This window comes from Callithrix jacchus, chromosome 11 (assembly GCF_049354715.1).
Source record: "Callithrix jacchus isolate 240 chromosome 11, calJac240_pri, whole genome shotgun sequence".
Taxonomy (NCBI): Eukaryota; Metazoa; Chordata; class Mammalia; order Primates; family Cebidae; genus Callithrix; species Callithrix jacchus.
Window position 1 is genome coordinate 38029063 of NC_133512.1, and position 121896 is coordinate 38150958.

Sequence of the window (121896 nt, forward strand, 5' to 3'; positions counted from 1 at the left end):
ATAAGTCAACTGTCTCTACTTCAACCAGTAGTCAGAAGAATTGCTATATTTAATGTAAAAATAGAATTTATAAAAAGCAATGACTATAGCTTTGAAATAACTATTTGTTAAAAGGATGGATAAATGAATGAAGAGTAGTAAGGCAATATCTTCACCTTTAAATATTCCCCCAACCTGCTTCTGACTAGAATGAACATTGAGAATTGTCCAGCTGATATTCCATTGTGAACCTTGATATAGCCGCACAAACAATGAGCTGGTCCTCAGAAGTTCTAGCCTCTCTCAATTTCAATTTCTGGCTGTTGCGTATCTTGCTTCCTGCCTCTAAAATATTATTTGCCTCACTTTTCACTCACCTGGTTCCTATATCAGCTCAGATATTTGCTCACACATCACTTCATCAAGAAAGCCTTTTCTGACGGTTTAAAATTAGGATAGATATTAATTCGACATGCCTCCAAAATACTCTCTGCTTATATTTACCGTAGCCTTTAAGGTTCTATGAACTGCCTATCCTTTGTTTGATTCTCCTACTAAGATGAAAACACCTTTGGGCAATGATTTTATCTTGTTCATTCTGTTTTTTTAGACAGAGTTGCCCTCTTCTTGCCCAGGCTGAAGTGCAATGGAGAGATCTTGGCTCACTGCAACCATTGCTTATACCTCCTGGGTATAAGCAATTCTGCCTCAGCCTCCCAAGTAGCGGGGATTGCAGGCTCCTGCCACCACACCTGGCTAATTTTTTTTTTTTTTTTTTTTTTTGTATTTTTAGTACAGATGGGATTTCACCATGTTGGCCAGGCTGGTCTCAAACTCCTGGCCTCAGGTAATTCTCCTGCCTCGCCCTCCCAAAGTGCTGGGATTATAGGTGTGAGCCACCATGTCTGGCTTATCTTGTTCACTCTTGTATACCCAGTACTCAGCACTGTGCCCAGCATATGGAAACTGCTTAAAAAGTTTTGGTTGGTTGTCCAAATTGTCCATTATTTACATAGCTAATCTGTGGCAGATCTGGATTGAAATCCAGATCTCTCTGCATATGGGGCATTTATGCCTTGAGAAACAACCTCCTCCACACACACACTCACCTAAACACACAGTTATTAAAATCTACTCTTGAAAGTATTACATGCTTCAGGCTGACAATCTTTGTTACGGAAAGGCCCATAACTAATGTAAATGGTTCTCAATCCTTCCACTGAATTGTGACAGAAGTTGGCACTCCATTTGAAATTTCTGCTGCAGTGAACTTGGGCCAAGGAATGAGCCCTGGTGCACTTCTCATGTGATGGAACAATAATAATATCTACGGTCCAGCCACGTGAAATGGATGTATCATGGGTGAACTGCGCAAATATGTCCTCCTCCTATCTAGCAACATTATGCACAAATATGTCCTACTCCATAAAATATATCTAAAACACAGTGACCTGTTCAATTATGTCAGCAGGCACGAACCATTTTGTGCTTCTAATAATGAAAGGAATTACATTTTAAATCATTTCACTCAAGTATGTTTGAACTCAGTTTTCATTACGTGCTGTAGTTTGTAATGTATTTGTGCTACAGAACAACGGGTCTTTCATTCTCAGCTGCAATAATGAATTATGCAACAGTTTCTAAGTGCTTTTCTTTTCCTTAATCATTTAGTGTTCAACTTCAGATCGTGGTAGCGTTACAGACCACTGCATCTGAGAGGAGGAAAGAAGAGAATTTAACAATAGCTCCTACAGCTGGACAAAACACACTCTATACCCTCCTCAGTGAGAAAGTTTATTTGTAATTCAGATAGCACAGGCTGAACACATGATCCATTCATGATAATTGTTCACCTCTTTTAGTGGATTTGACGTCTGAAGACTTTAACTGACAAGTTTCTATTTAAATCAGAGGTTATCAATCACATGGTGTTTTAAAAGCAATTGAGTTACCATTTTAAAACTGTGATTTAGCCTTAAAATCCATATTGCTGTCTTCTCTTGAAAAATACATATATCTGAAAGCGGATGCTCATGCAGCATAAGATCCTAGAATGGGGTTGCTGCTGCCCGTTCCTTTCCCTTATAAGACTCACTAGTCGCCATACCCACAGGTTTCTACCTTTTATGTTACCTCTGTGGCCCTCTTGGCATTTAGTTCTTAACATCTGGATGAAATATTTCTGTTTATATAAATAATAATAACTTTGTCAATCAATTAAGTATGTCCAAACAAAATCTATTTGCAAGATCAATAGTTATTGAGTTCTTTCATCTTTAAGTGCTGGGAGATATTTTATAAAAATAGGATGATATTAAAACCACAACAAGTGAGCTTTTGGCCAATATTATTTTGTATATGACCCAGTTTAGTGCAGTAAGAGTTTATTGAACATCTGTGAAGCCCTGGAGATACAGCCATCTACTTTTGACAAACTTACACTTTTTCTGCCTATTATCAGTCAACTCTCTAAAAACCAATAACAGGACTATGGATTTGGGGTACGAAAAGCTACAATCTGTGAAATAAAACAGAACTGGAAAAACTGAATTTCTTTTTAGTCATCTATTTAGAATTGTGTTAGTTTATAAATAAGAATTATAGACTTTTAATCAAAATTAAAGGAAACATAAATCCTTAGTTATATTCTTTAATTTGGGGAAAATAAAAGGTGTTTTTTAAGTACTTTTCTTCTTAGGGAAAAAAATCTCTGAAAAGTAAAGTCCATTTGTTCTCTCATTGAACATAATCACAGAAAGTAGGTCATTGCTTTCCTCCCCAAATTAACTAAATATGTTAGCCCTTGAACTTGAAATAAAAGTCACATTTTAATGCTAGGATGCCATGGTGTTTTTCATCTATTCCCTAGCTGTTTACACTGCTCTTTGACCAGCTTTATTGCTTTCAGAATGCTTCACAATGTTTCATCTCTCCTACTTTCAAGACTGAAGAACACAGAAGCTTGCCAATTCCTGACACCAATTCCCCTGGCTACCGCCATCTGTACTTTTACTTTAGAAGTTTTCATTAGTTGGCCGGGCGCGGTGGCTCCAGCACTTTGGGAGGCCGAGGCAGGTGGATCACGAGGTCAAGAGATCGAGACCATCCTGGTCAACATGGTGAAACCCCGTCTCTACTAAAAATACAAAAAATTAGCTGGGCATGGTGGCATGTGCCTGTAATCCCAGCTACTCGGAGGCTGAGGCAGGAGAATTGTCTGAACCCAGGAGGTGGAGGTTGTGGTGAGCCGAGATCGTGCCGTTGCACTCCAGCCTGGGTAACAAGAACGAAACTCCGTCTCAAAATAATAATAATAATAATAATAATTCCCATAGTCCTTATAACCAGTAACTTCTCTTAATAAAATGGTACTAATCTCATAGGTTAGTGGAAATTTTATACTTAGTAGTGTCTCTTTGTAGCTATATTGTCTCTTTTTCAGCCTTGAACAAGCTGTAAACTAACTAAACAAATTAGTATTTTTGTTCCTGAGATTGCCTCCTGATAGATAACCTTCTCTCCATTCAGTATATTTCCAAATGTTTCTGCTTTCATCATTCCGACAATGGATCTGCTTTGGCTGAGGTGTCTAAGAAGCAGTTCATTGCTGAATTCAACAGATCCTCCAGTTTTACTTTCCTTGAGCTTTCCTCAGGGTTTCAACTCTCCTTGAAACCTGTTATCTGTGTGACACTATAATTCCTACTTCTCCTCCTTCCTATACTTCTTAGTTTCTTTCATAGACTTTTCTTCTTCTGCCATTCCCTCAACTATAATAAAGCACATTTTATTCTAGGGCTTTCACGTGCTCTTCCCTTCCTTGAGTGATCTACTACATACTTAAAGCTCAACATATATGACTATGTCACCAGCTTTCAAAGGTGTATCTTCTGTTTGGATCTTTTTTAGTCCCAAATTCTGATGCCTGACTCTTGAATATACATTTGCGTTTAGATGGACTTCAGGCACTTCAAATGCAACTCACAATTTGTACCCAGTCTTCCTCTTTTATTCTTTTCCATGGTGAAGAATACCTTAATATATGCAAAACAAGTTAAAACCTGGAACTAACCCTGATCTTCTTCTTCTTTTTGAATTCAATCATTTACTCCAGAAAGATGAGAAATAGTTTTAGAGACCACTAACTTTCTGTTCCCATGGCCAGTTTTCTATCCCACAGCTGCCATCGTTGCCCGCTAGATACTTCACCTGGGCAATCTAGTTCAACTTGAGCCCCTCCCACCTTTCTTAAAGATCAAAACAATAACTTCTTAAAATGTCAATCTGTTCTTACTATTCTCACTTAAAACCTTTCATAGGGTCAGTGCCTAAAACAGAAGTTTTAATTTTTTTTTATAATAAAGGAAACATTGAGTGGAAGCCTAAACTGATTAAAAACTAAGCAGTTTTTATTTCCCAGCAGGCCCTGACCTGCCTTTACTCTTTGTATTTTGAAAACTCTGGGCCTGCAATACAAAATCCAAATTCTTCCATGTGGCCAACAGGCCCTCATTGCCTTACGTGTCCCTGCCCTCACTTCCCTTTTATCCTGCTTTCCACCACAATGATCTCTCTGCCTTTCCCTGAACTACCAGTTTTGTTCTGGGCTGTGTTGCTGTACCACATCTCTCCTGGCTGCCTGAATGTTCTTCCTCACCTTGTTTGACCAATGACGTCTGGCTCATTTTTGAGAAGCAATGAAATTGTCCCCTCAGAGGTATATCTCAATGCTTCTCTTCTTCCCTACACCTTGTCCCTACAACAGAATTGATTGCTCCTGCTTCTGAGCTTTGTGGTATTTTTATATGCAGCTATATGTTTTGTGTACTTCTTTATTTTATATATTCATTTATTTTAGGTTGTTTATGGGTTAATCTCTTCCAATAGACTGCGTACTCCATGAAGTCTTGCTATATTCTGAAACCTTCATCTTTTACCTTTTAAAATGATTTTAGGGAATTTGCCCTTTTCTGAATATGTTACTTTTAACATTTACTCCTTTTCCTCAGATGCAAATACACTTATAGCCCCTTCTGTACAGTTCTGCAGTGCCTCTTATGGACACTTTATTTATAATATTAATAAATGGCAGCCAAGTGATTCATCTTCATAGATTAGTACTTAAAATCTTGGAATAATTTTAGGTATCCATTTCATTTATTAATTTATTCAGTGAGTATTCACTAACCTGAAAAGTAGAGGGAAGTGGGGATATCCCATTCTTTGTGTTAAGGCTTGCAGTCCATGGTGATAGCTTTCAACCTTAACAGCTTATGTATCCTTTGAAGAAAAACTAAATTTTACTTTTAATACACTAGTCCCTAGAATAGATGGTGAAGTTCAAAAAAGGATGATTAGGCTGGATGCGGCGGCTCACGCCTATAATCCCAGCACTTTGGGAAGCTGAGGCGGGTGGATCACCTGAAGTCAGGGGTTCAAAACCAGCCCAGCCAATATGGTGAAACCCCATCTCTACTAAAAATAAAAAAAAATTAGCTGGGCATGGTGGCAGATGCCTGTAATCCCAGCTACTGGTGAGGCTGAGGCAGGAAAATCACTCGAACCCAGGAGGTGGAGCTTGCAGTGAGCTGAGGTTGTGCCATCGCACTCCAGCCTGGGTGACAGAGTGAGACTCCATTTAAAAAAAAAGTGAAGAGGAAGAAGAAAGCCTTCACTATCCTGCTGTTATTTTTTAATGTGTTTATCATATTGAAGTTGGTGTCAGCCCAGAAGAGAAGCTCACAAGATACAAAATTATAACCAGAATTCATTTGCTGTCTCAAAATTCCATAACATCTTCCTTTTATTAAGGTAACTATGAGGAGATTTTGGATGTTAGCATTTCACATATATTTTTTATATATATGAACAAAATAATTTTTATCCATTTTTGTTGGGTAATTTATATGTCTGTCAGTTACTAGACTGGGAATGAGAAAGTAATTATTATTATTTCCATTTAAAAACCCTGAGTTGATGATTTCAAAACAAAACAAAACAAAAACAAAAAGCCCCTCTGACAAAGATTTTTCATGCCTGCCAAACCCAAACTCAGACATTCCCATGTTTATGCAGTAACCATGGAAAACACTTAGCTTTTCTCAGACTGCTTTGCATTTTTAGAAAAAGAGAAGGGGAAACTAATATTTACTGAATGTTAATTATGTACTGGTATGGTGCCAGATGCTATCCTTTAATCCACACAAGAAACCTTGAAGCAAGAAGCGTTACCTTCATTTTTGCCAGTGAGAAAAATGAACCTCAAGGTAATTTGTCCCAGATTTCTAACTAGAAATTGGCAGAGGCTGATTTGGAACTCAGGGCTCCACTGTCCATCCATAATCTTTCTGCTGTGCAATTACTGCCTCTGATGCAAGTGCCCAGGGTCAGTGGGAAATAATATTATCCAAGAAAATGGGCTAAAACATCCCATCTTATTGATGATACCACTTTAAGCCTAACCTTCTTATTATTTGTCCCAGTGGCACACTCTTATCTATTTACTACTATGATTCACTTTTCACTGTGTATAGCTTGCATCTAGTTCTCTCCTAAGATTGCAAAAGCTCTTATAGTTGAGCTTTATGATGTGATATACACAACGTATAGGTTTACTAACTGGAATCACAGTGCAAAAATTATTTTTTCCATCAGTAAAATGAATGTGGTTTTCCTATTGTATCAGAGAAAATATGGAGTGAGCAGTTCCTTTTTTATTTTGCATTATTTGACCCCAATGCAAAGTTATCCTTTAATTTTGTGTTCTTTTTATTTATTATATATTTTGTGGTTACTAAGACTTTTAGAAATCTCACATCCTTTTCTGCTGATGCAATATGCTACAGCCCAGTATTTGTGAATCATAGAAAGATTTGCCATCCAAATATGAGAATGCTGCAAGGAAGGTCAGTGCTATAGCAGAATAAAATCAGGCCAGGAACTAACATTCATTTTGGTACTTTTGATTTGAATCAGGAATTGTATATTATGATTTTATTTTAAAGCATTAAAATACATGGCAATAATTTAGCAGTGGAATCCTGTGTAGAAATTGGAAAAGATGTATATCTTACCTGATTTTTGTTATTTCTCTCCAGATCATATTAAATAATGTTGGGTTTCCAAATATTCAGGCAGTACCTAAATATATTTCACTAGCACTTAATCACAAACCGATAATGCCACAAACCTATCATGAGAGTAAGATGATTACAATATTTTCTTAGACAAGCAAAAAATATGAAAATTTCAGCTTGTACTTTTCATTTAGTTTTTGGGTGAAGGAAGATCGTTATTAGACCAAATTCACGTCTGAACTAATGGAGTAATGAACAGAAGAAGTCAGGTTTAGATTTGCATATGTTTAATTTTATGTTTCCCTAAGCTTTAATAAAAAGCCTGAATTCAAAACCCTTTAAATTATAAATTAATAACTGAAATTTTGAAATACTTGTACTATAAACAACTTTATTATGCACTACAGTTTCAATTAGATTCTGCTTTGAGTTCCTACCAGTTTTATTTTGTAGAACAGAGAATCATCAAAAGAGCAAACTCACTTTTTGTAGGTAGTAATAGAATAAGAAAACTGCCCTAGTGCTTATCCTGTCCCCTTCCCTGCTCAGTACCAATAACTTCTTGGATATAAAGATTTGTTGAAAAATACTGACCATCTCCCCCTGCTACTAATCTCCTTCCCATCCCCTCATTCCCCCATTCCCAAAACAAACAACCTGCATCCGATAATGGGCAGCAAGCAGGTATTATTTTTTAGTGAACTAAATCAAGACCAGCTGAGAATAGGCTTGCCTTATATTTGTATGTATAATAGGTAAATATAAATATGTATATATTTAAAGACATATGTATAAATATATTATTACATATAAATATGTACATAGATATAAACATGTAGATATTCATACATACATCACATGATATATCATCCATGTCACTTGATATATATTAAAGTCATACTCTCTTTGCCTAAACTTCATGTTTGGTGGCAGAACGAAGTCTAGAAGTCAGATTTCTAGGCCAAAATTTATATCACACTATACTGTTGCTTATACTGAATTCAGTTAGTAATTTTTCTAGTTTGCATTGTGCATATATATATATATATATATATACACATATATGGATAGATGGATGGATACATATATGTGTGTGTGTGTATGTATATATGTGTGTGTGTGTGTGTGTGTTGTGTATTTCCACAGGTTTTAAGGGAAATCCATTCATTCCACAAATATGTGTTAAGAAGTAACTATGGGCAGAAAACATCAAAGGGGAAGTGGACATATGTGAAAAGGCAAAACCTGAGTGGTGTTCTGGCTGTTTAACAATCAACTCACGCGGAAATACTCCTGCAAAAAAATAATCTGGTATTCAGAGACTGAGTCTCCCAACACCGGCGTGGTATTGTTTCTTGAGTCATTCACTTCCAAGGAACAACACCAAGCCCTTCATGAGGGACCCACTTCCATGATCCAAACACCCAGCTAGGCCCAACCTCCCAACACCACCACACTGGAATCAAATTTCAACATGAGTTTTGGTGGGAAGAAAATCAAACCATAGCAGATAAATATAAACAGAAAGTATGTTTTTAATTCATCTAGGCCTTAGACTTCATTCAGTATTTTTGCACTGATGCATGCACAGACACATCACAATGTCTTGGTAAGATTGTTATAATCGCTGTGTCAATCAATTGTAAAATGCTATTTTAAATAGATTTATCACTTTTCATTATGAGTGTTGTCATTTTCACTCTAATTTATTTCAATGACATTGTCATCTAACTTTTTTTTTTATTGTACTTTAGGTTCTGGGGTGCATGTGCAGATCATGCAGGATTGTTGCATAGGTACATACATGGCAATGTGGTTTGCTGCCTCCATCCCCCGTCACCTATATCTGGCATTTTGCTATATGTTATCCCTTCCCATCTCCCCACTCCCCACTGTCCCTCCCCTAGCCCCCATCAACAGACTCCAGTGTGTGATGCTCTGTTCCCTGTGTCCATGAGTTCTCATTGTTCAACACCTGCTTATGAGTAAGAACAAGTGGTGTTTGATTTTCAGTTCTTGTGGCAGTTTGCTGAGAATGATGGTTTCCAGATTCATCCATGTCCCTACAAAGGATGGGAACTCATCGTTTTTTTTATGGCTGCATAGTATTCCATGTTGTATATATGCTACATTTTCCTTTTCCAGTCTATCATGGATGGGCATTTGGGTTGGTTTCAGGTCTTTAGTACTGTAAACAGTCCTGCAATGAACATACATGTGCATGTGTCTTTATAATAGAATGATTTATAATCCTTCGGGTATATACCCAGGAATGGGTTTGCTGGGTCAAATGGAATTTCTATTTCTAGGTCCTTGAGGAATCACCACACCATCTTCCACAATGGTTGAACTAATTTACACTCCCACCAACAGTGTAAAAATGTTTCTATTTCTCCACATTGTCTCCAGCACCTGTTGTCTCCAGATTTTTTAATGATCGCCATTCTAACTGGTGTGAGATGGTATCTCAATGTGGGTTTGATTTGCATTTCTCTAATGACCAGTGGTGGCCTCATATATGACTTCTTTTGAAAAGTGTTTGTTCATTTTTTGCCCACTTTTGAATGGGTTTGTTTGTTTGTTCGTTTCTTGTAAATCTGTTTTAGTTCTTTGTAGATTCTGGATATTAGCCCTTTGTCAGATGGGTAGATTGAAAAATTTTTTTCCCATTCTTTTGGTTGCTGGTTCACTCTAATGATGGTTTCTTTTGCTGTACAAAAGCTCTGGAGTTTAATTAAATCCCATTTGTCTGTTTTGGCTTTTGTTGCCAATGCTTTCGGTGTTTTAGTAACGAAGTCCTTGCCTATGCCTATGTCCTGAATGGTTTTGCCTAGGTTTTCTTCTAAGGTTTTTATGGTATTAGGTCTTATGTTTAAGTCTTTTATCCATCTGGAATTAATTTTAGTGTAAGGTGTCAGGAAGGGGTTCAGTTTCTGCTTTCTGCACATGACTAGCCAGTTTTCTTGGCACCATTTATTAAACAGGGAATCCTTTCCCCATTGCTTGTTTTTGTCAAGTTTGTCAGAGATCAGATGGTTATAGATGTGTAACGATTCCTCTGAGGTCCCTGTTCTGTTCCATTGGCCTATATCTCTGTTTTGGTACAAGTACCATGCAGTTTTGATTCCTGTAGCCTTGTAGTATAGTTTAAAGTCAGGTAGCATGATGCCTCAAGCTTTGTTCTTTTGGCTTAGGATTGCCTTTTCTGTGAAGGCTCTTTTTTGGTTCCATATGAAGTTTAAGATGGTTTTGTTCTAGTTCTGTGAAGAGAGTCATTGGTAGCTTGATGGGGATAGCATGGAATCTATAAATTACTTTGGGCAGTGTGAACATTTTCACAATAATGATTCTTTCTAACCGTGAACATGGAATGTTATTCCATCTGTTTGTGTCCTCTCTTATTTCCTTGAGCAGTGGTTTGTAGTTCTCCTTGAAGAGATCCTTTACATTCTTTGTTAGTTGTATTCCTTGATATTTGATTCTCTTTGTAGCAATTGTGAATTGGCTCTCTGTTAGTCTGTTATTGGTGTATAGGAACGCTCGTGATTTCTGCACTGGTTTTGTATCCTGAGACTTTGCTGAAGTTGCTTATCAGTTTAACGAAATTTTGGGGTCTTGTAAATACACAATCATGTCGTCCACAAATAGAAACAATTTGACTTCGTCCTTTGCTAGTTGAATACCCTTTATTTCTTTTTCTTGCCTGATTGCTCTGGCTAGAACTTCTAATACTATATTGAATAGGAGTGGTGAGAGAGGGCACCTTTGTCCAGTGCCAGATTTCAAAGGGAATGCTTCCAGTTTTTGCCCATTCAGTATGATATTGACTGTGGGTTTGTTGTAAATAGCTTTTATTATTTGGAGATACATTCCATGGATACCTAGTATATTGAGAGTTTTTAGCATGAAGAGTTGTTGAGTTTTGTCGAAGGACTTCTCTGCATCTATTGAGATACTCATGTGGTTTTTGTCTTTGTTTCTGTTTATGCGGTGGATTACATTTACAGACTTGTGTATGTTGAACCAGCCTTGCATCCCCAGGATGAAGCTTACTTGATCATGTTGGATAAGGTTTTTAATGTACTGTTGCAATAGGTTTGCCAGTATTTTGTTGAAGATTTTTGCATCTATGTTATGGATATTGGCCTGAAGCTTTCTTTTTTTGTTGAGTCTCTGCCAGGTTTTGCTATCAGGATGATGTTGGTTTCATAAAATGATTTGGGAAGGATTCCCTCTTTTTGTACTGTTTGGAATAGTTTCAGAAAGAGCGGTACCAGCTCCTCTTTGTATGTCTGGTAGAATTCAGCTGTGAACCCATCTGGACCTGGGCTTTTTTGGTTGGTAGGCTATTAATTGCTGCCTCAGCTTCAGCTCTTGTTATTAGTCTATTCAGGGTTTTAACTTATTCCTGGTTTAGGCTTGGGAAGAGGCAAGTGTACAGGAATTTATCCATTTCCTTCAGGATTACTGGTTTATATGTATAGGGTTGTTGGTAGTAATCTCTGATGGTAGTTTTTATTTCTGTGGAATCTATGGTGATGTCCCCTTTATCATTTTTTATTGCATCTATTTTATTCTTCTCTGTTTTCTTTCTTTTAAATCTGGTTAGTGTTCTGTCTATTTTGTTGATCTTTTCAAAATGCTCAGCTGCTGGATTTATTGATTTTTTGAAGGGTTTTTTGTGTCTCTATCTCCTTCAATTCTGCTCTGATCTTAGTTATTTCTTGTCTTCTACTAGCTTTTGAGTTATTTTGATCTTGCTTCTCCTGCTTTTTCAATTTTGATGATAGGGTGTCGATTTTAGATCTTTCCTTGCTTCTCATGTGGGCATTTATTGCTATAAATTTTCCTCCAGACACTGCTTTAAATATGTCCCAGAGATTCTGGTACATTGTGTCTTCATTCTTATTGGTTTCCAAGAACATTTTTATTTCTGCCTTCATTTCATTGACTTTATCCAGTCAACATTCAGGAGCAGACTATTCAGTTTTATGTAGTTGTGTGGTTCTGAGTTAGTTTCTTAATTCTGAGTTCTAATTTGATTGCCCTGTGGTCTGAGAGACTATTGGTTATGATTTCCATTCTTCTGCATTTGCTGAGCAGTGATTTACTTTTAATTATGTGGTCAATTTTAGAGTAGCTGTGATGTGGTGCTGAGAAGAATGTATATTCTGTGGATATGAGGTGGAGAGTTCTGTAGATGTCTGTTAGGTCCACTTCAGATCTGGTCCCAGATCTGAGTTCAGGTCCTGGATATCCTTGTTAATTTTCTGTCTCGTTGATCTGTCTAATATTGACAGTGGAATGTTAAAGTCTCCCACTATTATTGTGTGCGGGTCTAAGTCTCTTTGTAAGTCATTAAGAACTTGCTTTATGTATCTGGGTGTTCCTGTATTGGGTGCATATATATTTAGGATCGTTAGCTCTTCTTGTTGTATTGATCCTTTTACCATTATGTAATGCCCTTTTTTGTCTCTTTTGATCTTTGTTGGTTTAAAGTCTATTTTATCATAGACTAGGATTGCAACTCCTGCTTTTTTTTCACTCTCCATTTGCTTGGTAAATCTTCCTCCATTCCTTTGTTTTTAGCCTATGTGTGTCCTTGCTCCTGAGATGGGTTTCCTGTGTACAGCACATGTATGGGTCTTGACTTTTTATCCAATTTGCATCTGTGTCTTTGATTGGGGTATTTAGTCCATTTACATTTAAGGTTAATATATTTACATGTGAATTTGATCCTGCCATTTTGATGCTAGCTGGTTGTTTTGACTATTATTTGAGGCAGTTTCTTCACGTGTTAATGGTTTTTACCATTTGGATGCTTTTGGAGTGGCTGGTACTGGTTGTTCCTTTCTATGTTTAGTGCTTCTTTCAGGAGCTCTTGTAAGGCATGCCTGGTTGTGATGAAACCTCTGAGCAATTGCTTGTTCATAAAGGATTTTATTTCTCCTTGGTTTATGAAGCGTAGTTTTGCTAGATGTGAAATTCTAGGTTGAAAGTTCTTTTCTTTAAGGATGTTGAATATTGGCCCCCCCACTCTCTTCTGGCTTGTAGGGTTTCTGCCAAGAGATCCACTGTGAGTCTGATGGGCTTCCCTCTGTGGGTAACCTGACCTTTCTCTCTGGCTTCCCTTAGCATTTTTTCCTTCATTTCATCCCTGGTGAATCTGACGATTATGTGACTTGGGGTTGCACTTCTTGAGGAATATCTTTGTATTCTCTGTATTTCTTGGACCTGAATGTTGGCCTGCTTTTCTAGGTCAACCAGGAAGTTTCCTAGATAATATCCTGAAGAGTGTTTTCCAGCTTGGATTCATTCTCTCCGTCTCATTCAGGTACACCTGTCAAATGTAGATTAGGTCTTTTCACATAATCCCATATTTCTTGGAGGCTTTGTTCATTTCTTTTCACTCTTTTTTCTTGAATCTTTCCTTCTTGTTTTACTTCATTGAGTTGATCTTCAACCTCTGACATCCTTTCTTCTGCTTGGTTGATTTGGCTATTGAAACTTGTGTATGCTTTGTGAAGTTCTTGTGCTGTGTTTTTCAGCTCCATCAAATCTTCTTCTCTAAGAATACTTCTTCAAGTATTCTTCTCTAAGCTGTTTATTCTTGTTAGCATTTCATCTAACCTTTTTTCAAGGTTCTTAGTTTCTTTGTATTGCATTAGAGCATGATCTTTTAGCTCAGAGAAGTTTGTTGTTACCTACCTTCTGAAGCCTGTTGCTGTCAATTTATCAGACTCATTCTCCATCCAGCTTTGTTCCCTTGCTGGTGAGGAGTTGTGATCCCTTGGAGGAGGAGGAGAGCTGTTCTTATTTTTGGTGTTTTCATCCTTTTTGTGCTGATTTCTTCCCATCTTTGAGTATTTATTTACCTGTGGTCTTTGTAGTTGGTGACTTTCAGATGGGGCCTCTGAGCGGACATCCGTTTTGTTGATGTTGAAGCTATTTCTTTCTGTTTTTTAGTTTTTCTTCTAACAGTTGAGACCCTCTGCTGCAGGACTGCTGGAGGTCCACTCCAGACCCTGCTTGCCTGGGGATCAGCCATGGAGGCTGCAGAACAGTAAGGGTTGCTACCAGTTTCTTCTTCTGTTATCTTCATCCCATAAGGATACCTGCCAGTCATCAGCCTGAGCTCTCCTTTATGAGGTGTCTCTGGATATATGGGGGTCAGGGAGCTGCTTGAAGAGACAGTCTGTCCCTTACAGGAGCTCAAGTGCTGTTCTGGGAGCTCTGTTGTTCTGTTCAGAGCTGCTGGGCAGAACTCATTTAAGTCTGCTGCAGCAGAACTCATAGCTACCTCTTTTCCCAGGCGCTCTGTCCTGGGAAGGTGGGGCTTTATTTATAAGTTCCTGACATGCTGATGCCTTTTTTCAGAGATGCCCTGCCCATTTGGGAGGTAGTCTAGTCACAGTCTGCCAGTAGAGGTGTTGCTGAACTGCTGTGGGCTCTGCCCAGCTGCTTTGTAAACTTCCCTATGGTTTCATTTACAGAGGTACAGTTTGAACTGCCTTGGTAATGGCAATTGCCTCAGTAATTGTGGACTGCCACAGTAGTTGTGGACTACCTTGATAATGGCAGATGCCCTTCCACCCACCGAGCTGGATCTTCTAGGGTCTGGCTGCACTTGCTGTGAAACTCAATCCAGTGTGTTTCAGATTTCCAGGATTTCTGGGGATGGGACCCGCCAAACTAGATCTCTGTTTTAGCCCCCTCTTTTTCAGTTGGATGGGAGGCTCTGTCTCCCAGGAGGTCCAGGTGCCAGGTGAAATGGCCACCCAGATTTGTGTGAGATTTTGTTCAGAAACCTGCAGCCATTCTGGAAACTCATGGCACTTTTTGGCCTGGGAATCTCCTGGTCTGTGGGCAATAAAATTTCGGTTGGATATGCAATAATCACTCACCCTCTGCGTTGTTCTCACTGGGAACTGCACTCCAGAGTTGTTTCAATTTGGCCATCATGGGTCTCTGCCCTGACATTGTTAACATATCTAAGCTTTGATGAAAAATTCTTTGAAAAGCTAGTAGATAAAGAAAAAAAACACAATAGAAAGACAGCAAAGGTGAAAACACACTGGATTCTCAGTAAAACAGTAAAAGAAGCTTTTTCCATTCCTGGGGGATCCTACTGTGCTGTAGAGAAAAGGAAGAATCTTATGCTTCCTCTCATTCTTTTCTCCCAGGAAAGAATAATGATGGCATTTAGTGCTCCTGAATGGCCTTGAGGAAGAAGAAAGCGTTTTCTTTTTCCTCCCCTACTTGTTTGAAATGCCGGAGTGTTTCTCTCTACAATTAAAAAAAATGAAGTCATTAATATTAATATCTGTAATAATCAGTAATATTAAGCTCTTCCTATGTTCCAAGCAGTAGACTAAGTACTTTATATGAAATTATTTCATTTAATGAAAACAAAAACCCATGACTCAAGTGTTATTATGTTTATGTTATGGGTGGGAGCTCTAAAGAGGTGAAATACCTTGCTCAAGGTCATGTATTTAATCAAGAGAGTCAGGCATGGACCTTAGCAATTTGATTCAGGGTCTTGACTATTAAACACAAGCCATCTGTTTGAGACAAAGTGTGGGTGGGTTCTAAGTGAAACATGAAAAAAATGAGCTGCAAAGTATGAAGGATGAAATGTCAGAGGCCGGTCATTGGCCATGAACCGAAGGAAAGTAGTTCAGTGTAGTTAAAAGACCATGGCTTTTCCAAATATCTGTCTGCTCTTCTTGAGAGTGATCCCCATGAGCATAACAGAGAATTTATTGAACATAAGCACAGATTGATACAAAAAGAAACCTTGGAGAAAATTCGATAATTTTTTTCACTGCAGGAGTTTCTTAGATGAGACTTAGTAAAGCATTTGCAGGGCATGTTTTGGAAAGACCAGGGAAAAGCCTTGCAAATATCAACCAAAATCAAAAGGGTACTTGTGGTTGGTGAATACAGGGACTTAATTACCCATGACTTTCTGGTCCTGCTTCTTCTTCTGTATCCAGGGCTGCTAATGCTGAATGAAATCACTCACATTTGCAGGCGCTTCTCTGATCATGTTGATCATATATTTATTCACTCAACCAATATGGCAAGTGCTAATTTAGTGGGTCAGAACAGAAATTAAAGAGCTAATTTCTGCTTTAATAGAGCTTCTGGAATATTTATTTGTTCCTTCCTATAATCATTTAACACATTTTTTGATAGTAAATTGCATGTTATATTTGGCTGTGGCTTTCACCAAAACCAAGAAAGAATATGTAGCTTAGTCTATGCACTAGACATTCTAAGAAAGAGACAGAAAATAGATTAGCAAAGACAGAATAAGGAACTGTCTTTGAGGAGGTGGCAACTAATGTGACATAGAAAGATGAGAAGCAGAAAATAATAAAGAACAGAAACAGAGAGACCAGTGGGAGAGTAAGAGGGAGATAGAGATGGTTAATGGTTACAAAAATAGTAGAAGGAATGAATAAGGCCTAGTATTTGATAACAAAACAGGGTGACTATAGTTAATAATAATTTATTTGTACATTTTAAAATAATGTTAAAAGTATAATTGGATTATTTGTAACACAAAGCATAAATGCTTGAGGGTATGGATACCCCAATTTGCCATGATATTATTACACATTGCATGCCTATATCAAAATATCTCATGTACCTTCCAAAATATACACATACTTTGTACCCACAGAAATTAAAAATAATAAATTTTATTTTACGAAATTATGGAAAAAACTAGTCAAAAAAGTCCAGGCAAAGAAAATGGAAGGCTGGCTGTTAGAAGTAGAAGGAATAGAAAGAGGTGGATTTAGTGACTCAGTATAGCTTAAGAAGAACAAAAACTTGTTTGCTGAGCTAATTATGAATCAGGGTTTCAGAGATATAATCCTGTGATTTCTGTTACACTCTCCTTTTTCCAAAACAGTAGTATGAAAATAAAATGTGTTGAAGAGCCATGAGGAGGTAAAGAGGGGGAAAACCTACTCAAATTTTAGCAGGTTTTTGAGATCTCATGAGACCAATTTTATTTCTAGAGAATTAATAACTCTCTACAGAATAATTTATTAAGAAAAATAATCTTTAAATACATAACCTATAAAAATATGTTATTTTCCAGCAGTAAATTGAAGCATCGGGGATATTGGATGTGCTTTTAAAAGTATTTTGAAATTTCAATTCAAAGGTTTTATTGAAAATGGTTTTCATGATAGTGCTCCACTTAATGTTTCAGAAAAGTCATTGCTGATGTCAATATCTGTGGAAAATGTGACATAATTTTACTTTCAGGTCAAGGACTATAGAAATAAATTTTTACTAATGATTACTTCCTCATTTTAATGAGGTACTTTTTAGTATTGTCACTCTAAGATGCTGACACCTCATTACTTGGCAAATTTACATGGTTTTTAGATTTATGATTTGTAGAAAGAAGACATTGTGAAGCCCTAATTCACTGTTTCATTATGTATACAACTGATTAAAAAATAAGTCATGAGGGAACCACTAACAATGTGACTGAAACTCTGTGGTTGTCTGCCAGACGGTTGAACTAATCCAGCACACACACACACACACACACACACACACACACACACACACGGAAGTTATGCTGTCTCTAAGACTGTTATGGCAGAGCAGCCTCCAGCTACTTATCCAAGTTCTGTGCCATGTAGCCTGGGAGTGTGCATAGCTGTCACATGAACACTCCAGGGGCTCTCAGCACGGGAAGGACAAGAAGGTAATGGGCTTAGGATTGCGGCTCCATGCCCATGCTAGGTAAAACCTTGTTCAGAATATTTTTCTGGGATTCTTAAAAGAACATTGGAATGTCCCTGTATTATTCCACAATGCTGTCTTGTGTTTCTCTGTTGGGGAAAGGGCTTACTACATGAGGCTAAAGAGGAGTGCTATCTAGGCATCCTTAGGTTCATGTCATCTTTTTTTTTTTTTTTGGTGGGGGCATGTCTTCAATCTCATTTTTTTCTCTGCTGTCTAACTCTCTATATTATGGCTTCTCAAGGAGAGGGTCATGAACCAGCAGCATCACCAAGGAGCTTGTTAGATATGTGGAATTGCAAGCCCTACCACCAGACCTGCTGAATCTGAATCTGCATTTTCACAAAGAAGCCTTAAGTGCATGTTAAACTTTGAATCTGTCTTCTACATTCATACATGCAGAGGTTTCTTCTATCTGCCAAGGCTATCATCATACCTTGCCCCTGTTTCTTTGCTCTAATTATATTTTTCCTTTCTGTTATGGCCTGACTTACACCTGCTGCTTTAGATATTGCTTCCAGAAAATTATGCAACCTGGCTTCATTTCTACCTGTAGCACACCTGTAAGAGTCATTGCCCCTCAGTATCCTTTCTCTTTACCGTCCCAGGCATCTACCCCTCCTACCTTCTCAGACCAGAGGCTGCACACCATTCCTCCAGGATACAACATGTCACCACATTAAGTCGAATAATGCGTAAGATCCTTTCTGACCATGGTGATTGGCGCCCACAGTGAGATGGTTCTGTGACCACTTAGAGCTAATGAGAGGTAATCTGAATTGATTGGGACTTCTGGAGAGGGAGAGTTCTTATTTTTCTTACTGTGGGGTTTCAAGATGACAGGTTGCGAACACTAGAGATTCTCTGGTAATCAGTCCTGCTTTTAGACCCAAGCAGAAGTGACTTCTGCTCTGGACCCAAGGTTATGGCTTTCCTCCAGCTTTGCTTCTTCACACTGGTCAAGGAATCTGAAAGGTCATGAGGGTTGACCACCCAGAACTTATGATATTCCCTTCTCCAGGAACCCAAGACTCTGAAATTCTCTGTCCAATTTACCCTAGTCTTGCTTCCAATGCTTGTTCAGGAAAAATTCCTTAGGGTGTCTCTCAAGGTCCATCTTGCTGCTGGTGGTATGTATACTTCTCCAGCTTGAGTGGTGGCCAGGGAAAAGTTTCTGGGAGGGGAGTGAACTGAACTTAGTTCTGTGTGTCTTAGTGTGTACATGTGTCCATTTGTCCAAGTCCCTTTGTCATGTGAGATGGAGCTGAAGGTGAAGAGAAGCAGACACCAACAGCCACCACTTTTCATTACTGTGGGTAGCTCATCTGATGATGTCTTCATTGCCCCAACTATCCCTGTTTTCTTTTCTTTTTATTTTTTTTCCACTCACTCTTTCACTTGGCACTATCAGTTTCCTTAACATTTAGAAAACTCAACTACCAAGTACCTATATTATGCAGGATCATAAACCGGAGAGTCAACCCAATCTATTCCCACCTCCCACCCGCCCCCACCGCCTCTCTGTTTCAGGTCTCTCCTCATCCTTAGGCCCTTCCCATTAAAATTGTTTTTATCAGTCACCTCCTGTCCTTCCTCATTGAAGATGTTTTGGTTTAGTCTTCAGTGCATTTCAAACTAGTCTCATTTTCTTCAGTGTTTCCTCTACATAATCATGAGAATGACCTTCTGCTAGGAAACGAATTATATTCTTTCCTACTTAATCATCAGCAATTTCTCTCTACCTAAACAGACAATCCTCATCACAATCTACAAATCCCTTTATGTCCTGTCTCTTCTTGCATTTTAACAAGAAGCCTTACATGAACATTAAACTTGAATCTCTCCTCCGCATTCGCACATGTATAGGTTTCCCTATGTGCCAAAGATTACATGTCCAAACTACTTCACTCATTCAGCAAATATTTTTTGAGTGTCTACTTTATGGCAGGTAGAATTCTAGACAGTGGGGATGCTATGGTGAACAAACTAGGGTTCCTGATCCTAAGAAACTACCGGGGAAAAATAGTAGACAAATAAACAAATAAGCCAATAAGGAAAATTAAAATACATTTATATATATAAATTTATATATATATATAAAATACATATATATATATAAATGCATTTTAATTTATATAAAATTAAATATTATATATATTTATATAATATATATGGTATTTATATTATATATATATATAAATGCTACTCACAGCTGAAAATAGGGTTATTTGCTAAGCAGAGGAGCTAAGTAGTATGGTCTGAGGAGATTTTCTTCATACATGATGTCTATGCTGAGGTTTGAATGACTGGAATAGGACGCTTGAAGTAGGGCTGAGTGAACCTTCTCAACAGAACTCATGGACAGTGCACAGGCTGGAGAACTGTCGTCACTCTGATTCTCACTGTATGATTCAACTCAATCCCAGACTTGCAGTTCTCTGAGCATGCTGGGCTATTTCAAGTCCCTGGTCTTTGAATATGCTTTCCTTCATGCTGCCCAGCCAACTACTGCTCTTCTTGTCTAGTTCACACCCAACTGTTACCTGCTTTCTTAAGGCTGCCCTGTCTACTCTCCCTTGGCCAAGCAGATTAGGAGGCTCCATCCCCTGTGTTCCCCTTTCAGTGCACAAACTTGATCCATAGACTTGTTATGGCATTGCAATTCTCTTAAAGAGAGAGAACATGTTTTATCATTGTGGTTTTCCAGAACTTTGCTTATATTACACACTCGATACTTTTTTAAGTGGGTGAAGAAAACTTTTTTGAAAAATATCTCATCTTTTAGAATTCTTCATGCCACTCTGCCTAAAAATGTTAAAAAACTCTCTAGATTTCCTTATTTTTCTTCTTGATCAACTCTTCTTTCCATTTTTTCACCCCATCTAGTTGTTCAGGTTTTCTAGGGTCTAAGTCTCACATCTTTCTATTGCAGAGATTCCTTGAATTTTCAGCACTTCCACAACCATCTCTATATTAGTGATTTCAAGCCTTTTTATTCTCAGTAAAAAAACTAGTGGGTTTTTAAAAAGTATTTATATTTGGCACAGTTTCAGTTCTTTGTTTAATTCCTTGTACTGAACAGATCTTCAGACCTGTTAAGAGAGGAAGAAACAGGGATAGTAGGCATAAAAATCAGTCAGTGTATATTTTCAAGGAATCTCTGGTATCTGCTGGTACGATAATTTGGAAATAACCATGAGTCTGACATGCTAAATGCTTTGTAAGTGTAATATTAGTCATCCAGCTTTCATAAGAGTCTTATAAAGTAGGTATTTTATTATTTATACTTTACAAATGGGTCAAATGAAGCTTAAAGAGATTGGAAATTTGCCCCAAGATACCAGTCCATGTTGGAGTCTAGATTCTAACCTGCATCTGTCTGAATCAACGTTTAACTAGTAGTTCCAAAGAAACACATAAGATGTGGCTTAAACCTCAATTTTTTATGATAACTCTGTACTTTCTCAACTTATCATTCTATAGCTATCTTTCAAATAAAGCTAATACTGCAAGGGGTCTCAAATTCCTGCAGCCATTTGATAATTGGGGGTTATATTCAATCTTTTACTATCTTGTTTTGTCTCATCAGTGAGCAAGTATCTATAAAATACACCTTCTCTGAACCCGCCCACAATATTTTTGTGTTTTTTTGTATACACACAACCATTTTACAAAGGGCAAGAATAAGACTCAGTGATCTGGCAGAATTTTTGCTATGTAAATTAAGAGGTGAAAATTTGAAATTCACTAAGATTGCTGAGAGAGGTACATTTTGTAAATCACACAATGTCACAGTCAGGCTGTAGGTACACCAAATGGCTTCTTTTAGTCCATGTTTTTGAGATTAAACATGCTTTTCCTAGAGAGCTATACTAAGATGTGACAGCAATCGGATTCCTTGGTGGATTAAATACTTAGTACAAATTGAAATAGGTTTCACACCTCTTTCCTCCAGTTAGGACAGAAGCCCATATGGGAGCTCAACAGCAGTCATCCTGTCTGGAGAAAGGGAGATCAATACCTGATCATTATAGCAATTCAATTACGAAACAGAAACCCAGGAGCTGAGCACATTGCACAGTCCTCAGCAAGTGGGAAATAGCCAATTGTGACTTCAGTAGCAGTCACTTCACAGGCACTCACCATCTTTTGATTGCTGAAGAAATAGCATTGATCAATTTAGTCTGTGAATTAAGAAGCCAGGTGGGCTCTGTAGTGATGAATGCTTACGACTGCATAGCAGGGTGGGTTCGCACAACAGTGGATTTGAGGGTGGTTATGCATTTCTGTGTTGTCCCAGGCGTTGCGGAGGAGATTGCCAGAATGATTCTGTATTTGCCAAGTAAAGAATAATGCAGGCTATTCACATGTCCAAGTTTAGATCTTCTTTAAAACCGAGTTGCATATGGCTATGAGGGGATATTTTGGGAAGCTCTGGAGTTAGGCTACCTGAGCCAGTATCTTGACTCTGCAGCTTACTACATGACTGACTTTGAACAAACAACTCTCTTGCTTTCTTCACCTTTAAAATGAAGATGTCAGAAGTGCCTGTTTTATAGGATATTGGGAGTATTAGACTAAACAATTCATCCAAACAAGATGAAGGGCTTCAGTATGGTGTCTGGCACTTAGTAGTACCTAATATATGCTGCTTTCCTGTGATTTTACTACCTAGTGAAATGTAAGTAATCTGGCTTTGCCTCAAGTCACAATTTAAAGTTGTGACGTTGATGACCATTGTATTCCATATACAGTAAACACTTAGACATTAACCTTGCCATATATCAGTGCATAAAGAGAAGTGTACTGGACCCAGTGTGTATGTTCCCAACACCTAGATTTTCTTGACACCACCTGTCTACCTACACGTACTCTTTTCCTATTGTCATAAAGGTCATCACAGTAATCAACTCATTTACAAATGGTATTAGTTGTTTCTGCTTCCTCTAAGATGAAATGAGCCTTTATAGCACATTTCTAGCACCTAGGTCTAACAGGACCCATAGGGGCCTAGGTTTGTCCACTGGCTGTCCAAAGGGGCTTAGCAATTTTATTTGGTGTTATGGGACTTAATGCCCTGTGGATGAACCTTGACTAATCAAAGAGAGAAAGGAAGAATAAATAGAAGAAATCACTCATTTTTTTTCCCCAGAGGGCCTGGTCTGAGATATAATGGTTCCATGTAGAACCAATGTATTAGCGAAAAATCACCTAGTATTTGCTTCTCTCTTTTACTACCTCATTTCACTTTCTCTTTTACTCTTGCTTCCTTGGCACTGAAGTCGTCAACAAAGTGCCAGTAGCTTAGTTTCACCTTAAGATGCTGTTTTCTAGGGATTCAGTGACAAGAGGCAAGGCACCGTTTCCCACAATAGGTAATATTTTAATATAAACGTTTAAACAATGTGGTAGTGACTCCTTTATTGCTATGCCAACATAGAAGACTGAGGAAAGTATTCCTCAAGAAGGAAGCAAGAAAGTATCAGGCAGATTTTTCTGAGAAAGACTTTTTTAAAGGATGAATAGAGTCTATAAAAGATCAATAGAGATGGGCAAAAAAGCAGAAAGAGCAAATTGAGTTAAGGAAAAGGTGTTTGCATGAATGCAAACTTACTGTAAAGGGTCCGCTATGACTAAATGGAGAGGATATGGAGGCAATGGTATAGGTAAGTTAGAAAAGGATGTGTGACTCAGCTTGCGAAGGGCACTGGATGCCATGGTGTTATACTTTGGTGTTACACTCTAGGCAGAAGGAAGCTTTCAAAGGTTTTGAATAAGGAGGTGATATGATCATATGTAAGTTGCTGGAGGCAAGCAGTCCACTTAGGTGGCTACTTGTAGCAGTCCACATACAAAAAGACAGGAGGCCAAACTAATAAAGAGGAACAACTAGAAAGTGAAGAATAAACGCTAGAGATACTGTGGACGTAGAATCAAGAAGACTTGGAAACTTCTGTATTTGGAAGAAGACATTGGGGTCCATAATGATGTTCAGATGATAGCCATAGCAGAGCAAGGAAGAGATTATTTTGAGGAAGAAGCCAATTTTATAATAATGTAGTTAAGTTTTCCAATGAATATCTAGGTAAAAATTACTAAAAAATATTTGGAAACACAGATCCAGAACTAAAGAATGTTGCTACCTTTTGGTTCGACTACTCACATTCATAATAATAGATTTGAAGACATGGCAGAACAATGAAATTTGTAAATACAAATTCATCATGAAGTCCACACATCTATCCCCCCAAAAGTGCATTAGAAGATAATGGAAAACTCTAATAAGCTTGAATAAAGATGACTACTTATGCAATGAGCAGTAGAGAACAAATGACTAGACTGAGATGTAAACTTATTAGTTCACTCTAACCTGGACATCTGGGTACTTTATAGAACACAGGAGCCAGGAAATGACAAAGTATTATGTGCTTGAGACTTTTAGAATCCTTCCTGGATATGCAAAATTAGGACTAGTAGGAATTATTTATAAATGTAAAAGACATTCATATTCAGGGGATAAATGAAGAAGGCAAAACAGTGAGGAAATAGACCTGAAAGTGTTTGCAGAATACAAAGATTTATTAGGAAGAAAAGAAAATCTCATGTATGTTTATATTTCCAGTAATATGGTCCAATTTTTAGAATAATAATATTTATGAAGACATCATTATCACCTGCCAGACATTGTTGTAGGGACTTTACATGTGTTGACTCTCATAATCCCTGCAACATCCTGATGATTGGTTTATTATTACCAGTTCTTTTGAGATGAGGGAACTGAGGAACACTAAGGACATGGGGTAGTGCTATGTCAGTACTCCAGGTTTTAACCACTGTGCCATTACCTCCTTAGCCCTGTAAGAATACCAACAATATTTTTCACATTTATATAGCCATTTATAGTTCTTGATGTATTATTTCATATTGATGTACAACAAACCTATACTTGGAAAGGACAAAGTATTATTAAGGAATTTGAGACTCAGAAAGTTTGCATTCTGCAAGGTTGCACAGCTATTTTTTAGCTTTTCTCTGACATGAGTTTACTTTGAAGGTAAATAGTATCAAGCCTAGAAAGTACTTAGATCTGAGTAGAGAAGATAAAAAATCCAAAGGTAAGCAACCAGAATGTGTTCTCAGAAATAAAAATTTTACAACTTACAATAAGCATGAACCATAGCAACTTCCTAAGGGTCTGTTACTGGGGAGGGAGAGCCCCGACTGCCAGACTTCTTCATTGAACATGGGTCCTCCTTCCACAGTTTGCAGGAGAATAAACGTACTCTATGAGATTAAATTGAGGGAGAGAGAACTGCAAGTCATTTTACCCAAAGTCTACTAAGACATAGTGGACAACTCCTTTACACCTCACTGCCCTGTGTAATCTGGCCTTCAGTGTGCTCAGAAAAAAGGACCATTTTCCCTTTATGGCGCCAAGGAGGTTTCTAGGTAACTTTGTATGAAGACACAGGGAAATTGCCATCCTTTTTCATAAAATATCTTTAACATTATTATGGTTTAGATATCACCAAACAATTGTGGATGAAGATGGAAATTCATTCATTCATTCAACACATATTTATCTCTAGTAAAGTGCAGCATTTGAGAATTGACTCTGGAACTAGACAGGGTTCAAATCTTACCTCTGCCTTTTATTGCTGTCAGATTGGTCCATGCTGCAGTTTTCTTATCTGTAAATAGGGTCTAATAATAAATAGCACCAAGACCACAGGGTTGTTATGAAAATGAGATACCTAACACATAGGTTCTACATCTGTATTAGTCTATTAGCAAGTGCTGAATGTGTGCCAGGCACTGTTTTAGGGACTGAGAATAAAATAATTATCAAGATAGACAAAGCTCCTAATTTTACATAGCCTGTATTTAGTCATTCTGGTGAGAAAGATAGATAATAAGCAAGCATCAAGTTCAGCATACGCTATAGTTTCAGGTTGTGATCTAAACTGCATGTTGGTTGTACATATTCTTATATACAACAGTATGTTACTTAGAAGGTTATATTCGCTAATTAGCACTTAACAGTTTTCAAACACCATCCACATCTCTTATAGTCATTGCAAATATTTATTAACTCAGCAGTTACTAGGTACATATTATTTTGAATCCTCCTCCAAATTCAGAAGGATAAGAAATGGAGATCAGATAAATTCAATAATTTGGTAAGTGGTGGAGGTAAAATCTAAATCCACGTTTGTCTCATTTTGAAGTTCATGCTCTTAATTTGCTCTGTACTGCTTACAACCATGAGACATGATAGAAGTTATACTCTTTTCCAGCTGAGGAAAGTGTAGCTCAGATTGTCTTGGGTCAAGGTCACATAGCTTAGAAAGTGAAAGAGCTGAAGTATGAATCCAGGTTCTTGGATTCCTATTTCCGTTTTTGTTTTTTAACTATAGTAACATAGAAAAATTCCACAAACACTTGAAGAATTGAAATACCGCCTACATGTTCAAACCACTCAAACTTTACTGTTACTTCATATTATTTTATGACTTAAATCCCATGTGCTCTTAAAAATTCATTATCAACTCTGTGCATGAGTCATTTTTTTTGTGGGGGCTGAGGAAGGAAATTTCCCAGAAAGACAGTTTTTAAAATAATAGTTAGGTTCTTAGACTAGCCTACAGACACCTCCTTAATGTTCAGAGTCATGGGAATATAATGTTAATGGAAATCACCAGATTCTAATGATTGGTTAGTTCTCTTTACTTACAGATGAGAAGTTTTCTTTCTAGGACAATCTGAATCAGAGTCATGGGACCCCTGCTCAGTTGGTCAAGGAATGGTGAACATCAATGCCGAGAGGAACCACCCTGTGACTCAGTGGATCATTCATAACTCTGAGGTTCTCATTGCCATTCTGCAACAATTCCTTCACGGCATGAGTGCAGATGTTTCTGACTTTGTGTAAGACAACAGTCATATTCTCTACAGTTTTTAATTGTTCCAAAATAGCACGACTCTTCTTATGTTAATGCAGTGATCTGTCAATTCCCCATCTCCAAATCCCTCCGAAAGGGATTATGTGTAGAAAGAGTCTTTGGAAATCACTTTCCAAACTAGTGTTTCTCTGATACTTCTACAGCCTCGGTGATGTTGGGAAAATCTTCCAGGAGAGAGACCAGTCAGTATCAGCAGCATTAATATAAAAAGAAATTGTGAGGTAATACCACAAACTAACCTTGCAAGACTCTTAAATTGGCCAGAAATCTTTTGCCTTGTGTGCTTTACCTTTTGGCAATACAAACAAGTGTATCCAAATGAGCCCCAGGGCTCTTTTACAGTTCAAAACTTTTACTTTCGTCTTCCCACCAGTGAAAATAGAGGGGACTTTTCTCCATTTAATTTCTTCTTTGGAATCCTAAAGCATTCCCCTAAAGTGTTTTTGATCCACACAAACTTTATGAAATCACTTTTTTCCCTTTTACTAAATGGCTTCTTTTAACCACTTACACAAAACATTTATTCAACAATATGCAGTATCATGGTTTCCAGTGTGTTGGCACATTGACTTCCAGAAAGAAGATTGATGTTAAATATTATCATGGTGAGGTGGAAAGGACACTGGATCAAGAGCCCAGTTCATCCACTGAGAAGATTCATCTACCTTCTTTGAGTGCTGTTTTGTTGTTTTGTTGTCGTGCCTGATACATTGTTGTATGTTGCATGTGTCAGGGCTCGGAACAAGATGCTCCGGAGTATGGTGCCTTGGCCTGCTGAGTGGTTCAAACTGAAGGACAGTGGGAGAGCCTCTGAAGCAATGCCTCCTTGACCTTCTTCGTCCTCCTTTTACTCTTTTTCCATTCTCCCCAAAGTAGGTCATAGAAACTTGAATTCCTCTCCTAAAGCAAGCCATAAAGCCTAGACAAATCACTTTCTGACCTTCCTCTGCTTTTCTGTGTGAAATATGGTCATGAAGGAATTCTTTGATCAACCTGGCCTGAAAGCTGGTCATAAGATCTTCATGCCAGAGGGCTTCTATGCCATACTTGGGGGGAATGAGATGCTACACAGAGAGGTCAAGAAGAATACAAACAAACAGCTCTTTTTGTTCAAATACATTTGTACACCACTGTGCATTCTTCATCAAACCCAAGTCAAAAATACGTGGTTTTCTCTGGGTCTTTAGGTCTTCATTTCTGAAGGCTCCTGCTAATTTGCCTTTTATTATAGGAGTGTCAGCAATAACCCTTGTGATGGGTAAGTAGAAGGTATTCCTTTTTTCTCCTCCACATATCAATAAATATATATTGTGTCAAATTACAAAATAAAGGTACTCTTAAATTTAAAAAATTCTAAGTAACCTTTCAAAGATAAGACTCTCTCTTCAGACTGCATCCTAGTGTCTCTCTAATCTCCTTCATGCATATCTATAAACGGCTCTGGCATCATTAAAAATTGACCCAGCAGGCCACTTGCTAGATAATTAGTATATTACTAATTATCAAAGATGAGTAGAATAGTAGCAAATCTATTTTATAGATTTAGATAATATCTGTTTTGTAGGTATAAAATAGATATTTGCCCCTACGTAAAGTAACTTTCTTATAGTAACAAAATTTACTAATTAGGTATCTTTAAGAAGTTAGTGCTTTATAATGATAAGAAAAGTTAAAAATAATTTAGTTGCATACAGTAATTAATATGAACAGTATCTGTGGTTTTAGTATTAAACGTATTTGACATTTTGTCTTTTCTTACATATTTTGTAAGTATTTTGGTCATTTTTATTATAAAAAGCCTGATTGATTTCATATGGTCTTTAAACATAGATTTTGATCTTAACAATATGAAATTGCCAGTGCCTATTCCATTACTGGATGATTACTCAATTCTAATATGCCTGAAAGTAAGAAGAACATATATTTATTAGACAGCATTTAAAACTCCTGTAGAAGAACCTTAGTAACCATAAAAAGCTAATATATGTAATTAATATAAACTGTTTCCTTCTTGCTGGCAATATCAGTCCTTAGGATAATCACCTAAAAATACCAGCTTGGAATTTAGGATGACATATTACCTCAATCTCTTTGCGTGGGGCTAGTTAATTTTATTTTCCAGAAACTTAGTGATATCTGCAGGCTTGTATTTATTTAATATGGACTCTATTACTTTAAGCTCTGACTATAGCAATTTATAATTTTTTCTGAATTGGAAAGTGGGAAATCACTGTCACAATTTTCCAGTTAATTGCTCTTTTCCAGCAATGACTACACATATCTGGTTGTGTGTATAGTTATTACCCTAAGTATTAGGTAAGTAAGAAAAAATATAATTGGGAAAAGACGAGAAACTATGCTTCTTTTATAAATGAGGTTATCACTTAAAATACCACTAACAAGTACATTTTAGCCAAAACCATCATATATTTCTAAAAAAAATTATTTATCAATTTCTCTGATAGGACAATATTATCTCTTCCTTTCACGGAGAAATTTTAAACAAAGATATTAATTTTGTTTTCACTGAAATCTGATCTACAAAAGGAACCTAATATCTTAATATTTGCCATTCAGTCTGCATGCAAGCTATGTTCAACAAATATTTACTGTATCCCAGGCACATGCTTGCAGCTAGGAAAATAATGGTGAACACACACAAACATAGGCCCTGCCCTCCTGGAACGTATCTGAAAAGCAAACATGAATTCTTCACAACTATTTTTTTGTTTGTTTTTTTTTTTGAAACAGAGTTTCACTCTTGTTGCCCAGGCTGGAGTGTAGTGGCGTGATCTCGGCCCACTGCAACCTCTGCCTCCCAGGTTCAAGTGGTTCTCCTGCCTCAGCCTCCCCAGTAGCTGGGATGACAGGTAATTTTTGTATTGTTAGTAGAGATGGGGTTTCACCATGTTGGCCAGGCTGGTCTCAAACTCCTGCCCTCAGCTTTGGCCTCCCAAAGTGCTGGGATAACAAGCATGAGCCCCTGCGCCCGGCCAATAAGTGTTTTATTGTGGAATTAAACGCTTTATATAGATACTCTAAAGGAGGCTTTTTTTGTGGGAGGGCAAGATCCAAAGGGAAAGAGGGAGGAAGGCCTTTCAGGTAGAGCATTTTATTTCTTCCGTGGAAGAAAACTGAGAAAATTTCAAGAACTAAAATAGGTCCTCGGGAGCAGAGCAAATCATTACAATGGCACTTGATGAGAATGGACAGAGAGGAACTCACGAGACCACAGAAGGCCTTATTGGCTAAATACAGATTTCAGCTTCACCCTGAGAATAAAGGAAAGCTATTTAAGAATTTTAAAGCAGAAGAATTGCATTTACATTTTTTGGGAAAAAAATTATTTTCAATTTAAGAAATGATTTACTGACCACCAAAGTGCATAGGGAGAGGCCAGCTGGGCTACTGTAGTATCCCAGTTAAAAAGTGTGGGTAGTTTGTAGTAGGGCAGTGTCAGTGCTCATGCAAGAGGAATCCAGGTGAGATCTGCTTAGGAGGTAAACCTGACAGCATGAGGGTGATAGATTAGATATGGAAGGAAAGAGGAGAAGGCAGAAAGATTGGTCCTGGGATTTTGGTTCTTAAAATTGAGTGGCTCATGGTGCCACAATCCCTGAAGTAGCAGACATTTGGGGGCTAATTTACAAGTCCAGTTTAAGACAGAGATATATAGGTAGAAATGAGGAGAACTGGACATCTGCATCTTGGCTGAGAGAGGGACTGGGACACAGATTTAAAATTTTGTTAACAAATGGAGGGTAATAGAAGCACTGACAAGGATGAGATTGCTCAGGGAATGAGATGAGGTGCTAGGGCAAGCTGAGCAGAGGGAGAGTGAGGCTGCGAGGACAGAAGATCAGCCACAGGGAGAGGGAGGCATTGAGAGAGTGTGGTTTCTTAGATGCCAAGGGAGAGTAAGTTCCAAGACATGATCAGTAATCTTCGCTGTTAAAACTGCATCCAACTCATCACATTTTTCCAGCTCTCTGCCTCCAGGAACATGGGAACATCTACTTACTGTGGGCGCGTGTGACCCTGTGTTTAGTTTTGGCGAAAGACTTGTGAGCAAAAAGGATGTGTGTTGATTCTGGGAAGAGTTTATAATTGCCTGTGTAGAGTTCACCAGAGATCTCCCTCTCTGAAGACACCAGTGTTCAAAATGGAGGATGCTTAGATGGTCTAAGACTTTGAGTGATTAGGACAAAGTCCTCCCACCACTTCTCAGTGGACAGGCAAATTGAACAAGAAAGAAATATCTGATGTCGTGAGCCTGAGATTTTGGAAGTTTTTTTGTTTATTGCTTTTTTTTCATCTGTAGCACAATTTAGACCATTCTGACAAGTTTGAACATCCGCTGAGAAATCAAGAAAAATAAAGATTGAAAAAAATTCATTGCATTTAGAAAAATGGCCCTAAGGAGAGTTTGATGAAGGGAGAATTCAGATTAAAAAGGGCTGAGGACTGAGAAGATAAGGAAATGAACAGCAAGTATAAATGAAGAGATTCTGTCAAAACACTGATCAGCAATAGGGAGCAAAGATGATCATAGTTGCTTGAGAGAGATATAAATAATGTTTGTTATTTTTTAAAAATGGAGGATATTGGAGAGATATATGGATAGGAAGGATTCAGATAAGAGGAAGAGGTAAAATATACTAAAAACCCAATATACTTGACATTAAATATTTCTTAAAAAGATAGGAGGGATATGCCTTGAGAATTGCTTACCGAGTTAGGCAAATTTTGACTAATAAGTAATTCTTGGCTCCTTATAAAGGATCAATTATTGGAACATTAATAAATAAATTATACAATGAGTAAAGAAGAAACAATGATGAGAGTTTTGCTTTATTTAATTTAACTCATTCTTCTTTTCTGGACCTAGTGCCATCCACAAGATGAGATAAGCTCTTGCTTTACGTTCACTAAAATAAGACTTTTCTACATTTAGAACTGGCCCTAGGCAAAACTCTCAACAATTAACTTTTACATGGGGCACATTCATTAGGTTATTTCATGTTGCAAGAAATAAAAATAATGAAGGTGTATTGAAAAGATGGAGAACATATTTAGGAAGCACAACAAGTCACTAACATGTACATTCAGGAAGAACTTAAATATAGTTTGGAATATACCTCTTAGTACAATCCTGTAAGATGTAGGCTTCATAAAACCATAGATTTGTGTCTCTTTTCTTCAATGCAACATATCCAGCTCTTAGAACAGTCCCTAGCACACAGTCAATAAGTATTTGTTGAATGTGAGAATGACTAACAGCTTACCTTGCTTGCTCTTAGAAATGTGTGTCTAATACTGCCTTATTCTGGGATCCTATCATTCCTGTGACTAGCTTTTCTCTTATTCTGCTTCCATCTCTGTCTGTTTCTACTGCTACTGCCAATCACCAGCCTTCCACCCTGCTGCTCTCTGCTACTGCAGAACACTTTTGAGTAGTTTATAGTTTATGCTTTCTGTGTTGGTGTGGTGCTTATCCTGGTTTTTCAGTACTCAGAATTTGTACCTCTACGTGAAGCTTTCTGCTTGCATGACAAAGAAAAATAATTTGATTTGTTGGTTAGTTGGTTACTATCCCATATAAAAATATCCAAATAAGACATAGCTTTCATGCTAGATTATTCTATAAGCCCACTATCTAACTGTGTGGTCTTCAGATTTGCCTATGGAAAGTAAACTACTTTATATTGGACTCAACACTCAAGCACACACCCCCGCCAACACCCCGCCCCCCACATATACTCACATACACATTAGAATGAACAGTTCATGAAACAACTCTGACCCTTTTTAGTTCAGTGTATTCTGATCTATTCTACTCTATTCATTTCATCTATTCATATTCATCTATTATTATAAAATAATCTAGCAAGAAAGCTATGTCTTATTAGGATATTTTTATATGGGATAGTAACCACTAACCAACCAAGCAAATTATCTTTCTTTGGCACGCAAGCAGAAAACTTCAAGTAGAGGTACAAACTATGGAGTATTTCAATACCAGGATAAGTGCCATGATAAAACAGAAAACATTCCATTCTATTTTGATTTATTCTATTTCACTTAAAAATGTTGGTAAATTGATTAATGATCCACAAACTGGACAATTAGGTTGGTGCAAAAGCAATTGAGGTTTTTGCCATTACTTTCAATACAATTTTAGAATCCTGATCTAGTTGAAGATGGTCAGTTTGGGTGTGAACATCAATTTTTCACTCAGTGATCTGTGATCAGGTATCTGTGGTGAGTCGAGGCAATAGAGTCATATAGTACCAGGCATGGAAAATTGTATCCGTGGCTCAGGTCTTTCAGTAGAAAGGAACCGTGTGTGAGAGGCAATTCTTTCTTATGGAAGCAGATTCCTGCATTTATTCCTGGAAATAAATATTCCTTCATTTAGTTCTCCCCTTATCCTTCCTCACTCAGCTCTGTTCGTAAACTTACCCTTGCCAAAATGTCAATTGATGAATTCTTGCCTTAGCAATCCCTCTAAGTTGTATTAATCCCTCTAAGTTGTATTCTAAGTTGTTTTAATATTGTCTTGTTTAACCAATTTAATTGTTCTTGGGAGCAAATCATGTTTGAAACTGAATCATCTTATCATAATGAAATAATAGGTGACAGCCCAGAGGCAGGTGATGTTCTGGGGACACAATGCCTTTCTTTATGCTTCTTCAGTCATACATCTTATTCTAACACAGGCCCTGTAGCAAATCAGGAGATTCTCTTTTCCCTAATGGGTAGCCTATACAGGATTCAACTGCAACCTAGAATATTATATGAATAATTTCCTGAGGAAGTAACCCTGTATGGTAAATGAACAATGGCCCCTCCAAAATGTCCTCGCCCCAATCCCTGGTATGTGTAAGTATGTTACTGACATAGCAAAAGGAATTTTGTTCTTGTTATTAAGGGTCTGTACCTTGAGATGGGGGATGTGGAGGGGCTGATCCAGATTATCCATGTGGCATCAATATAATAATGAATCCTTCAAAGCAGAGAGGATTTCTTGGCTATAGTCAGTGAGAAAGATGTGAAGGATCAGAGATATGACATGAGAGCATGCAGCCTGCTCTACTAGCTTTGAAGAGGGAAACAGAGATCTGCCCTAAGAAATGTGGGTAGCCTCTAGAAGACGGAAAAGGCAAGAGGATGGATTCTCCCCCTGGAGCCTCCAGAAAGAATGAAGTGTGCTTCTGCTGACACCTAGAATTTAGCCCAGTGAGACTTGTGGCAGCTTCTTGACTGCCAAAACTTTAAGCCATTAAATTTGTGTGGTTTAAATCACTAAATCTGTGGTAATTTTTTACAGCAGCAATTGAAAGCTAATACAGTTAGAACGAATATGTTAGCACCAAAAGAATGTGTGAGAATGTAAGAAGCCAGCCTCATGCAGACTCCATCATCCGAGGTGGAAATTCTTATGGGGTATTGGATGGGTAACTTAAAGCACTCCTCTTCTATGTCAGAGAACACTGGGATTTGGCCCCTTGTCAGTGAACCTATCTGTGTCTCTGTGTTCAACCTTTTAATCTCAAGTTAGAGAACAGAGCTTACTGTGGTATAATACTTATTAGAAGCATGCAAAATAAGAGTGAATATTCCCAGGATATAAAATGTACTGCTTCTTTCTTACAGAGTTTCCAATTGTCAGAAAAATTTACTCCTGTAAAATCCCACTGATGGTGTCCACAGAACATAGCGGTATGTGAATAGATGTTAATATTTTTTAAAAATTTGACATTTTCTTGTGTAAAATTTGTAAGACATTTATACGTATATAATAAAGCCTATTATTGAAACATATTTGGAAATGAATTAGGAATATCTGCCATCCCCTTATCTTGGGTTTCTAGATTGTGAGCTTTATAGAATACAATTAAACATTGATAGTCCATTCTCACAGAGCTTACTTACCATCTGGTATTCTAGAAACTCAGAGTAAATTATTTTTCCCACTAACGTGGGTGAAGTAGTTGATATGCTTGTTCACACACCAACACATACACATATATTGTTAATGAAATGTACAAAAGTGCTATTTTAATAGAGAGACTCAAAATATTACATATTCATGGGACCTGGGGACAAAATTATGTCTTGGAAATTTTCTGGAAAATCACATAAGCTCCAGAGAAGTTGATATAAAGACAGCTAAAGATCTTTCCAAAGAATGATCTTGGTTTGATAGTGGCGATTCTACCAATACAGATAGGGAGGATTCAACAAATGGACAACTCTTTAGAATCCAGATATGACACAAGTAATCCATGGGCATTCCAGTGCAAACTGCACAGAGCTCTCTCTGTTGTTGATTACTTGCAAAAAGGTAGCATGGAAATAAATATCTTGTGCTCATGTGAAAAATTGGCCCATATTTCTGTGCATGTTAACCTGAAAGCAACAAACGAAAGAAAACAGTGATGAACGTCTAAACCACAGCTTTGTGGGGGTCGATTTGTGGATGATTCATCTTATGGTTGAGTAAAGCTCCAAAAAGATGTAATGAAGGAAACTATGAAATTGTTACAACAACTTAGCTCTCTTTCTTAATCTAGGGAAATAAGATCATTGTGACCTAAATTTACTCTGGCCCTAACATTTTACTATGATTTAAGCTGTTCACTGAAATTAGCCTGTAAATGGCATAGTCAAATGTTTTCAGAAAGTTACAGGATGATAATGACTCAGGGACAAAGTGACCCAGAAAATGGATGTCATAGCCGCCCAGGTTCTGAGAGTCAATACATACTGAAACAGGACAGAGTAAAAACTCCAGGGGGAACTTTCTTCTAAGCTTGCAAATGTGGCCTTTCTCTTTCCAAAATAATGTCATACTGGAAAAATCTGAACATGTGGGGGAATATGCTGTTTCCTATCACTCTTTCTGGTGTATTTGTATTATAGAGGCCAAACATGAGTGACTTTAACATATGATACAGGCCACTAAAAGATACCAAAAAAAGAAGGAAAAAAAAACTCTTTTGATTATTAAATAACAAACAATAGCTTGTGTGTTTGAGTTCCCTCTCTAGTGGAGGAAATCCCTAACTCTGTTCCCTCTGAGATAGAGAGAAGGGGTGGAGTCTAAATTCTAACCATAGTTAAGGGAAAATTATTACCTCTGCATTCATGAGCAACCTGACAGCTTTTATGTGGTCAGACAAATGTTAAGTTAGAAGGAACTTTAAGTAAGACTTCCTCATTTTATTGATCAGTTCAATTTAGGTCAAAATATATATGTACTATAGCCAGGCACTGTGGAGATTTAGGACATTTAGAGATAAATATAATCCAGTCCTTGATCTGATGGAGTCTGAATCTAGTCAGGTAGGTAGTGATAATGTAAGAGCTGTGTGAGAGGTAGGTATCACTCAGAGTTTTTAGCTTCAAGCAACCTCAAATGACTGTGGCAGATCTAAACTGAAGAGCAACACACCAAAACTCCAGTCCCAGAATTGCTGAAGACTTGCTGAAGAATCAGGTATATGGCTTATGAAGCCAGAGCAGCAGCCAAAATAATATCACTGAATAGGTTCATTGCTTCTGCTAAGGCCTAGGAACCACAATTGGCATGACCAATATCATGAGCCCTGGACCCTGGACCCCACAGCCACCACAGTCACATCCGAAACAGCATGTTGTTTGCACAGCTGCCTTGCTCACCATAGAGGGGGTTCTCTTCTGTCCCTCTTTCTTTATGTCACCAGTTCCTAATTCCTGGCCCCAGATAGCTGTGTCTGATTGCCATTCTAACTGCTTTGCCTCTTCCTGATCTACAAGGGCAGCTGGGTTAGTGAGTCACTGGAATTTCAACTTCTAGGTTGGTTGTGACCATTGCATAAGTCAGTACAAGAAACATGGTAGGGATAAGGAGGTCAGAAGAGAGTTTCTTAAGAAGTTTATCCTGAGCCAGGTGCTAAGGATGAGCTAACAGCCAACTTTACATAGCTGGTGATGTTTACACAAGCAGGCTAAGGGGCTACCAGTCCTTATGGGATAAGTAGAGGAGAACTGGGAGAACTTTCCAGGCAACAGTCACCTTCACCAGTCAGCCTTTGTATCTGATGGTCCACACAAAACTCATTGTATGAATTGGCAGGATCTAGAAAGTTCACTTTCTCCACGGTGGCTGACAGCTAGAAGACACAACAGAGCATTTGGGGACCAGGAGAATCCCGTAGAGGCAGAGGTATGAGGAACTAGCAACTGTTGAAAGAATTCCCTTCCCTGGGTGAAGGACATCAGTGGTTAAGAACTATTTAAACAGTCCAAAGAGCAGAGTTCAATCTTTAGAGCCAGTAGATTAGATAATAGGGGAAGGGATCCATAAATGCTGATAATAAAAAATCATAGATGGAGGTAGGGCCTGGTCTCCAAGACCATGAGACTGAGGATTCTAGGGAGCCCAGTCCTTGGGAAGCTGTTAGGAAAGCAAGTGCACATCAGGGATGGGAGGTGGCAAAACAGTGAGTGCTGACTTAATAGAGCTTTCATTTTGGGTACTGTTAAGGGTTGAATTGCTAGATTTAATACCTTGCCTTTCTGCAAATAAAAGCAGTGGAAGCCATACCAGACTAGACTGCAGGGGGATTCTGATCACAGTATTTATGTATGGCATTTAGAGATTTCTTTAAATGTAAATGTTTTCTGGGAGAGAGAAAGATGGCATTAGACATTAACACACACACACACACACCTCAGGTAGTATCTCAGTTATTTTATGCATTGATTGTTTATCACAAACATCTACATGTACATTAATGAGTTAATGAGGTGGAGATACAATAAGGTCTTACCTTCAAATAGGAATGTAAGACTGCATATGTACACACACATCCATGTAAACCAATGAAATGAGATATACAACGTGTTATGAGAGGAGCACAGACAATATTATGGAATTGATAAGGAAGAAGAGAACAACCCAGATTAAGACAGACTGAGGAGGGCATCTTGGCGAAGAGTGTTTTTCATTGAGCTTTGAAAAAAAGGAAATTTCTGAACATTTAAAGATGAGCAAAGATGATTTCAGAGAGGAGAAACAGCATGCAGAATGCCACCTGTAGGGTTTGGGGAAATTAAGAACCATTTGTTTTGGAAGGAATATAATTACATAAATGAAAGCTAGGCTCTAGTAGAGAGTTGAGGAACCTGTGACAAAAAGAAACAGAGCAGCTCAGTATGGATTGTGGGATGACTCAAGGGGAAACTTCAAAGGGAATCTGGGTGGATTCGGTGATTTGGGTGGCATGAAGCCCCGGGACGCATTAAGGAGGAAGGGGCAGTTAGAACGGTAGGAGAGAAAGTGCAGAAAAGGGAAAGGAAACTTTTCCTTTGTCACCATTCTGCCATCTCCTTACTTTAGATGAATTCTTCTATTATGTTTCTGAACCCAGACCAAGTCAGGGCTTGCCTCTATTCGTTTTTCTGGAATGTGTCTAACAGGAAATAATAGACGAGAGAGAGAGAGAGAGAGAGAGAGAGAGAGAGAGAGAGAGAGAGAGAGAGATGCTGTATGAACAAATTGAGAAGCGTATTTCTTTTTAACATTCTGTTGCTGATGTTGCAAAAAAGTGAAGCAATTATTGCACATTTCATTTTACTAAGTTTTACTTTTTATCCCCTTTCCCCTAATTTTCTCTTTCTTGAATTTTGAACAAAATAATACTGAAATATACAGAAGGAAAACACAAAACACAGAAATGGTAAGTAAAATGGAAGAAAATATCAAGAAAACTTTATTCTTGCTTACATTTTAAAATGCTCTTTTAAAAATCCAGAGCATTTTAGAAGATGAAATGTCAAACAGTCCCCATTGTGTCGATAGCATCTTTGAGTGACAATCACAGTGCTGATGTAGGGGGAACGAGTGAGACACCATCACTCACCCAGGAAGCCTTCATTCACCTGTTTCACAGGGCAGTGAGGTGCCTTCAGCTCTGAATCATCGAAAGAGAATCCGGTGGGGCAGGTTCTGACTGCAAGAGGATTTGTTTGCATAAAGATTTTTTAGTTATTGCCAACAATGAGGCTTATTCCCTGACAAACATTAAACCAGTTTTATTTCCTTTCATAGAGATCGAATTACATTTACAGCTTGTTCTTAGATATACCCACCTGATTTTTTAAATTGCTTTTCCACTCGCTTCTCCTTTCTTCTTAGGGTGAAACTCTAGCCAAACACCCTCTTCTGGTTTCAGGTGAGGAGCCTGAATTGTGGGTATCGTAGTTCTCTTGCCTTTCAGGGTTTCTGGTTTGGCTGTCTTGGAGCCACACTGGTAGAACTTCAAGTCTCAGTGGCTCAGGAAGCAGAGGTGCAGGTGCCTGCCTGCCTATGGAGCAAGGCATGGTTGAAGAGTACCTGATTTTGGTAGAGTGACTTTTATTCACTAAAACCATGTGTCTGAACTGAAGAAGCTGGGGATCATTTCCACAAATGTAAGTGTTGCTTTTAAACAAATAATATTCCTTTCACTATTGATATGTGGTACTCACTAGGAAGTTATATAATTTCCAGATAAATTTAACAAACCAACTGCTTAACAAATCAAGCCTGCTTAAATAAAGGGAAGGTAAGTGGTTTTCTGTGGGCTTATGGGACATGTGTTAGAATAAGCATCAAGACAGAATAGAATACCTTGAGACATGGTTTAGAATAAAGTAGTTTATTTTGAAAAAGGAAGAACCCATGTGACATTAACCATCAAAGGTAAAAACAAAAGATTCTGAGTTATTTCAAATATGTAGATGGTTGAAATACCCTGAAAAATTTAAATATTTCAAAAAGCATACAGATGTGCTAAAAAGACTATGTTATGAAGTTAGATAAAGTTGCAATCAGAGCCCCACTGTGGCCATTGACAAGATGTTTCACCTTGCAAAGTCTCAGTTTCCTCATCTGTAAAGTGTGCACAACCTATCTCATTAGGTCAATAGCATGAAATTAGCACAGTGAATTATTGTACTGAATAGGTAGTTAGACAATAAATGATGGAGTATAACTTGGCTTCATCCTAATTAAGTTTCAATTAAGCTTGGAAAACATCAAAGAAACAGACAAATACTGGATGATTCAACTTACATGAGGTATTTAGAGTAGTGAAATTCACAGACATGAAAAGTAGAATAAAGTAGAATGGTAGTTGCCAGGGTGCTAGGGAAGGGAGAAATGAAAGTTGTTTAATGGATACAGAGTTTCAGTTTACAAGATGAAAACATTTGGAGATTGTACAACAATTTAAATACACTTAATACTATTGAACTTACAGTTTGTAAGTGTAAATACTTACAAATGGTTAGGATGGTAAATTGTTTGTTTTTTTTAAACCACAATTAATAAAAATAGATTTTAAAATCTTTATTTATTTTTAAGATCAAAAAGCATGCAGTGAACCTTTCAATGCCTTCTATTTATTAAAGGTCTTCCAAATTCCCTAAACATGTCTTGAGTCTATATTCAGTGGGTCTAATTTAGGATTGATATTGACTTACCTATGTTAGTGTCTGTTTTTTACATAGCAATTAGTAGGTGACAACATTGCATTTCAGGTATATTCTTAAAGTTGTCTTGACCTCAGTAGTGATTCTTTTATGCCCCCCTTAACTTAATTACAGTACTGTCTTTTATTTATAATAGTGATTTTTAATATGATTTCATGGGTAGTGTTCAGAATCAAGAAATTATGAAGTCATAATTATTAGTTACAATTTGCTTGAAAGATTGTTATGACTCATTTTTAAAACTTGAAGCAAATGTATTCCAGTTTTCTCACCTTCCTTGTAGCTAATTTATAAATAAAATATTTTTATCTGTTTGTGTTTTAGAGATAATTAAAACTACCAAGGCAAAGTTTGTTAAACATCATCTTATCTTAAAATTTATTCACTGATTTGGAGGACAAAAGACATTTTGGAATTATACTGATTTTGAACTTGAAGACATGTCTGTTGAAGTTTTAGAGAATTATTTCTTGAAAGACCAAAGATATGCCTACGGGTCTATTAAGACTAAACATCCTCTGTAGTATTTGGTGATAACAGAAGGTGGTAACAACTGACATTTAAGTTGAGTGTGCAGAGTTTTATATGTGATGTGCCCTATATTAATAAATGTAAACACTATGTCAACAAGTCCAGGGTAGCGTTAGAATGAAACTTGCGGTTCTCCAAAGGTGGAGGAAAGCTGCAGAGGCACTGAACACAGTATACTTCTAAAAGGGTGGCTCTGTTTTGGTTGTCAAATGTGCCTACGGTACAGTGTCTCTAGGAACTGTCATTTATTCATTTGATAAAGATTTCTAGCAGTTCTGCAATATACTCCCACTGGGCTGGGTCTAGAGGTTAGAAGAAACTCACTCGCAGCTCTCGAGGGGATCCTACTCTACTAGCAGAGATATGTCCTCATAAACAGTTAAAGAGAGGAAGTGCTGATTCATCAGTCATTCATGCTGTTCATAGAGTCACTCCGCAGAAGGTGTGATGCCCAGTATCAGAGGATTAAAAGATACCTCCATAAACCTTTCTTTGAACTATAACCACTGGAGACCAGAAAAATAATAAACTTGAGAACTTGTATACAAGACACTCAAAAGCAGAGTGGAGTGGCTTCCTAAAACACAGAAGAGAGGCGTACCCAGGCTGCCAGAGGAAGGGGCAGTCACAGTGCCCTGAATTTCAAGAGGACATTGTGGGAGGTGGTGGAACTTTAGGCAGGCCTGAAAAAATGTGCAGACTTGAGATCGGTAGGAAGAGGTAATGAAAGTATCTCATGTACAGTGATGTTTTCTAAACTTTGTGCACATTAAATAATTTTAGGGAAAATGTGGATTGATCAATAATGTTAAGATGACAAATTGAGAAAGTTGTATTTTTTGACTTACTTTCAACTCTTCAGAAATAAGTTTTGTTGTTTTTGATGTGACTTAAAATTCTTTGAACACTTGTTTAAGCTTCCTTTATGACCCTATGGCCCTCACAAAATAAGCAATAAATGTTAGCAGTCAAAAAGTACTTGGTTTAATTTAATTAGACCAATTACTCCCTTAAAATAACATTTGTATATAGTTATTGCCTATTTATTAATATAGATATCAGTTTTTTTATGGTACTAATAAAAATTAACCTTTTAAATAGTTATCTCACCAAAATTAAGAGTGAATTTACAGAAAATGTTAAGTAAAAAGTAGTTCAGGTGGCAACTGGTAATGGAGAAATCATGATGAGGTATCAGGACGCCTGAAGTTTGGGAAACACTGAAGTCGGGGGAATATCAAGCACAAGATTTAGGAAGTGAAATTCATGGGCTGTTTTTATGTGTAGCTGGAGAGAAAAGAGGGATATTGGGTATTCTATGGAGGGTATTCTAGGGGATTTTGGGTGATAATGCTGGAATAAGATTGGTTGTGGAAGCTTTAAAGGGATTTAGTCTTCAACTGCTGGACAGCAGGAGGTTCAAAACAGTTCTGACCAAGAGCTGACTGTGGAAATCCATGCTTTTGGGGGTTTCTCCAGGGCACAGTGTGCAGATCCATTAGCACATAGGGAACATGACACCAGGAGAGCTCCCTGGAAATAGGTTTCAATAAGCTGAACATGAATAAATGAGGAGTGGGAGGAATTAAAATGAAAAGAATCAAGGGATGAAGGAGCCATTCAATAAAAAAGAAAACTAAATAATAATAATTATAGTGAGAGCCAAGCTCTTGAGTTTTTATTTATTTCATTTTATTTTTTAACTCTTATTTTATGTACAGGGGTACATATGCAGGTTTGTTACACAGGTAAACTTATGTGATGGGGGTCTGTTGTACAGATTATTTCATCACCCAGGTATGAAGCCTAGTACCCATTAGTTATTCACCCTGATCCTTTGCCTCCTCCTACCCTCCACCCTCCAGTCAGCCCCAGTGTGTGTTGTTCCCTTCTATGTGTCCATGTGTTCTCATTTAACTCTCACTCATAAGTGACAACCTGCAGCGTTTGGTTTTCTGGTTTTGTGTTATTTTGCTAAGGATAATGGCCTCCATCTCCATCCATGTCCCTGCAAAAGACATTATCTTTTTTTTTTATGGCTATGTCATATTCCACGGTGTGTATGTATCATATTTTTTAAAAATCTAGTCCATCATTGATGGGCATTTAGATTGATTTCATGTCTTTGCCATGATAAATAGTGCTGCAATGATCATAAATGTGCATATGTCTTTATAATAGGATAATTCATATTCCTTTGGTATATACACAGCTGCTCCATGAAAGCATGACCATACAGCTTTGAGGAATCTTCCACAATGGCTGAACTAAATTACACTCTCACCAGTGGTGTATAAACATTCCTTTTTCTCTACAACTTTGCCAGCATCTGTTATTTTTTGACTTTTTAATAATAGCCATTCTGACTGGTGTTAGATGGTATCTCATGTGGTTTTGATTTTCATTTACCTAATGATCAGTGATGTTGAGCTTTTTTTCATAGGATTGTAAGCCAAATGTATGTCTTCTTTTGAATAGAGAGCTCCCAAAGAGAGGGGTGGGCATTTTCCGTGCTGTAGTTGTTCCAGCCTGCGGGCTTTGGAGATGCTGAGTAGACCAGGGTGGAAGTGGCACCCCAGCACAGCACACAGCTGCTCCACGAAAGCATGACCATACAGCTTCATAAAGTAGGTCTCCAATCTCGTTCCTTTTCACTTGGTGGAACCTGCCAACTCGGGCCTCCAACCATTCCTGCTGGTGTCCTCTGGCCTAATTCGAAAACTCCCTGGGCCAAAATTCCCAGATGGAGCAGCAGGCCCCCATCTTTGCTGTTTGGGTCATCTTGAGTTTTTAAGCTTGGTGGCTTGACAGAAGGACAGTAGCACTTCCTTCTAAAAAGAGGGAACTGGTTCCCCACAAAAGTGGGGAAATGCAGTTTTGCACCTCAGAAACTATTTGAAATTGAGAGAATGGACCTTCAAACAGAAAAGGAAACTACCTTGTTAATCATGTGGGATTGGAATTCTGGAGTGCAATCAGGGAGGGTCAGAAATGGAGGAGACAGATATGCTCTTCATTAAAATGACACCTAGCTCTGCTTTTCCTCCTACCCCACTCAAGTTTCCAGGAAAGGAGAGCTGAGGAAAGAATCTTCGGGTACTTAGGAATGGGAAGGCAGAAGAAGGGCATGCTGACTCTTTCCTCCTAGGTTTTGTTTTATCTTGGGGGCTTTCTCTTGATTACTATGGCCACCACCTTGCCCAGAGATAAGAGGCTTCTTTGTAGGGGTCTTCCTTGGAAGAAACAGAAGCATATTCATCCCCAGCCAGAAGAACAGACATCATGTTTCATTTCCAGGAATGGTAGAAGAGTTTTGTATGTTTTCTATTTCCACTGGGAAAAGCACCTAATTTAGGTGCTTCCTCAATACATGTAATACATAGTAGACGTTTAAAGGTAGATATTGCAAAGACTTATGTATTCATCTCCCAGCTTAAGAAATAAAATATTAAGGATAAGATGGTACCCTCCTTAATCCTGTTTTCTCTTTTCAGCCTCAGAGATTACCACTATCCTATCTTTGTCAATATCACTGCAGTGTATGTTTTTATTCTTTTATTTGTTTTGTAGATGCTTTTATTCTTTTCACTGCTGGATATGTGAAGATATTATAAACAGTCTATAGTATTGTTTTGAATGTTTGAAAATTTTATGGAAACCGTAAATGGAATATAATGTGGTATAAATGCATTGTAAATCATGTATTCGATGTAGATTCTTATAGCACACCTTATTTTCATGGCTGTGTGGCATTTTGCTATTAGAAGTAGTGCTATAAAAATATTCAATTACATTCCTATTTGTGTCCAAATGTAAGAATTACTCTAGTGAATGTTTCCAAAACTGATTTGCTGAACAATTAATGGGCATGTGTATCTTCAACTTTAGGAGATATTGAGAAATTGCTTTCCAAATATTTATACCACATTATATGTCCAGCCAAAGTAAGAGTTTCTGTTTCTCTCTCTTCTAAACACAGTTGTTTATCTCAAATGTTCTAATCAAATAATCTTTCCAGATGTAACTGGGAGTCAGAGGCTTGTGGCACTTGGGAGGCTCAGATATGTTTGGAACACTCCCATTGCTAAAATATAGTGCAAAATTTGATCTGAAATCAACTTCTCTGTTTCTCAATCTATGGTAGTGACATTTCCATTTAACAGGCACTTACTTTATATTAATCATGTTAATCACAAAAATGATAACGATAATACTGATAGTAGCTATTAGTACCAATTGAGGACTTACTATGTGCCAAGCAAATTAATGATATTATTTAATTAATTTTTTGGAGGTGCAGATAATGTTATTATATCTATTTTAGAGATGAAGAAACTGATTCCCAGGAATCCTTGTGTTAATAGTTAGTAAATAGAGATTTTTAGTCTAGTCTATGCCATCTAGGACAGCTGAGACATAATAGATGGGAGAAAACTGAGAAGAGAGACATCAAATTATTAAAATCCTTAACTTTCAAAAGTTTAGAATGTAGTTACTATGTAAATAACATCAAAAGAGCATACATACACCATAACGGGAGGGAGATATAAAAAACGTGCTGTATTTGCACTAAGAAGAATTTAGTTTTGCCTAGGAAGTTTGGAAAATGATTGTAATAAGTAACAAAACTTTACTAAGCCTTGGAGACTTGACAGAGGAAATTAATAAGGCAGAAATTGGAGGCAGTAACTCTTTAGAAAATACACGAAAGTGGCAGGTACAGAATATATTTGAGGAAGTTAATTAATTTATTTAATCAGTAATTCAACAAATAATTTCTGACTATCTATTGAGAGGTTCTGAGGCTACATTCTTGGATACAGCAGTGAACAAGAAAGATGCCATCCCTTCTCATTGAGTGCCGTGCTAAGAGATGTACTTGGGGAAGTGGGGGCAAAAATATGGAAAAAAAAAAAAAGACTGAAAGGATAGGTCACATAAAATTATGAAGGATTTTCAAATATCAGCCTAAAGAGTGTGCACATTATTTCCTGAAGGCAGTGAGGAATCAATGTGGGTCACGATGACATAAGCAGCATCACCCGTTCATTTATTCAATACGCATTTATTTTACCTGTATTTTGCTTAGCACTAGGTACATACGGATAAAAGAAGTCAGTGAAAGTGATAAATACATACATAACATTTATAATACAATGTGAGAACTATGCCAGAGGTTTGCACAGGACAGTGATGCCTAACCTAGGCTGCAGATGTGCAGTAAGGAGAAGGAGAGGGGAAGATATTCACAGAAGCTTTTTGGGGTAAGAAATTTGCTTGAAAAAAAATCTGACAACTTGATTTAGACTTTTATAAAATAACACATTTTTTTCTGATTTCGAAAGTGTTGCATGTTCACTATAGAAAATGTAAGAATCACAATTATACTTACCAAGGATGCATACCTTTAAGGTTTGTGTGTGCATTAGTCTGTTCTCGTGCTGCTATGAAGAAATACCCAAGACTGGGTAATTTATAAAGGAAAGAAGTTTAATTGACTCACAGTTCCACTGAGGATAGGCCTCAGACTTACAATTATGGCAGAAGGCACTTCTTCACAGGGTAGCAGGAGAATGAGTGCCAGCAGGGAAACTACCAGACACTTATAAAAGCATCAGGTCTTGTGAGAAGTCACTCACTGTCACATGAACAGCATGGGGTAAACTGCCCCCATGATTCAATTACTTCTCATCAGGTTCCTCCCACAACACATGGGAATTATGAAGATTACAATTCAAGATGAGATTTGGGTGGGGACATAGCCAAAACCATATCATTCCACCCCGGCCCAAATCTCATGTTCTCACATTTCAAAGAACAATCATACCCTTCCAACAGTCCCTGCAAAGACTTAACTCATTCCGGCATTATCCCAAGAGTCCAAGTTCAAAGTCCCATCTGAGACAAGGCAAGTCCCTTCTCCCTAGGAGCCTGTAAATCAAAAGCAAGTGAGTTACTTCCTAGATACAATGGGAGTATGAGCATTGGGTAAATACACCCATTCCAGATGGAAGAAATTGGCCAAAACAAAGGGGCTATAGGCCCCATCCAAGTCCAAAATCCAATAGAGCAGTCATTAACCCATACAGTTCCAGAATATACGTAAATGACTCCATGTCTCACATCTAGGTCAAGAGGTGGGCTCCCATGGTCTTGGGCAGCTTCAGTCCTGTAGTTTTGCAGGGTACAGCTCCCTTCTCAGCTGCTTTCACAGGCTGGCATTGAGTGGCTGTGACTTTTTCAGGTACATGGTACAAGCTGTCAGTAGATCTACCATTCTGGTGTCTGGAGGACAGTAGCCCTCTTCTCACAGCTCCACCAGGCAGTGCCCCAGAGTGGACTCTGTGTGGAGGCTCGAACCCCACATTTTCCTTCTGTGCTACTCCAGTAGAGGTTCTTCATGAGGACCCTACTCCTGCAGCAAACTTCTGCCTGGATATTGAGGCATTTCTATACATCCTCTGAAATCTAGGCAGAGGTTTCTCAACCTCAGTTCTTGACCTCTGCACACCTGCAGGCCCAACACCCCATATAGACCACCAAGGCTTGGGGCTAGCAGTCTCTGGAGCAATGGCCTGAGCTGTACCTTGGCCCCTTTTATCTAAGATTGGAGCTGAAGCAGCTGGAACACAGGGAACCATGTCCCAAAGCTGTACAGAGCAGAGGGGCCCTTGACCCAGCTCACAGACCATTTTTCTCTCCTAGGCTTCTGGGCCTGTGATGGAAAGGGCTGACATGAATTCTCTGACATGCCCTGGATACATTTTCCCCATTGTCTTGGTGATTAACATTTGGTTCCTCATTACTTACACACATTTCCACAGCAGGCTTGAGTTTATCCCTAGAAAATAGATTTTTCTTTTTAATCACATCATCAGGCAGCAAAATTTCCAAACTTTTGTGCTCTGCTTTCTCTTGAATGTTTTGCAGCTTAGAAGTTTCTTCCACTGGATGCCCTAAATTATCTCTCTCAAGTCCAAAGTTCCACAGATTTCTAGGTCAGTGGCAAAATGCTGCCAGTCTCTTTGTTAAAGCATAGCAAGAGTGACATTTACTCCAGTTCCTTACAAGTTCCTCATCTCCATCTGAGACCACCACAGCTTCAACTTCATTATCCATATTACTATCACCATTTGGTCAAAGCCATTCAGCAAGTCTCTAAGAAGTTCCAAACTTTCTCACATCCCTTGTTTTCTGAGCCCTCCAAGTCTCTAGGAAGTTCCAAACTTCCCCACATTTTCCTGTCTTCTTCTGAGCCCTCCAAACTGTTCCAATTACTGCATGTTACCTAGTTTCAAAGTCACTTTCACATTTCAGGTATCCTTATAGCAGCACCCCACTTCTAGTACCAATTTACTGCATTAGTCCATTCTCACACTGCTATGAAGAAATATCTGAGACTGAGTAATTTATATAAGGAAGAGGTTTAATTGACTCACAGTTCTGCATGCTGGGGAGGCTTCAGGAAACTTGCAATTATGGTGGAAGACACCTCTTTACAGGGTGCCAGGAAAGAGAATGAGTATCAGGAGGGGAAATGCCAGACACTTATAAAAACATCAGATCTCATGAGAAGTCCCTCACTGTCATGAGACCAGCATGGGGGAAACTGCCCCCATGATTCAATTACATCCCATGGGATCCCTCCCATGACACATGGGGATTATGGGGATTCCATTTCAAGATGAGATTTGGATGGGGACACAGCCAAACCATATCAGTGTGTATATCCTGTTAAACTTTTTATGTCAATAATAGATACTATGAATGAATAATTGATAGAAGTTATGTAATGTTTTGAGTTCACTCTTTTGATATATTACACAATTTTGATATCTTTGTGTATTCTTCTATAACACAATTTTAAATCTTGCTCATTTGTGTGTCATATTATAATTTTAAAAATCCTTTATTGATGAAAATATCTCTTTTTTCCAATAGTTGATACTGTGAATAGCACCATGTTGCACATTATTCAAAAATCCTGGGGCACACCTGATTTCTTTGAAAGATAAATTTCTAGAGTTTGAATTACAGGTTCTAACATATAAAGTTTTGACCATATTATAGAGGAGAAGGAAAGTCCTTTTAAAATATTTAAAAATAGGCTGGGTGCTGTAGCTTACACCTGTAATCCCAGCACTTTGGGAGGCAGAAGTGGGGGGATCACCTGAGGTCAGGAGTTTGAGATGATATATATATATATATATATATATATCGAAGGCTGAGGCAGAATCGCTTAAATCCAGGAGGCAGAGGTTGCAGTGAGCCAAGATTGCACCACTGCACTCCAACCTGGGTGACAGAGCAAGATTCCATCTCAAAAAAAAGTAAAATAAAATGAACAATGGATTGAATTGATGAAACTTGCATTTTAGAAAAATTATCCTGAACATAATTTGAAGGACAAACAGAAAAGATTACAGACAGTTTACCAGGTCAGATTTATTATAAAATCTAGGTGAGAAAAAAATAAAGCCTGCACAAAAGAAGTAAAATTACCAATGGAACATGGGAGAAGATTTTAAAGATACTAATTTTGTAGAAGTTCATGGACTGGCAACAGTGACTTGGGGGCAAGAGGGGGTAAAAGTGATTGTGGATTACCTCGCAGTTTCTGACATAGGAATCTAACTGGGTGGATGGTGATATCCTCATTCCATTTGACAGGAAAGACAAGAAAAACAGGTTTGGAAGGAAGAACGGATGAGCTGAGGTTGGCCGACTTTGACATGCCTGTGACCATCCATGTGGAGAAATTCCTTAAGCAATTGAACAGGTCTTGGAGTCAGGAGGGCAAATGGGTAGAGATGTGGGAGTCAGCAATCTTTCAGTGTAGCTATAATCATGGGTGTGGGTGGCTCTCCCAGGGGTATTAAGAACTGCAGCAGGAGAAGATCAGGATGCTAAGGGTGGTGCCCCTCTGATGTAATAACATTAAAGTTTAATCAGAGAAAGAAATAGCCATAGAGGAGACTGAAAAGGAGAGCAGAGAAATAGGAGAAAATCGCAATGGAGGGTAGAGTGAATGAGGACTTAAAAGGAGAACTTCTAAAGAAGGGAGACACTAACAGTGTCACATGTCACAGCAATGCCAAATAAAAGAGAAAGATGTGCTTTGAATGTCATTGGAAGTCTTGTCTAGAGCAGTTTCTGTAGAGTGGCAGGGATGGGCACTAGCATGTCATGATTGTACCTGTGATTCAGGAAGATGACTATCCTCGCCATGGGCAGAATGACTTAGGAAAGGAAGAAATCATCATGTGGGAGGCAAGTGTGGGAAGATGGGATCCGGACCCTGGGAAGGAGATAATAAAGGCCAACCCAAGGTAGGACTGTGGCATCAGAAAGAAAGGGACTGCAGTAGTTGATTTATCAAGTAGATGACAATAATGTGTGAGAAAGATGATGGAGTTCGAGAGGGCTCTGAGATTTTCATCTAAAATGACTGAGAAGATTGTGAATCTATCCCAAAAGGCAGAACTCATGAATAAAAACAGACATTTTTGTTGATGAGATAACGAGGAAGCGATATATTGCTGTGAGGTATATATGGAGGTGCCTGAGGGTAGGGGCAGTGTTCACGTGGACACAGTGTCCACATGTTTCCATCGTGAAGGTGAATGCTACAGTTCTGCAGCTCTGGGGAGGGGTCTTTGGGGACAAAGATCATTGAGCTTTCCCATACAAATTGGAATTTTAAATCATGGAAAAAGAATGACTCGAGGAGATGACTGAAAGTGAGAAGCAAACAAACAAAAAACCCTTGAGAACTGTTTAAATAAACAAGTATCACAGGAGGAGCCACCAAAGAAAACAGGGAAGAAATGAGGTCAAAGCAATAGCAGGAAAATAATAGAATATTATTTCAAATGACGTTCCTATTTTTTTTTTTTTGGTAACTATGGGAGCTATAAGAAACAGAATTTATTTTCACAGGCAGCTACAGAAAAATAGGTTGAATTATAGATAGGTGTTGAGGTGGTTTTAGGAAATCAAGATTATGACCTTATCAGACCACACTACAGGTCAAGCAGGAAGAGGACCAAGGAAACCCCTTAGGATCTGGGCTTTTTCCAACTCTTGCTTTGTCCTGGAAAATATATTTTAAGAATATCTACTGTAATACTGTGATTTACTAATATGTTATATTTGAGTTATTTTTTTCCAACGTCTATGTTCTTTTGGTATGAAATTAAACACTGAACTTTTAATTCTATACAACAGGTTTGACTTATTTTCCTCCAGACCGAAGTTACAGCAAAAAGTTTATGATCAAGGCACATTGCTAAAAACTAATCTACTTGACATCATGAAAATCCATCAGAGGTAAAACTTTATGAGACTTTCTCCTCACCTTTTTTTACCATTCTAAAAAAAAAATAAATTGTATTAATAGCCAATAAAGCATGAATTCATATATCAAGGTTTTTCTTTTTTGAGATAGAGTTTCACTCTTGTTGCCCAGGCTACAGTGCAATGGCATGATCTTGGCTCACCACAACCTCCACCTCCTAGGTTCAAGTGATTCTCCTTCTTCAGCCTCCCAAGTAGCTGGGATTACAGGCATGTATCACCACACCCAACTAATTTTGTTTTTTTAGTAGAGATGGGGTTTCTCCATGTTGGTCAGGCTGGTCTTGAACTCCCAACCTCAGGTGATCCACTGGCCTTGGCCTTCCAAAGTGCTGGGATTATAGGCGTGAGCCACTGAGCCAGGCCCATATATGTCAAACTTTTTAAAACTTACTGAAACTTGCTCATGAATAACCATGGTGTAAATTTAATTCTAGATCCTTAAACTAGGGTGCTAGAGTGGCTACTTTACCTTTTGCTAATTGAAAAATGTACAATCTCTGCTCACTGGATCATCTTCATTTTGGATAATTTTAATAAACTGAAAAACCACTAAAAATATTACTTGTTTCAGAATATCAAGTATAAAGTATCACCTTTAAGATGTGATGGTTAATTCCTCCTTATTTTCATGTTGCTTACAAACTTACAGTGTGAATCCAATTCCTATGTTATGCCAGTAATTCAACCTATTTTTCTGTAGTCACCTGTGAAAAGAAAATATGTTTGTTACAGCTCTCCTAACCAAAAAATATAAACTCACTTTTTCTGTCATTGGTGTTTTATTCAATTTTCCAGATTTATCTTATAAACAATTGATCGATTATGTGGGAAGTTCTTTTCACTTGCACTTCAATGGAGACACCAATGTCTCAGGGTGTTCAGGCTGAAAAAAGATGTTTGAGACATTGTACCAAATAGAAAGACTTGGAGATCACAGTTTAAACAGTTGAGCAATAAATTCAGGCTTCAATATGTATACAAATGTAATATTTCAGAAGATAATAAGGAAAAACTTAAAGCAATTCTTCTGTATAATTAAAAATACAAATAATACAAAAGTATGTATATACCTATATCTCCTATTTTAAAATGCAAATAGAAACATGTCTGGCTTCCTTTTTTTTAACTTAACATATTTTAGTGATGAGCCCATATTGCTTATGAAGGTACCGCTCTTTCCACTATGATTATGTAATTTCCAGCCATTAGCTATTATTACCAGACCCACAACGATCATTTTTGCATAGGAACAGGTTTTTAAATTGAAAAAAATTAGCTAAGATTCCAAGACAATTGATTTCAGATACCAGAAAGAGGTACCTGGCAAAAATCCAATTGGCAATATTTTCACTAATCTTGAACTCCTTGCTGACTTCTAAGTTGCAACAAAAAATAAAGGGGGAATGAACACTGAGAGGATTTTGTGAGAATGATTTTTAAAGGGCTATCCTAATCCAGAGGGGTAGGTGAGGAGATGAGGGATGCTATTGTTTCACCTCATTGCACATTCCAGGAAAGCTTTGTGTTTCCCCGCCTGGAAACCAGAGCTCAGGGAGGCTTTAACTGACTTAAAAATTGGATGCATCATTCACATCATCGGTATAGCAATTGAAAGCTTCTCAGGATCTTCCAAAGTGCAGGCATGCATACACACACCATTATCATCAGCAGCAGCAGCAATAAATATTTTCTGGTTCTCAAAAGGAGGGTCAAAGCTTCCAACTTCAGAGCCATCAATAGCAGCAGCTAGGTAGTTAGTTGGGTGATTGAAGAGGTGAGGTAGAAAAAGACGCATAATGCGCTTGTACCCCTCTTCCCCAAAGGCTGTAGAGCCATATGGTATGGGGAGGGGAGGATCAGTCTTGCCCGGGGAGATTGGTGTGCTGATGAAAATTTACAAATAATACTCCATTTCGAAACTTAAAATAACCCAGGACTTTTTTTTTAAAAAAACCTAAAAGTGACCGGGAGATATATGGGACCAACTGGGGAAATTTCATTAGTGGTATTAGAAAAAATTTTCCCCAATGAATAAAATTTTTAAAAGGACAATGGTGGACAAAAATACAGTTGCACTTTGTTTTATCTCACCAATTGCTTTTAAGAAGTTTACATACCTATCTTTGCTCACATATAAAGAGAACACTCATTCTTAAACAAAGACAACATACTGTCTATGGATTTCCAGAGCAAAGTTAGAGTTAAGGAATTCAGAGTAGGAATAACTGAAACTGGAACAGTACTCTAGAGCTGCACTGTAAGCATTAGTCACAAGTGTCTTTTAAATTTTAAATTGATGAAAATTAACAATGCAATTTATCAGTGATCAACAGACACATTATGTGTGTTCAACAGCTATATGAATGTAGCTATTGTCTAGCTGATTGGACAGGGCAGATATAGAACATTTCCAAAATCAAAAAGTTTTCAGTCTTCATCATAGACAGTAAATCATTTAATTCTCATAAAACACAATGGAAAGAGAGTAATTATTATAATTTTATTACTACTTAATAGATGTAAAATTGAAGATTGGAGAGTTTTAGAAGCTTGATCAGCTTCTTTGGTTCTGGGTCCCATTTTCTTTCCTCTAAAACACATTGAATTGACTATCAAGGCAAGGATGAAATGTAAAAACCACTTTATGTTCGAAATATAAAGAGGCATATTCTGAAATCTAGAAATTTCTAAGAGAAGGAACCTAAGCCGGTCTCTATGCCATAGCTATTGATGGGAAACACAATCTTGTATCTGTTTCTAATACTTCCCATTTTACAATCAGTAAAATTTACTTACAGATTTTGATTTCACTGAAAGACTGTGAGCGAATGGAAGAAGTTTTAGATAGCGTTAGTGAATTACTAAATAACTGTACTTGTCTACGTTATCCTGTCACTTTTGTGTGATTGTTGACGGAACTACTCACTGACTTGGATGTGCAGAGATGGTTTTGAGACCAGACTTGTTTTCTACTGTCTTTTACAAGTGAAGATAAGTGAAATTCATAATAAAATATTTATTCACCCAAAACATCTAGGGATGTGTGGGGATAACAGGTTTATTGGGGAAAGGAAATACAGGGGTCAAATGAAAAAACATGAAGAATAATTACCAGTAAGTGAGGTTTGAAACTCATTTCCTCTACAGGAAGACATGGTCTAGTTGGTACAGAGGTTAAGGAGTTTAGCTTCACGTTTTGCATCCTTAGAGACAGAAGCTCAAAAAGGGAATCTAACGTGGTCTTAAGTGTGAAATGTCAAGCAGGTAATTTATAGTCCTTGGAGTGGAAAACAAGGGACAAGGTGGGCTCTGTCTACTTCTCTCCATTCTTACAATCACTTTCCTTGTTCTGGCCACTGCCTTCATTCTTTCTGGCCACTGCCCTCACAACTTTTGCTTTCCACCTTCCTAAAATGTAAATCACAAATGGGATCTTGTCGTTGACTGAATTTAAACCCCTCTGTGTCTTCCTTTAGGCTACAGTTTAAATTCCTCAGTCGGTCTTATAAGTATGTCATGACCAGCCTCTGCCTTTCTCTGCATCCTTCCTTCTTGCCCCTCCCCCAGGCTTGCCTCTGCTCCTACCCTGCGGCCATGCCTCAGCCTTCCTGAACAGCTTGCTGCTTCCTGAAGGACTCCTGCTCACTCTTGTTTTTACACCATTGTGGATCATTTTCCATTCACCTGAAGCACTTTGTCCTGCTTCTCCCTACAAATTTCATTGTGGAGCTGGCATTTGAACCCAGTTAGCTCAACCTCCAGAACCCATATCATAAATTCTGCATAATTAGTCCATGGAAAGACAGCCTGAGAGCCTTTCTTGGTCTCTTGTATTGCATGATCCTGCTCTTCTCTCTCTTTAGTAAAAACTTAAGACTGTGTCACATCGCTCTTTTGGGTGTGACCAGCTCTCATCAAGGACTGTCTTATATTTGATTCACCAATTCAGATGACCACTTCGCTCCCTTTAGAATACTTTTTTAAATTAAAAAAAAAAAAAAATAGAAATCCATCCCACCAAATAACACCTAGTCATCTTGGAATTTTTTAATAGGGAGACAAACACTTACTTGGTAAGCTTAGGTTGATACTTTGCTGAATGCAGGATGTTATTAAAAACATTCAGGAATGAGTATGGCATGGACACTTGACCTGTCAGAATGGTTACTGGCCATTCTCCCTACACACTGGCAGCTGAATAATATCGTCACATAAAATACTGTATTTATATAGATGTTTACATTTTGAGAAATATTTTATAACATGAATTTAGACAAGCCTTTCTCTCTGCACAGTCTCAGCATCACTCTTCTGTGGCTAAAAGATTTGTTAGGCATCTTCGGTGGATCTCTATTTTTTATTGTCTTCATTGTTTTGGCAATTCAAGTTACTATTATTATTTTTCATTGTATTCTGTCTCTGATTTGAAGGAATTGTTGTACATCAAGTCTCCTTGAGGTGTATGGGACTTATTCTTTAGAATGAATTAATTAGACAATATACAAGTACTTTTGGTTTAGAAATTGATAACCCTATAAAAATCTTGCATTGTTAAAAAGCAACAGAAGAGATGATAGACAAGGCTGAGATCTAAAAGGAGAGCTCCAGAATGGAGGCTTAAACCAGGGGCAGACTTCAGGAGCTTATCAAGACACAATTGAATAAACAAAGGGTGGAGCCTGGACAAAATATTTACTTGTCTGAATAAGCCTTAAATGTTTACGTTGGCCAGTTGATCTCCTTTCATCCTCTCTTTCCCACTAGGAAACCAGTATCCATTAAACTCTAGTTTTTGGCAGTCCTGTTCTGTTTATTGTTTACATCCTGAACTAGCATGATATGCTTGGCTCTTTATCCCTCTAGGATCTCCCTTGTTGTCTTTGCACCTGATGCCTAATTTTGGTTCAGAAAAGCCCCTGGGGTTTTACTTAGGGACTAGTTTAATTAGTGCCTGGTTTTCCCAGTTCCATGAAAGGGGATAAGGCAGTGCTTTGATCAGTGTCTCTTTGGCAATGGTTTGCTTCTCTTTCCACTACTCTCCTCCATACCCACATATCACATGCCCTCAGGGATTTCCAGATGCCACGGTCTTCTTGAGGTTTCCTATTAATACTCAAGCATCAGACCCTCTTATTTTACACCTAAATTAGTCACTTGGTTAACTGGAGGCCTTCTGCCCCGAGGCCTTTGCTGTTTAAGGGTTTCGCCACTAGAGGGTGGTATTTTCCTCTTAGGATTGTTGAAATTGTATGTTGAAATGGTTTTTATTACATAAGATACTTCTATAAATGAAATAGCCTGTTTTTAGTGGACAAAATAAGCCTATATAATATAAAAAATAAAAATAAAACAAACAATAAATGGTAGATTTGAAAATATTTCTCCTAAATGTTTCACCTGAAATTGAGTTTATAAATCATGACTTTGAAATCTGAAGCTCAAATGTGGCTTCTTAAAATTTCCATGATCTATCCAAAGTTTGTCTGAAATCTTTGGTCATCGTGCAAGTACATGTTACTTAGTTTTTGTCTGGAGGTGTTTGCAAAATAAGTCATACTCTCAGGTTAATTCAGTCCAAGTTTATTGAGAGTAGGCATACGAGAACATGTTCAGGCTTTACTAAATGGACAAGAGATCTTCATATTCATAATGTTAAAAACTAAAGTCAGGCTAAAATGTAAAAATGCTCGAGAAAGAAAAACAAGTAGTCCCTAAGATTTCACGAAATTGTTAACTTGGCTAAGTTTATTTGACATACAAAAAATGCAAGACCGTGTCATTCTTTACAAAGGGGGGTTCAAGAAATTGAGATCCAATAGGGATTCCAAGGGAACAGGTGAATGCAACAGCAGTTGAAAGTAAGTCTGAAAAGCAGGGAGGGCAGGCCCTTTCTGCACATAGGCCAGCGAGGAGGGAAAACAGCAGTGCTGGGCCTGAGAGGAAATATTAACTGCTTGTTGACTTTAGGAAAATCTTAGGCTCTGTTTAGTTTTTGTCAGAAATTCCAGATAGCCCAACTCTTCTCAAAGACCACAATTTTAATTTTCAGCCAATATTGGGATGGACCTTTCTATTTTGACAAAAATAAGCTTCTGGAAATCAGGGAATCTGAGTTCTGGTGGTGACCTGGGCAGTCACTAAGTAAATGTTTATAGATAATTCACAACTTGATTGTGTGTCATTTTTCATACTTACAAAAGACAATCACTGAAATGGACTGGTAATAGTCAAATGTGTACCGTAGAAAGTTATTAGTTCTACACTGGGGTCTGTAGGGAGGAACTAGAGGAGGGACAGTGGAGGGTGGGGAGTTGGGGAGGGATAACATGGGGAGGAATGCCAGATATAGGTGATGGGGAGGAAGGCAGCAAACCACACTTCCATGTATGTACCTATGCAACAATCTCACATGTTCTTCACATGTACCCCCAAAGCTAAAATGCAATAAAATATATATATATGTGTATGTATATACATATATATATGAAAATTATTAGTTCTGTGGGTGATTCCAGAATGCTCTGTTGCAGTGAAAGTGAGTGGCCACAAGGTGAAGTTTGTGGGTTTTTATCCTCCTACCTTTTGGCCAAAGGAACTTTGCTTTTATTTTTCAAACATATTTGTTTAAGTTTTAGGCAACATTTCATTTGAAAAAAATGGTTCTCCATGCATGATAGATATATGTTTGGAGCCACTTAATTAAATGATTGCTAAGCTCTTTTTAATTCTAAAGATTTTTTCTATGACAATTAATGATAATACATATTATATAGAGCACATACACACATGCATGCATACACATATATACATGGTTATCTATTTATACACTATCTTTCCCCAGTGTGACTTGATGTACCTAATTACAAAAGTACATATTCAATAACACTGAAAAGTATTATCAATAAAAGCTAAGCCTTAGAAACTAAAGAGAAAATTCTAAACCTCCCACAGATTGAACACACCCTCATTTGGCCAAAGGAACCCCAGAGAAATCTTGAAAACTGAGTTCCCAGCCATGACAAGACAGGAGGTCAGACATGCTTTGTCACACCCCATCCCTTTGCAGTTTAGACACAACAAGTGATCAGTAATAATGTTAAAATAGAGATTACAAGACTAACAGAATGGACTCTTCATGGCAGTAAGATACCAAATTATAAACAGCACCTAAGGCCGTGCCAGGCAAGGTGAAGTCACACACCCCTACACTTAGGGAATAAACTATCTTCTAGCTGCAACAGGTTTTTCTTTCTTTCTTTCTTTTTTCTAGCAGCTAAACAAGCACTGGCCTCAAGATAAGCGGTGTTAGAATAATGACAGCTCATTCAGCTCACAGAAGCTAACGGATCCCCTGTTCCACAAGCCATAACTACAGCTTTGATTGGACAAGAGACTGATTTCAATAACATTCTTCTGATGAAACCACCAACCACAGATTGCACACTTGTGTGCCCTTGTGTCCTAAAAAGACCTTTTGATGTATAGGGCCTAATTGTAGTACATTTAAATGTTATCTTTACCCCAAGGTAAACATGGGTCATATATAAGCATATTTGCTCAATATGCTTGTGTCAGGACCCCCTTCGTGAATATTCACAGCTCCTCCTATAGCCGGTTGAATACATATGTTACTTTAATTTGCTCAACTTAAATTCCTGTCTAAACCCTCCTTGTCTCTGGTCGTTGTCAGATGCTGTGCTTTTCAGCCTGTGGAGTGGCCACCTGGAAGGCTATAACCTTTTATGAGAAATAAAGTCTCCTCTCTACACTCATAAAACCTGTAGTTTCTAAAGTTAACCTCATGTAATAATAGCCATGTACAGTGTATTGGAAGAGGAACACAACTATGTTAAACAAACAAACAAGAAAATCAGAGATGTGAGAAGTTATTGCACACAAAACCCAAACTAAGTTTCCCTTGATAGTCAAGGTAAAATTGAAAGCATAAGGGGGTACTGTTTTTTTTAAATAAGAGAAAACATTAAGATTAGGAGGAAAACATTTTTCCTATATCCAAACTTTGAGAATAATTTCTTATGCATAGCTTTGTATAATTAGAGGTTTACTAAAAACGTAGGTGAATTCCACATCTCATCTTTATGACGAGTGAAAAACTGAAGAAGCAGTGTTAAGCCATCACTCTGTAAATCCAATTTTGTTAGGAAGCTGAAGGAACATGCTCTATTTTAAAACTGCCTTTTGATTGCAATTGATTTAGGCATAAAATAGGAGAATTGTGAGTTGCAAATGGCTATCATATCTTTTAGTATTGAGATGGCTTTTAATGGAAACTACATGGTAGGCAATTTTAAATTCTCATTACCAAGACATAGTTGAAAGACAGCCTTTCCTTATTGTTGCAAGAAGACAGCAAAATGATGTTTTGCATGAATGTAAAGTTCCTGAGATGGATTTGCTTAACAGCTTTTCACTGGATCTTGGATGGATGGGCCAAGAGGTTGAGGTTGAGCCAGCACCTGAGTGAGTCAGGTGTGAGCTTTTACAGGTACCGTGAAAGGAGTGAAGCCTCCCAAAGTGAGGCTCTTCACACATCTACTATGGGGGCAGGTCAAATGTCTCTTCGTGTGTTTCTTTCTTTTCTTTTTTTTTTTGCTTTTTTGAAGTGGAGTCTTGCTTTGTCACCAGGTTGGAGTGCAGTGGCGCCATCTTGGCTCATGGCAGCCTCCGCCTCCTGGGTTCAAGCTATTCTCCTGCCTCAGCCTCCTGAGTAACTGGGACTACAGGTGTGCGCCACCACACCCAGGTAATTTTTTGTATTTTTAGTAGAGACGGAGTTTCACCATGTTAGCCAGGATGGTCTTCATCTCTTGACCTTGTGATCCGCCAGCCTCGGCCTCCTGAAGTGATGGGATTACAGGCATGTGTCACCGTGCCCAGCCTGTGTGTTTCTTTCTAATGAAAAGTAGGAAGAACAAACACATCAGGGGGAGCACTCCTTTGTGGTCGTGTTTTCTATGTTTGGAGTGGAAAAGACAAGCTGGGCTGTCTGCCTTCTGACATCACCGAGGTCTGTTGCAGACCCTGGCTTTCCTTTTAATTATTTTCTTTGTATCACTTAAAATTTTATTATCCAAGTTTCTATAATCTGAAATTAGGATATAAAAAAAAGCAAAAACCACTCAGAGCAATGTGGCTTCCCCACATTCTCCGCTTTTCAAATGGGCTCCATTGTATTTGACGACTGAGTCAGATAATGGTGATAAGATAGGATGTTGTTCCATGGTGAAAAACCCCTCATTGTACAGATGGAGACGTGGAGGCTCCCAGCAAGTGAGGAGTCACCGCAGGTCAGAGAACCACTGGCCACAAACCTTATGTAGATTCCAGATCTTGCTGTTTCTGTTCTACATTTCTAGGACATTCACAAAATCATTAAAATAGCAAATGTTTCTTTTATACATTTCTTCTTGAAGGGGTGTGTGTGTGTGTGTGTGTGTGTGGTCATAAAGATGGCAGATATGAGGGTGGGAGAACAGTGCTGTCAGCTGTTTGCTTTCTGGCTCCTGAAGGTTTTACTTTGCCATACAAGTGATCAGGAAAAAAAAAAAAAAAAAAAAAAGGGCTAGAAAGATGCCAAACTTCCCCAAGGGTCTGCGTTTACCTTCCTAATGACCTGTTTATTTTTCCACATTTTTCAAAGTGAGAAGTGGCCCTCCACAACCAGGCCTTCTTTCCTGAGCTTTGCGCATTGCAGTCATTCCCTTCATTTAGCTACAGCTTTGACAGGGTGTCTCTTACAAAACTATAGAAGCTGATTGTTGAAAGGGCTTGCATCACTTACCATTGTCTACAATGGGATGCAACTTAGATGAGAAATAAGAATTGAAAAGCAAAAACGAAGAGCAAAGTTGTATCTCATGACCATCACCTCAACATCATTATTTTCACTTCTTCAAATTTCCTTCCAAGTTTTATCTGTAATGTATACATTTTTATACTTGTAATCAAAGTTTATATAAACTTTCAAGGTTAGCCTTTACAGTTAGTCATTATAAACAAGCTCTCATGTTGTTAGAAACTTTGTAACCACTTTTTTAAAAAATGACATTATGCCCTGAGTTGATAGCTTATAATTTAATTTTTTATCCATTATGGAACATTTAGGTTATTTTCAGTTTATTTTTTTATTATCTATGATGCTCGGATAAAGAGTTTTATAAACATAGCTCTCCCCCTTCCTCTTATTTTCTTGGAGAAAATACTAATGACTAAGAAGGGCCAGAAGAGTTTTATGATATTAATGTATAACGTCTGGGGACAGATTCTATTTTGTGGGATCTATAGTTTATATCACTTGGGGGCAGAGCCTTCTTAAGAAAAATTATATGAAATTATAAACATAAATTGCTAGGGAACTTTCCACCTTGAAGGGACTCATCACAGTGAGCAGCCATAAGCTCAGCTTGTGTCAGATTCACATTGTCAAAGAGATTCCCTCAAGTCTGTAGTACTTTTCAATTTCATCAGTATGGGATGAGCACTTCACCCCCGAAGCTTCATGAGTACTGTGTTATCTGATTTAATTATGTTCAGCAAATGTAGAAGAGCTTATTCTGGTTACATTTAACATGAATAATTTGCTTTAGTGTGCATTTCTTTAATTGTTAAAAAGGCCATGTTTCAACATCTATTGCTACATAGCAAACTACTCTAAAACTTAGTAGCTCAAAACAATGGTTTTATTATATTTCACAGTTTGGTGGCTGAGAGATCTAGTTAGGGATTGTCTGGGTGATTATTCTACTTGGTGTAATAGACTGTAGTTTTTAACCTGCAGATGGAGAGGTTGAAGGTTCAAGATGGCTACCCATTCATGTCTGGCACTTGGGAGTGGATGACTAGAGTCAGGGCTTAGCTGGTATTGACAAGCAGAGCTCCTTTATGTGTTCTCTCCAGCATGGCGATCTCAGGGCGGTTGCTCTAGATTTTGAAATCTGTGAACATTGGTTTTCCTATATCTTATTAGTTAAGCAAATCACTATGGCTGCTGGTCTAGATTCAAGGGCAATTTCAGTGAGAATAGCAAAGAATTAGAGGCTATCATTAACCACAGGGTGATATATTTTCCCTAATTGTTTATTTCTTATATAAATCATCTGCTCAATAACATCCCATATTGAAATTTGAAAGAATAATAAAGATTTAAGTAGAGCATGAACGTGGCTTCATGGAAATAAGAAAAGATATTATTTTGTAACTTGCATAAATCTATGAAATGTAGATGTATGTACCTTACAGATTATCTTTCCAAGTTGTTATTGCCAGCAGTATTTTAATTCAATCTTGCCAATGAGAGGTGGAAAGGGACTTCAAAAATGAAGTCTTAAGAGAGAAAGGATGACTCACTTCTCTTTTCCAGCTTCTGGGCCTTCTTCCACAACATGCAGCTATGGATGCCTGCATCCTCCGGCATTTTCAGTGTCCATAGTGCAACTCTTCCCTGGTTCCAGCCCCTGCCCTGTGGCACTCCCTTTGGCTATACCGGCATCTGTAAGCAGAGACCAATTGATAGCACCAACTCCTACAGAGCAGCACCTTCTCCTCAGTTCCAACACCAGCTACATAGGGCCCAGTTGCATTTCCAGACTGCTGCAAAACACGCTTCATCCCAGCTGTCTAAGCACCTATTTCCTGGAACCATCCATGCTCCTCAAACTAGCATATGTATCCCCTCCTTAGTGTTTTCAGGATCTCCTGAGACACCTCAGAAGTGCAAGTGGGCTCATGAGTTCTACAGCCTCCTCTTCCCTTTCTTTTCTCTGGCCCTGGGGATAGTAACTGCTTCCTGCAGGTGTTAGTAGCTGGGTCATTTCACATTCTGCTGTTTGCTCTTCAGCCTTCTAAACACTTCTGTAAATAGTTCCCTCGGCTTCAAATGTCTCATGTGGTCTCTACTTTCCTTAGACCTGTACTCAGAGTTATAGAGTAGGTGCTATGTTACTGCTAGTCTTTTGCAGATACGAATAAAATGCCCATTAAGAAAAAATACTTAGATGAGTGTAGCTAGTGTGATGGACAGTTGATTATATCGGCAAGCCATTTATAAAATATTGATGCTTGGTTTCTGTGTTTTTAATGTCTTCCCTTGTTTATATGCTCTGTGTACATAGTAACAACTGTGTTTCACAAATAAAGATGGTATTTTTACAAAACAGAAGGCAAACATTCTTGGGAGTAATACTTACGTTTCTTTTCAGTGTCAAATTGCATTTTATAACAGCTGAAGTCACAGGAGTATGTCCACGGATTATTCTGTCATTAACAGTTCACAGGCAGGCTTTGAAAAATGAAAAAGTGGGCTATTATTAGGAAAAGAGCTTGTGATGAAAACCCTTCCATTTTTTTTTTTGTGGTTTGACAAAAACTAATCAATTTTGGCTTTGTTGCCATTTTAAAGGCATGAACTGCTCCAGAATTTTTATGCTTTAGGATTATCTCTGTAGGCTGTGGGAACTGAAAAAGCCAATGCTAATTCTGTTTTGAACAAAAGAATTCACAAACAGGAATGTTCATTTGCTATGCCTTGGCTCCTATGTTCATTTGCAATTCCACTAAATTTATACTATGAGAAAGGTTTTCATTTAATGTCAAGGTTCAACAAGAATTTGTAATTTGTTGTTATTAAGTATCATACAAATGCTAAAAAATAAATGATTAGGATCAAATATTTTGAAAAAAGAAGGAGAAGAGGCGTACTTCACAAAATTAAACATTTACTTTGTCACGATTGCAATTGTCTTTGCTATTCAGCAGATAAAAATGGCGTTAGTGACTATCACAAAGGTAATAGGTATAGTGTTAGGTCACAGAGACTGGAGTGTAGAAAATAGAAAGCAGAGTCTCGTGTACTTCACCGGATAGCTTTCCATTGTGGACCGAATGGCTTACGTCTCTCCAAAACGTTGACTCCTTAATTCCATTGTGACTGAATTAGAAGGTGAAGCCTTTGAGAAGTGATGAGGTCATGAAGGTGGAGCCCTCATGAATAGGATTAGTGCCCTTATAAGAAGAGGACAGAGAGTTTTTCACTGTATGAAAACATAGCAAGAAGACAACAATCTGTGAAAGGAAGAGGGCTCCACCAAGAACCTTACCCACCTGACACCCTGATCTTGCATTGTAAACTTCCAAAATGGTGAGAAACGAATGTTTAAGCTGCTCAGTTTAAGGTATTTTGTTATAGAAGCCTGAGCTAAGTCTTTCTTTTATTCTCTTTGTCTTTTTCTCACTCTGTGTGTGTGTGTGTGCGTGTGTGCGTGTGTGTGTGTGTGTCTGTCTGTCTCTGTTTCTTTTCTTCATTTCTTCTCCCCCTCCTCCTCTGGCCTAGAGCTAAGAGATAGTAAAATTTAAATATGTGACTTCTTGGTTATGCTTTCCAGAGTTTTCATACTGTTGTTGGCATTTCTTTCAACAAAGCCATTCAGGCAAACTGTATATACCATATTTTAACTAGATTTGCAAATCATCTAGAAAATCTTTACAAACCTTCCTTGATTTGCTGCAGTGACTTTTATCCTATTAATGTAATTTGTTCTTTCTCAGTTTTCAAGGGGAAATGAAATGTATGCAACAGTCACTCCGTAAGTTTTTATTGAGCACCTACTAAGTACTAGAAACTGTTCTAAGCTCTGGGATACAAGAGTGAACAAAACAGATAAATAAACAGGCACTCTTGGTGCTTTCATTCTAGTGTGATGAGATAGGGCATAAAATAAATTAGTCATACATATAGCATATTATATTTTGTGAGTAATATGAAGAAAAATAAGGCAGAGAAGTACAATGAGGAGGGTATTTTTTTTAAATCAGGAGGCCAGAAAAGTCCTCATAAGTAAGGTAATATTTTAGCAAATACCTAAAGATGACGAGGAAGTCACCATACGTATCAGGGGAAAGCATGTTTTTGGCAGGGAAGATAGCAAGTGTAAAGGCTGTCAGGCAAGAACATGCCTGCTATGTTCAAAGAACAAAAGGTAAGGCCAGTGTGGCTAGAGTCACATGAGAAGACTTCAGATGAACCCAGACAAGAAACAAGGCCAGATGTTAAGGAATAAAGCTATAGAGGCTATATTACTTTAGCTTTTGCTTGATTGAGAAAGGAAGTTATTACAACACGTTGAATATATGAGTGATATGACCTGAGTAATATAATCTGACTATTTTAAGGAGACAGTGATAAGCTGCCTCGCATGGTGATGGGTCAAGCATGTATAGGAATGAGAATTTATCAGCGACTTTGGCAACAGGTCACAGGTGACCTTGATAAAAGTACTTTCGGTGGAGTGGACAATGGGTGAAAATTAATGGAAGGTATTAGAGAGAAGAAATATATTTGTGGATAAGGAGAGAAAGTATTTTCTATGTGTGCCCGCTTCTGCTGTAAAGGGAAGTGGAGCAGAGCGGTGGAAACTGAAGAAGGAAGAAAGGTCAAGATGGGTTTATTTGACCTTTTTTAAAGATGTAAAAAGCACCATCATGTTTTATGCTTATAGAAAAGGTGCAATAGAGGAAAATACACTAGTAATGCTAGAGAGATGGAAGAGAGTTTTTACAACATCATCTTTGAGTGGACATGCTAGTCCTGTGGAGAGCTGAGACTTGGCTGATAGCATGGGCAGCTCACCCACAGTAATGTGAAAGAAATTCAAGTAAAGGGGTCCAAATACAGGAAGTTGAAAGATTGTTTTGGTAGAAACAGGTGGAAGTTCTCTGACAGTAATGAGAAAGAGATTCAAGTAAAGGGGTCTAAATACAGGAATTCAAAAGAATGTTTTGGTAGAAACAGGTGGAAGTTCCCTGATATGGTTTGGCTCTGTGTCCCCACCTGAATCTCACCTTGAATTGGAATAATTCTCACGTGTCAAGGGTGGAACCAGGTGGAGATAATTGAATCATGGGATTGGTTTTTCCTATCCTTTTCTCATGATAGGGAGTGAGTTCTCAGGAGATTTTCTCATTTTATAAAGGGATTTTTTTCCCTTTTTGTTCGGCACTTCTTCTTTCTGCCATCATGTAAAGGGCATGTTTGCTTTCCCTTCCACCATGATTGTGAGTTTCCCGAGGCCTCCCCAGCTATGCAGAACTGTGAGTCAATTAAATCTCTTTCTTTCATAAATCACCAAGTCTCGGGTAGTTCTTTATAGCAGAGTGAGAATGGACTAATTCATTCTCTCTGATGGTTTTTTTCCCCCTAACTAAAATACGAAGAAAATGCATCAGGGGCAAATGACAACAGAGAAGGGTGTTGGAGATTCCACAAGAAAGGAGAGGGAGGTGTATGTGCCAGAAACATAAACTCGCATTGCCTGGTAGCGTGAAGAGCCCAGCTGGGGTTAGCAACCCCAAATTGAAAGCAAATCTGATCAGTAGGATTGTGTGTTTTCCCTCAATTCCAGGAAGCTTCTGGGTTACAATAATTCGGCAGAGTGTAGAATTTCACAAATGTCTTACTGTAGTTCACTAGTTAGTGAAAGAAATTAATAGAATGTTTAGGGACTGAAGGGGCATGCACCAAGGTGATTAGGATTGTCCTTGGAGTGTAAGCTGTGGAAAGAGAAGGCTTGTGGGAGAGGCAGGCAAAGGACAAGAAGCTTGTCAGATTGATAGGTTGCTGGTCCTGTATAGTAAAAGGATTGCTGGAATCAAAGGATTGCCGTGAAATATATTAATTCATATTAGAGTTTACCTCAATTTTAAGAATCTTTTTTTGTTCCTGTTGTGGTTTCCACTTCACCCGGTTTTTCATTAAGTGTATTCATATTCTTTTTAAATTAAAAACTAGTTATGATTTTATTACATGTCAAGGGTTTTTCCCTTGTAAAATAATATTTTAATATAAAATAATGTATGCTCATTAAAAATGGGAAAATATAGAAAAGTAAAACAAAATTAGTACTGGCTTACTATTTACATGTATTTATATGCACTGGCAATATTTTTGAATGCTGTGCTTCACTTATGAGTGGGTTTCCCTCTGTTGTAAAGTCAAAAAATTGTGAGTTGAACCACTGTAAGTCAGGAACTTTCTTCATGTCATGCAATCTTGTTTCTTTTCATCTGATTTTAAAAAACGTGATAGTAATCATTCCATGTATATTGTTTTGTACCATGTCTTAAGTTATTTCTTCTTAGCATACTCTCCTAAGCATATGTTATGCTGTTAAATACTTCTATCAAGGTTATTTTTAATGATTGTGTAATATTCCAATGAAAGGATGTTTTATAATTAATTTTGTCTATATTACAGGATATTTATATTAATTTGTTAGGGTATTAAAATTGTGTAGAGAATAACATTTTTATATATAGGTTTCTAAAAAGTAGTATTTATATTGCCTGAGGACTCTTTGTAAGTTAATTCTTCCCTTTTTTCAAACAGAAAAATTCAGTTTCCTCAAATGATTTCCTTAGATATTGTTGTCAGTTATATGAATTTTCACAGTTTCCACATGGTATTTTAACAACTCTTCCAGTGAATTTAACTGTAATGGACTAATTTTCCATCTTTAGCATGTTTGGCTCCAATTTATTTATTTTATTATTTTACCTTTTCAATATTATGCTATATTTTTTATGGTGCTCTATTATAAACAAAGCCATAAATTCACACAGCCTTATTATTGTTTTGGTGATTATAATGTAATTTTTAATTACTTAGTATGAGTTGATAAATATATTTTGGGGCCAATTTTTCTGTTGAAAGTATCCAAGACTATGTAGAATGTTCTCGGTTGTAAAGACCTCATCTTACTTATACTAGAAAACTTGAAAAGTATCCCAGTTAGCAGATCCCTTTTACCTCATAACAATCGAAGATGATTTTAGATTATAAGAGGTTATGGAAAGGTAATGGGAGGAAGCAAAGAAGAAAAACAACTTGGGTAGCCAGGAAGTTAGGCTTTACTGAGCTGGATCCCTATTGGAAATGTAATAGTAGCTACTCAAAGCTTTCTGCATTAGGGTGCAGGGATATTTGCAATATGTGACTTTGTGTGTATCACTGAGAGTGTGGACTCTGGGGCAAGAATCTTGGGAATTTTCTCTTGTCTTCTTTACGTCCTACCAGGATGATGCTGGGTAAGTTAATTAATCCCTATGTATCTCAGTGTCCCCAACTGCAAAATGTAGATAATAATGTTTCCTGTTGCACAGCATTACTATGAGGGTTGAAGGAGGTAACAGATGCCATGCATTTAGAAGCTTGCCTGCACAGACCATGCCCAGTAATTGTTAGCTATTATTACTTCTGAAGATTTAAGTTAATGTACATTAGACAGTCTCTTTCTTACTTTTGCCAGATTTCTTATGTTTTTAATTTCTTTATTTTCTCATATTTTATTGGAAATGATTTTAAAATATTAGAAGTCATTTATTTCATTTTGTTCTCCATTGTTATCCTCATCCCTTTATAAAAACGCAGAAATTTTTCTTTTTCTTGTTTCTTTATAAATTAAAATCTGTTTAAAGAATTTTTTTTTAATAAACTTTGTAAGCACCATCTCATTTTTAGCTTGGGTGTCCAACCCAGTCCCAAGAGGTTTCCTTATCTCTTGTTTCTTTTCTATGATTACATGTCAATTTCATTCAGTTGAGGTCTCCTTGGTTTAGGTAATTGGAATGCTGATTTTCGACACTGTTTGAATACCAGAAGATAGATTTTGCAAGAATAAGTATCTTAAAATATTCTTTTAAAAGCTTCTGAAGGAAAGTGGCTGGATATTGATAGTATTTGAAAGAGCAGTCTTTCTTAGGATTTCTTATAATAGCAAAGTGTAAGCCTCAGTTCCAATAAGAAATAACAATTTTGAGAGAAATTCATGCTCAGTTTTTCTACCTCTAGAGAGAACAGATACTTTTTATTCTTCACAATTTTACCAGGAGATTGAAAAGTAATGGTGTGTGTTCTACCCTCATGATAAAGGAGGAAAAGTTCTTTGTGAATTATAATCAAAGAACATTTGACCTGAAGTAAGTTCAGGTTGAGAATGTTCTGGTCTCTAAGACTTAGTACGATAATGTTTAAATTGCATATCTTTATTATAAAATTGACTGTAATGTACCTTTAAAGAAATAATGTGAAATATTGTTAAAGATGTTTCTTCCAGTTTCCTTTTGAATAATCTTTCCCTGGGAAAAGTTATGTCATTTCTTTCAAATGTTTCATCAATATTGCTGGAAATGGTACTCTTTATGGAAAGAAAAATTTTTAAGGGTAAAGAGTATTGTTTAACCTGTGAAAATATTTCAGCAGACAAAAGTTAAGAATTTCTAACATACGAGGAGCTGAATTGTATTTTTCTACCTCCGTGTATCATTCTCCTGAACAGATACTCAAGAAATAACATGAGTATAATTATACAGATATATATGCAAGAAATCTATTAGATGGTTTGAACACTTATAACAATTCTTTACTGCTTGCTTCTATTTTTTAGTGAAGTAGTTAGCCAAGACTTTACTTGAGAATTAGAAAGAAAAAAGGAATGTTGCAAGTTTGAAATAAGAGTAGAAGATATGAGAAAACTGTTTCAGAGAGTGGGAAGGTGAGTTAGGTAGAAGGATATAGGATTCAGTGTATTCTTTGTTGGGCATAGTTGAGATTGCTGGGCATGTTTAAATCCAACCAATTTCAGCAAAAGTTAATGAGTTGTATGTTGTTAAACTTGGGGTTTTTCAGATGAGTATGACTGAACAAAAGTGGTCTCAGGACACTGCTTGGGTGATGGGTGCACTAAAATCTCAGAATTCACCACTATACAATTCATCCCTGTTAAAAAGCCACTTATACTTCAAAAGCTATTGAAATAATTTTTTTAAAGTATGTTTGAGAGTCGAGAGCAAATGACTACAGTGTTGGACCTTAAATTCTAAACAGATGAAGGAGGCAAAGAAGGAAGACCTAAGGAAGTGAAAAATAATTCTTAATAGTTAGAATCAGGAGTTGGGCGCAGTGGCTCACGCCTGTAATCCCAGCCACTTTGGGAGGCTGAGGTGGGTGGATCACCTGAGTTCAGGAGTTTAATACCAGCCTGGTCAACATGGTGAACCCTCGTCTCTACTAAAAATACAAAAATTATCTGGGCATGGTGACGGGTGCCTGTAATCCCAGTTACTTGGGAAGGTGACGCAGGAGAATCGCTTGAACCCAGGAGGCGGAGGGTGCAGTGAGCTGAGATCATGCCACTCCACTCCAGCCTGGGCAACAGAGTGAGACTGCCTCAAAAACAGAAAAAACAGAAACCACAAAAACAAGTTAGAATCAGGTATTCAAAGTCCCTGCCTTGAATAACTGTTGGAATTAGAATATAACAGGGAAAGAAGAGAAAGCAAGAAAAATGATTTGTGGACAATTTCTCCTTCTGATAAATGTTAGAAGCATCTAGTTGCATTAGATGTCATTTCTACAAAACAAATTACCATTTAAACTTAGAGACTTAAGGCAATAACTATCCATTAGTTCATAGTTCTGCAGGTCAGAAGTCTGACACAAGGAGGCTTGGCCCACTGCCAAAGGTATTACAAGGCCAAAATCAAGGTGTCAGTTGAACTGAATTCTCCTCTAGAGGCTCTGGGGAAAAATTTGCTTCTAAGATTATTTTTTGTTACTAGAAAGAATTGGTTTCTAATTCTTTAGGAACTAGAAGCATTAGAAGCTGTAGGACCGAAGTCCCTATTTTCTTGCCAACTATAGCCAAGGGCCACTCTCAGCTCTTAGAGGCTGCTCATATCCCTCAGTCTTCAACCCAGCAATGGTTTGTCAAATTCTTCTCAAGCTTTTAAATACTGAATTTCTCTTCTGCAATGAGGTAGAGAAAATTCTGCTTTTAAGAGGCCTACCTAATTAAGTCGGTACATCCACAAAAAAATTCCCTTTTGCCATACAGTGTAACATAATCATGGATGAGGCATCTTATCATATTAGCAGATTCAACCCACATTTATAGGAGGGGAATGACATGGTCAAGGGTCACTGATGGTGATCTTAGAACTCAGGTTACCACACTAGTCAAATTCCATTAAGTTTTATTTAAATGTTTAATTTGAAAGATTGATATCTTTCTAGAATGAGAAATTTTCTACAGTTTAGTTTGTTTTTACATAAGATTTCCATGTTAGCTTTTGTAAATATTATATATTGTAGATATTGCTACTGTTGTTAATGGGATTTTTTTCATTACATTGTCTATTCTGTGAAAGGGCTGTATATGCAGAGTTACTCCCATGTGCCTTTGCATGTATGTCCCAGAAACCAAAGAATGACAAAGACAAGTCGAGGTTGTTGGTATTGGGTGTTTTACAGGGGGAACTTATGAACAGAAGCATGGTCTTGGGCGGTAGCAAGACAGGCAACTCTTCGTATTGTTTCTTCCCAGGCCCAGGGCTTATATACAGTAGGGAAAGCGTATCTGTGGTCCAGAAAGACAAAGGCAACCCTCCAGAAAAGGCAAGAATGCTATGTGCATTATATCCAGTAACTTGTGAAATTATATTAAGGTTCACGTGTTCGTACACTAAGAAGAGCAAATAGGAATCAGGAGGCATTCATGGGACTGGGGCTAATCAGAAGTCAACTTGGTAGATTAGCAGCCAAGATGGAGTCACTTTTGTCTCCACATTATTGAATTAATTTATCATTAGTTTTTATTATTTATCTTTTATTTGACCACCTAGACTTTTCTTTAGTTCCAATAATCTGTCAGTTATTCTCTTGAATTCGTTAGGAATATCATCATACAGTCTATAAATAATAAATTTTCTCTCTCTTTTGAAAGTTCTATATTTAACTTTCTTTTTATTGTTTCATTATGTTGGTTATGAACCCTTTGATTACTGAGAAGGAAATTAACAGTAATATGGAGTCTCATTATAATGTGCCTCTTAAAATGTAAATGGTTTTAATATTTTATCATTAATTACAGTATAAGAGAAAGGTTTATGGCAAATACTTTTACTAGATAGGAATTTTTATCTATTTCTAGGTTGTTGGCATATTTTAATGATATTCAATATGGAATTTTAGTAAATAATTTTTTAGAATGCATTGAGATAAATTATAGTTTTTACATATTAAATTAATACAGTGATTGCATGAATATATTATCATATGCTTATGCAGTTATTTGTTCTTGGGAAACCTAACTTCATTAATATGTATTACTCATTTAATACACTTATAAATTTTGTTACTATTTTATGTACAATATTTAATCTCATATTTATTAGAATTTCACTATGGTAATTTATTTTATACTATAACTGTCCTTTATGTCAATATAATGCTTATTAAAATATTCTATTTTTCTTTATAATATGTATTATTTATATAATATAAGATTTTTATAACTAAAAGTTTTGTTAGAACCTGATATGGAATCAAATTGGCCAGGTCATTTTTAGAACATATTTTTAGCTGGCATTTCTATTTCTTTCATGTTTATTTGTCCACTGAGATTTTTCACTTTATGAGTAAATGTTAATGATACACACACATGCACACCACACACACATACGTACTTAGAACAGATTTTTTTAGCATAGTCATTCAAATTTATTAGCTTAAATTCACATATATTCTTTTCCAAAATCATTATTGTTCTTAGAATCTGTAATTATATTCCTTCTTTCATTTTGCTCTAGTTTTCTTTTTTGCTAGACATATTTCATTAACATTTGCTAATTTATATTTGTCTTCTTAATAAATCATACTTTGGAATTATTATTATTTGAGAGGCAGTCTCATTCTGTCACCCAGGCTGGAGTACAGTGGTGCAATCTCACCTCACTGCAACCTCTGCCTCCTGATTCAAGAGATTCTTCTCTCAGTCTCCCAAGTAGGTGGGATTACAGACATGCACTACCACACCTGGCTAATTGGTTTTTATTTTTAGTAGAGACAGGGTTTCACTGTGTTGGCCTGGCTGGTCTCAAACTCCTGACCTCAAATGACCCACTGCCTTGGACTTTAAAAGTACTGGGATTATAGACAAGGACACTGTGCCTGGCCACACTTTCAAATTATTGATCAATTAAACTGCTAGTTTTATGTATAGTATTTCAATTTTGCTATTTACGTGCTTTGGTAATTTAAGCCTATTCATTTTTGCACATACTTTCTATAATTATCTGAATTGAATAAGTATATTCTCTCCTGAACAAGGCAAGAATTTTACATTTAAATTTAAAAATTTAGCAGTATTTTGATCAAGATGATCAATTTCTGGCTTTTACACTCCTTTATCCCTCCTAAAAATATCAATAAACAGCTCATATTAAAATAGAAAAAAATCTTTGGGCTCCTAAACAAAGTTGACAATTCATAGAGCAGAATTGGAGCAGAAATAAAGTGTGATAAAGTAATTGAAACCACAGACCTCCCATACTTTGTGTGTGAAAACAAGAGTGGCAACAGAATTTTGGCTTTAATAAGTAGATTGAGTCTTAAAAGATCTTTGTTTGAGACAGAAGACCAGAATCTTAATTTTTGGTTGGAAACCACTGGTCGATGTCAGCTACCCTTTACCTCAAACTTATGGAAGCCATTTGAAAAGAAAGAAAAATTCCTACTGACTTCTGTCTAGGGCTTCAGATCTTAACAAGATACAGCTTAGGAAATTGAAAATACTCAGAAACAGTCTGTAATCAGGAACTGAACTAACTGTTCACCAGGCTTTTAGCATGGATCTGCAATATATCTAATATGAATGTGGGACACGAGCAATACCATTTAGTGACCTGGGAAGCCAAGTGGAGGCAGTCAAAATCCACTAGACAGAGCGAAGAGATCACACAACTGAGGAGAGAAACCAAACAGACAAAATGCCTTCCAATTAATATAACCTTGGAAACCAAAATTCTGAAACATTTGAAAAAAAAAGAATGCTGAGTAATATATCTAACACAGCCATAATTATTAATTGGACTTAACCAAAGTGAATTAATTATATAAAACAATCTGAAAAAATTCAGATTTTAAATGATGGAATTTTTTTTTCCTGTAAGATAGCAAGACCTTATGCAAAAGACAAATGGAAATGAAAAAGACTAATCAGAAAATTTAGAATTGGCAAATGTAGTCATAGTAATGGAAACATGATATATGGAATAAGAAAACCTCAACAAATTGGACATTAATACGGATTAATTTGTTGACAACAGAGCGTGAAGTAGAAGATAAAAATTCATAGAAGTCAATAAATATGAAGAAAAGGGTATTCATTTCATCAGAGTTCCAGAAGAAAAATGCATAGAAACTAGGATAAAAAAATAGTTAAATGTTTTCCAGTTTTGAAGAAAGGTATGCTTTCTAATTTCTAATTTATATTTTCTATGATACTAATATTGCTATACCAACTTTCTTTTGATTATTGTACTTTACAATTTTCAGACTTTTTTTTTACAGTTTAATGTCTCTGAAATCATGATGCATATACAATTAATTTTGGAGTTTAGTTGGTATTTTTGGTATCATGAAAAATAATAATGTATCTTAAGATGGTGTAAGTCGTAAGTCCAATGAAATAAAGTATGTACCTGACATACCTTTTCCCATCTTCTTAGTTCAACCATTTGACTGGTCGTCTAGCCACAAATTGCTGAACTTTTAAAAATAATTTACACTGATAGTCTTCATCTTTAAAAGTTGAGGTCTATTCCTTTAAAATCATTAAAAAGCATGATTTTTAAATTTATCTCTGCTACCTTATTTTGTGTTTATTTTTCTGCTTTTATTTGTCTCCTCCTTCTATTAGATGAATAAAATATGCAATAGTTCCTCTTGTTCCCCATTCCAGGTTTTTAAACTCTATATATTTTGTGGTAAATTTTAAGATCTCAGTTTACCTACTTAGTTATAAATATTCATAATAATGTATAAATTTATTTTATTTTTCTTACTAATACCCTAAAACAAAAAATGATCATAAAAATTTCCACTTATTGAAAAATTACACACTATTATTGCTGCCCAGATTGTTAATCTTATTTCTCTCTCTCTCTCTGTCTCACACACACACACACACACACACAGTCCAGAGAATAACTGATTCAATTTATGTCCACATTTTATATGATTCTGTCCTCACCATTAGTCTTATGTTCTATGCTTTTGTTCTAAATTCATAAGATTTATAGTTGCATGCCTTCATCATTTTAAAAACATTATTTCATTATCTTTTGGCATGTATTAGTGTTGATGAGACATCTTCCACAGTCTGGTTGGTGTTCTTTTGTAAGTAATTTTTTATCTTTCTATAAAATTGTAAAGAATTTCTCTATATTTTTTATTGTCTATAGTTTCACTATGTAGTGCACCTATGTAGATTTACCTTTTATATAAAAGAGATCAGTTGTAGAGCCCACTTCTAACACTGATCTCTGATATTTAATGTTGTCTTTTTTTAAGCCTACAATGGAAAGATTTTTATCAGTCTTCTAGCTGAATATTTGCTATATTCCAAATAATTCTGAGGAATTGATTTAAGTCTGCTCCAGCTTTATTGTCAGCAAACATATTAACATTAGGTTTTATCATTGGGACCAAGTGTTATGGTAAAATGCTATTTCTTCATCCAAGTAAAGGCTAAGAAGGAGAAATAGAAGAAAAGTCTGATTTTAAGATTATACACAGTGACCATCTTATGGTAAGAAGATGGAATGTTACCTAAAATCTTTCTTGGGTATTTACCAGTGTCAGAGCCACAAAAACACCTAATATATGAATGTATAAATATACATATATAGTTATATGAACATATATGCAATTATGTAAAATTGCAGATTTTGTAATACATTTGAAAATATATAAAGAATTATATATATTAGATGTGGATATCTTTGAAAATAATCTAGAATAGGAGTTTTTTATGTTCTATTGCTTGATAATTTTTTAAATCTTTGACTGTCATATTTTAAAGCTGATGATCCATGAAAAAGAACAGAAAAACTGAAACATTGATTAAATATATGTATATATCTTGTACCTATCCACACACATTTATATTTGATGGCAACATATTTCTTTTACTGGCTGTTGGAGTAATGGGTGATTTGGAAAATGCTCTAAATTTTGCATCATATGCCAAAATAAAATCTTGCCAGGTTAAAGAGTTCCTCAAAAATAGTTAAAGTCATAAGGAATCAGAGACTAATATAAGTTAATGTTCATTTTCTCACAGGGTAGATATTATCTTTCTAACCATAAATATAGAAACAGAATGCAAGTCAGAAAAGACTTATAAATTTGTCAACATAAAAATTAGAATATGACCTAAAATATCATAAATAAAATTGAAGAACTGAGAAGATACTGGGAGACAATATTTGTGACATGTGATATACAACATACAAAGGGTTGATGTATTTAGTATTAGAATATTTTTCAAATTTATCAACAGAAAACTGGGAAAATGGTAGTAAAGGATTTTGCAAAACAAATACAAAATAACAAATATATTTTTAAAAAAATGTAAGGATGTAAATTGTTCTTAAAGGCAAAGAGAAAAGAGTATTTAAACGAATATTGATACCACGAATAGTCATACACAAATGCGAACATTATTTCACATTCAGAGATACCCACACAGTACATACGTTTACTACATGCTTTATATTTCCCTTTTTAATAATATTTTACGTGACTAGGGAAGTGCCATTTGAAATAATACACAAAAAATAAAACATCTATAGTAGATTTTGGGGGTAAGAATTTTATTCTTACACTTTATTTAAAAACTCTGCAAGCTGTATGTGATTGTATACCCACACAAGGCATGGTATACATATAAAATAGTTTATACCTTGCTTTTGCACATAACATTATAATATCTACAATTTCCCAAATAGTTATATTTTTGTAACACTGATTTTGCTGGGGCCATGAAATTTAGTTAACCATTTTAAAATTTCTTTCTCACACATGAATTCAAACAACAGATTCATTGTATTTGAACCTAGAAGTTTTAAAATGAACTCCTCATATTCCTTCCCCTGAAATATTTAAGTTTTGCCAGATGCTGATAGCGGAAAGCTTCCCGACATGATTCCTACAGATGAGCTGTCATCTTATTAACTGACAAGTTCTGTCTGGTTCTTTTTTGTGTTTATACACATATTGCATTATCATTTAATTTTAATAATTACACCCATTTTCAGAACCTATTCTAGAGTTACATTAAGTGCTGAGGTTCAAAGAGGATTGAGACAATCCCTGTGATTCAAGCAACCTCAGATCTTAAGAAAGTCACACTTAAATGCCAAATGTTGTTGTCTATTCATCCATCTAACCATCCATAAACTTACATACTTCTTTGAAACCATGCACTCAAACCAATTTTTATAAATCAAATCAGAATATATACATGCAAAGGCAGGTAGTTATCCATGTTATGAACATACTCATGTGATGAAACTGCTTCTCAAAAGACAGGAGAGTTCCTTTAGCCTCTCTTTCTTTCAGAGCTAGTTTCCCCATCATACCCAAGAGCATTAACCTCAGCCATCCATCAGTTCTAAAACAGGTTAAAGGCACCATCACTTGAATGAATGCATTACCTTTTAGAGACTCCTGATTAGTTGGGCCAAGATGGCATGTGGCTAGGACCCAAGGTCAAATTGTCCATTAACACAATGGGTTTGAAGCAGATAGTGCTAGGAAAATATACAGTTTATGAGTGGCTGAGCTCACACTCTATTTGCAATTCACTTTTTACGTAAGCTACAGGCAGAACAAGGACTTATGCAAAGACAGGCTTTATATCACCTTGCTATCCAGAAGTGTCTCTGTCTAGACCTTACAATTCAAAAGGAAAGAAAAGACAAAGAGACATTGACTGACAATCATACTAAGGCAGGGAGAATTTGTCCCTAAAATCTGTAGTAAAACTAGTCTTTCCTATAAAAATACTGTGGCTTTACTAGAAAGGGCCATGCTACAGGAGAGACAGCCATACATTTTTTTCTTTATCATAGTGAAATCCTATGTCTAGCACAGTGTCCCAAGACATGTTTTTGCCAGGGTAAGGATGGGCATCTTCAGCTGCCATATATTTATTATGTTTAATAGTATGCTTTTATAAAACAAAATGAAATAAAACATGTGTATTATCACCTCATAATTATGATTTGGTGGCTTTCAGTGTATCTCCCAGGAGCTTTTTATAAAAACAAATAAAGCCTGGGGTCTATCTCAGACTTTTGGAATGATTTCTGGGCATCTGCATTTTTAAAAATATCTCTGAAATTGATGTTGATGCAGAAGAATGGTTGAGAGCCACAATTTGATATTAACCTTGTTAGGGAAAATGATCAAGGGGTGGAAAGGAAGAACAGGACTAAACTCAACAGCAGTACAGGAAGACCCCAACCTGGCACCAGGCGGTCCTATGGGGACAATGCTGAGCCTTTTTCCAGTCTCCCCAGCCTATCGCAAGGAACCGACTTGCTTTCCCATAACAGTACGGGCTCTCAGCTAGGAAACAGGCTCCTGACCTGAGTATTCCACGTGCATTAAATAAAGGGAGGATGGAGGAGAACAGAGAGGAAGAGCTCCTTGAAGAGGTTCACTGTCACTTTGGGCTGTTAAGTGACAGGGTTCAACTTTTAGGTTGATGGAAAGTATTAAAAATAACAATGATGGACAATTCTGCCAATTCTGAATGGTTTCTTTTGTATTTTATTTGCTGTCTCCACTAGAACTTAACACCTGAAAGTAGAATAACAAAACATAATTAATTTAAATATGAAATTAGTTTTTATATAGATCAAATATATGGGTGTGTGTATATATATGTATATATATTTATTTATATATTTAGTGTTTTTCCTCATGATGGTTTAAAATACTTTAAAAATCCATACAGATAGAAAAGGGATTTACATCCAATATTTTACATTCTTTATGTTGGACTAGGTACTTATCTACTACTATGTTCCTGTAACTGTGGTGACCGGCCATCCTGGTTTGCTCTGGGCTGAGAGGTTTTGATTTTAAAACAGGACAGTCCTGGGAAAACCCAGATCAGTAGTTGCTCACCCTACTTGTCACCCATATGGTCGTTTGGGCAGCTGTGTTTTTCTGTTATTCTTACTTGTAAGTTGGAGTCAACATCTCTTAATTTTCACTATAAATGTTTCCTGAATCAGTGAGTAACATGGATTTTTCTGAAGATTGTGTGGGAGAACTAGGCGTTAAGGTTGAAAATGCACACCTCTCACTATTTCACTCAGAATATTCTCATTCGTTATATCTTTTTATTTCTTATTTCCCTTTTAGGCTGCAGTCACTTGTCCCAATCCTCAGTCTCCTCAGTTGGTTTCCTTTCTTACCCAGGGCAACTTTCTTCTCTCTCAGTATTTTCCTTCAGACTTTGTGTAACTTACATCACTTCTTTATACTGTGTTGAAATAGGTGAAATTTTGAAGATGTAGTTGTCTCTGGGAGGCCAAAACGGGCAGATCACCTGAGGTTGGGAGTTCAAGACCAGCCTAGTCAACATGTTGAAACCTGTCTCTACTAAAACTACAAAAATTAGCTGAGGTGGTGGCAGGTGCCTGTAATCCCAGCTACACAGGAGACTGAGGCAGAAGAATTACTTGAGCCCAGGAGGCGGAGGTTGCTGTGGGCCAAGATAATGCCACTGCACTCCAGCCTGAGTGACAGAGCAAGAATTAGTCTAAAAAAAAAATGTAATTGTCTCTAAGAAAGAAAATAATCTTCTAGTTTCCAGTAATCAGAAAGCAGTGGAGCATTAATAATAACAAAATATGTTCAGTGAAATCATATGTATGTATATATCAATATCTATCTTTCTCTATTAGCTCTATATTTCTGAATAGATATATGCACACGTATGCACATTAGTATTTTTCAAGTCGGTGCTTTGACAAAGAGTTTGTACTGTTACACACCACTCCGTTTACAAAAATAACAAATAGAAACACTGTGATTCCCTGAAACATTAAAAACTAGATGTAATAAATTGTTGAGAATTCAAGGGAAATTCCTGGTTTACGAATTGGATGATGTGGCATAATAAGTCTCTCTTTAATCTTATCCTTTCTACCAAATTTTATTCTCATAGTAAATGTTAGTGCGTAAACATTCTGTTTTCACTTAACAGTGACCAAAGATTCATGTTTACTCTGTCAAGTAGGTAGCCTTGTCAGATGATATGCAAATGATTCACATCAGTGTTTGAAGTTCAAACCAAGGAAAAGTGTTGGTGTACACAAAATGTCAGAGTGTTTTTCTCTTGGCAAAGAATACTGGGAATCTTACAATTAATTCCATACAGGAACAACTGAGCAAGTGTTGGCTAAAAATACTTAGTTTTACTGCAAAAGTACTAATAAAAATCTAATTTTAAATGATACAATAATTTTTACATTGTCCCCTTCTGAGAGGTGAAAAGTATAGTTAACTTTAATAATCTACTAAGCTAAAATGACAAACTTTCACAGTGTTTATTCTGTTTCCTCTTTTCCAATATTCTTTACATGTCTTTGTCAGTAGCCACTCATTACATTGGCTGAGATCAACAGAATTGGCATAGAAGAGAAAAATAGACAAGAATTATCATTTTAGCAGCAACTGATGTTCATTGGGCATCTGTGTTATTTAATATTTACAACTTTCAAAAAGCTTTATTGAGGTATATTTCACATATCATTATAACCACTTTTTGAAGTCAATATTTTATCCTCTTTTTATAGATTACAAAATGGTGTTAAGACTGGTGAATTTATTATTTCTAAGCATTGCTCTGACCTATGTCTGTTTATTTCCAAAGACTGCATTCCTTCTATTGCACTCCAGTGTCGCTGCTGTCATGAGTCCAGTCACTCTTTTTGGCAGGAATCATGGCCCTGGTGACATTTTCTATGAAAAGTGAAGAACAGGATACAGGGCCCCGAGACACAACTCGTAAGTTATCATTGTTGCTCCTTAGGGAGTGAAGAAGTGAGATTGGAGTCCCAAGCCATCTGGTTAAGAAGAAGAGGTTTGGAATGGGCCCATTTGGCAAAGTTATTTCTGTATGCACTAGAATAATCAGGAGGGAGAGACCAGAGGAAAAGCAAGGGGTCTTCTTGTGCCACTTTTTATACAGTATTTCATTTGATCCTAATGAACAGTATGTGGGGTTATTATATGTTAACGGTAATACTAATTATTTTTATTTTAGTTTCGTTTTTTATAGATGATAAGTAGAGTTCAAGAAATGTTTAGTAACTTTTCCAAGTTTATACTAGAAGAACTATAAACCAAGAATTCTAACTCCAAAGCCTATATTCTTTCTACTTTACAAAAATGCGTTTACATATAAGAAAGAAAAGAGAAGACATTGCTGGTTGATGACAACCAGTGAGGTCTCTTGATTTACTGTCAAGTGTTCTAGGAAGCAGTGGAGCTTTGCAGAGAAAACACATATAGAGTTTGCCTTAGTTGCCTAGAAAAGGTCATGCACATAAGAACCCGACAGTTTCAGCTTTATTGGCCACACTACGAACCCACCTCTTGTCCACCCCTTCTGAATTGGGGGTGGATCTTTGTACCTTTTGAAAAATACAACCCAGAAAACTTGTTTTGCACTGAAGAGTGCAGGAAAGAAAAATGACTTCAGGTAAATAATTACAGAGTCAAAGTCATATCCATCTCCTTTTACAATTAAACTTGTTCAGACCCAGGCAGAAGACCTGTAGCTAATTTATGTTTCAGAGTTTGCTAGAAACAGCTGCTTAAAGTTGAACTTGACAGACATATCACTGGGACTATTTTATGGCAACAGTGGAGATTAAGTAAAACAATTTATTAAATGTTTTTCACAACGGAAGTACTACAGCTTTGCTCTGTGACCTCGAAAGTTGGAAATGCATGCTCTTGTGTAGAAGTGGTAACAAAATTGTTTCTGAGGAAAACTGCAGTCCATCTCATGGCACAGCATGCAGAGGTAGAATGATCTTCTACTCAGGCTACATTTTAGCTACTCGCCTCAATTTTTATCTCATTTTCTCATCTCAATATTCACAAGAGAATGTGACTCCCATTTTTAACTTAGCGGATTGTTTGGGTCTTCAAGAGAAAAAGCTGCTCTGGAGCTTAGGCCTAGAAAGTCTCAGTCACTGTGGCTTGAAAAGTGGAAAGGGAAACTCAGTTGAGAGGAACTAAATATAGTGGGCTTTAATGGACTAGGTCCTGTCCGTTTGGAATTGTAACCTGACATGTGAGCTTATGTTAGAATAGGGAGGCAGATAGCTGCCTAGCTGGGTCCACTTTTCTCCATCTGACCTGACAGAATTGCCTTTGGGTGAGATGACATCAACACACATTAAGAAAGAGTTCCATGAAAGAGATTTACTGCTGAACATAGTGTAAAAGGCAGGACTGAGGATGTTGTCCCCGGTAGTTAGATGCTCCTCTTCACCCCTTTTTATTCTGGGTATTGCTAGTGCTGCTGCTAAGTGGCTACTCTGTAGCCTATGATCACTGTGAAGCTGGTAACTGATCATGTTTGTCTTATTTTTGGTCACTTTCAGAAAGTGGAGAGCCAATGTGTGGTCCATCGCTAGTATGTATACTGGAATTTACAGCATGATGTCTGTGAAGTTGCTTTTATTTGAAGTTGTCCTACCAACTTCCTGCAAATGTCACCCTAATTTATTCACTTTTTTAGTTTTTAAATTGTTTTACTGAAGAATAATATACATTTACTTGTTGTTTAAACTCATGATGTTATTTGCCTATTTGTAAATTTCTCAAATTATTTACTTTTTCTTCATTTTCTTTTTTTAATTTATTATGATTATACTTTAAATTCTGGGGTACATGTACAGAATGTATAGGTTTGCTACATAGGTATACACATGCCATGGTGGTTTGCTGTATCCATCACCCCATCATCTACATTAGGTATTTCTCCTAATGCCATCCCTCCTCTAGCCCCCACCCTTCTGCTCTCCTTCCCCCGCCCCATCCCCGGACAGTCCCCTGTGTGATATTCCTCTTCCTGTGTCCATGTGTTCTCATTGTTCAACACCCACTTACAGTGAGAACATGCAGTGTTTGGTTTTCTGTTCTTATGTCAGTTTGTTGAGAATGATGGTTTCCAGATTCATCCATGTCTCGGCAAAGGACATGAACTAATCCTTTTTTGTGGCTGCATAGTATTCTATGGTGTATATGTGCCATGTTTTCTTTATCCAGTCTATCATTGATGGGCATTTGGGTTGGTTCCAAGTCTTTGCTATTGTGAACAGTGCCCAAAGAAACATATGTGTGCACGTGTCTTTATAACAGAATGATTTATAATCCTTTGGATATGTACCCAGTATTGGGATTGCTGGACCAAATGATATTTCTAGTTCTAGATCCTTAAGGAATCACCACATTGTCTTCCACAAAGATTGAACTAATTTACATTCCTACCAATAGTGTAAAAGTTTTCCTATTTCTCCACATCCTCTCTAGCATCTGGTGTCTCCTGACTTTTTAATGATCGCCATTGTAACTGGCTTGAGATGGCATCTCTATGGACTTTTGATTTGCATTTCTCTAATGACTGGTGATTATGAGCTTTTCTTTATGTTTCTTGGATGCATAAATGTCTTCTTTTGAGAAATGTCTGTTTGTATCCTTTGCCCACTTTTTGATGGGGTTGTTTTTTTCTTGTAAACTTGTTTAAGTTCTTTGTAGATTCTGGATATTAGCCCTTTGTCAGATGGATAGATTGCCAAAATTTTTTCCCATTCTGTTGGTTGCCAGTTTACTCTAAGGATAGTTTCTTTTGCTGTGCAGAAGCTCTTTAGTTTAATTATATTCCATTTGTCATTTTTGGCTTTTGTTGCCATTGCTTTCGGTGTTTTACTCATGAAGTCTCTCACCATGCCTATGTCCTTAATGGTATTGCCTAGGTTTTCTTCTAGGGTTTTTATGCTTTTATGCCTTATGTTTAAATCTTTAATCCATCTGGAGTTAAGTTTTGTATAAGGTGTAAGGAAGGGATCCAGTTTCAATTTTCTGCATCTGGCTAGCCAGTTTACCCAGAACCATTTATTAAATAGGGAATCCTTTCCCCATTGCTTGTTTTTGTCAGGTTTGTCAAAGATCAGATGGTTATAGATGTGTGGCATTACTCCTGAGGTCTCTCTTCTGTTACATTGGTCTATATCTCTGTTTTGGTACCAGTATCATGCTGTTTTGATGATACTACAAAGTATTTATTGTGACTTTGTAGTATAGTTTGAAGTCAGGTAGTGTGATGCTTCCAGTTTTTTTTTTTTTTTTTTCTCTCTTAGTATTGTCTTTGCTATGCAGGCTCTTCTTTGATTCTGTATGAAATTTTAGGTTGTTTTTGACAATTCTGTAATGAAGGTCAATGGTAGCTTGATGGGGATAGCATTGAATCTATAAATTACTTTGGGCAGTATGGCCATTTTCACAATATTGATTCTTTGTAACTATAAGCATGGAATGTTTTTCCATTTGTTTGTGTCCTATCTTATTTCCTTGAGCAGTGGTGTAGTTCTTCTTAAAGAGATCCTTCACATCCCTTGTTAATTGTATTTCTAGGTATTTAATTCTCTTTGTAGCAATTGTGAATGGGAGTTCACTCTTGATTTGGCTTTCTGCTTTTCTGTTGTTGGTGTATAGGAATGCTTGTGATTCTTGCACATTGATTTGTATCCTCAGATTTTGCTGAAGTTGCTTATGATCTTAAGGAGATTTGGGGCTGAGATGACAGGGTCTTCTAAATATACAATCATGTCATCTGCGAATAGAGACTATTTGACTTTCTCTTCTCCTAATTGAATATGCTTTATGTCTTTTTCTTGCCTGATTGCTCTAATTCCAGTACTATATTGAATAGGAGTGGTGAGAGAGGGCATCCTTGTCTTGTGCCAGATTTCAAAGGGAATGCTTCCGGTTTTTGCCCATTCAGTATGATGTTGGCTGTGGGTTTGTTATAAATAGCTGTTATTATTTTGAGATACATTCCATCCATAGCTAGTCTATTGAGAGTCTTTAGCATGAAGTGTTCTTGAATTTTGTCAAAGGCTTTCTCTGCATCTATTGAGATAATCATTTGGTTTTTGTCTTTGGTTCTGTTTACCTGGTAGATTACATTTATAGACTTGTGTGTGTTGAACCAGCCTTGCATCCCCAGGATGAAGCCTACTTCATCCTAGGATAAGCTTTTTGGTGTGCTGTTGCAATCAGCTTGCCAGTATTTCATTGATGATTTTCACATAAATGTTCATTATGGACATTGGCCTGAAATTTTCCTTTTTAGTTGTGTCTTTGCCAGGTTTTGGTATCAGGATGATGCTGGTCTCATAAAATGAATTAGGGAGGATTTCCTCTTTTTGTGTTGTTTGGAATAGTTTCAGAAGACATGATACCAGCTCCTCTTTGTACCTCTGGTACAAAAGCATTGTGCAGAGTTAAAAACTGGGCCACGTGCAATGAGTGGATCACGCCTGTAATCCCAGCACTTTAGGAGTCTGAGGTGGGTGAATCATGAGGTCAGGAGTTCAAGACCAGCCTAACCAACATAGTGAAACCCCATCTCTACTAAAAATACAAAAATTAGCCAACCGTGGTGGTGCACGCCTGTAATCCCAGCTACGTAGGAGGCTGAGGCAGGAGAATTGCTTGAACCCGGGAGGCAGAGGCTACAGTGTGCTGAGATTACACTACTGCACACCATCCTGGGTGACAGAGTGAGACTCCATCTCAAAAAAATAAGGGTTTGCTAGTATCTAGTGTCCTTAAGTTCAATGATTGGTTCTGCTACTTATAATCTTGGGTATATAATGTCTCTAAGCCTTTATTTCCCTACCTTTAAAATAAGGATAATAGTAGAGCCAACGTTTTAGAATTTTTGCAAGCAAACAAGAAAAGCCATGCATGATAGCAGAAGCACGGCAAGCTCCAAATAAATAATAAATAATAGCTCCTATCATTATTATTTTTTTAAATAGGCCCAAGATAATCCTTCTGAGTGTCCTTCATACCTTCTCTTCCAGACCTAGGTTTCTGGGATGTTCCTTGACTACATCACTAAGCTGCACATCAAACAGTTTCTGACCTACTGTTTTTATTCCATGATTTATGCTCACTAATATGATGTAATGCTGCTCAATCATTATGATTTTCCTGAACTTCAGTTCTGCTAGTGATGGAAGGATAACAAGATATAAAGAAGCCATAGACATCTTGACATGGTGATATTAACAAGATGATGTATTGATGAAATGTTTTGAATTACCATGGTTAGCGGTGTCATATAAATTATTATGGGTTTCTAATATTGCTTAATGCCCTGGGCACCTGCTGTCTTCACTGGAGAGTCTTCTGAAACTCTGCCTTGGGGAAAAGTAACTGCTAAAATTTGCCCTGTCAGGCTGTCAGGTTTTTAAAATATTTGGTCAGAATAATCAGATGTAACACTCTAAGTGTTTAATAACTGGGAGAAGGTATGCTTGTGTATGTGTGAATGTTATTAAAAATTACCAATCAGAGAATGACACTAGCCCATCAGAAGTTGCCCTAGGGGTAAGATCCAGTAAGGCCACTCCAAGAATGGTAATGTCCAGTAAAATCATACCAGGTGAGTATCATCAACTGATTATAATTCCTTTGCGAGCCTTTTTTTTTTTTAAATATATACTCGTTGCATTTGCAAGATAATACAGTGTTACTTGGGCAGGTTTGGCATTTGGAGGGTGAAGGAAAATTCTACTAGTCCAACCATTGCTCTCCTGACATTTTAGTATTTGCAGTCACCTATAAGAGTTACAGCCAACATGTGCATATTTTGATTATCACATAGATCAAGAGTTGAATCCAGTACACATTCATGGAAATCGTCGAGGTTTCAGGTATTCAAGGACTAATTGGAAAATTCTTTGAACCTGCTGACTGGATAATAACAGCAGTTTTCACTATGTAATTACTACCATAAGCAATTCAAAGGACACATTTTAAAGACATTTTTTAAGTGGCATTATTTTCTTGGTTACTTATTCCAAACACTGCATTGCTCCCCGCCCCTTACCCTCACAAAAAATATCTTCTGACATCTTTTGCTAAGTTGTACATTTGGTAAATGTTTGTAGTTTCTTAGGGTCTAGTTTAAACAGTAAAACAAATCAAGGGAAAAACTTTGTTCATTTTTTTTAAGGAAAAAGTCATGGATCATGCAAAATCAGCCTAAGTGTTTTTAAAAGGCATATTGAAAAATCATGCCCCTAATTAAATAAATACTAGAGTGCTCTATTCTCATTTACTCATTCCAACAAAAACTGACTCATGCTTCTCTAGAAAATGTTTAAAAAAATCCTGTTTTGGAGAGCAGTTGTCATCGAGTATGGGGTTTAACTGGAAGAAAACCCATGGAAATGCTAAATGTGGCTAGTGTGATTTGTGCCTGTGTAAACAAACACTGCCATCGGCGGGGCAGATCTTTGTCTTTCCAGTAAAGGACTTTTTCCCCCCATACCACCTCACCTTGGATTCATAGAAAAAAAATTAGATTTAGGATAGTATTGTGAGGGATGTATGTGTGTAGAGAAAGATTATGAGAGGGAGGATTTGGTGGGGGATAGTGAGAGTGGCTAGGGAAACCATTTGGCTAGGGAAGGAGCTTTCAGAATGTGGTTCTCAATATGTGCACGCTGGAATTGAACCACAGCATCAGTACCATTTGTCAGCTTTGTTAGAAATAAAATTCTTGTGCACAGTCCCAGACCTTCTGGATTAGAAACACTGGGGTGGTTCCAAAGGGTTGTTTGATTAAGCCTTCCAAGTGAACCTGGTGCCACTGAGATTTGGAACAACTACTCTGAAGGATAGTGAAGATCTGCTTGAGTGACTGGAGAATAAGGATAATCCACAAAGAATCTCAGCTGATGACCACTTAGTGCCCTTGTTTCTGAGAGGTTATGATCCTTCAAGGTCATAGCTGCATAAGGCATTGTTCCTGGTTTTTATGTGGTTAAGGACATCTACCTACATTCCATTTGGTTGTAACTATTTTTCATATTAAGGTTTATTTGCCTAAAGCAATCCTCAGTATATATTGTTCATTTTGCTCTTTCTTCACAAAAAATTAAAGAGTTTAGTTACTTTACTAAGTTGATTTTCTTTTTAAATATATTTTATCTTTTTGAAAATATTTTTCCATTTAGACATTTGTTCCTAATTTTAAGTTAGTGTGTTACATTTTGTTGAGGAACTTGAGCTCAGTTTTTCTACCTCAAAATTTTGGCTACTTATACTGTGCTAAAAACTTTTAATTTTGGACATCATATTTGGTAAAATCAACATAGCATTTGGAAGATCTGCCAGGAAATTTGAGGTTTCAGTGCAATTTGAATATTGCATAATTCAACTTTTTACCCATTTTTTTTCAATGTAGTTTCCCCAATCAGAGAAAAAAATTGCTATTGCAACTCTGGATTTTTTTTTAAGGTATGCCACCTTATGAGATGATTTTTGGATTTATTTCATTATCATGTCTGGAAACACATGCTTCCCTCTTTTTTCTTTTCTTTTTCTTTTATTCCTTTTCCCTCTTTTCCATCTTGTTTTAATTTTTTCTTTCATGTTTATATACCAGAAAAGACTTTGGTTTCTTTAAAAAATAAAATAAAATACTTGAAAAAAAAAAGTAAAGAACTTGAAAGAAGAGTCTAATAAAAAAGAAGGAGGGGGTCACCATTGAAGGAGATGTGGTCAACACACACAAAGTAAGGTTTGAAGTAACTGGTCTGGGCGTGGTGGCTCAAGCCTGCAATCCTAGCACTTTGGGAGGCTGAGGCGGGTGAATCACCTGAGTTCGGGAGTTTGAGACCAGCATGGCCAACATGGTGAAACCCTATCTCTACTAAAACTACAAACATTAGCCAGGACTGGCGGTGGTTGCCTGTAATCCCAGAGGCTCAGGTATGAGAATCACTTGAACCCAGAAAGCAGAGTTTACAGTGAACTGAGATCGTGCCACTGTACTCCAACCTGGATGACATAGTGAGACTCTGTCTCTAAATAAATAAATAAATAAATAAATAAATAAATAAATAAATAAGGGAAATGTGAACTGGAAGGTGGGACAGCCTCAGAAGGTACATTGGGAACCTTGAGTCTGACATAGTGTATGTGGCATTGTGAGTTATGGGCTGCATGCAGTAGCTATAACATGAGCAAGTAATTTCTTCTGGTCAGTGGCTGACTTGATCTGGTCAGTGGCTGACTTGATGTTTGACATTGTGGTTTTGTTATGTTCTGTTGCTAAGACTCTGAAAGTCATATTTAAAATAACTATTTTTTAGTGTTGTTGTGGGCTAAAGAGAAATTACATATGTAAAGAAGGCTGAGTCCCAGGTATGATATGCTAACTACTAGTATGTGTTCATACTTTTAGTTGTGATTCATCTGTTTCAATAGTTGTTTACTTCATTGCATTAAAATGCCACAATTTATTTATCCACTCATATGGCAAAGGATATTCTGGGGAATATCCTAGGGATTTCAGGTTTGTTTTTTTTTTTGATAATATAATGAACATTCATGTATATCTCTTCGAGGCACATTTGCAGAATTCTTACTAGAACAAATAGCTAGGATTGGAATTGTTGGGTACTAAGCTGTAAGCGTATTTCCTAGACAATGCCAGACTAACTTCCAGCTGGTTGCACATATTGTCACTTCCACTACAAGTATATAGTCTTTCCCTTTGTTGCACATTATTTGTCAATAATTGGTGTTGCTAGACTAAAACGTTTGCAAATTTGGAAGGTGAAAATTGTGTTTCATGGGGTTTCATTTTGCATTTTCCTAATTACCAATGAGATTGATCATATTTACATATATCTAGGGGCCATCTGTGTTTCCAGTTTTTGAGAAATGTTTGTTCAGAGAATTTAAAAAAATCCTATAGTGTCGTTTTGTTTATTGATTTGTGGGATCTTTGATATATTTTGGAATCCAATTATTTTTCTTTTTTCAGTCATGTGCAATGAAAATAAATTGTCCCAGTTTTGTGTTGTGTTTTTAACCAATGGTAAATGATGTCTTTTGATATATAGAATGTTTCATTATAACGTGTGGTTTTATGCACATCCTAAAAATAGGATATGCATATTGTATAAGTGTGTGCACCTTAAGAAATTCTCTTTTCCCAGACAATCTCTGGACTATCTTTAAAATTTTAAAACTTTTTTTCACTTTTGGATTTATTAATCTTTTGGCATTTATTTTTTGTTCACAGGATGAGATAATGATCAATGTAAATTTTTTTAGCATGCACAACCAATGGCAACATCACTGTTTAATGAAAACATCAATCTGCATGACCACCTGTGCCATACACAAATCCTTCATATAAGGATGGGTCTGGTTCTGGAATATCTATTCTATATCTTTCATCTATTTATGTTCTACTTCCATGCTGTCTTACTTAGTACCTATTTAAAATAAATGCTGATATCTGATAGGTAGTGCATATTCATTCTGTTGTGCTTTTCTTCTGAGTTATCTTGAATATTAGCTCTTTGCTTCTCCATATAAATATGAAAATAGCTTACAAAGTTATTGTTGCTCTATATGTTGTTAAACACAATATGCTTCAAAACAATATGCTGTATGCAATAAATATATATAAATTTATCCACTAGGAAATAAATAAAATTTTAAGAATTAAAAAAGGAGTAACAAATATACATATGAAGTACATGTGATTTTTCTTGGAACTGCACTGAATGTATACAATGATTTAGGGGAGAAGTTTTAGTTTGTGATATTTAGTCCTCCAGTCACCCAACTGGAAATGTTTACTTACTGAGTTTTCAATTTACTATTTTTTTGTTATCCTTGGGATTCTCATTAATTACTTTATGTGGGATCAGTAATGCATTTCCAGATTTGGTTATTGGTGTTAATCCAAATCTAAGCATATTTATTTATTTATTTATTGTACTTTATTGAGCATTTTTTAGTGGAATGATAATACATAGTTTAGTATGTCTAGTTCAGTATCCTACCAGGAGTAGAAGATTATTTATACAGAAGATTTTCACATGCAGTTCTTTATAGAAATATGTATGATGTCTTTGAGTTTATTTTCTCTGCCAACATGTGTATGCATGCTTACAAAAAATATGGATCTATTTACTTTATAGATGGAAAAATGTTAATCAGTGAAAGAAAACATTTTTGGTCAGGAGGAATTACATGAAGTAGGTCTGAAGGAAATTTGGCTGACATGGAAACTGGAAAACTCTCAGAAAGTTGCAATATTACAGGTACAGAAATTTATAATTGTTGTGATTTGTCCATGTAAGTACATGAAATTCATCACCAATAACTGTTGGAGATCTACCACTGAAAATAATTTGGAAGATAAAAGAATTATAAAATCCTGTTTTTATCATATGAATAGTTAAAAAGATGTGCAAAATAAAATAGCACAGCCAACGGATTATGGTAACTATTATAAAAACAAAAACGTTGCTAAGAAACGAGGGTTATATGCCATAACTATAATGAATTTGGGTGTTAAAAAGTCTCTCCGAAAGTTGGTCAGCCTAGGAAATCTTCATGGTGCATTAAAAAATTCTCCTGATTCTCAGAGGAAAAGTAAGTTTAAAGAGTTAGTGGCAACTGTATTAAAGAAAAGTGTGAATGTAATAGAAACGTCACTTTTATTTTTTAAAATGCATCTTCTAATTTTTTTTTTCCTCGAGGAGGAGTCTTGCTTTGTCGCCCAGGCTGGAGTGCAGCGGCACGATCTCAGCTCAGTGCAGTTTCCGCCTCCTGGGTTTAAGTGATTCTCTTGCCTTAGCCTGGCTAATGTGTATTTTTAGTAGAAACAGAGTTTCGCCATCTTGGTCAGGTTAGTCTGGAACTCCTGACCTTGTGACCTGCCTGCCTCAGCCTCCCAAAGTGCTGGGATTACAGGCATGAGTCACCATGCCTGGCCTGCATCTTCTAATTTTTTAACATATAAGACTTAAAAACATTCCAATTAAGATAATAGTTCTACGTGTATTAAACCAAAAAATTTCTGACAGTTGGCTTAAATTCTTTTTTCAATAGAACTTCTGAAAATTCGGCCTGTCTCTAAAAGCAGCACTAGCTTCACAAAGTCCACAGAGTCTTTACAATTATTTACTAAGAAATGACCAAGTATGAGTTGCTCTATACACACAAAAATGGCATCAATGTTATGGGATATCTAAAAATTCTTATAATAAAAATGTCAATTTTTCATGTTACGAATTCTTAAGACACTTTCCAAAGTAATAATGCTTCAATTTCTAGTGGTAAAATTGTTATTTGTCATTGAAAGCACGAGTGCAATGAATTCCTTTGTTCAATAAAAGAAACGGTGGTCTAATTTTTCAATGTTCATTTTATGAATTCATTTTCCTGAAAAAAATTTTAATGTTATTAACATTTATCAATACAAAGTTATTACAGAATTATCTAATAAATTAATGACTTTCTAATTTAGCATGTTGTTTTAAAAATTATTTTAAATGTTAACAGATGTATTTGATATTTTCTATATACTGAATATTATCTGAAAAGGAAATCATTAAGTTAATATTTTGGATGTAATGAGACCAACTATTCAATGTTTAGAAAAATATGGATAATAGAATTATTCTACTCGACTAGAAATTTGCTTTTATAAGCATGATACATTAAATAATAAAGTACAAGCACATGCTAGTCTAAGTCATTTTCAAGAAAATGTGTTAAATATATTATTACATCATATTAAATATTTACTTATTTATAAATTGTGATATCTTAAAATAACATTACATATGTTCAAAAAATAACCTGGTAGAGAAAATATTATTTTCTTGTTACATACACATTTGACCAAATTTGACACAGTTTGTGTTAGCTAGTAGACTAGAGATTAGAAAGAAAAATGAAAGTAAGTCCTGAATTTTTAAGCTATGAGAAAAATTAATCTTGATTATAACTCAGAATGCCACCTTATCTTTGTTTCGCTTTGTTTTTCTTTAAATAACAAGGATGCCAGGACCCAGGCTTGCTTCAAAATTGGCCGGATGCTTTCACCCTTCATGATGATAATGCTTCCAAAGTTACAAATCCATTCTGGAGTGAACTGTCTGCTTCTAATCCATTTTTGGATGATATATCTCAGCAAAGAAATAATGGAAAGAGAAATAATATTTCCATCTTAAAGGAAGATCCTTTTCTTTTCTTCAGAGAAATAGAAAATGAAAATTCTTTTGATTCCTCAGGTGATGAACTTGATGTGCATCACTTATTTAGGAAGTCTTCCTCAAGAAAATCTGGACGATCTAAAAGTGTTTCAGAACTTCTGGACATTTTAGACGATACAGCATATGTCCATCAGAATATACATAACTCTGACCAGATCCTACTACAAGACTTAGAATGGCTTAAAAATGACCGAGAAGCTTATAAAATGGCTTGGTTAAGTCAACGCCAGCTGGCCCGCTCCTGCCTTGATTTGAATACAATTAGTCAGAGCCCTGGATGGGCCCAAACACAACTTGCCGAGATCACCGTAGCTTGTAAAGTAAACCATCAAGGAGGGTCGATACAACTACCTGAATCAGACATCACTGTTCATGTGCCCCAAGGTCATGTGGCTGTGGGAGAATTCCAAGAAGTGTCTCTAAGGGCTTTCCTTGATCCGCCACACATGCTTAACCATGATCTTTCATGCACTGTGAGTCCACTGTTGGAAATCATGTTAGGCAACCTCAATACAATGGAAGCCCTTTTGCTGGAGATGAAAACTGGGGCTCAAGTGAGAAAGGATCCTTTCAGCCAAGTCATGACCGAAATGGTTTGCTTACATAGCTTGGATAAAGAAGGCCCTTTTAAAGTGTTAAGCAACTGCTACATTTACAAAGATACTATCCAAGTCAAGCTAATAGACTTGAGCCCGGTGATGTATCTAGTGGTTGCTGCACAAGCTAAACCTCTTCAGTCACCAGCTGCCACCATTTGGGATTATATCCACAAAACCACCTCAATTGGAATTTATGGACCCAAATATATCCATCCCAGTTTTACTGTTGTTTTCACAGTTTGTGGACACAATTATATGCCAGGAAAGCTTACAATTTCTGATATTAAGCAGGGTGGAAAAAACGTATCTCCAGTTGTATTGCAGCTCTGGGGGAAACATTCATTTTTACTTGACAAGCCACAAGATTTAAGTATTTCTGTTTTTTCCTGTGATCCTGATTTTAAAGTAAAGACAGAAAGAGAAAGAAAAGAAATTAAACAGAAGCAGTTGGAAGCAGGTGAAGTAGTTCGTCAACAATTTTTATTTTCTTTAGCTGAGCACGGAGAAATGCACTTGTTTGTTTTTTGTGTTCAGGTGGAGTCTCTCAATGGTGAAACAGTTGCACAGTTCTCTGTCACTACCCCTGATCCGGCCAGAAACCTAAAAAGGCTCTCTAATCTGCCAGGCTATTTGGAGAAGAAGGAGGAAATCAAGTCTGCTCCTTTATTACCAAAAATGCTTGTTAAATATCCCACATTTCAAGATAAAACATTGACCTTTACCAACTATGGGGTAACCCTGAAAGCCGTGCTAAGACAAAGCAAGATTGATTACTTACTAGAATATTTCAAAGGGGACACAATAGCTCTCCTCGGGGAAGGGAAGGTAAAAGCTCTTGGGCAGTCCAAAGTGAAAGAATGGTATGTGGGAGTCCTCAGAGGTAAGATTGGACTTGTACACTGCAAAAATGTCAAGGTGATTCCAAGGGAGCAAGTAATGCTTATATCAGATGGTGTCTTTACAACCAGAAATCTTCTCGAACAAATTGCCCTGCCTTTAAAAAAACTGACTTATATCTATTCAATTGTATTGACCTTGGTGTCAGAAAAAGTTTACGACTGGAAAGTTTTAGCTGATGTCCTGGGTTACACGCATCTGTCACTGGAAGATTTTGATCAAATCCAAGTAGACAAAGAATCAGAAAAAGTTTCTTATGTTATAAAGAAGTTAAAGGAAGATTGCCACACAGATAGAAATATGAGGAAATTTCTGCATGAACTTATTGTGGTGAGTATTGCTTGATCATAGTAATGAATTGCCATAGAGAATTTTATTAACTTGATGATATTTATAACCAAACATGTGAGAGGAGAAATATTTAAAAATTCAACAGTCTTAAATATATTGAAGACATGTTATAGCAAATATAGTTTTTCCTACATGATCATAAAACTGGTTTCTTAAATTTGAGATTCAATTGTGATTTCTCCAAGAAAGAGGCCTCTGAAAATAATCTTTTAAAAGAAAATTAAAGGTACTTACTGTTTGTACTGGGCTTAACAGTTCAGATATGACTTCTCAAATATTTAGACAGCTCTTAAGATACCAGAGAGGCTCCATAACCTGAAAGTAGATAAGAGCAAACTAAAGAAACTAAAGAAAACGAACTTGACCACTGTTAGAGATCTACTTTTCAGTGTGTGGGTTTTTTTGTTTATTTGTTTGTTTGTTTTGAGACAAAGTCTGGCTCTGTCACCCAGTCTGAAGTGTAGTGGCATGATCATGAGTCACTGCAGCTTCAACCTCCAGGGCTCAGCTGCAGCTGCCCAAGTAACAGACTATATGCATGTGCCACCATGCCTGGCTATTTTTTTTTTTTTTAGGAATGGGGGTCTCACTATGTCACCCAAGATGCTCTTGAACTCCTGGCCTCAAGCGATTTTCCCACCTCGGCCTCCAAAAGCACTGAAATTACAGCCATAAGCCAGCACACCTGGCTTTTTCTTTTATAAATGTATTATCAATATCCTTCACTTTAGCAATTTAATATCCTTATGTGTGCAATGCATTACAGTCCAAATGATGATGTTAGTAATTCTCATCTTAATCCTCATGTTTTAATAGGACACTTAGGGTCAAATTCTTTAGCATAGTAGTCAACCCAGTGGAAGGTTCAGTGGAGAATTACAAAGTACTTTTTACCTATAAAGTAGAAATTCAAAATTTTATAAAAATAAAAAAAAATCAAGAGCATGTTTCTAAAAATGGTTAAAACATGAGTGTAAAAATAATAGTGATTGTTAATACTTCTCTATTGCTTCCTGTATATTTGGCACTGTGCTGAACACTCTATATACCTTATCTCATTTAGCCATTAATTATAACTCTATGGGATAAGTATAGTTAGTGTCTTCACCTTATAGATGAGGAAATCAAGTCTTTGAAAGTGAGGCAATTTGCCCAAGTCCTACAGTTGCCTATTCCTACAGATGGGATTGAATATTTTTTGGCTCCAAAATCATGCTTAAAGCCACTATGCCTTCATGAAACAAAGTAATGTGTGTGTGTGTGTAAAAATGTTTGTGTAAGTACTGTTATATGTAGGCGTATGTATTAAATAGCTCTATAATTGTGAAAGGCTGGTGCCCAGTAGAAGGTAAATAAAATTATATAGCCAGGTTCATGCAAAGGAGCAAAGTTTTAATCAAGATGCAAAAGAAGTAGAAAATATTTGGACAAAAAATTTAATCTATGGCATTGTCAATGATTCATATAATAAATAAGTATATATAACATTATCTCTTTCAATTTTTTTTATGATTCTACAGTGATTCTTACAGGAGTTGAAATTCAAAAGTTCCAATACCCACTTGCTAAGTTGATAGATTTGTTTATGTGTGCTGCATTATCATCTCACCTGAGCCATTCAGAACTATTAGAGACTGAATTGCAGAAGCTGCTCTACCTGTTGGAAACTGCATATGCATTTTGTAATAGCTCATTAACTCTCATAGCTTATGCTCAATATTCACCTGCAAAAATTTGAATTGGAAAATTAATTTCTTTTGTTCTTTTAGTGGCCTCAAAAAGTTTTAATGGCCAAATGGTCTAAAAGTTCAACCCTGATCATACCTGTACTCTTTGGGGTATGTTAATTATCAGAGTGCCTCAACTGGCTATATAAACAATCTAGTAGAGAGTCCATTCAAGTGGGGAGTTTCTAAATTTTAGTGGAGGTTTCAGGATTTCTGTTTGAAAGGGCTCAGGCCTGGTTCTCTGACTGGCAGGTGATGGAGCATGGATTATAGAGTTGTCTCTTGAAATTTTATTTGCATAGTAAATATACATTTTTCTTGGATTGGATATTAATTTGGTGTGGCAGGAAGAGACATGATAAGCTGAAAAACATTGTGGGATCCAAACCCTTTAGTGATCTCTCAACATTGACACTGGCTGTCCTTATATACTTGACACTCTCTAAAGCACTTCAGCATCCAATTTGATTTTTACAATGATTATGGAGGTTTAGACAAAGTGGAATTAACACTATATCCATTCTAAAAATCATTAAAGAGATACTGTGTGATGCATCTAAAGACTGATATTAAGTGGAGCTAAGTTTTAAACTCATGTTATGTGACTCCAAGCACAGATCTTTTCCCTAAAACAAGAAACTGGAATATAAAGTGGTAACCCCACACCACAGTTTACTAAAAGCGCTTTCACAGGCCTGCTGGCTCAGTATTGTTTCTCACTGAGGCTATAACTCTTCAGTATCAAGGTATGGATCTGTTTATGTATCAGAACCATGGGTAGTCTTTCTAATTGCATACTTCCAGGGAAATGAACATGTTATCAACTTTAATAGTTGCCTTACTTGCTTACTCATTTTTACTTATTGTTTTATATTGGTAGATAAGGCTCCAAAGTGCCATTAGATAACGAGGGACTACCAAGCATGCTTACAGTAGTTCTCTCTTATCCACAGTTTCACTTTCTGTGGTTCTGGTTACCTACCATCAACCATGATTGACAAATAGGTAAGAACAGTGCAATAAGGTATTTTGAGAGAGAGGGGCCACATTCACATAAATTTTAGAGTATATAACTGTAATTGTTGTATTTTATTATTAGTTACTTTTGTTAATCTCTTACTGTGCCTAATTTATAAATTAAATTTTTCCATAGGTGTGTATGTATAGGAAAAAACATAGTGTATATAAAATTTGGCACTATCTGCAATTTCAGACATCCACTGGGTGGTCTTGAAATGTTTCCTGTATAAAGAGGAACTACTCTATTTGCTCATTTGAACAAAGAAGAAATAGAGATAGATATAATTCCATATTTTAAAAATGGTACTCAAAGCAAAGCACAAACTTGTAGACTTGTTTGAAACATGCATGGTTAGCTAAGAGTCTGATGGTTTTCTATTTTGCATTGTAGAAGACTAAGTGTTTTGTCTTTAATACCTCATAGTTTATGTTCAACACCATTATATTGGTGATGAGGGAGAGTATTTTTAATAAGTTTATATGTATATAAACTTACAAACATCAATAGCTTTGTTCAAAGTTGAAGGAGTGTCTCATTTTTTTTTAAGAAACAGGCATGATTCTGGGAAGTGTTAAGTCATATTTTGGTGATATTTACCATCACCAGTCCCACACACTATAGAGAAATTCTTGTAGCCAATCCTATGGTAGAGCAAGGCATTATTTCTCTTGAGTAAATAATCAACCATGGATTGATAAATTATAGACTGCCGGAACTTCAGAGTAATGTTGGAAGTATGTAATTTAACTTCCTGTTTTCACAATTAAAGATGCCAAGACACACCTTAGTTAAGTGGTTTATCCAAGATCCTATAATTAGCCACTGAATTAGTTCTAAATCTCCCCTAACTCTGGCTTAGTTATGTCCACTGCAGTTTGCCTGTAGAATTTGCTTAAATGTGTATCAACTTCTAGAGCTTTAGAAATCTCAATTATATGAGTAGTGAAAAAAAGAACTCTCATTTCTAGAATATGTAATAAAAACTCCAAGTTATAAAGAAAAAAGCCCAAGTTAGTTGCTTTTAATTGTGACATGTAATTGTGGCTGCAGGCTCTTCTGAAAATGGATTGCCAAGGAGTAGCAGCACGTCTCACCCAAGAAGCTGCTGTTCTGACTTCAGCTGTCAAGCTTGGAAAAGGCTGGAGGGAACTAGCTGAAAAGTTAGCACGACTCACAAAGCAACAAATAGAGGCATATGAAATTCCTCATCGAGGAAATGCTGGAGACGTTGCTGTTGAGGTAAGATTTTTGTTTGTCTAATTCAATAGTGAGAAGTTGCAGACCAAGTAACACTAATGTAATCAAACCCCTACCACATTCATGGATTCACAGAAGTGTCCAAGCTGATCCACTAACTAAACCACTGCCCTAGTAACTCATCAATACTATCTGAAATATACACACACACACTCTTAAAAGGCAGTGGAAGATTTTAAAATGTTAATGTTTCTTCTTTTAGATTTCATATTATCATGGCCTCTGATCAATGAATTAATTGATCAAATTGGGCCAGTAAGTGGGCAGGGCTATAGGAACTCGAGTCTAAAACAGGTAAATGTTGAAGGTAGGAGACAGGATCAGGTCAGGGCAACAGAGGAAAATAATATGTATTTATAGGCCTCAGGCATAGACTTAGTCACTTGCGATAACTAATGCTCAGTGACAAGAAGCATTAAGAAAGTGGATGGAGAGCCACTGGTGATGAGAGATAGAGACCTAAGAGCTTCATTATCTCCTTCACAATGTTGCCTGCAATAACTACAGACATCAATTGCAGAATGACAGCACTTAGCACAAAGTAAATATTTACCATGAAAATATTGTTTTTATCAAAACAAATGCAGGCTGTTAGACACAAGTTAAATAAGTATTTTCTCCAGATTACCATAAAGAACTGTGAGTCCATTTTTATTGAATTAAATAAAAACATTCCAGTGAGGGACACATGTAAAATATTCTGTATCTTTCTCTCAAATGAATATAAGCATTTTGAAGGAAATATTATCTCTCTTATTAGAGATGATTTGGTGAGGGCAGAAGCTATTTTCTCCACTTTGTTTTTGACATACAGCTGAGTATTCATTTTTGGAGAAAATTTTCTTATGTTGATGCAACCATTCCAGTTGGGCAAACAGGACAAAGCCACCTTTGCGTGAAAAGTAGAATGAATACAAGTCAGCTGAATTCCAGCAGCTGCAGTGGAAGTGTGAGCAGGCTGGTTTCTGAGTTCCCGCAGCCTGCCTCTCCAGCCGCGACTTCTCTAAAATAAGACTCTTTAGCCAGGAGCAGCCAGGGACTAAGAATATCTTTCCCTTCAGAGACTACATTTATCTCCATAAATTTAGACGGGCATTATAGCCTGTAAATAAGCATAATATAGCATTCAGTGCAGTCCACAAAATGGACTCAAGTGTTTACAGAATGAGATGAAAGATAGGAAGCCTTTAAGAAGGAAAACAATATGATGAAGGATATGCTCCTCTGATTCAGACATTTCAGTTAACTGATTGAAAAGTTATCTAATTGAAAGCAGGGCCTTTTTTTCTTGATAAGATTCTGTTTTTAAAGAGTTTTGTTGAGAGTTATTTATCAGAGTTATTTATTATTTTAGCCTGCTTAAGCATCTGGCTTCTCTCTAATTGTGATTGTTTATAGTTTGTCTTCCCCTAAATCTTGATGGAGGCCTGCAAACCACCTACTTTTCCATTATTTACTTTTGCACAGCCCAAATCATAAATGACTAAGTCTTTGCCTGAGGCTGATGAACACTCAGAAGCAGAAAGGAAAGCCCCTAGGTGTCTATGATAGATCAACTTATTGTGATTAATTCTAATAGTCATCTCCCTGATTCATGTTATTAAGTACTTAGAAAAATCCACGGTGTATTGGCTTAAGGTCATTCCAAATAATCTACAGGAATCTTACCTATGAGGTCGCTTATCTAATGGGTCAATATATGGTAATTTCTAGCCTCCTAAGAAATAGCTGTATAATTTTTCTCTTTAAAAGGCGATTCTTAAATATGATCAATTTACAAGTCAAGTAGTTGATTTCAAAACAGTTATTAGTTCCGGGTAGTGGGTGCAGAGGGAGGGAGGTACATTGGGGCAGGGAGATAATTGAGTCTAGCAGTTGCTGGGCTGCTTTTTTCCCTGTATCTCATTTCCTCAGAGGGCATACACTCCAAAAATTGCCCTCTATATGTGGCAATGCCTGCAGTTGGCTCTTTCACCTACTTCTTCTCCCTTAACTGCTCTCTCTTCCCTTTGTTTTATTTTTATTGTATCTTATGGAGAGTTTTCAGGCCCTGACGTTGTGACAGGTACTGTTCTGGAAATATTACGACAATTAATTTAAGTCTTTCAACAAAAACCTATGGGGCAGACACTAATATCTAAGATTACAGAGAGGATAAGTAACTTGCTTAAACATACACAGCTAGAAAGTCATGGAACCATGATTAGAACACAAATATTTGACTTCAGAGTTCATGACTTTAACCTTTACACTCTGTTCATCACTGTTTAACACGGTGACCAAGCTGCAGAGTCAGAAGGTGCAATCAGGGTTAAGCAACTCATTTCATTTTTTCTTTGTCTTTTTTCAACCCATGTAAACTAGCCATCATACTAGCAAAATTTGCCTCAAAATTAAATATTTACCAAGTCTCAAGCTGCTTAAAGAATGAAGTATATTAATACTGTATTTTTGAGATTTTCTGAATCCCTTAACCATTTCTTATTTTTTCTAAGTTGAAGAAAAAGCCTCTCTTTGGAAACTTTTGAGAATGTCACTTTTTAAATTAACTACCTCCTCAAGTTAAATTTCAGGAAATATTACTCATCTTCTCTAACGACATGGTAATTGCTACATAAAAGCAAAACTGTAAAGTTTGGATCTGATTATAAGCAAAATGTGTTTTTCAGACTATTTCTTTCAGAAAAAATGCACTTGTGCTCTACAAAGATGTCACTATTGCCAAGGTTTTTCCACAAAATTAGTGAAAATTTATTGGAGTTTTCTGAATATATTTAGAGCTTTAATTTTTTTAAAAAAACAATAGAATATTCAAAAAATAGCTCACTTTTTACAAGTTGGATTTGACAAGGGGATATACTGGGGATTCAGAGATAAGAAATTCACAAGCCTAAATTGGGTGCTCTTCACTTAGCCTTCTAGGGATGGATACCACAAGTTACAATAATTTTTCTATGACTCCCTCATTAGCACCCTTGCTTAACAATATGGATTATGCCATTTTTATCTTGTTTAATAAGGACACATATTTGCCAAGGACACTAAAGTTTTATTTCTATTCTTTTTTTTTTTTTCCTTTGAGACTGAGTCTGGCTCTGTCACCCAGGCTGGAGTGCAATGGCATGACCTCGGTTCTCTGCAAACTCCACCTCCCAGGTTCAAGCAATTCATCTACCTAAGCCTCCTGAGTAGCTGGGATTACAGGCGCATGCCACAACATGTGGCTGATTTTTGTACTTTTAGTAGAGACACGGGTTCACCATGTTGGCCAGACTGGTCTTGAACTCCTAACTCTAGATGATCCACTTGCCTCAGCCTCCTAAATTGCTGAGATTACAGATGTGAGCCACTGCGCTGGCCTCACTTCCTTTCTTAAACTACCATTGCCCACTGGGCTCTACCTCAACCACAGGCACTAATAGTTCTGTTGAGAATAGTTTTTTATCTGACCTGCCAGAATGGGCCACTCACCCAGTGGAAGCCAGCGAAGTCAATGTTCCTAATGGTAATTTTTTTCATCTCAGAAACTACTTATCTGTAGAGAGTCATAATTGGGAAGATGTATTTTCAGTCTTTTTGTAGTCACCATTTAATCAACGTAGATTTTATTTTCTTTCGTATCTTGTAGTCACAACCTGTTACTCCTCATTTTCTGACTGGCTGCTGGAGAGTTCAAAGTACTTTGTTCCAAGTCCGGATTAAAGATGGGAAAGTTGTGGATTTTCCAGCAGTTTTATTTATTTTCTATAAGTGAATGAAAGATTCCACATGGAATTTTTTCCACTCGTTTAGTATCTTATATCTGTGTCCTATCCTTCAGTATTTAATTCATACATATACTTAACACTTATTCTGGGTCTATCAGTTCTGACATTGGTTTAGGAGCCATAAAAAACACAAAATATGATTATTTTCCCCTTAAAAGCCAAGTTTTATTTGGCCTGGAAATTGGGATAAACCGTTAATATTTGAATTATAATATTTCTTTAAAGTATATGATTAGATGGCAATGGTAATAGTTGTAGCTCACCAGGTGTTCACTGTCAACTAGTCATGAGTATTTTCTTTACAATATCTCTATTATTTCAATACATTTTGTAAGGAAGACATTGTAGCCATCTGCTTTTCACATTTACACAAACTGAAGGGTGATTATATTTGTGTAGTTTCTCCAGTTACATGGTTATTAAGTGCAAGTACTTAGATCTGAATTCACTTTGTCTTATATGAAGTCCTAACCACTATATTATACTAATGATAAGACCTTTAAAAATTAACTTATTTAAAACATATCAAAGTGGTGAGAAGCAATTAGGAGATACAGCCTAGCTTTGAAGGATGGGTGGCCTTTGAGTAATCAGAGAAGAATAGAGTAGATTTCAGTGCTTCTAAATATCAGTGAGCTCTAGAGACTACTGAGAAGATGTGGCCTGGAGGGGAGATTTTATCTCAATTACTGGGTGATGTGGTCAGGTACATATGTTGGTATCAATGGAGGAGTCTTCAATGACTACTAGAGCATAGAGGCTACAATTCCTTTTTGGACTTCTGTTCCATCTCTACCATCTATTAGCCCCAAAGTCTTGGGAAAATTACTTTACTTTCCTGGGAATCTATTTTGTGTGTATGTAAAGTAAGGAGAATAATACAATCTTACTCATTGGATGTTTAGAAGGTCAAATGCGATTTTTAATGTGTAATATTTGGGACAATGTTTTGCATATTGTAATCAATAAATACATATTTATTAATGAAGAGGAAGAGGAAAAGGTGAATTTGACAACTGTGTAACATTTGGAGATTTTTGGAAGATAGAATAAAATACAGTGTTTTTTTTAGTAATATGACTGAGAGTGCCTATAGGAAGAATGTAAGGAAAAAGTTAGCAATGATTTCAAGGTTTTTTGTCTGAGAAACTGGCAGAATAGCAATGCATGGAAAAAAATGAGAAAACGTCTTGGCTGATGAACTTCTTTCTTATGGGCTTAACAACATTTAATTTTCCTTGGAAAATCTCTCTTGCAAAAGTTAAAGGAAATTTTCATGGACTATATGGTTTTCTGGCTTACGTGGCAACTTCTGGATTCTACTATAATACAGGAATGTTGAATTATCAAGTTATTTATTGGGGCCTGGTTCAGTTCTAACCTTGGTACTTAATTCTTTTGTTTGCTGTTCTTTTGCAGTGAGAAATATATTTATAATTTCTTAGAAGGGAAAAGTATTATGGAAATTCATATACCAGTTGTAAAGTATATATAGAATGATATCTCAAATCTTCATTGTTTGAATTAGAGATTTGGCACAGCGATGTTATTGAGATTACTATAATAGTTTGTACAATTCTATATGTGTTACAACCTTTAATTTCAAAAAGATATTCCATTTTGTGGGGAATTAGGTAATAAAAAAAATAAAGATAGCAGAGTGAAATTTCTGGGGTAACAAACTGTATTTCTATGATCTTTGATTTAATTCTATAATGTACACTGAAAATCAAATAGAAATAGCAAGCATATTAAGTTCAACATTATTAAGAAAATTTAAAATGGATTTTAAGGCACTAATTTTGGTTTTACGTTTTCTTTTTCAAGCTTTAGTACTAGGGAACATAAACAATAAGAAATTTCAGAAAACCAAAATCCAGCTGTTTGTTAAGACTTAAGTCAGCATTTGTTAGAACTGCTTAATAATGAAATAAAGTTGTGGCAATACTTTAGTAAAATGGCCCTGGATTTATAGCTAGGTTACCTCGGTTCTTTTCCTGGATAGTTGACTGTGATTTTGTTACTTAACTTTAAACTCAACTAGAATTAGCCTTAATTGAGCACTTAGTGTGTGCCGGAAATATTTACATCCATTCCTTTGTATACTTAACAATGCTTTTATGGCATTGGGTACACCTTTTTTTCTTAGTTGCTAGAAGGGCAAAGCAAGGCCCTGAAGAAAGTTTATAGCTTACCTAAGATCCTGGAGCTAGTAAACCGAGAGTCTAGATTGAAACCACGATGTGTGCCTCTAAATCCAGAGCTCTTGACACTATATTTTCTCATTTGTTTTAATGTTTACACTAAAAAATTAAATTGGAGAAGCCCAGTTTCTTTAAACTCTGATGTTTAGTTTTCTCCAGGAATATATGTTTTTGGCAGGAGCGTGGGTGGCAGTGATGATAAGGAGTCAATGAGGAATCCTCCCAACTAGGAATTGATAAGAATGGCTTAACAGCAGGTTTTCTGACTGTTTAAGCAGATGCGCTAACTAGCAAGGAATAGGTCCTCTATCTTCCTCTGGCTCATGCTTACCCCCTGAAATTCCAAGTGGTTGTTCTCACCCACACTTAGCTAGTTGTTACCAACCAGACTTTTTTTTTAACAGAATCTCGTATCAAGTTTTAACCAAGCAGCATCTCCCTCGTGATGAGGACATAGGGGCCCTCTGATGTCAGCCTCTCTTCTCTTCTGAAGACAACAACAATCTTACCTTCAAAAATATTTATGAACTTATTAATTATAGGTGATGATAAAGCTTACCTGAATATTGTAAATGATGTACTGAGAATAGAATGCATGTAATAATCAATAAGAAGGCAAACTTGCCTTGATACTTCTTCAGCTAATGGTACTGAAAATGAAATGTTTTTCCTGTAAGTTTATGAGAAAACTCAGTGGATGATTAATACTTTCATGTGGCAAAATGTAATTATCCAAAAGCAGTTAAAACCAATTCCACTCTTTATGCTGTTCATGCTTTATAAGCTAAGAAAAGACATAGACTGCTATGCTCAAATCTGAGTTTCTTTTATTCCTGTTGCTTTTCATTATCTAGTGCATTATCTAATGAGTCTTATTGGCTTCTGGGAATAAGCACTCTAAATCTGGAAAACTATATGTTTTTTATTTTTATTCCTATTTCATTTCTTTTGTCATCCCACTTACTACTTTTTATTGCTCCCTTACTTCTTACTTTGTCTTCTAACACTGAAAAGATAAACTAAGCTGGAACTTTGGAAAACTGCTCAACTTCATATGTTAGGTACTTACTCATGCTGTTGCCCTTTTTATACGGAGAAAACACATCGATGAAAAGTTAACAACTATGTGCTTTTATCAGCCTCATGCTTCCTATTCAAGAACGAGACTGCAATATCATGAAGTTACCATTAAAAATCTAAGAATAGAGACATAAGAATGCAGCCTATGTATTAAATATTTGTGATAGAAACGAAAAGGCTAAGAGAATGTATGAGATTAAGAATAATTTAACAACTGAAAAACAAACTGTCAGGAGCATGCTTTCCTTTGGATTTTTTGAAACACAAGTGCAGAGTTTCTGCATATCTTTTCTTAATCGTAACATTGAGCAAGAGAGGAAGAACTATTTTTAAAACGCAGAATAGATACAAGGCAACATAAATCTGGCTGTCTGAGATCTTGACTGTCTGCAACTCCTTCTAGCCTTTGGAGGATTAAAGTTAGGTCAGCCTGAAAAGAAAATTATTTATTTTACCCATTTTAATCCTCCAAACATTTCCAGAAAAGATGACTTCATTTTCTTTGTAATTTATTACAAAATTTAGAAACTTATGTGACCTTACTGGGTAGGTATTTTAGGGCATAATAATGTACACAAATTACCTCTTATGTCCTACCAGGGATAACATATATTTACTTTGTGAGAAACTAAAGTGAAATGAGATAATAAGAAATGCAGAGAAAAAAAAGCATCTTTAGAACTTGTGTCCAAATGTTCATATATCTATTCCACAAAGGACAAACAAACAACTGATTATCCTATTCACTCTATTGATGAAACCCAGCCTATTAATCAGGTTTTGTTAGAGCAAGGCTTAAATATAATCACCTGGCAGAGATTTACTTATTAAGGGAAAACATAGTTCCCCAAATTTAATATTTTTTATCAGTGTATTAAGTACATAACTCTTGACATGTGCTTTTGTCCCCATTTCTTCTCAATTTCTCATGATACTTGCCCCTCTAATTTTGTGCCCTAACTTCATAATGATTTTAACATCCTTTTGTATTTGTTTCTGCCAAGGAAGTTAACCTTTATTCTTGGGTGCTTTACATATGCTACCTCTTTAATTCTCATTAACCTTAAATTCTCCATATGGCAACGTTAAGATTCAAACCCAAATCTCCTTGCCATCATAAAATATTACATTTTAAAGGCAAAAAAATTTTTTTAAATACCTCTATTTTCTACTGCTGCTTGTTCTGTTTCTCTCTCTCTTCGACACTTAAATTTCAGATGTCACCCATTTGTTCTGTGTCTTCCATTTCTTTTATACCTGCTCATACCTGTTGTATGCCCCCTACTATTCTCTTTAAACTGCCTTCTCCAAGTTACCAAAGGCCTGCTAATTTCCAAAATCCTGGATTTGCCAAGTTTTTATTTATGTTCCCACTTTGTTGATATTACAGGTAGCAGTGGAGGTAACAGAAAAGGGGAGTCCTCAGTGTCACACTGGCATATGTTAAACAACCCGCCCTGCAAAGGGAAAGACCCTAACTTACAGCTTTTGTTAATTTTCTTAGTGTAAATATTCTGATCATACATCATTTTAACCTGCCATTGTGATGTCACTGAACATGGAGTTGGGAGGATATGAGGGAGCTTGTGTGAGCTGGCTCCAGCAAGCCAATGCATGTCCTTCTTGGGATGTTATTATACTTCTTGGCTTTTGCCAAGGAGTATATCACATGCAAGAGGAAGCATGTGATTCACTTTCTTTCTTTTTGACTCCAGCTTCTCCTTTTATTTCTTCTATTTCTTTCTTGTAGCCACTAATCATTGACTTCATTCAGAATTAAATTTTACATCCCTTTATTCTCTTTCTTGGCATTTTTTTCTACTTTCATGTGTTTCACCATCCTTATAGCATGAGTGATGTTAAACCCTTTTCTGTCCTCTCAAGGTGATCTCCCCATTCCAATTTTAATTTTTTATCAGATATCCTCTCTTTTGCTTGATGCTTAGTAGGGCAGAAAATAAGCTCCTTAGCTTGCCCTTGCCCCCAAAAAAGTACTTCCATTACTGTCCTATTAAAAAGCATTAAATGCGAACTATATGCCAGTACTTCATGAGGTACTTTGAACACAAAACTCGGGAATCATTATCCACATTTCATAGATTAAAAAAATTCAAAGCTGGGATAACTTGATTAGTTTATCAAACTGATCTCTCAAATAGGCAACGGAGCTCAGATGTAAACACAGGACTCTGACTCCCAAACCTATCTTTCTTTCCATTATGGTGTCATGCCTCTCAGTTAGTGGAACAATCATTTTTCCCTCATGTGGATTTCAAATATGCAAGTGATTTTTGAGTTTTTCTGTTATGATCACATCCTATCTATTTTACCCATTTTGCCAGTGTTTGTGCAAGTATCTATCTCCTTCCTATGCTAGAAACTTCTAAAAGCAAGAGTCATGCAATATTCATCATTTCATTTCCTACTGTAACAAAATGTATTGTAGTAGAAGGTACTCAATAAACCTTGATTTGAAAGTGAAATAATCAGTTAATGAACAATGATAATATCGAATATTTTCCTTGTATTTGTGTTATAAAAGTGTTTATCATCATTGTTGAGAGCTTCCAATGATTTTGTATATAGAAGATGAAATTTTGTACCAAATGAATATTCAGGTTTAATTTGCTGCAATGAGGAGGAAAAATGGAAGCAAAATATGCTCATATTTTAGGGTAGATCATAAAGTTTCCCAACACTCTATTGTTTTCAGACCAATGCTCTTGTACCCATTTCTAGCCAGATTATGGTTTGCACTCTAGGGAATCTCAAATTGGTTTAGGGCAGTATTCCTGCTTGCATTTCAGACAAATTCAGGGGATACTTGGAAAGCCTTTACACCTTCAGAAGTCTTAATTAGGGCCTACAGCTCAGTAATGTACCCAAATTTCTCTGATTTGAAAGAGCTGTTGGTACTACTCTGTTAGTACAAATTGCTAAATGTGAGGACATCCTGTGGTGCTCTGCAGAAGTGTGTGAGTAGATGTGTCACCAGACCTTTCCTGAATCTGTAGTTTCTATTTTCTGCATCACCTGGGGTATTTCCTGCCCTCAACAGCATAGAGAAGCTGCTTCTTCATTGAGTATGCCTAAGGGCTTTTCTATACATAGAAATTCACAGTGCTACAGCAAGACGGGATAGATAGAGAGCTTTTCTACCCATGAAAGCAGGTGGAACCATTTGGGCTGCTTCTGTCTATGTAAGTATTTGAATCTGTAGGGTAGTGGACAATCCTAAAACTACCCGTTTATAATTCTTGAGATGTCTGTTTTCTGCGATGCTTTATGCTATTCTATGCCATCCACTTTTTACAGAAACTTTTAAAGTTGTTGTTTATCATAAAATATCTTCAAATATATCATTTATCAGACTTGGCTACTAAGAGACTCAGAACAGTCTTAGAAGCCTTTAGCTATAAACACCATTATTTTAAAAAATACATGACAACTTGAACCAGTTAGTTGAGCATCAGGGACTTTTAGGTGAATTCAAGATAGAATCTTTAACTCAGAGATTTTACAGACAGAATATACCCACTACAGAATAATCTATTTGTTTAGTGATTCTTTGCAATTAAGCAGTGACAACCAAGACTGAGTTTGACAGAAAGGTTCTATTATTATATCTCAACTGATATTCCATTGTTGAGACAGTAGTAGCAATTGTACTTTGAAAAGTTTGATTTCAATGCAAATCTTCAGAAATATAGATGAGAGGATAAGTCATTTACATGCTATCAATCATAGAAGATAAAATTATTGGTAAAGTTGGTGAGGGTAAAACTTATATACAAAAATCTGAGATGATTTTTGCTACTGCATCACATACTGATATGGTATAACTTTGATAATTGTCTTTTATTCTCTACCTTGCAAAATTAAGCTTTGTCAAGAGAGACAGGAAAATAGCTGTTTATGGCTTCCCAGGAATGCCAATTTGGACAAATAACATCAAATTATCCTTAGAGCCTCGTATGTGGATTGAATCAAAACATAATGGAGCTCCTTATTTAGGTCTTTAAGTCTTTTAACTTTAAAATTAGACTATACAAGAATATTGGAGGATGGTGAAAATTATATGCCAAGGCATTAGTTCATGTGATATTACTGAACTGTGATGGAGGATCTGCTTTAAAAGGGCAGTTCTGCACAATGTTTAGCTCAGAGTCTATGTTTCTACATTTTGCAATTGATAGAATCACAACCAAATTAGTTCAGCGAACCCCTCCAAAATAATTGAATAATAAAGTTTATTTTTCAAATATTCCAGTTATAAATGCAGGATCCATTTTGTTGTTTTCAAAGAGAAAATTTAAGCTGTTGTGTGTGTGAGAGGTGTGTGTGTGTGTGTGCGTGCGCACTACAATTTGTCTTGTTTGGTCTGCCTTTGTCTCTATTCTCACCCTAGCCTGGTTGCCTAGGTTACCATTACATACATGCTTGTATGTGAAGTTTCTCTTTGACGTACATTTATTTCTATGGAAACAATGACATCATTGGTATGGGTAGGTGCTTAGGAACAGCCAAAAGAAGCAGCATTGAATATTGGTTTTTCTTTAGGTTATAAAATGTATAATTAAAGAAATATTTTAAATTAGAGAGCTATATTTTACTTTCATTTTGACTTGATTATGAAGCTACATTTTTGCTTGTTTATAGACTTGATCAAGTAAAATGATTTAAAATGTTAAATATGCTGTTTAGCTCCTTATATGATATTTGGTGTCATAAAACTCACCACAGAGAGGTGTAACAATAAAAATTATTACTTTAACCTTAAAAGTCTCTCAAATAGTAAAAAGATTATCTCAATAACGTTTATTATCATCCACAAATTGTGCAAGGAATTTTATATTCACATTAAGGCAACAGCAATGTACAGATGATGAATCAAGGGAAATAAGCCCCCACTTGTAGTTATTATTTAAAAAATCTCTAGTTTTAAAAACACAGGGATGTAACAGGAAACTTGGTAGTTATTAAAGCATATTTTCTATGACATCAAATAAGTCCATGTATAATTGATTTCATTTTCTTTTAAGTCTGAAGAGGCTTTTCATATCTTTTTTTAAAAAAATCTATTTTCCTCTCATCTCAACTTCCACACTACTCCAGTCTATTTTTTCTCTTTATAGATGATGTGGAAACCTGCGTATGATTTCCTCTATACCTGGAGTGCTCACTATGGAAATAACTACAGAGACATGTTACAAGACCTTCAATCAGCTTTGGACAGAATGAAAAACCCTGTGACCAAACACTGGAGAGAATTAACTGGAGCTTTAATACTAGTAAATTCCTTAGAGGTTTTGAGAGTAACCGCATTCTCCACTTCTGAGAAAGTATAGAAATAAAGGGTGTGTTTCTGATGGGAGGGGAAATGGTGAGGTGAAAATGGGGCAGGCAATGCTCTGTGTGTGTGTGTGTGTGTGTGTGTGTGTGTGTGTGTGTGTATGTATGTGTGTATGTGTGTCTAAGAAAGAAAGAATCTCAGAAAAAGCCTTATATTAATTTTCTTCATGTTCAAAAACAACTTTTTTCTGATGAAAGCACGGCCTAATATGATAACCAAGACGAGTTTTATCTTCAAATATGTATTTTTGTGTATGTTTCAAATACAAATATTAGGTTGCTTTGTTCTTATAAAGGAAAGAAAAAAGAAAAATGCCCTCTATTTCAATGTTATTTTTAATTTCCTAAGTTAAAGCTGTTAGAATAATTACATCACACAGATACCTGGATAAACTGGAGGCTATCAACATGAACCCGGCAGTGTTCCCAGGAAGCAGGTAGAAAGAAGAGAAACAAGCACACACCCAGTGGCCAGTCACGGCTGCATGCTTTCCAAACCTGCCCTCCTCAATTCATCGGCAGGGATAGCAAGCATCACCCCTATTTTTCACGTGGAGAAACTAAGGACGGGAGAGAATGTCTAAGGCTACATAGCCAGTGCAAAGTCAGTTTTCTTCTTGAAAAACCTGTTTCTATATCTTTTTAAAAAATCATACTGCATAAAAAGAATAGTAAAAAAAAAATACATGTTAAGACTTACAGGGAAACAGTCATCATTTCATTTTAATTGAGACTTGTTACTTCTTTTCATCATCTCTTGAAAGACTGTCTGGAAAATATGACTTATCAGAAATCTGTTGTCTGCATGCATGGACCTAGAGTTTTCATCAGCTTCCTTCACCATCTTGGGACTTTGCTAATCCTGCCTAATTTGGGACTGCAGGATTATAATGTAAAATAGTTCTTTAGCTCTCAGGGATTTTGAATGATGTGAGTCATTAAAAACAACCACCACCAGAAACTTGATTTATCACTACTGAGTAGAGCAGTCTTAACCAACAAAAACACTGCTATCTTTATGTTGACATGCTCCTGCAAACGTGTGTGTGTGTGTGTGTGTGTGTGTGTGTGTGTGTGTGTGTATACCACAGTGATTTATCTTCATGTTGGCATGCTCACGCAAACACAAATGTGTGTGTATGTGTACCAAAGTGTTTTGTGTCTTTTTTGAGACTGAGTCTAGCTCTGTTGCCAGGCTACAGTGCAGTGGCGTAATCTCAGCTCACTGCAATCTCCGCCTCCTGGGTTCAAGTGATTTCCCTGCCTCAGCCTCCTGAGTAACTGGGTGTAGTGCCACCACACCCAGCTAATTTTTGTATTTTTAGTAGAGACAGGGTTTTACCATGTTGGCCAGGATGGCCTCAAACTCCTGACCTTGTGATCCACATACCTCTGCCTCCCAAAGTGTTGTGATTACAGGCGTGAGCCACCACACAAGGCCACCACAGTGTTTTATAAAGGTTTTGGAAGAAAAAAACTATATAGGACCCTGGGCCAGTATAAATACTAATGACTGGCAGAGTTCACAAAGATGTTCTGTGCTTCCTCATCTGTTCAATCCTCTGGTTGCCAGCCAGTGTTTATTGGCCAGTATTTGGATAGTCATTCATTTATTGTCATTCAGTCAATAGGTAGAGTATATGTGTCTATTTTTTGGCAGGCATATAGATGCCTGAGATTAATAATGGAAAAAACACGAACTCTGACTTTAGTAGTGCTAAGTGATAGCTAATTTTTAAAATGGCACTGTTAAATATAAAATGGCATGCATAATAACAGTAGCAATGGAGAGGTTGTGATGCTATGAGATACAAACATAGAGATGCCATCATATGAAACTGGAAGTGGGGGTGGGTCGGGTCAATTTCTGCTTGGAAAGAAATAATGAACTTGATGGAAGAGAAAGCATTGTCTCTTGTGTGATGGAGTATAAGGGGTGATCCCACAAAGCACTGAAGCTCTCAGATGGCTGGGAGCTGAAGAGGTGCAGGAGGCATGAGTAAAGTAGTGAAAGGATAAAAGATTCAAGAATGAGATGAGGATGGAGCAAGAAGAGGCCGCATTAGGGACATTAAGGCTGCTGGAATTTAGAAAGAAAAGACACAGCCTCAAAGAAATGTGAGTAAGCTGAAGAAGGATTTTGTTTTGGGAACCTGAATAAAAGGTGTCCATTTGGCTAGAAAGGAAAAGCAGAATCTTTTTAGAGCTTTTAATACACCCACCCTAGGGTATTTGGTATGCTGTAAATGGTAATTCAAAGTGGGGGTTTAAGAACAATCTTTAGGGTTTCCGATATTATAGTTGATGATAAGGGAACACAGCCTGACCAAAGAGTCATGTATACACATTCAAGGACAGAATTTATTTTAATTGAAGATAAATTATGGGAGAAGGAAAAACACTGCAGTTTTTACTTTTAGCATAATCGTTTTTCGTGGTGATTTTGCTTTCTTAAGAATCATTCTTGGAATCTTATTAACATGTCAGCTAACCAGAGAATTTTGGGAAGGGATATTAGGGAATTAGTAACTGGGTTTTCCCAGGCTCCAAGATCTGAGAAGACAGAGGTCTTGTTAGCTGATTAGTGTAGTAAGATTAAATAAATCATTTCGGCTTTATACTGCATCATGTATTAGGATTGTGATTAACAATAATAAGAGTTTTAAAGAATGAAAAACATAATATCTGTCATGTAAGGATGAAACAATGGTTTAAATATTAATACACGCAAATATTTATAATATTGTAACAAATCCTTCCAGAGGAATTTTTTTTTTGAGCCAAAGTCTGGCTCAGTCGCCCAGGCTGGAGTGCAGTGTTGCTGTCTCCACCCACTGCTACCCCTACCTCCTGGGTTCAAGCAATCTTCCTGCCTCAGCCATCCAAGTAGCGGGGATTGCAGGCATGTACCATTATATCTGGCTAATTTTTGGATTTTATTGGAGACAGGGTTTCACCATTTTGGCCAGGCTGGTCTCAAACTCCTGATCTCAGGTCATCCACCCACTTTGGCCTCCCAAAGTGCTAGGATTATAGGCATGATCCACTGCTCCTGGTCTTCCAGAGGAATTTTAAGCCTAAGTCCAAATATTCTGTTTGTATAAATATATTCTAATATTTTAAATAAATTGTTTCTACTTTCCTGAACTTTATATTTTTTCTATATAATGGATTTTCATAATCAGAAAAGATTAAATTAGTAATCGTGAATTGCCTTTAATATTTGGCAGTAAGTCAATAAAATTAATAAGGCACTTATATCCCGTCTTTGACATCATTAAAAGCATCAAATCCCATTAATCTAAAAGTTCTTTAAGCGTTTTGAAAGTAGAAAATGCTTACATGGTTCTTTCAGTTCCTCAGGCTTTTTGTCTAATGATGCATGACTTACGATAAGATTTTAATTCAGTGCCCAGCTTGAAACATAATAATTTTTCTGTGTACGCCACAGATCCTCTACTTCCTTGTGTTAAAGCTTTATGTGAACCAATTAAGGAGGAGCATTCAATAATGTGTCATTAACTGTTCATACTAATAAATGGATGCAGCACATTTTTATGGCCTGTAATGTAGCACATACTATATAAAGATTACAGTTTGGGGATGACTAGGTTTCTGGAAGGAGTAGAATGCTAAATCGATGGATGACATTGGGCTGAAAAACATTGCTGCTACTAATCAGCTTTGAATGTGTGACGTGAACAGACAATAGAGAACTTACATTCAGATTTGTACAGTGCTATAATTGGACGTTTAAGGACTTGAATTTTTATACTGCGCTCCTATAAATTATGTTTTCTGTAATTGTTTTATCTAAGGAATATTTGAGGTAGCATAAAAAAAGAGAATAATGAACAACAATGTCACTGGAGGCTTTTAAAATTAAAATAGATCTTCTTTTATTCTTATACATAGGTAAGTCCCTCCTCCTCCTCCTATATGAACTTTTCACATGCTGCTGTATGGTTTAGTGAGAGTGACATTTTAAAGAACATCATGATTGCTAAGATAATCCAAAGACGTCTTTTCAGAATAAAATGACATGTTGAAGGTTTGTTTCTTGCATCTATATTTACTGGTCCACAGCACAAAATAAAATGACCACATATACACAGGAAACTTGAATTTGTACATATGTAGCATCTGATATGTATCTGATATTCAGCATCAAGATTTCACTGAACATTGTAGAAATGTGTATTTTTTGCATGTATATTTTACTTGATTTTCTATTTATGTACATCCAGAAAGTTTTAAGCCTAATAAATAGTTTTATGATTTTGAGTAATAGTGTCAGTTTATATGTGAGGGAGTAGAGATGGAGAGGTTAGCAATGGACAATAATTAGTAAGGCCAAAGGAGAAAATTTTATAGTATGTATTGTTGTAATAAGTATAGCATGAAAGTCTTTCTTTGCAAGACAGTAGCCCAGCAATTGAGAACTGTGATTTATGATCTTTGTCCATTATTTCCTATGTGAGTGTGGACCTGTCGCTTGGCTTCTCTGGTCATCAGTTTTCTCACCAGTAAGAAGTTTGAACCAAATGGCCTCTATTGTTCACCTTCTGTTTAAATGTCTATAAATGTTCAATGAGTAGAATGTATTTTTTATTTATTTTTGTATGAGAAAAGAGAACATAAATTAAGAGTAATAATTTGCATACCAATTATCTTCATTAAAATAATGTCCCCTGTATGTGAAGCATAGCACATTTAGCACACGTACATAAGCACACTAAGCACTTTACACATATCCTCATTTATTCTTTACATAGTCTTTTGAAACTGGTTACATAGTAGGCACTGCCTTCCAGCTATTTAAAATAAACTGGAGTATGGTGATTGAGTACTGAGTTAGAAGATCAGCACTGGTTTCGCTAGGAGCTTCTCAAAGCACACTGCCAAACATGCTCCAGTCTCATTGTCAAGGCCGGAGACCAGGCAATCGTTATGGCAATGGTTCTTCAACTTCAGCAGCAGGAAAATGATCTGGAGGGTTTGTTGGCACAGACTGCTGGGGTCGACCACCAGAATTGCTCATCCAGAGGGTCTGGGACCTGGCTTGATCAGATGCATTTCTAATCAGTTCCCAGGTGATACAGATGCTTCTGGTACAGGGAACCCAGTTTGAGAACCCCCATATTAAAATTTACTTCATTGCTATAGAAACTGAAAGATCTTTGATAAGCCCCTCTAATTTGCTTTAAGATAGGTGAAATTTCACATAATTCTACTGGAGAAATTGTTTTAAAGATTGTACAAAAGAGCCAAAAATCATTTTATTTTAAGGCGTCATTTATAGCAAGTGAGCTTTTCATAAGGTAATAAATGCCTACAAAAATAGTTTTGATTATAAAACCAATTAAAATCTCTGTGTTTTATTTAAAGTATAAACATATTTGAATAAAAATTACAATAATTTGGGACATTTATTCAGTATAATTTTAAGATAATTTTATAAAATATGTGTAATATTGCACTTGTTTCTGTTAAATATGTTTGGAAAAAGGCTTGTTTTCCCTAGTGTGTCATTTGTTGAACTTCTTGTTAAATGTATTTTTTCCCATTTTAAAAAAAGGTTTTAATTAATAATGATCAATTCAACTAACTATATGCCTTGCCTTCATTGTAGAATTAGAAAGTGTTAATAAGGTGGTCAGATGTTCTTTCCAATGATCATATTCCACATTTAAAGAGATGGCGACTGAGAAGAGGTAGCAAGCTAAGCCGCCTCACGTTGATGTTAATGTAGTACATTTTATCCTCTGCCATCATTTCCTTGTTAATTATTTTTCTATGAGTAACTGGAAGAATCTGTCTCTTCTTAAAGGTATCAGGACTCTGTCCTTTTGTGCCTGGAAGGAGATTTTAAATATTCCTAATATGTACATGCTCACTTAAACCCAATACATGAAATTTACTGGGACATTTAACTTGTTCATGAAAATATAGTGAGTTGTTGAAAAATCAGAGCTTTAGTTATGATTAAGTTATTGGTTTTACTTAAATTGGTTCTACCAAATTTAGTCTTTTAAGCAGAATCTGGAACTGGCAAATCTGGCATAATGTTGACCTTACAGATATTAAGTTAAATGACCTAATAGAACCAGCTACTGTACCCCTTCTTAGCAGAGTAGAAAAACCCATTCTGTGGGTTTACTCCCAGGAAATATATACTCAGTGCTCACTTAGACCTTTTATATCATGATGATAAATCAAGAAATGGGTGAAGGGGAGATAGAGAAGAGTTCAATTATCATCTAATGAAAGAATCAAGAAGCCTGCCCATTCATGGACAATGGAAACTTTGGCTTCCTCTCTTTGTGCTGGCTTTTTTTGGGGGGTGGGGGACAAGGTCTCCCTGTCTCACCCAGGCTGGAGTGCACTGGTGCAATCATGGCCTGAGCTACATCCACCTTCCAAGAGTAACCATGCTTCTGCTCCACTGTACATGTATTTCTCTGTGGTCAACTCTAATCAGCAACACTCAGTGAAGAAAGCTCTGGGAAACATTGTTTAGCCAAGGGGAAATTACAAGGCCATGCATGACACCCTGAAACTGGAACATGAGGAAATGTGAGGCTGGAGCTGATGGTGCCATTTTGTTCCCAGAAAGGGAAAGCCCAGAGTTGTTGGGCAGTTTTGTGGAGTCCAGGGATGAAACTAATATAATCAAATGCAGATAGAGGGAATAATGAAACAAAAACCAAACACAAGTTTGATCACACTCTTTAAGCCCAGGATACTGGAATGCGTGACAATGTCTGAAACTGCCCTGGATACTGGAATGCCTGAAACCACCTTCAAGCCCTGGATACTGGAATGCCTGATACTTTGCGGAGCCCATGGATGAAACTAATATAATCAAATGCAGATAGAAGAAATAACAAAACAGGAACGAAACACAAGTTGGATCACACTCTTCAAGCCCTGGATACTGGAATGCCTGAAACTGGCGTTTTTAGTTGTGAGAGAGAAATTCTTTGTGCCTAAACCAGTTTAAAATAGGTTTTCTGACACCAGCTCTCGAAAGACTGGTAAATGACAGTTTTGATGTAGGGCTGCTGTGTTTGCTCTAGCTGAAGTTTCTTAGGTATTTTACAAAACACTCTTGGTATAAAATCCATCCAAGAGAAAAGCAAACAACAGTTAATTTGGATCCTTTTGTTTATTAGGTAAAGAGAAATAATGAAAGATAATGTATTTTCCATTTGTAAAAAGACCAGGCCAGACACTGTGGCTCATGCCTGTATTCCAGCTCTTGGGAGGCTAAGGTAGGAGGATTGCTTGAGGCCAAATGTTTGAAATCAGCCTGGGCAACAGCAAAGCCCCATCTCTACAAAAAATACAATAAAAAGAATAGCTGAGTATGGTGGTGAACATCTGCGGTCCTAGCTACTCAGGAAGCTGAAGCGAGAGGATCACTTAACCTCAGCACTATTTGCTGCATCAGGAAATCTTTCTTCCTCAAGTGTAATTCAAGAAGCAAGTTTTCTGAGTCCTTAGTATGAGACTGGCAATGGGCCTGCTTTTCTATAAACTTCTGCAACAAATCAAATGATAAGTAAATGGAACTTCACAGGCAATATCTACTCTCTACATACCACTTTATGAATTGCTGATGACATGATGAAAACACCTACAACCCCCATCAAGACCACAGGGGCACCTGGCCTGAGAGGAGCAGGGGCAGGTGACTTTGACTACTCTCAAACAGGACCTATTACCTAGTAGATGCACTTCACCTACTGTCAGAATGAAGATACGGGGAAGAGAGGGACAGAGGAGGAATTCCCAGAATGCTTGATTGTGAAAATTATAAGGTTAGAATCGAGTTTCATGACCTGCTGGTGAAAAACAACCATTGCAAATTCCTTCAAACATTTCCTGAACGAAACTAGGAAAGCGGGTCCAAGGTCAGTGTTAATTTCATCTTTCTCAGCCATCTGACTTTTCATTGGAGATCTTTATCTCTTCTTTTGACTAAGTAATAATCCTAAAATGTTGCCCAAGGGGAAAATAGAACAGCAACAGCAACTGAAGTGAATTACACGATTCCAAGACATCATCAAAAAATAGGGCAAAATGTAAAGGGCTACCACCAACGGTGGAGTGTTTTTTTGTTTTTTTTTTTTAAAATGCATACAGCTTTATTAAGATATAATCAACGTGTCATAGAATTCTCCCTGTCTTTTCATTTTTAAGAACCAATAAGCATTTTTTTCTCAATATATAGTTCCTGTTTAATGTTTGATCAACTATATTTGTAATTTGCTGTGCATAGAGTAATGCTCTCCAGGATGAAATAGGATATTGTTAGGTTTTTCAAGGTTGAGTGGAACGATGTGGCTTGTGGTGAAAAAAGAGATTAGTGATAGAGGTTATTTATAAGAGGAAGATAAATAAGCACTTGATATTACATCTCTAAAGCTATTTTCAAGAGATTTCACTGATAGTTTGGAAGAAAAAGGAAAATCGAATATCCTTTCACACTTTAGGAAAGCTTTACATTTTTTTCTATTTTGATTGCTGGGAAGCTACTGTATACTTAGGGATATGAGTCCAGGATCCAGTGAGACAGGTGCAAACCCACTGCATGTAATTAATCCACCCACTCTAGGTTCCTGTCTTGAGCAGAGTTTAAATCCATCTTTAATGAGAGCTCTGTTTTGATCACTTAGTATATTCTGTGTTTAGTAGAAAAACTGCATTACTGTAGTCCCCCAGTATCTGTGGTTTCATTTCCCATGGGTTCAGTTACCTGTGGCCATCCTCGGTCTGAAAGTATTACATCACTACTCTTGTGCTTTCGGGCCATTACCGAGTAAAATAAATGTTGCTTGAACAGAAACACAAGAACCCTGTGACAGTCAATCTGATAACCAAGACAGGTACCAAGTGATGATGGAAAGGGAAAGAGTGAGATTTCCTCACACTACTCAGGATGCCATGCAATTTAACATTTATGAATTGTTTTTCTGGAATTTTCCATTTACATCTCAGTGCCTACCTCATCCACTTCACTTTGTCTTGTTGTGTAGGCATGGTATCATCTCACATCCTCACAAGAAGGGTGAGTACAATGCAATAAGATATTTTGAGAGAAAGATATGTTCGCATAACTTTTTTTTACAGTTTATATTTGTTTGATCTTATTATTATTGTTAATTTCTTTCTGAGCCTAATTTATAAATTCAGCTTTATCATAGAAATGTATGTATGAGAAAAATTGACACAGGATTTGGCACCATCAATGGTTTCAGCCATCAACTGGGGGTCTTGGAATGCATCCCCTGCAGATAAAGGGCACTACTGTAGTTCGCTAGGTCTGTCATACCAAAGTACCACAGACTGAGTGGCTTAAAAAACAGAAATGGGCCAGGCGCAGTGGCTCACACCTGTAATCCCAGCACTTTGGGAGGCCGAGGCGGGTGGATCATGAGGTCAAGAGATCGGGACCATCCTGGTCAACATGGTGAAACCCCATCTCTACTAAAAATGCAACAAATTAGCTGGGCATGGTGGCGCGTGCCTGTAATCCCAGCTACTCAGGAGGCTGAGGCAGGAGAATTGCCTGAACCCAGGAGGCGGAGGTTGCTGTGAGCCGAGATCATGCCATTGCACTCCAGCCTGGGTAACAAGAGCGAAACTCCGTCTCAAAAAAAACAAAAAAACAAAAAACAAATGTATTTTCTTACAATTCTGGAGGCTAGAAATAAAATCAAAGTTTTGGCAGAGCTTGATGCTTCTGAGGGCTGGGAGTGAAGAGTATATTCCTGGCCTTTCTCCTCAGTTTAAAGATGGCCATCTTCTCCCTATATCTTTACATGTTCTTCCTGTTTTGAAAGTGTCAATGTGTCCCGTCCTTATCTAGTCTCTTAAGGGCACCAGTCATACTGGATTAGGGCCCACCCTAGTGACCTCATTTAAGTTACCACTTGAACGACCCTACTTTAAATACGGTTACATTTTTAGGTACTAGGGGTTAGCACTTCAACATGAATTTGAAGGAGGGTACAATTCAGCCCGTAACAAAAATTATTTGGTAAGTTCTTTTTTGTTACTAAAATCAACTACCTCGTTCAAATGCATTTTAAACAATCCTGCAATGAGCCTTTTAAAATTTCTGCCTCCTTATTTTTCCATCACCAGAAAATCATCAA

General features: G+C 36.7%; 1 protein-coding gene and 1 long non-coding RNA gene across 6 annotated transcripts; one reads left to right on the forward strand and one right to left on the reverse strand.

The window, feature by feature from the left end:
* Positions 1–37744: 37744 nt before the first annotated feature.
* On the reverse strand, positions 37745–107868 carry LOC118143667 (uncharacterized). Of its 4 annotated transcripts, none has more exons than XR_013523712.1 (6): positions 107541–107868; positions 95560–95640; positions 63412–63503; positions 62573–62714; positions 38933–51909; positions 37745–38793 (listed from the first exon to the last, which is right to left on the reverse strand). It is a non-coding gene; the product is annotated as an uncharacterized LOC118143667 (long non-coding RNA). The 4 variants fall into 4 exon arrangements; XR_004727953.3 differs by lacking the exon at positions 37745–38793 and adding an exon at positions 64081–64225 and having other exon boundaries at positions 51089–51909; XR_004727951.3 differs by lacking the exons at positions 37745–38793; positions 38933–51909 and adding an exon at positions 51966–52088.
* On the forward strand, positions 38971–117341 carry MACC1 (MET transcriptional regulator MACC1). Of its 2 annotated transcripts, XM_003733581.6 has the most exons (6): positions 38971–39253; positions 51074–51175; positions 91394–91516; positions 93263–95304; positions 99124–99312; positions 111517–117341. In XM_003733581.6, exons 3-6 carry the CDS (start codon positions 91477–91479, stop codon positions 111727–111729), a joined length of 2484 nt encoding a protein of 827 aa, XP_003733629.4. In that variant the 5' UTR covers positions 38971–39253; positions 51074–51175; positions 91394–91476; the 3' UTR covers positions 111730–117341. The 2 variants fall into 2 exon arrangements, with proteins under 2 accessions (XP_003733629.4, XP_054093144.1); XM_054237169.2 differs by lacking the exon at positions 51074–51175.
* The last annotated feature ends 4555 nt before the right edge of the window (positions 117342–121896 follow it).

Bases quoted from the DNA above. Each gene is read 5' to 3' on its own strand.
- MACC1 (XM_003733581.6), top strand. From the start codon at position 91,477: ATGGAAACTGGAAAACTCTCAGAAAGTTGCAATATTACAG. The intron at 91,517-93,262 runs GTACAGAAATTT...TTAAATAACAAG, and splicing joins AGAAAGTTGCAATATTACAG to GATGCCAGGACCCAGGCTTG. The intron at 99,313-111,516 runs GTAAGATTTTTG...TTCTCTTTATAG, and splicing joins CTGGAGACGTTGCTGTTGAG to ATGATGTGGAAACCTGCGTA.